The sequence below is a fragment of the Artemia sp. Qi Xiang Cuo genome, chromosome 12 (assembly GCF_049724085.1).
Source record: "Artemia sp. Qi Xiang Cuo chromosome 12, ASM4972408v1, whole genome shotgun sequence".
In the NCBI taxonomy this organism is placed as follows: Eukaryota; Metazoa; Arthropoda; class Branchiopoda; order Anostraca; family Artemiidae; genus Artemia; species Artemia sp. Qi Xiang Cuo.
In genome coordinates this window covers 42,165,730-42,293,888 of record NC_142805.1, presented here as the reverse complement: position 1 = coordinate 42,293,888, position 128,159 = coordinate 42,165,730, and the positions used below count along the sequence as shown (strand labels likewise).

Below are 128,159 nucleotides of genomic sequence, written 5' to 3'. Positions count from 1 at the left end.
GCAGGCCGAGCGGGTTACTAGAACATCATAGAGAGATGCTTAAGAGCTCATTCAAAAGCTATTTCTCATATGTACATGGTTTATTATAAATTCTACTGTCTGCAAGTTTATTCATATGGCCAAGTGCCATATGAAAAAAGGCACTTTTTATGCTGTTTCTTGAGGGTTGGGGCTAGCAGGCTACCAGAACATCTTAGATAGATTTTTGATAGCTCATGTATTACTTGAATATACATTCTTCCTATAAATTCCACCATCTGCAAGTTTCAAATGGGATTTAAAATGGCACTTTTGGTGCCACTTCTCAAGTAGAAAAGCTGGGGCTAGTGGCCTGCCAGAACTTTTAGAGTGATGTTTAATGGCTCATATGAAAACTTTTCCTCATATCTACCATTCGTAAGTGAGATATAGCACTGAAAACAACACTGTTGGTACCACTTCTTAAGTGTAAAATCTTGGAAGCATAAAACGGTATCATTGTAATATTTATGGTCCCAAACCCTTAACTGGAGGTTTACAGGAAGACCTCGCGCAAATTCCTCCTCCAGGCCGCCTTAATCAGCTACGCAATTAAAGTCCTACAAACACCAATATATTAAATTACATTATTAGAGGCGTGGTTCTGTTAGTACAGCACTGGACTTCAAATTAGATTATCATGCATTCGATTCCAGCTTGGATTTTTTTTTTCAATCATGGTTTGTCCCTTTTTATGATTACTTTTCAGATAATCCACTATTTTTGCAAATTTGATACACTCATTTTTAAAAGCAAATCCCAGGAAGGCTGATTTTAAACCTATTACTCATATCTACTTGCTTTTTATCAATTTTACCATCCAAAAAGTGCCACATAGCACTAAAAACAGCACTTTTGGTACCACTTCTTAATTTGAAGAGTTTGGAAGCATAAAACAGTACCATTGCAATAATTATGGTCCAAAGCCCCTAACTGGAGGTTTATTATACCCCTCACATATACTACCCCTCCAGACCCTCTTAGTAAGTTTCATAAGTCACCTTAAAAGTAAAAGATTATTGCAAAAAAAAAAACTAAAACTAATAACTTTTCAACTGAAAATATACCAAAAATTAAGCTTGAATGATCAACAGTTTTGAATTGAACCTTTGAAACTTCGCTCTGCAATGAAGTCTGTGTGCTAGTTCAACAGTGGTAATTGAGTGGAAATTCTTGCCCCTTAGTTTTTTGCCCCTGCCTATTTTTTAAAAAAACCTTGTTTTGGTCATTTAATGGGAAAATATAATTTTTTTGTTAAAAAAAAAAAAAAAAAATGGGGGAAACATCCAAAAGTACACTTTATGAGAACGTGCTATCAAGTCAAATTTATAAAAAACAATTAGTTATCAATAAAAGCTTTTAAATGAGCCCTTGAACTGCTGTCATTTGTTACAGTAGCCTTCTAGTTTCTGCTAGTCAGTAGGTGATTTATAGAAGCCTTGTCTTCATTATGGCTTTTTCAGGGAAGTTGGCCAAGTACAATGGATTTTTGCTCATCAAAAAACAAACATTCCTGAAAAACATGTATTGTTTTGTAAAGTATGGATGATGAATTTCATGTTATAGACTGAAAGTTTTTCATAGCTGTTAAGGTTGTTTGCAGTATTTTTTACAGGTGTCTTATCTCCCCTAGGTTGGTGATAATTGGAAACTACATTGAAAATAAGTTTTCAACTGAAACTAAGGAGTGCGATTAAAAACTAAAATGAGCATACATTATTCTGTATAAATTAAAAAAAACATGGCAACATTGTTTCTACATTAAATTTTAATAAAAAACAAACTATTATTAATTTAAAAAAAAAACAAAGTTTTTTTGAGGGAAGTAAAGAGCAAAGTTAAAACTTAAAATAAACAAAAATTATTACTTCACAGCCTATCTAACGTATGTCAATAAAACTAGTACAAATAAACCAACTAATTTTGTTTCCTTATGCTTTTAGGATTATAAAAAACTAATGCTTTACTGAAAACACAAAAGTCAAGTATAAAAAACAGAATTATTGATTTAAGAGCCAAGAGTGAATATGTAGCCTGACAACACTAAACAAATTGATAAGGCTTTTCATAGTCTCACACCAGTTGTGACATCAGTAACTTTCAGTATACAAATAAAATTATCTTAAAGACATAAGCATAAAGCTAAATATTTTTTTAATAACTGTGAAGTAATTGAACAGCATACAGAAATATTGGATTGATTTATCAAGCATTATTTTGGTCTCACTAGCTATAATACCAATGCTTTATTATTACTTGAAATGAAGATCAAATAAGACATAATATGAACTCTGGAAATCTAATTATTTCTCTCTATACAACAGTGAATTTCAAAGCTATGATAGAAATTCTAAAGCTAGTCTATAGTCCTAATACTATCAAGATGGCTTTACTTTGAACTTGTGTACAAACTAATCATGACATGTCCTTTTCAGAACCAAAACAAGAGCCAGTCATTGAACTGAGCCATTGTGCAGAGGTAATACCAAATTAAATGTAAAAAAAAATTTACCTTTTTAAGAGTCATCAAAAGTGATCGGCAGGCATATACCCCCCCCCCACACCCTTTTTTCCACAAATGTATCCAATCAAAATTTTGAGATAACCATTTTGTTTGAAACAGTCCAGCGATCAGATGACAAAAACTTCGGGGTCAACATAGCCCCCCCCCCCCGAAACCCAGGGGAAGAGTTGTAACTTGTAGCCTGGGGCATATAAGGTTTTTGTGGAAAAGGTGTTCGTATAAACTTAGGAGGGGCCTCAAGTGATTTAAAATTCAAAGTTCTAGTTCCCTTTTTAAGAGTCAAAGGTGATCTGATGGCAACTAGCCCCCCCCCCCCACCAAAGTCAAGGCCATAAGGTTCCAATTTTATACCCAGATACGCTTCATATGGAATGGATGGTCGTATAATCTTTGGAGAGTCTTGTTCGATTTGGAAATCGGAAGTTATAGTGCCCTTTTTAGGAGTCAGAAGTGATCAGAGGACAAATAGCCCCCACGCCCTTTTTTCCCCAAATATATCTGATAAAAATTGTAATTTTAGTTGAAGGATTAAATAACATAAACTCCAGGGTGGACACAACCCCCCAGGGCCCAGGGCCAGGCGTTCTAAGTTATGCCCTGGGGGCATATATTTTTTTTTATGGATGGGCTGCTCGTATAAACTTCAGAAGGGGTTCATTTGATTTGAAATTGAAAATTCTAGTTCACTTTTTAAGAGTCAAAACACATCCGAGGTCAACTAGCCCCCTGCCCTTTTTCCCCAAACCTATCTAATAATTTTTTTTAGATAGGCATTCTATTGAAAATAGTCCAACGATCTGATAACAAAAACCTCGAGGTCAACATAAGCCCCCACCTTCGAGCCCGGGGGAAGGGTTTTAACTTATGCCCTGGGGGCATATAAATTTTTTTATGGAAGAAGTGGTCATATTAACCTCGGAGGGGACTCAAATGATGAAAAATTGGAAGTTCCCCTCCCCACCAACCCTATTTTCCCCAAATGCGTCCAATCGAATTTTTTATATAGTCATTTTGTTCAAAATAGACAAAAGATTATTTAAAAAAAAAACTCCAGGGATAACACAGCCCACCAGAACTTGGGGGCAAGTGTTGTAAATTATGCCCTAGGGGCATATAAGGTTTTAATGGAAAGGATGGTAGTATAAACTTCAGAGGGGACTCATTTGGTTGTAAATCAGTATTTCTAGTGCCCTTTTTAAGAGTCAAAAGTGTTGGTTGGGCAACTAGCCCACCCCCCCCTTCTCCCAAGACCCCTTTTCCCAAAATGTATCTGATCAAGATTTTTAGATAGCTATTTTGTTCAGAATAGTTCAAAGGTCAAATAAAGAAAAACCCATGAATCAAGAGAACCCCACAGAGCCCAGGGAAAGGGTTGTAAGTTATGCCCCGTGGGCAGATAAGCTTTTATGTACGGAATAGTCATATCAACATCAGAGGTCGATCATTTGATGGTAAATTAAAATTTCTATTTACCTTTTTAAGAAACATCAAAAGTTATCGGCAGGCATATACACCCCCCCCCCACCCTCTTTTCTCCAAATGCATCCAATCAAAATTTTGAGATAGCCATTTTGTTTGAAATAGGCCAACAAAGATCAGATGACAAAACTTTGGTCAACATAACCCCCCCCCCACGAATTTCAGGGGAAGGGTTGTAACTTTTGCCCTGGGGCATCAAATCCTAAGTATCAGCTTTGGCTAAGATCAAAAACTATATTTGGAATAGGTAAATATTGAGCAGTCCACTTTTCTGACCTACGAATAAAGTGAACACACCACTTGATGCCTTTTTTATGCTCTTTCCAAATATAATGATCACTTATGGCGAAAATTCAATTTTAAGCCCTTACAGACCCTCAAAGATGAAGCCCTTTCTTCCTATTTTAGATAAGGTTTATAGGCTATACCTGCGTTAACATCGTTCTTGTTAAAATTATTTGAAATTATTTGAAAAAAACTACGTTTTCTAAAGAGTTAAAGAGGCTGAGTCACAAGTTCGAACCTTAAAACGTACAGAATTTAGAACGTACAGTTAGGGGGCTGCCGCCCCCCAAACCCCATGCTTTCGCAGCCTTTAAATAAAAAAAAAATTTTAAACTGAAAGTAAGGAGCGACGTTAAAACTTAAAACGAACATAAATTATTCCGTATATGAAAGGGGCTGTGCCCTCCTCAACGCCTCGCTCTTTACGCTAAAGTTTTTATTGTTTAAAAAAAGACTTGTGAGAAAGTCAAACTTTAGCGTAAACAGTGAGGCGTTGAGGAGGGCACAGCCCCTTTCATATACGGAATAATTTCTGTTCGTTTTAAGTTTTAATGTCGTCCTTACTTTCAGTTAATTTTTTTTTATATAAAGGCTGCGAAAGCGAGGGGTTTGGGGGGCGGCAGTCCCCCCACAGTACCTTCTAGTACCTCTAAGTTTTAAGGTTAGAATTTGTGACTCAGCCGCTTTAAATCTTTTGAAAACGCATTTTTTTTCAAATAATTTCTGCACGTTTTTGTACAGTTTATTACTTATTATTGCTTGACTAACTGTTAGATGATTGTGTATTATTCTTTTCTTTCTCGACAGGGTGTTTTAAGGGTCGACCTTGTAGCTCAGCCTCTTTAACTCTTTAGAAAATATATTTTTGTTCAAATAATTTAAAAAAGAAACTGAGTTTCTTTTTTAAATTTTAATTTCAGTATATAAAAAAATTCCTCTGACAGGGAATCGAACCCGGGCCTTCCACCTGACAGTCAGGAGTATCGACCGCTGTACTAAAGAGACACAATTGTACTTGTATTTTAAGTATGTGGAATCTATTTTTGACGCAAGCAAATCCCCACAAAACTTGATATTTGGTTTTTGGAAAACAGGGAAGGAGTGATCAGATTGAGCTGAAATTTCGAAGATAAGCTCCCAGGCCCTAGGAAAGCTTATTTTCTAAATTTCAGCCCGATCAGACAACGTTAAAGGGGGGGGGGGGGGGTGGGGGGAAAATTTAACATGGGCTCTTATAGGAAAACGAGGTTTTTCGTAAATGTAAATTCGGGGGATATTTTTTTGGTCTGAAAATATCAAAAGGCCCTAACAGGTCGAATTCTGCTTCGAATGAGTCCTCATTCACCCGGATCAGTTGCCAACTGTGGCCTGTAGGCGTGGCTACCAAGAAAAAAAAACATGAACTTTAAGTGGCTACATTTGGTTTTTGGAAAACAAGGAAGGAGTGATCGGATTGAGCTGAAATTTTGAGGATAAGCTTCCAGCCCCTAGGAAAGCTTAACTTTTAAATTTAAGCCCACTCAGACAACGTTAAAGGGGGGCTGTGGTCGGAGGGTCGAAACTTCCGGCTCACTTTTACCCATGAAGATAAAGTTGGAGGGGGTTGAAATTTTGTACATTTCTTAGTTTGAGCTTGGGCTACAAAATGCGATTACCGCTGTCTCTCTGCAACCGCTAGGACCGGAAATCGCTTAACATTGTGGTGGGTCGCCTCTTTATAGAGGCACAAGTGTGCCTCCTTGATTGACAGCTGTACCACCTTCACCAAAATGACCTGCTACTTTCTTCCATCAAGATGGACATAATCCAGTCCACTACACCCTCTTCAATATCAATTGCCTTTAGTTTCAACAGGGGTCTTTGATTGCAGACTTTATTGAAGGCTTTAGCAAAGTCTAGCAGAACCATATGAACTGGGAGACTTTAGTCAAGGAGCTGAGTTAAGTTATTATCAATCAGATTTGTTTCAACTGATCTACCATGTTGGTGTTTTTATAGAAGGTTATTTGTGGCCAAATGTTTGAGAACAGCCATATTTACAATGCCTTTGAGGATTTTCCCAACAGCAAAGGTAATACTGACTGGCTGATAATTGGGAGCTGTGATCTTATCACCTCCTTTATGTATTGGCAAGATATCGACAACTTACCAGTCCAATGGTATGACTGGCGTCAATAGACTTTTGGAAGAGCCTTGAGAGTGGCAGGCTAATTGGGCGTGAGCTTCCTTTAAGAGTTGTGGATGAATGCCATCTGGCCCAAGAGACTTGTTTGGATTAAGCTTTTTCATCTCAGATTCAAGGTCAGCCTTATCCATTATTATTAGATACACTTCAGTGTTAATTACATAGTGTGGTGAATTTGGTAGGGGGGAAGAGGCTGCAGGTGTGAAAACTGATGTAAACAGGTGATTAAAGGCATCAGCAATTTTTTGAAGATCATTTGACTGGATTCCATTACAAATTAGCTCAGTAACCGTGTGCCTACAAGGCGTATGTGTAGAGGCATATTTCCAGAACTTCTTAGGGTTAATTTTTGAGGTTGCCATAATGGCCTCCTTGTAATTATCTCTCAATTTTCTGGACAGTACTCAAACTCTGTTCCTTCCAGCTTTGACCTTAATTAAGTAGTCAGCCTTATGTAGGTTCTGGTTTATGAGCTTCAACAATTTTCTTTTTCTTGTTGTTTTTTCTATTGTCCCCTGCTTTACAAAAAAAAATCCTTATATCTTCCCTCTCCCAGATTGTTGATATCATCTCTTAATACTTCTTTCTTGTATATTCATTAATTGATTTATTTTATTTATACATTCTGCTCATTTTCTTTTTTTAATATTTTCAATATATTGACTTATATATTTATAAAGGCAGGATATAGTCTATTATATATTGAGAGCCATTCTTTGATGAGAAATTAAATAAAAAAAACAAGTTTTTTAAACTGAAAGTAAGGAGCGACATTAAAACTTAAAACGAACAGAAATTATTCCGTATATGGAAGGGGCTTTCCCCTCCTCAACGCATCGCTCTTTACGCTAAAGCTTTTTATTGTTTTAAAAAATAAAGTTTTGAGACAGAGTCAAACTTTAGCGTAAAGAGCGCGGCGTTGAGGAGGGGAAAGCCCCTTCCATATACGGAATAATTTCTGTTCGTTTCAAGTTTTAATGTCGCTCCTTACTTTCAGTTTAAAAAACTTGTTTTTTTTATTTAATTTTTGAAGGTTTTTGAATAAATGCAGGTTTTGATCTTGGCTCACCGTACATGAATAATTAAAACAAAATTTGCATATTAATTTACTTTCATTTGGTTAAATGGCTTCCTGGAAACTTGTTTAATTTTATTTACGAAGATTTTTATTAGTAATAAATATACGTAGCTTACGAATTAACTTACGTAACGAACTTCAATATTCCTATGTATTTAATACATATATTAGGGGGTTCGCTCCCTATTCAATACCTTGCTCTTTAAGCTAAAGTTCGAATTTTGTTCCAATTCTTTAAAAATGACCGCTTAATAAAAAAGGCCGTTAATTAGAATAAATAGCTCTTATGAAAGTACTAAAAAATATTTGGCTTAAAGAACGAGGTGTTGACTTGGGGGAGAACCCCCTCATATACGTAATAATTTCTGTTCATTTTAAGTTCTAATGTTGCTTCTTACTTTCAGTTGAAAAAACTTGTTTTTTTAATTTTAATTTCTGATCGTATTTTAAATAATGCTTGGAAATCTGGCGCCCCCTTCATAGAAATGTCCCTTACCCCAAAGAAACATCCTCCACGGATAGATTCGCCCGAGTAACCCCCTCTTTTAGCCCCCCCCCCCTACCAGAAAAAAAATCTTCCTGAAAATGTCTGTATACTTCCCAATAACCAATACAATATGTAAGCAATGGGCAAAGTACATAACTTGCAGCCCTTCCCCTGGGAACTGTGGGGGATTAAGTCATCCTAAAAGACATATTATTAGATTTTCGACTATGCTGAACAAAATGGCTATCTCAAAATTTTGATTGGATGACTTTGAGAAAAAAATGAGCGTGGGAGGGGGCCTAGTTGCCCTCCATTTTTTTTGCTCCCTTAAAAAGGACACTAGAACTTTTAATTTCCGTTCCAATGAGCCCTCCTACAATGTTCTAGGACCACTGGGTCAATACGATCACCCCTGGGAAAAAAAAACAAAAAAAAAACAAATAAACACGCACCCGTGATCTTTCTTCTGGCAAAAAATACAAAATTCCACATTTTTGTTGATAGGAGCTTGAAACCTCTACAGTAGGGTTCTCTGATACACTGAATATGATGGTGTGATTTTCATTAAGTTTCTATAACTTTTAGGGGGTCTTTCCCCCTCTACCCTAACTTTTGATGGGTAAGATTAAACTTGATGAAACTTATATATTTGCAATCAGAATTAAAATCTGATTCTTTTGATGTATTTATTGGTAGCAGAATTCCGTTTTTAGAGTATCGGTTACCATTGAGCCGGGTCGCTCCTTACTTACAGTTCGTTACCACGAACTGTTTGAAATTAAATAAATAAAAAACAAGTTTTTTTAACTGAAAGTAAGGAGCGAAATTAAAACTTAAAACGAACAGAAATTATTCCGTATATGAAAGGGGCTGTCCCCTCCTCAATGCCTTGCTCTTCACGCCAAATTTTTTATTGTTTTAAAAAACAAAGTTGTGTGACAGAGTCAAACTTTAGCGTAAACAACGAGGCATTGAGGAGGGGACAGCCCCTTTCATATATGGAATAATTTCTGTTCATTTTAAATTTTAATGGTGCTCCTTACTTTCAGTTAAAAAAGCTTGTTTTTTTTATATTTACTTTCTGATCGTTTTTGAATTAATGCAGCTTTGATTTTGGCTCACCATAAATAAATAATTTAAATGAAATTTGTATGTTAATTTTCCTTTTTTTGGCTAAATAGCTTTCTTGAAATTTTGTTCAGATGTAACTTACACAACAAATTTCTATATTTGAATGTTTTTATTATGTATATTAGGGAGTTTGCCCCCTAGTCAAGACCTTGCTCTTTACACCAATGTTCAAATTTTGTTCAAATCACTAACCCCTGAATCACAAAGGCTGGTTAATTAGAATAGATAGCTCTTTTGAAAGTACTAAAAAAACTTTAGCATAAAGAGCAAGGTATTGACTAGGGGGCAAACCCCCTCATATACGTAATAATTTTTGTTTGTTTTAAGTTTTAATGTTGTGCCTTACTTTCAGTTGAAAAAACTTGTTTTTTTTATTTAATTTCTGATAGTTTTTTTAGATAATGATGGGAAATTCGGCGACCCTTCATAGAAATGTTCCTTCTCCCATGGAAACATCCTCTATGGAAAGATCCTCCCTCGTAATCCCTGCTCCTACCCTGACCCCCCACCTTAAAAAAATTCCTCTTGAAAACGACTGAATACTTCCCAAGAACCAATTTTATATGTAAACAATGGGCAAAGTTTATAACTTGCAGCCTTTCTCCTAGGAACAGTGGGGGATTAAGTCATCATCAAAGACATATTAATTAGATTGTCGACTATGCTGAACAAAATGGCTATCTCAAAATTTTGATTGGGTGACTTTGGGAAAAAATTAGCGTGGGAGGGGGCCAAGTTGCCCTCCATTTTTTTGGTCACTTAAAAAGGGCACTAGAACTTTTAATTGCCATTTGAATGAGCCCTCTCACAATATTGTAGGACAACTTGATTGATACAATCACCCCTGGAAAAAAAAACAACAAACAAACAATTAAACACACATCCATGATCTTCCTTCTGGCAAAAAATACAAAATTTCACATTTTTGCAGATAGGAACTTGAAACTTTTATAGTAGGGTTGTCTGATATGCTGAATCTGATGGTGTCATTTTCATAAAAGCTCTATGACTTTTACGGCTTGTTTCCCCCTTTTTTCCAAAATAAGGCAAATTTTCTCAGGCGCGTAACTTTTGATGGGTAAGACTAAACTTGATGAAACTTCTATATTTCAAATCAACATAAAAATCTGATTCTTTTGATGTATCTATTGGTATCAAAATTCTGTTTTTTAGAGTTTTGGTTACTATTGAGCCTGGTCACTCCTTGCTTACAGTTCATTACCACAAACTGTTTGAAAATAGAAACAGTACCAAAAGCTTCTTAAAGCTAGAGCAAACAGTCTTAGTCACATAAAGATTAAATAACAAACATCTGTTTTGCAGAAGAAGTCCTTGATAAGGCTTAAAATTCAAATGGAATTATAGAAAATTTACTTTTAAAAGCTAGAGCAAATGAAAAAGAGATAAAAAAGCCACAATTAAGGTAAAATACTTTTTGCTAAAATTTAGATATGGGGTAAGGATAGGGTAAAAGAAGTAAAAATAGGGGATTAAGGGGATGAATAAACTAAGGAATAGGAATACATGGCTAAAAACTTCACCCTAGGCCCCTGTCTTAGCTCTAAGCATATGTTTGAAAATGCACTTTATGTGAATTCAATCAAATTGGCCCATGAAAAACAGTGGACATTTTTTGGGGTGCTTCTGCATTATATGGGCCCATCTAAAGAAGTCCAAGAAGAGATGCTACAGTCAAATGGGAAAAACACAATGAAAAACCCGTTTTTACAAGATGATTGAGTACACTGCAGTAGAGAAATACATTGTATAGCATGGTTTTAAGATATTTAAAATGTTGTTTGTTGGTGTTTTTTTTTTTGGGGGGGGGAGGGGTGCCTAAGTTAGGTTACATATTTAACATATGCTATGCTTTGCCCCCCTCCCTCCCATTCCCCCTAATGTGCAAATATATAGCCCAAATTTGTTTCTAAACTATTATATAGTTTATACTTTATTTCATTGGCATTAACCAAACTTGATTTTTTAGAGAGGCCTATGTAATGCAAAAGTACCTTTTTTTTGTGTATTGTTTGGCATCCACCAATGATATTTTTTTAGTTTAAAAGTTCATCAAGTCAGTCAAGTTAGTTTGGAGAGCTTATTTTGATCCTCCTTGGAGCTGGAGCACAAGGAGATGGAAAATCGTCATTTTCTCTATTGTCTAAAGGGCGTTTTTTTTTTTCTAAACGCCCTTTTGACAATACAGAAAATGACCATATTCAATTAATTCTGGCAAGCTATGCAATCAGACAAAGAATACTTCAAAGCAAAGAATAAAAAGGTAAAGAATCAAAGTAAAGAATATAAAGGTAATTGCGTTTCAAGTATGACAATGTTCTTTTTACTCAAAAATTTTTAAATGTTATCCAACTTTGATCCACATGTTTCTGACCTTCATCTGAGAGTCGGTAATAGATAAAATAGAATAAAGTCAGAATGTCTTCTAAGCTTGTTTTGGCAAAGTGCCAATTTATTGTTATTTTAACAAAAGAAAATGCAGATAGCTTTAATAATTTAATATGGTTCTAATGCAATTACAAACCACCAGCAATAGAGGCAGTACAGTGGTGACAAGTTGAAATGAAAAAGCAATAAAAGTACAATTGAACTAAATTACTTAGGTGCCATTATGGCAATGAAACTGAGAAACCTTGGGATTTAAGAAGTTATCATAGGTCAGTTTGTTTTTTTTAATAAAAACAGGGAAACTTAAAATGTGACAAAACATATGTTGAGACCCATAACAACATAATTTAGTGAAGTTATTTTGCAAACATAATTGCCTGAATGTTTGCATTGTATTTGTTTATTTTGTGTTTCTTCTAGTTTTTCTTAACCTATAAGGGCATCCCTGGGACTTGTAGACGAGTCTCTTTTCTATATTCCGGCTTGACCAACCATACAGATTAAATTCTTTTAGTCCTGTTTTTCCTTGCCATCATAGCTTGTAACATAACCTTACTCTTTAATTCATAAAGGATATTTGTAAAACACCTTCCAACCCTGTATGTACTCCACTTGATTGTCTTCCCCAGAGGGTGGAAGATCTATCCCAAGATCTATATAAATTTCAATTAATTTATGTGCTTAAGAATGTTTAGCTAACAGAAGAACAAAGGATTTTTTTATACTTTTTATATATACTGTATGCAGGTCCGTATCCAGAATTATTTTTTTTGGGGGGGATTTTCAAAAGAATTCTTTTGGGGGGGATTGCAAAAAACTTAAGAAAATGCATCAAAAATTGGTTTATATTGAGTTTTTTTTCGTTTTTTACAAGTTGTACAAACATTTAGGGGGGGGATTAATGGCTTAAAATGCTTAATAAGCTGGTTAATGGCTACATTTAAAAAAAAAGAAGAGGACCAGTTGTAAACTGCTCTTCAAGGGCAGTAGGGGCTCAAAACCCCTACCCCCCCTTCATTTGACCTTGTGCAGAGTGGTTTGAATTCATGAAAATGTAGGGTTTGAGGTTCAATTTTTTTTTTTTTTTATTATTTTTGCAAAGATACCACAAGGCCATAAGTTTTCCACAAAGATACCATATAAGTTTCATCAAGTTTAGTTTTACCAATCAAAAGTTACAAGCCTGAGAAAATTTGCCTTATTTTAAAAAAAAGAGGGAAGCACAGAGGTGCCAATTGGGGGGGTGGGGCTTGCCCCCCCCTAGACTTTAAAAATTACCTTTTATCTATATTTCACAACCATTTTCTTACATTTCATAGCTGATCATTATATGAGATGCTTTATAAACAAGGGTTTCTCACTCCGAAAACTATATTTAAACTTTAGTATTTTGGGGTTTAGGGGAAATTAAAGGTACCAAGGTTTGGTTAGGTTATTTATTTAATATATGCTGTACTTTACCCCCACCCCTTATGTGCAAATATATAGCCCAAATTTTCTCATAAACTATTATATTTTCATCCTATTTTTTTTGTTTCATTAGCATTAACAAAAATTTCACTTCTTGCGTGAGTAGAAATGGGGGTACCAGCCCCACGAGAACACCCTGCTGCCACCTACAACTTTTTTTTGCATAATTTATTCAAGGATTATCGATCGAGTCTAATGGGGGTCAAGGTCAATCGATCTGTTGTTGTTTGGCCACGTGTAATGACATGAGGGTTATTTACATAATCGGCGGTGGAATTATTGATTCACGATTTCTTACAACTCTTTTTTTTTAAACAATAAAAACTTTAGCGTAAAGAGCGAGGCATTGAGGAGGGCACAGCCCCTTTCATATACGGAAGTGGGGGTTTGGGGGCCGGCAGTCCCCCAACTGCACTTCCTAATCCCTGTACGTTTTATGGTTCGAACTTGTGACTCAGCCTCTTTAACTCTTTAGAAAACGTATTTTTTTCAAATAATTACAGATAGGAGCTTGAAACCTATATAGTAGGGTTCTCTGATACGCTGAATCTGATTATGGGATTTTCATTGAAATCACTTGATTTTTGGGGGCTATTCCCCCTATTTTTGAAAATCAGGAAAATTTTCTCCGGCTCGTAACCTTTGATGGGTAAGACTAAAGTTAATGTAATTTATATATTTGAAATCAGCATAAAAATCCGATTCTTTTGTTTTATCTATCTGTGTCAAAATTCCTTTTTTTAGAGTTTTGGTTACTATTGAGCCGGGTCACTCCTTACCACGGGTCGTTCGTTACCACGAACTGTTTGAAAAACGAAGAAAACTCTCTGAATCACAAGATTTTTTACAAGTCGTCTCTTTGCTTCTCTATGACTTAAGGTTGTGTCAACAATTATATTTGGCATATTGGACTAGCATATTGAACTAGATTGAACTAGATTATTAGTTAGTAAAATATAGGGTAATTGTGTGGCAGCGTAAAAACTGAAGCTGAAAACGGAAACAGGAACTGAAGCAGGGATAAAGCTCAGGCCCGGTCCCCCAAGGTCCTAAATTTTCCCGAATTTTTGGGCACCTCTTATTCAAAGCGACAATTTTTATTGCCCCCCCCCCCCAAAAAAAAAATCCTTTGTCTGTGCCTGACTAAAATAATTACTGTTCAGAACCGTAACTCGACGGTACTAATTGGTACAGAAATATTAAAATTACCAGACTTACTTGAGTAACTGTTGGTGGAAACTCGTTGACGAAATTTAAACCCTCAAAATCGGTAGATGGTGGTCTTGTCACTTGGATTCCACTATCTCCACTGTTGCATTTTGAATTTCGACTTGAAATAGCCCTTTTCGATCTTTTTCGCTCTTTGCTGGCCCTCCAGGCTAAAGGCCCAAACCTGCAGAAAAATATAGGTTATTAAAGTAATTAAATTAAAATGACACATGAGACTTTAATTTATAGCAATTACTAAGCTGAAGTCTTGTTTTTTCGGCAGCAGATTTCGTCCTAAAAGTACATCTTTAGAAAAATTCTGAAGATAAAAAGGATAAAGGATATTAAAAAGGATAAAGATCTTCCAAAGCCATTGCTAGCACATACGGCGTCGAACGCACGTCTAAGTTGTTGGGTCTTTTAAACAGTGACAAATAGCAAGCCTGTTACCCAACCTTGCCGCAACGGGGATCAATCCTTGGGCAGCGTATTGCCAAGCGGAGCATAAGAGCGAAGGCTTATTACTTCTTCTCATATTTTTACTCGCTGCTAAATTGGAATTTTTGTAAAAGTGAACAATCGTGCTGAGAGCAGTGGGAACGATATGGAATGTTTCATGACTTGGCATTGCCACATTTATACTGAAAAGAAACTTTAATTCTGGAAACTATTTTTGACAATCAGGAAAATCTTTCTGTTAGTCTTGTTCTACAGCCCAAACCAACACAACCCGGTTTCCATGAGTATAGAGGGGTCCATATCCGGATAGTCAAGGGGTACGGACTATATAATAATGTTGCTCTCCCAATTATTGGAGGGCAACTCAAACCCTCCCCCCTTGTCCCCCCACGAAACAGCGCCCCTGGGGAGGAGTTTACAAAAAAAAAATAAAAACGCATCAAAAGTTTGTTTATATTCATTTTTGTTACGTTTTTACGAGTTGGATATACATTTCAGGTGGAGGGGGTTCAAACCCCCTAACCCCCCTGGATACGGTCTTGGTTACGAGAAATTTGTAATGTTTTGAACCGTTGTTAGAGAATATTGCTGATGAATTTTGAACCCACATAAAAAATATATAAAATATTTAGGTTACGTTAGGTTAAGTATTTAATATATGCAATGCTTTTTAAATAGATATTAAATAGATAAGACAAGATAAGTATCTTTGTAGATTTGCACCTAAGAAATTAAACTATTTTCATGAAATTTGCTAGAAATTTTTGATTTTGGTAAGTAAAATGGCGTTATGCTAAACAAAATACATTTTACAGGGGATAGGAGGAAGTAAAAAATATGTTTTCGGTCGATTTATTCTTACTTAAGCACTTGAATGTGAAATTGTTATATTGTGATTAGGCATCCAAGATGCAGTAAACTATAATATCTAAACCTGCAGATTCTAACTATTCTGAGTAAGAAAAAGAGGACGTGGCGTGATATGGATAAAAGAAAATTCCCAAATATCACAGGCAATCCCGTATCCAGGATTTTTTTTTTGAGGAGGGGGTTTACAAAAAACAGTATTTTTGTGTTATCCCGAACACACTCAATAAATTTGCTTTCTTTGATCTGAGCAAAACCGCTTTTACTCTGGCATTCGGTAATAATTAGCTTGTGTTTTCGTGGAATTTGTTTTAAGGTATATTTAATCTATTATATCTTATTTTATATTTAATTTATTTTGAGGTATATTTATTTTATTATAAGGTATATAAATTTATTTTAAGGTATAAGGTATGTTTTAATCAAATATTTAATACATAGAGATGGTTAGGCTAGGTATTTAATATAATGCGTTCTAGGAGGCCTGCTTTCCATAATTCTTTGCTGTAGTTTCCATAATTTTCTTACTAAAGTATTATATTTTTATCATTTTTAGATATATTTCATTATGATTAACCAACTTCACTTCTTGAGCGTGTTCCGAACAATATATAAGTACCCGAAAAGCTTGACGAAACTCATCCAAAAATTTGTTTATATGCGTGTTTGTCACTTTTTATGAGTCGGACAAAGATTGTGGTGGGAGGACTCGAACTTAGTAACCCCTCCTCACTGGATACAGCCTTGATCTCAGGAGCCGCACAAGGTTTCGGGACCTGGGTAAAACCAAACAACCAGTCTTGCTTTGATTGAGGGGTTTGAGGGCAAACCTTCGTTTCCAAAAAAAATCAATATAATACTTTTTGATTGCGCATCGACGTTATTCACCCAAGACCCCCCCCCCCCCGACACTGTGCACCTAAGATTTGGTAACCTTAAGCTAGACATATAGTCATGAAACCATTTTAGGAATATTTGCATACTCATTGTTAGATTGAAACATAGAAATAATAGTGAGCAATCATCTTGAGGAGGTAGGGCTGTCATACCAAGATCTTTCTGTTTGAGGGGGCTAGAGTACAAATCTTTGTTTTTCAAAAAAGTGTCACATATTGCTTTTTGGCTTAAAAAATTGATTCGCTACGCACCCAAGAATCAATATCCTGAAACTAAACAAATACGCAAGAAATCATTTTAGAGGGGAGAAACGAACGAGAAGAGATCGTCAAATTAATCAAAATGCAAAAAAGAAAAAACAGGTGAATTGTATAAAAACTGTAACTAAAATTATGTAATTTTAGGCACTCCAGTATGACGAAAAATGTTTTGCTCAATCATTTGGCTACTAGCAGCAACAGGTGGATACAACAACGGGTAATTTGGCTTCATTTCTAACGCACACTTAACAGAATAATGTGATTGGCTTACGGAAAAACGTCACAGAAATAAACCAATAGAATTATAGCATATTTTAAACACGGAATTATAGAATAGTAATTGGTCTTCTTCTCTCTGTCAATACCTACCTTACAGAAAATGATTTTTTTTTTCACCCATCAGGGTTAGGTTCATATTCAAAGCAATGCACACATTCATACGATTAGTCTCATGCATCCCTTTCAGAAAATTTCAGACAATAAATAGGCCAAATTTTATTTTCAAATCCCAGTCAGGGAAGATCCTCTGAAACCCTTTCATGAATTCTGGCTCAAAATACTCGTGTTCTAATTGGAAATCATTCGGTGTGACCTGTATCATGTTGACAGATCAAGTGAAGAAGAAGAGGATACAGCCTAGAGTTTTTGGAAAGCGAGCTCCAACTTTTCTTTCTATTTCTTTACACGAGTATCCAGAATTCGAAGGAAAAGATACGAGGAGATTTGTCTCTCCTTCGACAGGTTAATCGATTCAAGAAGACAAGGCACATCCCTTTCTTAAGGAAGGTGTTAGGCACTATGCTGCTGATTATACACCATGAAAAAACATGCAACGCTATAAAAGCTAGCTGGTGTTTAAAAGTCAGAACTTACCCGATAATTTATTACAGGGGAGAGGGGAGAATAATAAAAAAGGTATATATGATAATTTGAGCAAAAAACGCCAAGATATTTGGGAAAATTTCGTTGAGGTCAGGCACCAAGACCCCCTTTGTACATTCCTGAATTAAATATGACTTATTACTTTTAACAGATTATCCTAGTAAAAATTACTAAAATTTTAGTAATAGTTATCTGCTTTTTTATATTTTTCTGATTAATTGGTATATTTGTAATGCTAGTTTTACAAAACACTAAGTTGTTATGATTTATGAGATTTCACTTAAATTTTGTACTATTTACAAAATCATTCGTTTTAAATTTAACAAATTTACAAAATTTTATTAAATAGCCAAATCAAAACTGTTGGACATACACTTAAAATTTATAATTAATTTACAAAAACGTTTGTCATAAACTTACGAATTTATCTAAATTGTATCAAATCTACATGGTAATCTATTGGAAGTTACCCAATTTTAACAATTTTCTAACTTTTTCTACTAAATGAATTTTTATATTTCAAAGTAAACTTACTACTATGTTTTTTTTATGTATTTACTAAATGATAAGGCTGTGTTAATGGTAAGGCGGTAAGGCTGTAATATTGCTAGTAAATTTGAAAGAGAACGTCCATGGAGACACTATTTTGGTGTTATAAAATTACTATAGAGAAAAAAGCGAAGGAACCACAGCTGAAAATATGCGCATAAAGTTTGGAGTGGATTCAGAAGTAAGAGAGGAGTCTGAAGCATAAGAAGCAGAGTTGGAAGCGAAAAGCCATGTGCATATCCAACAATTAGAACCCAGCCTCTTCCTGTCGAATGTTTACATAAGAAAGATTTAGGTTCTGAATCAGGTGGATTAAAAAAGAATTTTCTACTGCCAAAAACAGAATGCAGAGCAAGAAGATAGAAAAAAACTGACAGAGACAAATAGAAAAAAGTGGATAAACTGAAAACAAAAGAAAGCAGAGCAAGAGGAATCATAACTGGCAGAGTTGCTCTGTATTAGAAAGCTTTATTTAACGATACTTCTAGATTGAAAATTAATTTGCGGCTGCCAAAAAAGAGACAGGAGAGTTAAAAGAGAAAAAAGAAAGCAGGGAGGAAAAGAAAGAAAAAGAGAAATTTATGGCAAAAGAAAGCAGCATGGGAAGAGGATGCGTTGCAAACTTGAAGTAGATTCAGAAGTGAAGAAAAAACGTCTGAAGCATAGGAAGCACGAACTTATTCAGCTGGCAGAGCAAGAAGAGCAACAGCAAGGAGAGAAAAGAAAAAGCTGACAGATAAATAGAAATCAAAAGAAATATAAAAACCTAGAGCAAAGGAAAGCAGAGCATGATGAAGCAAAGCTTGATGAACCAAGTTATGTGATTCAGCAAACAACAGCATCCAGCCACTAAGTGTCTACTGTTTGCATTAGAAAGCTTTGGACTCCTCTAAAACCTGTGGATTAAGAGTGAATTGTCTGCTGTCAAAAGAGGAAGCAGAGCAAGATGAAGCAGAGCTGGATGAACCAAGTTATGTGATTCAGCAAACAACAACATCCAGCCACTAAGTGTCTACTGTTTGCATTAGAAAGCTTTGGACTCTAAAGCCTGCGGATTAAGAGTGAATTGTCTAGTGCAAAAAGAGAAAGCGGAGCAAGATGAAGCAGAGCTGGATGAATCAAGGTATGTGATTCAGCAAACAACAGCATCCAGCCACTAAGCGTCTACTGTTTGCATTAGAAAGCTTGGGAATCTAAAGCCTGCGGATTAAGAGTGAATTGTCTGCTGACAAAAGAGAAAGCAGAGCAGAAAGAACATTTACGTCAAATTTGTGCTGAGATGTTGGCGAATGTCCTTAAAGTCAACCATCCACTACTATCACTTTCTCTAGTATTTCCTCCATACCTCTTTTTCATCATATATGCTCCAAAAAAGCTGTTTCCAAAATACTAGGACCTAGAAGGTTTATTCTGCATATAGTCCGAGCAAGCTGTGAGCCTCTAAATGTTTGTCTTGCAGTCTTGACATGACCAGTGTTGCCAGAATGGGAGCATTTGGACCCCTTTTTTGGGTGGTTGTATATCGAATTCTTCAAATCTACACATTTTTTGAAGCCTATTTTTATAATAAAGAAAAATCCACTTCAGTGCATTTTTTCCTCCAAAAATTCACCCATTGGCATCTTTTCGTTTTTTGGCCGGGATATCTTCTTCTTCTTGTTCTAACTATTAGAGTCTTCGGGATACTCTAGGCCTTCAAGATATTTTTCTTTCTTCGTAGCCGATATATGATACAAACATTTATACGAGAGTATTGCACAAGAGTATTACCCGACTAATCATAATTAAAACCACTTATTAAAGAATCCAAGGTGTCAAATCATCTTGCTGGAGGTGTTGGAAGCGGCACAATTAATCTAATAGGAACAATGACTTATTTTCTATAATGATCTTGATCTTCTCATGGTGTGAACATTAAGCTTATTATAGTAATTTTCTTCTGGGTTAGACTCTATATTTTCCCATTACTTTAAATATATTGATTTCCTGGTTATTGTCAATGCTGATGAAATATCTCACAAAATTTGGATGAACCATAAGTGATTGAGCCCCCCCCCCAAAAAAAGAGAAGAAAATCTTAAAGCAAAAAGAGATAAAAATTAAAACATTTTATGTCACCCACCCCCTTATGGACCTATCTTTGGTTTATTTATGCCTGAAAACGGCAATTGTACAAGGTTTTAATTGTGACTGTTTTAAAATTATCAAGTTTGTCAGTGTTGTCGCATTGAACTGTAAAAACAAAAAAGCAAAACTAATGAGTTAAATGTGACAAGACCTTTAGTCCAGAAAAATTCAAACAATAACAATATGTTTATTTATAAAGACGACCACATATTCTATGTTCCACTTCTTAAGCTGTTTGATGTCATTTGTTATTAACTATTTTTCGCTGATTCCTTACTCGCTTTTTTTTTTTTTTTTTTTTTTTTTTTTTTTTTTTTTTTTTTGTACCCGCTTCTTCCAAAAACTGAAAAACTACACAAGGAGGTCTTTTTTATTAAAAATTAAATCCCTGATTTTTCCTAATTTTTAAAGATACATATGGCTGTGCATGTCTCCACGTAGCCAATTCAAACAATAGGATCCATTTTTACTGACTTTAATATTTTAAGATTGCTGCGGTCCTCTCTGCCTAGTAAATTTTTGCGTACGCACCTTGGGGGAATAAGAAAATGTAATGTTCAAAGAGATGAGGGGTGGTATTTGAATTACGTGTTTTAAGGCAATAAGATCTTCGAGTTAATATACGTCCATTAAAACAAAACACAGTTCTAGGGACAAATATAAATACAGCCACGCAAGCCCTCACCTACGGAAAGCCAAAAGTTTCAAAATACACAAAATGCAGACGAATTGTATATAAAAATATCAAATGAGAGTTCTGCATAAGGCTGATCCTATTGCATTGGCGCTTTTTATAAATGCCAACTCAAGTTTTGACGGAATTTTACCATTTATAAGTGATTATTAGGTGAAGGTGTGTTAACCCAAATCAATCCGACGCTGATTGGTGATTTTATTATCATGAAGTAGTTTAATATTATTTCCATTGGTTGTCAGTTTTTCCACGGCCAAAACAACAGAACTCATGACCTGTTGTTTGCGTACATGAAGTATTGCCAAGGTGAGGGAGAGACTTACATCAGGATTGGCAGCAAGCTCTTTTCTCAATATGAAATTAGATGGTGCAAGCGTCAATTCTATATCCACTTTAACATTGGGCGGCAGCCATTGGGGTATATTAAATATTTCATGATATATTTTTGCAACTAGATGTCATTCACTGGTTGTAGCATTTTTAAGTGCATCTGTACTATCAGTATTAGTGATATATTCATATCCATTGGAAGTGCCTCTCAATTCCTTATATGACTTGGGTGTCATCAACATGAAATGCATATAGTTTGTATAATTTGAGAGATTGTTGTTTGTGCTCAACAGCGTGTCATTGATGTAGAAACTTATTTGACAAAATAAATTAAGTAATATACAATTTTACATAAAATAGTCTTTCACCCCGAATTGGTATTTTATTATCGGGTTTCCGGACTTTTATTTGCAAATCTATAAATGTTGACGATTTGTCCTTGGAGTAGTCTTCATTGGAATAAATTTGAAATTGGATATTATCGGAGAGGGGTTGTTGAGGATAAAATTGTTCATAGTATCCATGCTTGACACTCACATTAATATTTTCAGCATTGAATAGATTCAATGAGGCTGTGATTGAAGATTGAGAATCATTATGCAGTAGATTGGACACTGTAGGAGAAGAAATCTAGTTTCTATCTAACACTTTTCTTCCTGGGACTTCTTCTTCTGTTTAACGCAAGTGTCGGACTTTTTGATATCTTATTTGACAAGAGGTATGATGGCTTTTGTCTCTGACCTGAGCGGAGACTGATGTATGATGCATGGTTTCTTGACCTTTTTTAGCTTTGACCATTTTGTTTTAATCTCTCGCCAAGGGTTCGAACACTGGACCTAAGATTTTCAGAAGCACTTTTTTTTAAATCCTTGCCACAGCCCCAATCGTATAGTGTAGAGGATGCAAAATCTGTCGCAGCCGGTACAGGATATTTTCTGGCCCGTGGTAGTGAAGAGCAAAAGAGCTGAGCCAACTAAATATCAAGACCATAGCTAGACAGTGACGAGTGTCCCTTATAATAGTCCATTCCAATGCCCTGTTGTCTCGGGCCAAGAGTATTAACATAACAGTCACTATCAGGACAAGTGAATACCAATTTTTTTATTAGACATCTTGCTTCTGAACGATGGGTCGAAAATGGCATGTAATCACAGCCAAACCTTTTGAAATTGCTATGGGATCACCCAATTCGGTTCTTAGTGTTAACTGAGAGAGTTCCAAATAGGAAGTGTTTACGGGAATATACTGAAGATGCTTTATATTGTAGTGGTGAGTATGTTCTTGATTGGTTTTTCGTTCAAGAACTCGTAGGAGGGGAACATTTGAATTACCACCTCTAGATGTTTCCAGAAATGAGTCGTAGAGAAATATACAAGTGTTCGTGGAGAAGGCAGGCGGATAGTCAGCAAAAATGAAATTAGTGTTTCCGGCGCTTTTACCTTTGATTAAATTGAGCTTAAAGCCAAGAACATCCTTTAGGCTATCATTGAGAATAACCTTTTCGCTGGCAATAGGTGAACTAATGTAGATCTTACCCTCCTCCTTTGAATAGTTGAAATGAAAAGCTCCTTTTTTACGAGCGGAAATTCTTTTATTAATAGAACGACATAAATCGTTCATACAGGTGAGTTCCTCGTAGGGTAATTCAATGTATGGATAATCCATCCAATTGATTTGTCGAATTTGTTCTTGATCACCTTTTCGCGGCGGCAAATTATAAAGTCTAATTTTTATACCATATTTACCATTTTTTCTCAGGATGCCATAAGTATTTTCGAGAATACTGTCAACAAAGCAACTTCAGAATTTCCATTGTCGTCGAATTTGATGGTGGGGGAGAGTCTCGTCCAAAAATCACTTGTTCTATTCAAGTCATTGTAGAGAAGATTGGAAACATTGGACATGAAAGTCACATAGAAATCATTGGGAATTGCTAATACCTTCATCACTGACCCAAGAATCAAAATCTGCGTTGTATCCTAGCCAACGGACAAGCAACTGTCTCTTGCCTCTACGAGTACGACTCTTTAATATCTTTTCAATTTGATAAATTTCACAAGCGTTTCTAACTTTTTGCAGTTCATATTCATAAAAACCGCCGAGAATCTCATCATCTTTGGCGTCTCGCAGTCGATATGTCGTGGGCTCGGTGTCCAGGATTTTGGACACTCTAAAAAGTTCAGTGCTCCATAAATAATTCCCCTTTTCAAAAATGTTGGTGGGTCTATTAATTCAAACAGTATCACCAACATTGAATTTTTTCTTTACATTTTTTTTTTCTTTTCCATCATTAGTGTATTGCTTTAGAAAAGCATCAAATGTATTTTTATTGCAGTGAACATCCCGAGAGCTTGAGTTGGACAGAGATTGATGAGGTCGATGGTTGTATATCTGCATGATTTTATCTAAATCATGAATAAAAGCTGGTGTATTTTTCAGGGTACAATATCTTGAAATTAATAGACGAATCGTTCTTATTAATTGTTCAGCCAATGCAGCCTTTATCGGGCTCTGACTCTGATAAAGTGTTCTATTATATTTCAAAAGAACCTTTTGCACATGGGGATTAACAAATTCACTGCCAAGATCCGATTGAATTTTTCTATATGAATCCTGTTCTAGAATACTTTCATTGGTCCTAGCAACTTCATCACCACTCTTTGATTACAGTCGAATGGCGTCGGCATAGTGACTAAAGATACTAATTGCCACTAGAATATATGTGTAGGTTTCATTGTGACGATGTTGAATTGCGTCTAAAGTTAAAAGATCCGTTTGCATTATATGCAGAGGGAAAAAGGCCTTAGTTTGTCGATATTATTTGCTGCGAAGCCTGTGATTCCGATGCAGTGTGTAACTCGGTTCATTATCTAGATACTCTTTTTCATTTTTCAATGTGGTGGTGCCGGAAACAACATTAGACAGTGTTTTGGGAGAACTTAAACTTCACGCTTCGCCAATATTTTCGTAGACACCTTTCAGAACTTCATCCATTTTGAACGTGAACACGTAGTGTAATGTCCACTCCCCTTTTGCACACTGGAGGGTGAATCAATTCGTCGTCGCTTTTGACTAGCAGCCACAGGTGTTGTAAAATCAGTGGTGCTAGTATTTTCAAGTAATGAATCTTCTTCTTCTTTTTTTAAATGAAGTTGTTGTTGGTTTTGTTTAAGGACTATATTCTCTTAGTTTCTGTGCAATTTGATTAGTGCCAATAGGGTTCTTGGGACAATTCGATGAGTTTAGAAAAGTGTATAGATTATTGTCAAAGGATAAAAGTCCTTTAAGATTCGTCACCATATCAAAAATTAAATCAATTAGATTATAACCTTTTCCCAGAATTATGATTCATTTCTCTGAGCTATGGACTTTAACTCGATGTTCATCAGCAGTTTACAGCATGATATAAGATAATAGTCTTTTACTCTGTTTTCGATAAGTTAATGGCAATAGGTTTTCAATTTTCGATACAATCAAATTCAAGTCTTTCTCCTGTGATTGCGCTGCTGCAGAATCTTGAGGAGATGTTTCCTGTTGAGAGGGGTCAGTGATGGCAGTTGGTCTCTCATAATATGTTGTATGTTTATCCATACGTCGCGACGCATCTTGGAGTAAAAGCATTTTTTTATCATCGGCAATATTTTCATCATTTATGAATTTGCTTAGATTGCCTTCAAAATATTCGACGGGCAGAAGGACAAATTCAAATGGTGTAAATTTATAGGGTTTTGCCATGCTCTCTCTCTAGAGAAAATTATTTACAATTCCTGCAAGTATGGGTAGTAAAAGTATGAAAAATCTACCGCCTGCTTGAAGGAGCCGTGTTGTTTTAAAAATTTTCCCCTTGATTTTACAAGCCAAGGCGCGGACAGTGGAACGATGTTGCTTTGTATGTTGTATAACAACATCTGGCAGTTGAACATTGCCCTCAGTTATATTTAAACAAAGTTCAGATATTAGATTAATGAAATCATTGTCAACACCATGTTTGAGTATGGTCTTGCTAAGCAAGGCTTTTGAAGTGCTTAAAACGGAAAATAAATGCCGTTGTTCGTGTAGTTTCTTCAGTGTCATGATGGCAACTAATAGTCTTTTCTACTGTTCGCTGGAAGATATACTGTAATTTCATTGTTAAAAATGTCGATGACTACACGTAGATCCTCGGGCGTGCTCTGATTAAGATCCAGCAAAATGTAACCGTAGGGCTTGCTAGTCGCCTGAGTGTATTCTGACAATAGAAAATTAGGGGCACCAGGGTATATCTGTTTATTGAGAGTTATGAGTGAGCTAGAATCACGAACAACTCGATAGATAATATAGATAGTGCAATTCAAAGCAAGGGTTCGCATACATTTGCTCTGATGAAACAGATTTTGTAGAACTAAGGTTATGGAAATGTGTTCATGGTGGGAGCGAACGGTGAACAGTTGTAGCATTTCCTCTGAGAACTGTTCAATGGATTCAGCCAAATCATCAATTGTCAGCCACGAGTTCGGTTCAATACTATTGAAAACATCAAGTCCTCGTATGAATTGTATGGATATGGTTGTGGCAATAGCTTTTATTTTATCGTAGGACTCCTGTCAAATACTAAAGCAATAGTAGATTTTTTTCGACTTTTCTAAAAACATGTTATCATAATTTTGAATTATTTTAGCTAACAGTGTTTTTCCCGATCTGGAGGTTTCACACACACACGATCTGAATTTTGTTTTGAATTGACACATGCTGTTGACAACAGTCGGACTACAACTAACTGTAAATCATACGTGTCCAATGAATAAGTAGCAATAATTTTCCCATAGATCTATCTATTCAAGAACAACAACAAAAAACAATATTTTATGGCAGCATTTACTCGGTAATATGAAAACAAATATTTGTTCAACGTGAACTGCAATGATAAAAATAACACTTGTTCAACAAGAACAGTTGACAAAATTTCATGGTCAACATGACAACTCTATTTGTTCAACATCAACTGCAATGATAACACTCTATGTATAATAAAAACATTTTTGTCCATGAAGAGATACACTTTCTGTCTTTAAAAAAACACTTTTCTGCAAAAAACTTTTGTCCATCAACAGCACTTATTGTATTGAAACAAATTTATGTACAAAAAAAAAACATTTTTCTATACAACAACAAAAAAAACACTTGGAACATGAACGGGCACAGATGAAAATTACAGTGAATTTAAATGTGGGATCCCCCCCCAGGGCCGTAGAAGCAAAGGCCGGCCGGCCGCGGGTGGTGTTCTCCCCCCCCCCGGGAGCCGGCCGCGGGAAGGGCCCCCCCACACCCGGGAACCGCGGTGGAAAAAACTGTACACAATAGTTGTCCGGTCACTGCTGCTGCTACAGGTTAGGTTGGGGTTGGGTTAGTTGAGGTTAGTTAATTTATGAACGGGCTGGTGATGGTTAGTGCTTGGGTTAGTTAGTCAGATTAGGTTAATTTATCCAGACCAAGTTGATTGCGATAGTCAATGCATTCAACCCGATCTGAAATACGGTAGTGGCCATGAGGCAGGACAGTCACACCATTCTCGAGCACATATACTTTGTCGGATATACATGACATTGCATTCTTTTCCACTCTAACAGTATAATTTCTATACTGTAGAGAGCGAATTGCAAGCACTTGTGCTCTCGGCACTAGGCTACTTTCTACACAGTCTCTGTACACGCTCATGTTGAAATCGCTCTTTACAAAGTGTGTAGGCACCCCTTTACACGCCTTCTTTTCATCCCCACTATGAGTTTCAATGCAATAAACTTTGGGGCCCGGGAACACCACCTGGATATTAAATCACTCCCCGTCTCTCATTTTAACATTAATAGTTGGTTGGGGGCTTGACGTTTAACAAAATCTGGGTAGAGGGATAGATTCTAGTTGGTGAAATCCATCCGCGAGCTGATGTATTCCCCCTTTTCTAAATCACCCAATAAATCTTCAGTCCCATTTATCTTTAGCAGCAGAGAATCTGTATCCCCATAGTAAACTTGAACCCCCCCTCCCGTGGCCATTGCACTTTGCACACATTGTAAAAGAACGACAACTTGACCTTTTTTGAAATTTACAATACTGAACTGCCGCCTGCTATATTCTTGTTCAGTACCACATTTCGCTTTCGCCTGGGTAGAAGAACCATGCCAGCCTCTATGCTCGTGAACGATGTAAAATTGGGATCGGCAATAATTCGTGCACACTCTAGAGGGTCATTCACGACGTCGCAGCGACATCTATTACGAACGCTTTCCCACATGGTGTCAAACGCTGAATTTAGAATGAGCGTGTATAATTCCTTCTCCACTTTTGAATTTGCCCTAGAGCGTTTATCGACAAAAGTATCGATAAAGGTTTTTAAGTATGGTCGATGATTGAATTGTAGCACCCTATGCATTTTAGTGATCTTGATACCATTGTTCATCATCCAGTTCAAAAGTGATTGGTGAGTAACGATAGTATCCTGAGGTGCAAAATTAGCAATCAGTTTCTGCTTGGAGTGGGTCCAATGCATCCCAATATGCTCGACTAATGAATGATTTTAGGGGCTCAGTGAGTCCCTGGTCACTAGTCGATTGATAAAGGGACATACAAAATCTTTGACTGAGTCGTGAAGCGCCAGCGGAATGTGACCGTCAATTTCAAAGAACCATCCTTGTGGCCCATTGTCCTCGACGGTGGTAAAGTCGGATTAATTTTTCTCTCTGACCTAAAGAGCGTTGATCTCTAAGACCTAAGATTAAATAAGTCATTATGTTTTTTTGTTAACTTTTTCGCTGCGAATAGATAATTCCCCTTCGTATTGGATAAATCTATTTCTCTTCTTATGTTCACCATAGGATAAAATAAACACTTAATGTTACTTAATTACCCCTTCGTCACGAAAGACATAAACCCATCGAGTCTGTAAATCAATTTATCAGGGTAGGTTCGCCAAACAAAAATGAAGCCCTGTTTGTTTCTTAATTCCCCTTTCGTGAACCAATAATTCCCCCTCCGATTATGTAAATCAATTTCTCAGGTTAGGCTAGCCAAACAACATAAATTGCTGTTGACCTCCATAAATGTGAGAAAGTTCCTGTTTTTTCATTCTCACTGACAAAAACCATAAAACAGACACGAATTGCTGTTGACATTCATTAAAGTGAGAAAGTTCCTGTTTTTTCATTCTCACTGACAACGAACCATAAATCAGACATAAATTGCTGTTAACATCCATAATTGTGAGAAAGTTCCTGTTTTTCATTCTCACTGACAAAAACCATAAAACAGACATGAATTGCTGTTGACATCCATGAAAAACATCAAATACATAAAACAGACATAAATTGCTGTTGATATCCATAAATGTGAGAAAGTTCCTGTTTTTCAAATTACCACTGACAAAAACCATAAAACAGACATGAATTTATGTTGACATCCATGAAAAACATTAAATGAATTGACCAACACACATAACCATCCAAGAAAACAACCATCATAGTGTGAACATCCATGTTGTTTCAAGTGAGAAAATTTCTGTTTTTTCATCCTCACTGACAAAAACCATAAACCACGTGGTTCGTACGGGAGTCAATAAGGCCTTTCTACTTGCGTGTTTATTGGATTCTACACAAGTACCAAGTTTTGATTCCCCAGCTAGTATCAAGTTTGTTCAGAACAACAAGTGTCTTCAAAAACTAACAATTGCTTGATGTTTTTTTTTATCAAGTTTCTCCTAGATATTTTTTATCAAGATATTTTTTATCTCTTAGTTTCTCTTAGTTTAGTATCCTCAGTTGAACCTCTCCTTTTCACTCAAAGAGGAGACTTCTTTTCCTTTTCACCTCATAAAACCCGATTGGAAATTCAGTGATCTCTTTGTGTGTGTGAAAACCACCTTTTTATAACTGTCCATTCACTCTTGGTTGAATTCTCACTGCTACCACAACATCTTCAGTCTTCATTTAGCATGCTAAAGCACTTAAAAAAACCTACAAAATCAGACAGGAGAGGGCAGGTTGAATGGTATTGCACATATGTCTAATAATTACAATACCAAGGTCAATATTGATAATGGCTTAAGCAACTTTGGGAGGGTTTTCAAAATACCCTTTTGAAAATCTGCATGCATACAATCTTTTCGTTTAACTGAAACTCCCCCTAAACGTTCCCTAAAAGTTTCACCTTAATATCCTTAGCTTCATTAGTTGCAGTAACTGTAGTGGTAGTCTCGGCATAATACCTAAAATTAAGTAGGCTTTTTCCAGAACACACAATCTTTCTATGACAAATAGTTCAAATGGGGATAAGTCTATTTATTTAGACACTGAAAACAGGCATAAAAGTCTAGATCTTTCCATCACATATACAGCAAACGTCATGAGTAGAAATACTTTTGTGTTCAAATAAAAAGTAACATATTTATACAAAAGAAAATAATTAACTTCCAGATAGATTTGATTCACTAAAAAAAAAATCTAGTGAATGACTTGGAAGTTAATTATTTTGTTTTGTATAAACATGTTAGTTCTATTTTTTTAATCTAGTGAATGACTATCTTAAAATTTTGATTGCAAGTGTTTGGGAAAAGATCAACGTGGGAAGGGGGTTGACTGCCCTCTAATCACTTCCAACTATTAAAAAAGACACTAGCCCTTTAGATTTTCAATCACTTGAGCCCTTTTCGAAGTTTCTACAATGGCTTTGTCTATACGAAGTGCCCTGGTCTAAAATAAATAAATAAATAATATATAGTGCCCACATTGCTCTTTACTTAGGCATCGCTCTGTACTTCCACTAAATACATTCTTTTTTTTACATTCAATACATTACTACTACTACTACTAACAACTCACCGCAGCACCAAGCCGCCTGAGGCCAACACAGCGACACAAGCTTCTCCTCACCCCATTCTACTCAAAGCCTCCCCCCTTACAACCTCCCTGGAAGTTCCGACTTCCCTTAAATCTATTTTGTAACATCCTCCCACCCCAGCGGTGGACAACCTGCTTTCCGTTTAGTCCTTGACGGTTGGCCGAAAAGGAAAATCTTCGGCAATCTGTCATCCTTCATTTGCAGAACGCGCCAAAACCATCTCAACCTTTCTCTCATTATAGCCCCACAAAGCGGGATTGAACCACCCTTTTTGTACAGCCTATTGTTTGAAATATTGTCAGTCAGCTGGGTACCCAGAACAATCCATAGTCAATTTCTCTGGAAAACATCTAGCAAATCTTGATCTGCTTTTTGGAGTGCCCATGCTTCAGAACCCTACTTGACCACTGTCATCCCTGTAGCTTAGCTTCCAATATTCTAGTCTGGGTTTGCGGGCTTATCTTTCCATTCTTCCAAACTTTTTTCAATAGTGAAAAAATACCATGGGCCTTGGCTATTCTACTTTTACATCTTCACTGCTCCCACCGTCTTTACTAATAAAACAGCAAAGGTAAGTGAAGCTGTCCATATGATTGATTTTTTTTGTTACCCGACGTCACCTTTTCATCATCACTTATTCCTAGCTTTAGTGACTCAGTATTTTTAATATGAATTTTAAAACCTATTTGAATACCCTGAACTTGCAAAACCTCAATAAGTTCATTTAGTTTGCTCACACTTCCATCTAGGATGCTTAAATCATCAGCATAATCTAAGTCCAAGAAAGTTTTCCTTCCCTATTTACTTCCATGTTCTCTCATTGCCTTTACTGTGCTTCTTAAAACAAAGCCCATCAATATGATCCATATAAAGGCAGATAGAACACAACCCTGCTTTACTCCTGATTTAGTATAAAACCATCTGCTAACCAACGTTATTTCCTACGTTAACCGCATCAGGGTTATTCTCGTACATAGCACTAATCACTTTAATGTATTTGTCTGGTATACCATACAGGGATAAGACCTCCGCTAAAGCTCTTGTATCAACAAAATTGAAAGCTTGTTCATAATCTATAAAACTGGGAACCAAAGGTTCCCAGTTCTCAATTATTAACCCAAAAGTGAAAATTTGGTCGACACATCCTCTATCCTTTCTAAAACCGCACTGTTCATTTCTTGTAACTTTGTCTACAGCATCTCTCAGTCTAAAAGTATCATATTACTACGTTATTTGCTACCTACAGAGAACAGGATAATGCCTCAATAATTACTACACTCACTCTTATCACCTTTCTTATACAATGGTTTGATTAGGGTTTTCCTAAAATCGCTAGGTACTTATTCTTTTTCAAAAATTATATTCGTAATCTTCAATAGCTTATTTCTTTCATGGTATGCTAAGTTTTTATTTCAATTTAGCATAACTAAATAAATAAATAAATTATTTATTTAAAAATGGACTGAAATTTACTTTTTTTTTATGCTGCAAAACATTGGAATTAAAGACTAGAGCTATATAGTACTGGTAAAACTTGCTCAAAGAAAATTTTAGCTATGGTTCATATTATAGACTAAAGATTAAAGATTTTAGGTATATATTAGCCATAAATTATGGATACTAGATATAGGTTAGGTAGCAATAGATTCTAGGAAAAAATTAATCCAATGGGATGAAGGTTGATTTTCAAAGTCAGTCATAATCTTTATCTAAAAGTGTCAAGACGGGAAATTAGTATGGAGATTAAAAAATGGATCTAATAAATAAATTAAATATTTAATATAATAATATTAAATATTATTATTTAATCATATATATATATATATATATATATATATATATATATATATATATATATATATATATATATATATATATATATATATATATATATATATATATATATATATATATATATATATATATATATATATATATATATATATATACATACATATATATATATATATATATATATATATATATATATATATATATATATATATATATATATATATATATATATATATATATATATATATATATATATATATATATATATATATATATATATATATATATATATATATATATGTGTGTGTATATATATATATATATATATATATATATATATATATATATATATATATATATATATATATATATATATATATATATATATATATATATTTATATATATATATATATATATATATATTAAATATAATTAAATTAAATGTTTAATTTAATACAAATTAAATATGAATAAATGTCGACTATTTATTCTAAATATTTTTTTTTAAATTATCAATTTTATTTAATCATTAATATTTATTACACATTGTTTAGTGTTTCAGGTTAAATACATTAATTATTTTGTAAATTAAACAGCAATATCTTCCAGCAGGGTGACAAAGGGCCATCTGTCCCCGAGTGCAGCCTCTGAGAGGGTGCAAAATTGAGTTTATACTTTTACTATTTCCTTTACTTGTCTTTTGGTTGTGATGATGGGGGGAGGGACCGACATTATGACCGAGTCCTGGAAACCCTAGCAACACATCTGAAGTCTTCTCAACACTTGACTATGGTTCTGAAACAGGAATTTAAACCAACAACTTGAAATAAATACATTCTAAGTTTGGAAAAGAAACTTCCCTTTCAAAACATGTGTTTAAGACACACTTTAAATTTTCACTGGATTGAATGAGAAATGAAGACTTTCTGGGCCTCTTTCTAACCCAAATGGGAGGATGTTTCGTTGTTCACTGAGATGAGAGATGGTCTACGACTCTTCTTGGATACATTAAGCACCTCTGAAGTTGTAGGGGATCTAAAGTCTCAGGTCAATTAAATAGATAATTAAAGATTGAATAAACTTACCAGATTAACATCATCTTTCTCATGAACAGTTGACGGATTGTCTGCAATGTCTGCAACTACACGGAATGTCATCACTGATGTGTTGGCATTTGAACGGGTCCAGTAAGACAAAAATTGGTTGGATGATGATATAAGAACAGGCAGTAGGGCAGTTGTGCTCAGCAGAAGAATAGAATGAATAAACTCTGGTAATAGCAAATTTATCTTTCCCATTTCTTCTTTGAGAGGAAGAAGGACAAAATCCAGTTTGTTAATGAATACAGATGGGGTACTGAAGAAGACCAAAAACAACAGTAGACTAATATGTATGACTATCCAACAAAGAAACCATGCTTTTCCATTTATTCCAAGATTCTCCCTAAAAGGAAAGTTTATAAGTAATAATTCGTAAAATAAAAAGTTTGTAAGATAAAAAAATCACAAGATAAATAAAAAAAATCGTAAGAAGAACAATTGTAGTAAACAAACAATAAGAGTAAAAACGAAAATGCTATTCATGATAATTATTAATAATAGAAATAATAACAATTAAAAAATAAGAGTAAAAATTATACGATGACTTAAGACCCTAATGAAAAATGCGACAGTTCTACGCGTTTTTAGAAATAAACAAAAACGATCAGACGATCAGAAATTAAATAAAAAAAAGCAAGTTCTTTCAACTAAAAGTAAGGAGGAAGATTAAAACTTAAAACGAACAGAAATTATTACGTATATAAAAGGGGTTGCCTCCTCTTCAAGACTTCGCTCTTTACGCTAAAGTTTTCTTTTTTTTAGAATTTTAAAACAAAGTTTATTATTCTAATTAAACGGCCATTCTGTTACAGGATTCGTTCTTAAAAAATTACAAAAAAAGTCAAAACTTTAGCGTAAAGAGCAAGGTCTTGTGGAAGGGGAAACTCTTCTGATATACGTAAAAATTTCTGTTCGTTTTAAGTATTGATGTTGCTGCTTACTTTCAGCTGAATAAACTTGTTTTTTTTTTAATTTAATTTCTGATCGTTTTTAAATAATACCGGGAAATCCAGCTCTCCATAAAAAATTCCCGTACTTGTGTGTTATACTCCGCTCATTCAAGTTTATGATGCTTAAAATGGCGAGATAAAAGAAATGTAAAGAAGCGAAAAAAAACCCGGAGAAATGTGTATTTATACTTATTTCGAAATACCTCGAAATATGTATTTATTGTATCAGAAGAAATATGTATTCATTTTTAACGAGGTTTAGGGAAAACAGTATGCAGAATAGAGCTAACGGGGGGGAAATTTAAGCCTAACAGAGTTGACGATAATTTTTTTATAGCGTTTTTTCTCTCGTCTTTCTGCCCTTTGAAGAGGCAAAGTTCTCCTCCAAAGTTTGAAGTTTTATCTCATTGTATTCATTCAACTAATATGTAATGCATGTGTTGCCTTAGAAGTAAAACAAACTAAAAAAAATTAATCTGAAATTAATTCTGTTCTAAAGTTACCAATTAAAACACCTGAAAAGTAGTTTTTGACAGTAATAATATCTAGGTGGCGACCCTGACACCAATAGAACTATTCTAGGGTAACTATTATTTCCTAGCTTCCTAATAACAAAATAGCTTCCTTTACTACTCTGATCAAAAACATAAACATTATCTCTCAGAGAGAGAGAGAGAGAGAGAGAGAGAGAGAGAGAGAGAGAGAGAGAGAGAGAGAGAGAGAGAGAGAGAGAGAGAGAGAGAGAGAGAGAGAGAGAGAGAGAGAGAGAGAGAGAGAGAGAGAGAGAGAGGTGTTTTTAAAAACACACCACGTGGAAAAAATGGTAGAAAATTTTTAAATACTAAATACCTTTGTAGATAAAATAAAGAAAATGAGAAAAAATTATAGGAAAATTTTATATAACTTTTAAAGGTATATAACTTTTAATTTCTCCTCCTTTAATTTTTCGTTTTTGTCATAGATGGCATAGTCAATGGATCTTAAGATATGGTATAGGTAGCCTATACCGAAAAGTTCCAATTTATTCTCTCTCTCTTTCTCTCTCACTCTCTCTCTCTTTCTCTCTCTCTTTGTCAGGTTCTTTGTTTATCTATTTTTTTTCACTTCTTTACATGTCTTTTATCTCCAATCGATTAAAGTCCTCTTACTTTTCTAGGCTAAGAAATCAAAGAGCCGAGCAAAAAATTTCGCAACTAACTTAGTGTAAGCTTGTATACTGTTGCCGTCTTTTTGTGTAATGGCGTTCAGTTTTACATAAAAAGTCGTTGCAATATACATGGCTTCTTGTAATTGTAAAGTTAAAATAAAAATAAAGGGTTCTTAACATTAAGTTAGTTTTATTCTCCGTAAAATTGTTGTTTACGCCTCTTTTTTTTATCTCCCCTTTTTTATATTTTAAAAGAAATAGAACCCTTTACTTTTTCTTCAATAAATTATATTTTTTGCTCATCCCTTGCTAAACGAATTTACTGCTCATTCAAGCTCTTCTGCTCTTCGTGCAGCTTCTGCTCCTCAACCAAGAAATCGCATCCAGAGTCAACAAACAAATAAACAAAAAAATTAATTCGAAACATTTTATTTACTCTTTATCTAAATAAATATTGAAAAGCTTTGCCAAATAGTAGCAAAGATGTGAAATATCATATTTGGGAATATGATGGGACTTGGTAACATTGTTGTAAGACATCAGCCAGTAATGACACACGTTCGAAGTTGATTGACTAAGGGTGTAATTATTTAAATTTTAGTATTATTGTATCTTGGATCCCACCTCTATGGGGTTGAACTTTGTGGCATCAACACCTTTATAGCCAAAATAAATATGTAATTTTTTTGAATTTAAATGCACTGGAGAGAGGCGGTGTGGAATGGGGTCTCCTTGGGAACTTGGGTCACTGTCTTTTTTTACCTTCTCACACACACACAATTAAAACATTTCTAAAGTTTAAAATATTTTCTTATAGCTTCGTCAATCGCTTCAGCTCTGACAAAAACGATTTTATGTACAAAGAAGTGTTTCGTTCGGAATTTTCATTTTTCTGCCATCTATAAAAAAACTTAACAGATGCTAACCCTTATTACTGCAGGGAATTGTTACACATCAAGGTTTATATGTCAAATATATGTAAACAGAGAAGGTTTATCTGTTAAATATAGAAATATTTTAAAACAATGAAAATTCTGCAGGAAAAATGTATGAAATGTGCTAAAATTATGCTATTAAAATGAATTGTGAAAGATTTAAAAAGGGTTTTTCACACACGAAACTGAACAAGAAGCAACTTCTGTTCGACGCATATTTTTTTCGAATTATCTATTGAGTTTCTGCCCTATTGGCAACCTGGTCGCACATATTGACTAATGACGTCTTTCAAAATCTTAATCAACTGTCCCATCAAACGTAAGGATAGTCACTTTTAAAGATAATACTTTTAAAGATTCAAAGTTTCCCCTGAAAATTGGTTTTATGTCTTAATCTCTTCCTGAGTTATGTCAGAAAAATTTTGACGGACCTCGTATATTTCAATTTGGTAAAATAATCACCTTCATGTCTGAAAATATAACTTAATAACCTCAGCCGTTCCTGAGATAACACAAATGCACTTTTCTCCGACCTTCATGTGCACGAGTGTCTTGATTTTTTTCGGCCCCCTCCTGACCATTTTATGGGTAGTTTCAATCGAATACCAGTAAGAGTTTTTGAAATATTGAAGTTACGCCATTTTCACATTTAGCTCAGTATATGCTGGCAGTTTCGCTGAATTATTTATATAAATTCGCTTACAAATAACTGAGAGACCCTCAAAAGGTTGAGTCAGCTGGAAAGGTGATTTTGCTGGTCGACGATCCAAATCCTGGGATTCGGATTCGTCACAGCATTACATCTGTGCGGCTATTGGTCATAGCCGCATTCTATTAAAATCATAAAAGAATAATTATAAAATTATCCAATATTTCAAATATTTTGTATATAAATCTATATATAGATATATATATATATATATATATATATATATATATATATATATATATATATATATATATATATATATATATATATATATATATATATATATATATATATATATATATATATATATATATATATATATATATATATATATATATATGTATATATATATATATATATGTTTTATTAGTTTTATAATGTTTTATTAGTATGAATTTATACTAATTCCAGATTAGTTTTATTATGTTTTATTAGTATGAATAATATTTTTCCAAAATCGATGAAGAAATTTTTCCTATGGTCCGTATTTGATAATTTTTTCCTCCCAGAAAATTAATTTGGCAGTTTTAGAATAAAAAAAGGGCAAAGTGTCTTGTTTTGATTGTTAAATGATGGAACTACTCTACTGAAAAAGTTCGCTAGGAATTTGTTGGTCTACTAGACGTAGAGGACGCTTTGGAGCCGCGGGTTAAAAGTGATGACCGAAGATTACCTATAAAAAGAAAGGATATAGAAAAAAGAACACTGTAGGTGTTGCTTTCCACAACACAATACTAAAGTAATAAAATTGAAACTAGCATATTCATATGTAACAATATATATAACTTTTTGGGTCATTCACAAAATAATGAACTTCCGGATTATTCACTGGATTATTATCAGAGAGAGTTCATTGACAAAGTTCATTCAAAGTTCTTGATGTAAATTTTCTTCTTTAATCTTGCCCAAATTATTTTGTGAATGACCCGAAGTTATTTATTTTGTTGTATATAAATATGCTAGTTTCAATTTTATTATTTTAGTATTTCTACTGAAGACGGTCGCTGTATATGTGACCGAAATATCTGGACTTTTGTACCTGTTTTTTCACTTTCTAAATAAATGGATTTATCCCCATTTGAAAGTTTATTTGTTCGTCTTAGAACGGGAGTGTGGTCTAAAAAAACAACACCTAATTTAAAGGTGTTTCGTTGAAATTTTTTAGTAAATGCATGAATTTGCTGAACAGGGGGTTCATACCGTTCTTTTAATAGTTAATACAGGTTGGCTTTCAATTGAAAAAGCTGTCATAAGAGTGTTGTAGAAATGGGTGTTTCTTCTTCTCTTGCTAATCAACCATCCATTAAGCACAGAAGTTCTGGATACGCTGACCGAGAGAAGAGCTGCAAAAATATGAGTTATATGTTTAAGATCCCCTAGTAAAAGCCGACATGTATATCTTGAGCGTCATTCTGTAGAACATGGGTCGGCAACCCGCGGGCCGCATGCGGCCCGTGGGACGTCTTCGTGCGGCCCGCAAGATCCTCGCCGCAACGCACCTGACGGACTATTACACACCCTACCAATACTGAACGGAGTGAGAGTGGGTGCCATCTAGCATTCTCGGAAAAATCCGTAAACACTAGCCTAGTTAGTTTGATGTTCAACCATCTAGATCAATTATTCTGGTAAATTAAAAATATTTTTTTGAATAATCCTACCTCAAAGTTTAGAAGATACCCTCAAAAAACATTTTGCCTGTACATTTTATTTGTTTATTATTTTTTGGTTCAGTAAAATTTAGTGCTTGTGGTCCCATATAAGAGCCAAATTATCTGGTCATTTTATTTGGCCATATTGTGTTAAAATAAATATTCAAAAAAAAAAAAAAAAATAACGCATGATTTTGTAGATGGATGTCATCTGGTGCATAATAGGGCGGGGAAAAATGGTACACACTTGGAAATATGAAACCTGTATACAAAATCGAGGGTGATTTATTCAGATTGCAAAAAGGGTGTATGTGCAATACGCCAGGAAAAAAAGGGAACTACGCTGAAACTTTTAGATCATATTATTGGGGATGTTCAACTAATTCAAAAGACGCTTTGTCCATCTAAGTTTGTCATTAGGGCATATTACAACATCTTAGGAACAGATAAAAATATTCAGTTGAAAACTCAGGACCTGTTGAGGGGGATTTATAGCTAAATATGGATGTTGAAATGGCATATCTGCAGTATATCTGAGATGGCTAATGGCACTAAGTTAAAACTAATAGAGAATACTGCAGTATATATTGAGCAAAAACAAAATGCACTCTATGCATTTAGGTTATCAAAAGGGCATATGAACAATATCTGAGAAACAGCTGAAAGCAATAAATTGAACCTTTGAGGGTTACTGCAACTAATGCTTATATAAGTAGTACAACTGCTATTTTGACTTTTCAAGCTATGACTGCTTTTAATCGTTTGAAGTTTTGACTACTCGCAACTGGAAATACTTGTGAATGTGACTGATTGCGACTGAAACCCCAACTACTTGTAACTACATCAGCCAGTGCATGTGACTGCATCAACCACTTTCCCATTGCAAACAACAAGACAATCTTTCAGGACTGGAGCAATGCCTAAGAGCAATGCCTTTATATATTTATAAAGATAGGATATAGTCTATTTGATATTGAGAGCCATTCTTTGACGAGAAATTAAATAAATAAAAAACAAGTTTTTTTAACTGAAAGTAAGGGCAACATTAAAACTTAAAACAAACAGAAATTATTCCGTATATGAAAGGGGTTGTCCCCTCCTCAATGCCTTGCTCTTTACGCCAAATTTTTATTGTTTTAAAAAACAAAGTTGTGTGACAGAGTCAAACTTTAGCGTAAAGAGCAAGGCGTTGAGGAGGGGACAGCCCCTTTCATATACGGAATAATTTCTGTTCATTTTAAGTTTTAATGTTGCTCCTTACTTTCAGTTGAAAAAGCTGGTTTTTTTTGTATTTACTTTCTGAACGTTTTTGAATTAATGCAGCTTTGATTTTGGCTCACCATAAATAAATAATTTAAATGAAATTCGTATATTAATTTTCCTTTTTTTTGGCTAAATGGCTTTCTTGAAATTTTGTTCTGATGTAACTTACACAACAAATTTCTATATTTGTATGTTTTTATTATGTATATAAGGGAGTTTGCCCCCTAGTCAAGACCTTGCTCTTTACACCAATGTTCAAATTTTGTTCAAATCACTAACCCCTGAATCACAAAGGCTGGTTAATTAGAATAGATAGCTCTTTTGAAAGTACTAAAAAAACTTTAGCATAAAGAGCAAGGTATTGACTAGGGGGTAAACCCCCTCATATACGTAATAATTTTTGTTTGTTTTAAGTTTTAATGTTTCGCCTTACTTTCAGTTGAAAAAACTTGTTTTTTTATTTAATTTCTGATAGTTTTTTTAGATAATGCTGGGAAATTCGGCGCCCCTTCATAGAAATGTTCCTTCCCCCAAGGAAACATCCTCTATGGAAAGATCCTCCCCCGTAATCTCTACTCCTACCCTGACCCCCCACCTGAAAAAAATTCCTCCCGAAAACGCCTGAATACTTACCAAGAACCAATACTATATGTAAACAATGGGCAAAGTTTATAACTTGCAGCCCTTCTCCTGGGAACAGTGGGGATTAAGTCATCATCAAAGACATATTAATTAGATTTTCGACTATGCCGAACAAAATGGCTATCTCAAAATTTTGATTGGGTGACTTTTGGAAAAAATGAGCATGGGAGGGGGCCAAGTTGCCCTCCATTTTTTTGGTCACTTAAAAAGGGCACTAGAACTTTTAAATTTCCATTTGAATGAGCCCTCTCACAATATTCTAGGACAACTTGATTGATACAATCACCCTTGGAAAAAAAAACAATAAATAAACACGCATCCATGATCTTCCTTCTGGCAAAAAATACAAAATTCCACATTTTTGCAGATAGGAACTTGAAACTTTTATAGTAGGGTTGTCTGTTAGCCTATGCTGAATCTGACGGTGTAATTTTCATAAAAGCTCTATGACTTTTACGGCTTGTTTCCCCCTTTTTTAAAATAAGGCAAATTTTTTCAGGTGCGTAACTTTTGATGGGTAAGACTAAACTTGATGAAACTTCTATATTTCAAATCAACATAAAAATCTGATTCTTTTGATGTATCTATTGGTATCAATATTCTGTTTTTTAGAGTTTTGGTTACTATTGAGCCGGGTCGCTCCTTACTTACAGTTCGTTACCACGAACTGTTTGAAAATAGAAACAGTACCAAAAGCTTCTTAAAGCTAGAGCAAACCGCCTTAGTCACATACAGATTAAATAACAAACATCTGTTTTGCAGAAGAAGTTCTTGATAAGGCTTAAAATTCAAATTGAATTATAGAAAATTTACTTTTAAAAGGTAGAGCAAATGAAAAAGAGATAGAAAAGCCACAATTAAGGCAAAATACTTTTTGCTAAAATTTAGATATGGGGTAAGGATAGGATAAAAGAAGTAAAAAGAGGGGATTAAGGGGATGAATAAACTAAGGAATAGGGATACATGGAAAGAAACTTCACCCTAGGCCCCTGTCTTAGCTCTAAGCATATGTTTGAAAATGCACTTTATGTGAATTCAATCAAATTGGCCCATGAAAAACAGTGGACATTTTTTGGGGTACTTCTGCATTATATGGGCCCCTCTAAAGAAGTCCAAGAAGAGATGCTACAGTCAAATGGGAAAGACACAATGAAAAACCCGGTATTACAAGATGATTCAGTACACTGCAGTAGAGAAATACATTGTATAGCATGGTTTTAAGATATTTAAAATGTTGTTCTTTGGTGGTTTTTTTTTTTGGGGGGGGGGTACCTAAGTTAGGTTACGTATTTAATATATTGTATGCTTTGCCCCCCCCCACTCCCCCTAATATGCGAATATATAGCCCAAATTTGTTTCTAAACTATTATATAGTTTATATTTTATTTCATTAGCATTAACCAAACTTGATTTTTTAGAGAGGCCTATGTAATACAAAAGTACCTTTTTTGTGTGTATTGTTTGGCATCCACCAATGATATTTTTATAGTTTAAAAGCTCATCAAGTCAGTCAAGTTTGTTTGGAGAGCTTATTTTGAGCCTCCTTGGAGCTGGAGCACAAGGAGATGGAAAATCGTCATTTTCTGTATTGTCTAAAGGGCGTTTTTTTTTCTAAACGCCCTTTTTACAATACAGAAAATGACCATATTAAATTAATTATTGCAAGCAATGCAATCAGACAAAGAATACTTCAAAGCAACGAATAAAAGGTAAAGAATCAAAGTAAAGAATATAAAGGCAATTGCGTTTCAAGTATAACAATGTTCTTTTTACTCAAAAATTTTTAAATGTTATCCAACTTTGATCCACATGTTTCTGACTTTCATCTGAGAGTCGGTAAAAGATAAAATAGAAAAAAGTCAGAATGTCTTCTAAGCTTGTTTTGGCAAAGTGCCAATTTATTGTTATTTTAACAAAAGAAAATGCAGATAGCTTTAATAATTTAATATGGTTCTAATGCAATTACAAACCACCAGCAATAGAGGCAGTACAGTGGTGACAAGTTGAAATGAAAAAGCAATAAAAGTACAATTGAACTAAATTACTTAGGTGCCATTATGGCAATGAAACTGAGAAACCTTGGGATTTAAGAAGTTAGGATAGGTCAGTTGTTTTTTTTTTTTTTTAAAAAAAACAGGGAAACTTAAAATGTGACAAAACAAATGTTGAGACCCATAACAACAAAATTTAGTGAAGTTATTTTGCAAACATAATTGCCTGAATGTTTGCATTGTATTTGTTTATTTTGTGTTTCTTCTAGTTTTTCTTAACCTATAAGGGCATCCCTGGGACTTGTAGACTAGTCTCTTTTCTATATTCCGGCTTGACCAACCATACAGATTAAATTCTTTTAGTCCTGTTTTTCCTTGCCATCATAGCTTGTAACATAACCTTACTCTTTAATTCATAAAGGATATTTGTAAAACACCTTCCAACCCTGTATGTACTCCACTTGATTGTCTTCCCCAGAGGGTGGAAGATCTATCCCAACATCTATATGAATTTCAATTACTTTATGTGCTTAAGAATATTTAGCTAACAGAAGAACAAAGGAATTTTTTTATACTTTTTATATATACTGTATGCAGGTTCGTATCCAGAATTTTTTTTTGGGGGGGGGGGATTTTCAAAAGAATTTTTTTGGGGGATTGTAAAAAACTTAAGAAAATGTATCAAAAATTGGTGGATATTGAGTTTTGCTTCGTTTTTTACGAGTTGTACAAACATTTGGGGGGGGGGGGATTAATGGCTTAAAATGCTTAATAAGCTGGTTAATGGCTACATTTTTGAAAAAAAGAAAAAAAAAAACAAGGAGAGGGCCAGTTGCAAACTGCTCTTCAAGGGCAGTAGGGGCTCAAAACCCTACCCCCCTTCATTCGACCTTGTGCAGAGTGGTTTGAATTCATGAAAATGTAGGGTTTGAGGTTCAATTTTTTTTTTTTTTTATTATTTTTACAAAGATACCACAAGGCCATAAGTTTTCCACAAAGATACCATATAAGTTTAATCAAGTTTAGTTTTACCATTCAAAAGTTACAAGCCTGAGAAAATTTGCCTTATTTAAAAAAAAGAGGGAAACAAAGAGGTGCCAATTGGGGGGTGGGGCATACCCCCCCCCCCCGTAGACTTTGAAAATTACCTTTCATCTATATTTCATAACCATTTCCTTACATTTCACAGCTGATCATTATATGAGATGCTGTATAAACAAGGGTTATATATAATATAGTTTTCTCACTCCGAAAACTATATTTAAACTTTAGTTTTTTGGGATTTAGGGGAAATTAAAGGTACCATGGTTTGGTTAGGTTATGTATTTAATATATGCTGTACTTTACCCCCACCCCTTATGTGCAAATATATAGCCCAAATTTGTTCATAAACTATTATATTTTCGTCCTTTTTTTTGTTTCATTAGCATCAACAAAAATTTCACTTCTTGCTTGTTTATTGGATTCTACACAAGTACCAAGTTTTGATTCCCCAGCTAGTATCAAGTTTGTTCAGAACAACAAATGTCTTCAAAAACTAACAATTGCTTGATGTTTTTTTTTATCAAGTTTCTCTTAGATATTTTTTATCTCTTAGTTTCTCTTAGTTTAGTATCCTCAGTTGAACCTCTCCTTTTCACTCAAAGAGGAGACTTCTTTTCCTTTTCACCTCATAAAACCCGTTTGGAAATTCAGTCAGCTTGGAATTGGGGGTTTGGAGAAAGAATTTAACGCCATTTTTAGATGTGCTTTTCAGTCACGATTGATCCAACAGTTACCAGAAGACCAGAAGTACAATATCGAACAACTAGGTAAGTTTGTTTTGTAATAGTGATGCATTCCAGATGTACTCAATGTATTCAGATGTATCATTTAGGTGTTTTTTATGTTTACTCTCTATTTTAATAATTAAATGCATTATTTCCAGAACTAGAGCGTTATTGGTAGTAAGTTAATAGAATTACAAGTAACAAGTAGTTGAAATAACCTTAAATAGCAAAAATCCAAAAATTTTGACTTCATGTCTAGGAGCCTTTATCAGTGGGGGAAAAAGTTAAATTAAAGGAAACGCAACATATAAAGACAAAGACAAAAAAAAACACAAAAAAATAAATAAAAGTCAAATCTTAATTGATGTGAACCTTATGTGAGTTTTATTTATTGTTTTTTCCACTGTTTTATTTAACTTACAGCCGTTTATCCTCTAATAACTTCTGTATTTGAAAGGCACGATTTATGCTCCTGAATAACACCACACAAGTTTAAACCTAATGAAAATATTTGTAGCAACAAATATTAAAATATTTCCTAATACTTTACCCTATAATTGTACCATGGAAGCACTCTATCCACCTCTGTCCCTCCCTATGCTCAGGCATGCTAAAACACATGTGTATTTTTAATCCAAATTCGTCATTGGAATGGTGCTTGATAAATTAATGTTTACAAAGTAATTTCAACGTTTGATGACTGAAAACTTATTATTTAGCTTTGTCGTTTATTTTTTTTCCATGTCACTCCTTTCGTATTATTGCATGACCGTGATAAGGGTTTAGCCTCTGCAGTTTCTAAGGAAAGCAACAACTTCAAGCTGTACTGGTAAATGTGGCATTACATTATGAAAAGCTACTTTAATTCTTGCCTGGGGCCCCAAAAATGGTTTTATTTCTGAAAAGACTATCTGGAACAGTTTTGACAAGTTTTCTTTTCTTAAACCATGTTTCCACTTTCGAGTAGAAAGCTCCGCTCTTGTCGACAATGAACAGGTACCACTTTCATATCAAAGTTAGACTAAAAGCTAAAAGTGGATGAAGTAGTATGTGACCTGGCCCTCTCGCCAAAATTTCTTTTTGGAGTACTAAATATAAAGAGACCTAAACAGGAACACTATCCCAAGGGCACGAAAGCGCTGCCATCCGCTTTGACCAGATATTTCTATTTGGGGTAGTGGTTGAGCTTGTCATTGATCACCGGCATACAGTTGGGCAGAAGAATTGTATCACATGTACCCCATAAACCTTGAAGATTTTCTCATTTCTAGAAAATAAAAATCGGGGAATAATTATGATGCTCTACATAACAATGAAGGGCATTCCCTTTGCTTGGGTTGCAACCTGTTTTGGTTCATTCCAAAGCCGGACCTCAATCAAAGCATGACTGGTGCTCCATCGCGTTAAAACTCTACACATACTTTTCTGCCTTATAATATTTGTTCTATCACATCCATGGTTCTATCACTATGACGTGTCCGAAATTTGTCTGTATATTGTGCTATTTAACAAAGTTATGTCCAGTATTCTAATTTCACTGTCTTCTACAAGAACAAGTTTAACCTACTTTAACAGACAACACGGTTTGATGAGGATGTTGGGGATTTTTATTTTTTGCAACCTTATACAGTAATTTCAAATGATGCCCTAAACGAAAATAACTTGAACCTATCGTGTTATAGAAACTAAGAAAACCACTGTAAAAATAAGGAAAAACTTTATCTAATATTTCCAATAGTGATGGACAAATTGCTACATATATAGTGCTATATACACACCTTTTAAGTAAAATAAAGAAAAAATACACGAGAATGACTTTTTCCTCATTGAATAAGCTATCACAGAAGAATCGGATTTCCAAATTAGGGTCCAGACTTTTTTTTTTTTTTTTTTTTTTTTTTTTTTTTTTTAAGGTAATGTCTTAACCCTTTTCCCTTTAGAACATTGAAATATACGTTAATCTAACATAATTCTTTGTGTTTAAATACAAGCTTTAAAAAAAGATTTGCACCCGAAATCATGGGATGTAATGGTGTTTCCAAGTTCTAACCTCCACTCCTTGCATCAAATACTACCTCAACTCAAGGTAGCTTGGCCGAGCGGTGTAAGGCGCTGATGTTAGCCACCAGTCTCTTTGGAGGTGTGGGTTCGAATCCCACCGCTACCAGTATTTTATATCAAAGCAAACAAATTACTTGTTTGAGTCTTAAATAATAATCTTATCTTAGTTACTATGGGCTGAAGTTTGTTCCTTACTGTAAATGTTTTAGTTCTTGCTGCCGATTATCTTTGAATCGGATATTTCTTTGTTCTTCCCTTTTGTTTTTGACTCATTGTAGTTTTTGGTGACGCAAGTATTCTGACTCTTATCTTCATTTTCGTTTATCACTTGTCTTGTATCTGAGGCTGTTGCCTAAGTGAAGCAGCAGATTGATTTACATCATTTTAGACTTATCGCATTTTTATCTAACCTTTGGTGTAGTTGTTCGTATCTCGCAATATTTCTTCCAAAAGATACATTAAATTACGAGAGATCCCATATTTTATGAATATGAATTGTCTTGAGGATATTTTTGTGGGGAGCGGGAAATTTTCCGAGAAAGTTTAGCCATAATCTTCTTTTTAAATTTAATTAGCATTTTCTGGGCGAGGAGGCTAATTTTTGAACCCTGATTAATGAGTGACAGGAAATCCTGTAGTTGAAAGAAATATGAAACTTGTCAGACCCTATTTTAAGACTTCTTTTTTTTTATCAGGATCAAGTTGATCAGCAATCACCCAAGAGTCAAGGTGAAGGTGAGCTACAACATGTAGTTGCAGACAATCCGTTAGACCCCCGTGGAAAATAAGGCTCTCCAAATTTGAGAGTTTTATTTGAGTTTTTTTTTCCATTGGGGGAAAAGTATTTCCGTAGGGTAAAGTATTTGGACAGTTTGAAGTCAGAAAACAATTCTAACTTCATAATATGCAGAGTAATTGTACCCAAAACCTTTTGCGTGCAGAACCGCTATACTTGCCACCCCTCCCCTAATGTACAAATATATAGCCCAAATTTGTTTCTTAAGTAACGAAGAAACTAACAAAGAGACCGGTTTGTTCTCGAGTTTTAAGCATCATAAACTTGAATGAGTGGCGTATAACACACAAGTACCGGAATTTTTTATGGAGAGAGCCGGATTTCCCGGTATTATTTAACAACGATCAGAAATTAAGTTTAAAAAAAACAAGTTTATTGAGCTGAAAGTAAGGAGCAACATCAATACTTAAAACGAACAGAAATTGTTACGTATATGAGAAGAGTTTCCCCTTCCGCAAGACCTTGCTCTTTATGCTAAAGTTTTGACTTTTATTTTTGTAATTTTTTAAGAACGAATCCTGTAACACAATGGCCGTTTAATTAGAATAATAAACTTTGTTTTAAAATTTAAAAAAAGAAAGCTTTGGCGTAAAGAGCGAAGTCTTGAGGAGGAGGCAACCCCTTTCATATAGGTAATAGTTTCTGTTCGTTTTAAGTTTTGATGTTCCTCCTTACTTTTAGTTGAAAGAACTTGCTTTTTTTTATTTGATTTCTGATCGTCTGATCGTTTTTGTTTATTTCTGAAAACGCGTTGAACCGTCGCATTTTTCATTAGGGTCTTAAGTCATCCTATAACTTTTACCTCTTTTTTTTTAATTGTTATTATTTCTATTATTAATAATTATCATGAATAGCATTTTCGTTTTTACTTTTATTGTTTGTTTACTACAATTGTTCTTCTTACGATTTTTTTTATTCTTCTTATGATTTTTTTATCTTATAAACTTTTTATTTTACGAATTATTACTTATAAACTTTCCTTTTAGGGAGAATCTTGGAATAAATGGAAAAGCATGGTTTCTTTGTTGGATAGTCATTCATATTAGTCTACTGTTGTTTTTGGTCTTCTTCAGTACCCCATCTGTATTCATTAACAAACTGGATTTTGTCCTTCTTCCTCTCAAAGAAGAAATGGGAAAGATAAATTTGCTATTCCCGGAGTTTATTCATTCTATTCTTCTGCTGAGCACAGCTGTCCTACTAGCTGTTCTTATATCATCATCCAACCAATTTTTGTCTTACTGGACCCGTTCAAATGCCAACACATCAGTAATGACATTCCGTGTAGTTGCAGACATTGCAGACAATCCGTTAACTGTTCATGAGAAAGATGATGTTAATCTGGTAAGTTTATTCAATCTTTAATTATCTATTTAATTGACCTGAGACTTTAGATCCCCTACAACTTCAGAGGTGCTTAATGTATCCAAGAAGAGTCGTAGACCATCTCTCATATCAGTGAACAACGTAACATCCTCCCATTTGGGTTAGAAAGAGGCCCAGAAAGTCTTCATTTCTCATTCAATCCAGTGAAAATTTAAAGTGTGTCTTAAACACATGTTTTGAAAGGGAAGTTTCTTTTCCAAACTTAGAATGTATTTATTTCAAGTTGTTGGTTTAAATTCCTGTTTCAGAACCATAGTCAAGTGTTGAGAAGACTTCAGATGTGTTGCTAGGGTTTCCAGGACTCGGTCATAATGTCGGTCCCTCCCCCCATCATCACAACCAAAAGACAAGTAAAGGAAATAGTAAGTATAAACTCAATTTTGCACCCTCTCAGAGGCTGCACTCGGGGACAGATGCCCCTTTGTCACCCTGCTGGAAGATATTGCTGTTTAATTTACAAAATAATTAATGTATTTAACCTGAAACACTAAACAATGTGTAATAAATATTAATGATTAAATAAAATTGATAATTTTAGAAAATTTTTTTTAGAATAAATAGTCGACATTTATTCATATTTAATTTGTATTAAATTAAATATTTAATTTAATTATTTAATTATATTTAATATGTATATATATATATATATATATATATATATATATATATATGATTAAATAATAATATTTAATATTATTATATTAAATATTTAATTTATTTATTCGATCCATTTTTTAATCTCCATACTAATTTCTCGTCTTGATACTTTGAGATAAAGATTATAACTGACTTTAAAAATCAATCTTCATCCCATTGGATTAATTTTTTCCTAGAATCTATTGCTACCTAACCTATATCTAGAGTCCATAATTTACGGCTAATATATACCTAGAATCTTTAATATTTAGTCTATAATGTGAACCATAGCTAAAATTTTCTTTGAGCAAGTTTTAACAGTACTGTATAGCTCTAGTCTTTGATTCCAATGTTTTGCAGCATAAAAAAAGTAAATTTCAATCCATTTCTAAATAAATAATTTATTTGTTTATTTAGTTATGCTAAATTGAAATAAAAACTTAGCATACAATGAAGGAAATAAGTTATTGAAGATTACGAATATAATTTTTGAAAAAGAATAAGTACCTAGCGATTTTAGGAAAACCCTAATCAAACCATTGTATAAGAAAGGTGATAAGAGTGAGTGTAGTAATTATTGAGGCATTATCCTGTTCTCTGTAGGTAGCAAATTACTTAGTAATATGATACTTTTAGACTGAGAGATGCTGTAGACAAAGTTACAGCAGAAGAACAGTGCGGTTTTAGAAAGGGTAGAGGATGTGTTAACCAAATTTTCACTCTTGGGTTAATAATTGAGAAGTACCTAAATTTTCAAACACCTTTGGTTCTCAGTTTTATAGATTATGAAAAAGCTTTCAAATCTGTTGATACAAGAGCTTTAGCGGAGGTCTTATCCTTGTATGGTATACCAGACAAATACATTAAAGTGATTAGTGCTATGTACGGGAATATCCCTGCTGCGGTTAAGGTTGGAAATAACGTTGGTTAGCAGATGGTTTCTTACTAAATCAGGAGTTAAGCAGGGTTGTGTTCTATCTGCCTTTATATGGATCATATTGATGGGCTTTTTTTTAAGAAGCACAGTAAAGGCAATGAGAGAATATGGAAGTAAATGGGGAAGGAAAACTTTTTTGGACTTAGATTATGCTAATGATTTAAGCATCTTAGATGAAAGTGTGAGCAAACTAAATGAACTTATTTAGGTTTTGCAAGTTCAGGGTACTCGAATAGGTTTTAAAATTCATATTAAAAATACTGAGTCACTAAGGCTAGGAATAAGTGATGATGAAAAGGTGATGTTGGGTAACGAAAAGATCCATCAGATGGACAGCTTCACTTACCTTTGTTGTTTTATTAATAAAGACGGTGGGAGCAGTGACGATGTAAAAGTAGAATAGCCAAGGCCCATGGTATTTTTTCACTATTGAAAAAAGTTTGGAAGAATAGGAAGATAAGCCCGCAAACCCAGACTAGAATATTGGAAGCTAAGCTACAGGGATGAAAGTGGTCAAGTAGGGTTCTGAAGTATGGGCGCTCCGAAAAGCAGATCAAGATTTGCTAGATGTTTTCCAGAGAAATTGACTATGGATTGGTCTGGGTACCCGGCTGACTGACAATATTTCAAACAATAGGCTGTACAAAAAAGGTGGTTCAATCCCGCTTTGTGGGGCTATAATGAGAGAAAGGTTGAGATTGTTTTGGCACGTTCTGCAAATGAAGGATGACAGATTGCCGAAGATTGTCCTTTTCGGCCAATCGTCAAGGGCTAAACGGAAAGCAGGTCGTCCGCGGCTGGGGTGGGAGGATGTTACAAAATAGATTTAAGGGAAGTGGGAGCTTCCTGGGAGGTTGTAAGGGGGAAGGCTTTGAGTAGAACGGGAGTGAGGAGGAGCTTGTGTAGCTGTGTTGGCCTTAGGCGGCTTGGTGCTGTGTTGAGTTGTTAGTAGTAATAGTAGTAATGTTTTGAATGTAAAAAAAAGAATGTATTTAGTGGAAGTAAAGAGCAATGTGGGTACTATATGTTATTTATTTTAGACCAGGGCACTTCGTATAGACTAAGCCGTTGTAGAAACTTCGAAAAGGGCTCATTCGAGAAAAAGGTGGTTATTAGACAGTGAAACGAAAATATAAAACAAAGACTCTAAATATTTCGATGACACAATCGGTCATCATCATCAGTAGAGTTACTAACTTATCAAAATTAAAACAAACTGCTTTTATACTAAACAAAATAATCACTTCCGGGTCAAAGCAAGTTACTGGTTCATTGACTTAAAAGTTCATTAACTGTTCTTGAATTTTTTAATGCTGCGTTTAGTAAAGGTGGTACAAGGTTCTTTGAAATTGCAGGTCAAAGCAGGTTACCGGTCCATTGACTTAGAAAGTTCGCTAACTGTTCTTGAATCTTGTAATATTGCATTGAACATTCTTTTAAGTAAAAATGAAATAATGCTGAATTTACAGGTGCTAAATTTATCATTTTATTATCCTAATAGCAAATGAAATATTGCTGATTCCAAAGTTGGTCTGTCATCCCCATGTATATGAATGACATATGGTATGTCTACAAACATGAATGACAAATTAGTAAGGTTCAGAGTAGAGTCAAATTTCACTCTTGCACCCTAATTTCTTACCATTTGATTATAAAATATCGTTGTGACTCAGTAACTACTTCATATATTGCAATTGGTATTTTTTTATTTTCCAAAAAGTTGCTCAAAGGACTTTTGGAATTTTTGTTACAAAACATGGGATAATTTTGCTTTCACTCAGTCACATCAACTGGAACCTGTGACACAACAAAAATACAACACAATACGGCTTAAGTTGTTTTTGCTGGACAAATTTAGCATTTCTTGTGATAACCCCACTTTTTGTTGAAATAAAGCTTCATTAGGAAGTGGAAAATGATTTGAAGCAGAGTTGCACTACTCAATGATTTGAAATTATCACTATGTTTGGTAGTATGCATTAAAGAAGCTTGAAATTTAGTTAGCCCTTCATTTTGAATCGAGCCCGTCAGTCAATTAAGACGTGTATTGTGTTTCATGAAATTAGCCCTTGACTAACAGGAGAAAACATTAAAGATGTGTATTATGTCTCATACTGCTACCCTGGCAATTTTGATAATGATTTGGAGTCATCACACTATTTGGTCGTGTGTATTGAAGAAGCTTATTATTTAGTTAGTCCCTTATTTTGAATCTAGCCCATCAGTCAATCAAGGAGTGTTTTGTATTTCATTACACTCCTAGCCTAGCATTCATTTTGCTCCTTTGCGATTTTTATTAACAAATAAGTTGTTTATTTTATATTTTAAAAAATGTTTTATTTTAGTATATTTTTTTGTGTTGATGGAAGCTAAGTGTAGGACTTAGCAAAAATTCATGTTTTTCGTCCTGCTTTATCTCATCGAATAAACAAATTTTGTTATTATTTTCTTGCTGTTTTCGGTTTTAATCCGGTAACATCTAAGCCAGTCTACGTCTATAGTTGCTGAAAGGTTTCCATAAATGGGAAGGCTTTAATAAAAAAAAAGGAAAAAATTAATTCTATGTTTTCTTGGAAAAATGTAGATGTGACTCATAATACTGTAATTGTTTTTTATGGTCAATATTTATAGAAAATAATTGTGGATATTTTAAGTGATTAAATGAAAGACATGTCTCATTATAGGAGAGTTTGTGGACGTCTTGTTCGTGTAGATTATTTGAAAAAAACTACGTTTTCTAAAGAGTTAAAGAGGCTGAGTCAAAAGTTCGAACCTTAAACGTACAGGGATTAGGAGGTACAGTTGGGGGGCTGCCGCCCCCAAACCCCCGCTTTCGCAGCCTTTAAATAAAAAAAAATTTTTAGACTGAGAGTAAGGAGCGACATTAAAACTTAAAACGAACAAAAATTATTCCGTATATGAAAGGGGCTGTGCCCTCCTCAACGCCTCGCTCTTTACGTTAAAGATTTTATTGTTTAAAAAAAGAGTTGTAAGAAAGTCAAACTTTAGCGTAAAGAGCGAGGCGTTGAGGAGGGCACAGCCCCTTTCATATACGGAATAATTTCTGTTCGTTTTAAGTTTTAATGTCGCTCCTTACTTTCAGTTAAAAATTTTTTTTTTTTTAAAGGCTGCTAAAGGGGGGGTTTTGGGGGGCGGCAGCCCCCCAACTGTACCTCCTAATCCCTGTACGTTTTAAGGTTCGAACTTTTGACTCAGCCTCTTTAACTCTTTAGAAAACGTAGCTTTTTTCAAATAATTTCTGCACATTTTTGTACAGTTTATTACTTATTATTGCTTGACTAACTGTTAGCTGATCCTGCCAGGAGTTAAAGTTGGGGGGCTGCCGCCCCCCAAACCCCCTGGTATTTAAGATTAAGGAGGCACACTTGTGCCTCTTTAAATATATCCTCTGGATACGCCTGTTGAGCCGAAGGATTTAATAGATTGGATTTAAAAAAGAAACTGAGTTTTTTTTTTAAACTTTAAATTCAATATGTAAAAAAATTTATCTGACGGGGAATCGAACCCGGGTCTTCCGCCTGACAGTCAGGAGTAGTGACCAATGTACCAAAGAAAAGTTACATTACTTTTATTCTGTGCGATGTATTTTTGACGCAAGCAAATCCCCACAAAACTTGATATTTGGTTTTTTGAAAACAGGGAAGGAGTAATCGGATTGAGCGGAAATTTCGAGGATAAGTTTCCAGGCCCCAGGGAAGCTTATCCTCTAAATTTCAGCCCGATCGGACAATGTTACAGGGGGGCTATGTTGGGAAAATTTAACATGGGCTCTTATAGGAAAATGAGGTTTTTCGTAAATGTATATTCGGGGGATAATTTTTTCGGTCTGAAAATATCAAAAAGCCCTAACTGGTCGATTTACGCTTCGAATGAGTCCTCATTCACCCGGATCCGTTGCCAACTGTGGCCTGTAGGCGTGGCTAATAAAAAAAAAAAATGAACTTTAAGTGGCTATATCTGGTTTTTGGAAAACAGGGAAGGAGTGATCGGATTGAGCTGAAATTTCGAGGATAAGCTCCCGGGCCCTAGGAAAGCTTAACCTCTAAATTAACCTCTAAAAGCTCAGCCCAATCGGACAACGTTAAAGGGGGGCTTTGGTCGGAGGGTCGAAACTTCCGGCCCACTTTTACCCATGAAGATAAAGTCGGAGGGGGGTGAAATTTTGCACGTTTCTTAGTTGGAGCTTGGGCTACAAAATGCGATCACCGCTGTCTCTTTGCGACCGCTAGGACCGGAAATCGCTTAACATTGTGGTGGGTTATCTCTTTATAGAGGCACAAGTGTGCCTCCTTGATTAAATAAAAAAAACAAGTTTTTTTTATCTGAAAGTAAGGAGCGACGTTAAAACTTAAAACGAACAGAAATTACTCCGTATATGAAAGGGGCTGTGCCCTCCTCAACGCCTCGTTCTTTACGCTAAAGTTTGACTTTCTCACAACTCTATTTTTTTTTAAATAAAAAACTTTTACTAGCATTGGTGTAGGGTTTTTATCGAGAAAACATATCACTTAATGCTTACAGTACCCGCAATGCTAGTAATCTAGTCACAGAATACAGAAGTAGAACTAGAGCTTGTTTTTTGGTCAGATTTCTCTGTATTAAGTTTTGGAATTCTCTTCCAGAGAGCATTCGAGTGGTGGAGCACCTTGGTTTATTTAGGAGTAAAGTGAAAAACTTTCTTTTGTGTCTTGATTCATTAATATTTTTGTTGTTTCTTTTCTTTTTGTATATTTGTTTTTATTTTCATGATTAGAAATTGGTCATAATTTGTTTGTTTTATTTCCTTTTTTCTTTTTTTTTGTTAAGATTTCTGTTTGCTAAGTGTTTGTTCTATAGGTGGTTGCCCATTACCAAGTGCTTTCATGTTTTTTTTGTTCAGTCACTTGAATTGATGTTATGTGTTATATCATTTTGTAATTAAAATGAACTGGATTGAACTGAACACTGAAGATTCTATAAGAAATACTAGGCAATTAGCTTAACAAATAAAAGGTATTTTTAATAATTTTGCTTGTTTATGTTGCCAATTTAGTTACAATATATAGAAGTTCAAATAGGGATATATCCTTTTATTAGGCAGTTAAAAAAACAATAAAAAATACTGAATATTTCGATTACATATACAGTGAACGTTATCAGAAGATATGCTACTGATGTATATCTGCTGATAACGTTCACTGTAAATGGGATCGAAATATCCAGTATTTTTTTCACTGTCTAATAAAAGGATTTATCCATATTTGAACTATTATTTATCGTCATGGAAAATCAGTGTGGTCTTGAAAATACCTACGTGACAACAAATCAGTATGAATAGACGGAATGCATGAATTTGTCAAATTGCTGAAAGGAATTATATTACTAAATGTTATAAAGAAAAGGTAAAGTGTCTCCTAAATTTCGTGGGTCATCTAAAAATAGTATCAACAAGAAGTCCAAATTATCTCCTAACTGATCTCCTTCTTTTTTTCTCTCCTTCCTTTCCTTCTACTTTCCTTACTCGTTGCTCTTAAAGTACCAAGGACACTAGATTAAAAAGTTGTTTGTCCGTTGAACCCCTCTAATGTCTATTAACAGCTAAAAACTGCGAATTTTCTAAGATTTTTCTTTTCTTTCTTTCAAAAGTATGAACTCTTTCGGGTAGTAGTACATTTGTATCAGTGCTGCCAAATCAAACCATTAAAAAAAGCAAAATAATTAGTGAAATTTGGCAACACTTTTTATCCGCTAAATTTAAAATACTAACAATCGGTTGATTCCCAAAGACAACTACAACTTCAAAGGAAAGCTATATCTTCTTAAGCCGTATGGTACCATAGGTTTTTAGCTTATTTTTTGCCAATTTTTAGTCACGTTTTTTTTTTTTTTTTTTTTTTTTTTTTTTTTTTGGCGTCTGCTATTACCAAATGAATGCTCGGCTGCATATGGGATCCTTTCCATTAAAGATTGAAGGCCCAATTTTTCGTAATTTTTAAAGATATATTGGTTATGTAATCTCCCTGGTACTGCAAACCTATTGCTGTTGTTGTTGTTTTTTTCTTTTACATGGGTATTTGCAAATGTTTACAATAGAGACATAAGTCTGTGAACCAACAACTCTATTAGACACAAGTCTGTGAACCACGATTAGAACAATGGAAGCTACAGTGATGACGGTGGTCAAGTGTAGTTCTAAGGCGTGCACAGTTTGGAAGACAGAGGAGGAATTGTTATACGTTCAGAGGAATTGTCTACGCATCCTTTTGGGTACCCGTCTGACTGATTGTATTTCAACCAGTAGGCTGCACGAAAATTGTGGTTCTATCGTTTTTTCTGAGGCTGTAATGAGGGAAAGGTTGAGATCAAGGCCATATCCAGGGGGGGGGGCGGGGTTTAGGGGTTTCAACCCCCCCCCCCCCCGAAATATTTGTCTGACTTGTAAAAACGTAACAAAACAGAACAAAAATAAATTTTTCATGTGCTCTTTAAAGTTTTTTTGTAACTCCCCCCCCCCTCTCAATAAAAAATTCTGGATACGACCCTGGTTGAGATGGCTAGGAGAAGCTTTGCAGATAAAGGATAACAGATTGCCAAAGATCGTCCTTGTCAACCAAACATCTGTGGCCAAAGAAAAAAAATAGTCTCTGAATAAGGTGGGAAGAAGCCGTAAGATTGAATATAAGGAAATTGGAGCTTCTTAGGGGATGTTAAAGAGGGGCCCTTGGATGGATTGGGAGATGCGGCTGTGTTAGCCCCAGGCGGCTTAGTTCTGCAGTGAGGAGTTAGTAGTAGTAGTGGTAGCAGTTTTATGCATTATATGTTTTATGCTAATGGAATAAATCCTCATAACTGGAAAATAAGGGATAAATAGAGATTGCTAAAACAAACATGGAATATAAATTTTATAAATTGAATTCATGCCAAGGCTATTGAAGGTATACGTATGCCTTGTACATGTATATGTATTTAATTTTCCCTCGTTTTCAGAAGCCGTAAATACTAATACTGTTACTTGTATGATATACCCCCGATCTATTATTCTTTATCTAAGCAGAACCTGATGCTCAATACTAGCGAAATATACCTAAGCATAATAAAAATATAATACTTTAGAAACAAATTTGGGCTATATATTTGCACATTAAGGGGGTGGGGTGGGGGTAAAGTACAACGGGTGTGCGTGCCTAATGTGTTAGTTACAATTATTATGCATTTTATGTAGTAAGAGCTGTTTTCTAACTTCACACTTTCAAACTATTTTACCCCCACCCACCCCCTAATGTGCAAATATATAGCCCAAATTATATATTTTACATCTATTATGTCATTTCTCTTTGTCTTATTTCACGCTACGCTGAAAGGAAATAACAAAAAAACATTTTTTAGACCACCCTGCTTTTCCATTTACGACAAATTAAGCAGGAACACGGGGATTTAATTTTAATAAAACAGTGACTAAAAAACAAGAAAATAAACACTTAATTAAAAATCACTCTGAATGTTTTGGAGTGTTCGTTGAGAAAGGCCCCCGGACGTGGGGCCGAAATATTCGGAGTGTTTTTTAATTAAGTGTTTATTCTGTTGTTATTTATTCACTGCTTTATTAAAAATTCCAACCTATATTTCTTGCTTAATTCTTCGTTAACAAAAAAACTGGTTCTGCAATGCGTCAATGAATGAACAACACGAGTGGTCGGGTTATATAATACAAATACCCTAATACTAACTAAAATACTATTTTTTAGGATCTTATTGATCTTTGGCTAACGTCTAGGACATTGATAGTCTAAATGTTCATATTTTTTTTTAAAGTTTCGTTTTTCTTATAATACTAATGAACTTAACTACATCCTCCCCACTTCCATCCTTATGGCGTAGATCTGCCTTGCTTTCTCATATCACACGAACATTCTGTTAAATTTCCCAAGCTACAGGCTTGAGTTACAGCATGGACAACACTAGCACTTGTTACAGCATAAATGAAAGCTGTCTCTCTACTCCCTGAAAGACAAGCCACTTTTAATCATAGCTTCTTGAATAAAAGCCTTAATTAGGTCTCTAACTCATGCAAGCTAAGAAGGCATTATTTTTCTACGAAACCCAATTCTCGTCTTATAGTCTAGTAAAAATGTGGTTTGAAGTCGAACAAATTGCTACACAAATGATTCTTTTAATAACCGACTAAAAAATATGTGCTGAAAAGTTTGCCGCTCTAGCTCTTTCGCCATTTGAGGGTTGAGGGTGAGTTTTTTCAATGTAAAGAATGCCGTCCGTAAAAGACTATTCCGGATTTAGAAAGTGGTTTAGGGGTTTGATTTAACATCCCTACATACATCAGAACATTACAGCAACTTGGATTGAGGATGGAGAGGGTGAGGTAGTCTCTGAGGCCAATCTGAGGTACATGAAAGTCTGACTTTTTTGAAAATCGTCATCGTCCGCCAGTTTTGAAGGATTTTCACTCTGCTCTGGTTTCAGCTCTGGTTTATTAAAAAACTAGATTTACGTTGTTTGAGCAACATGATGGGTCGCAATATCCTTTGATCGGCTTTGGTGGCAAGAGTTTTGCGAGGACAATGCTTTAGTTTTGTTTCTTCAGCAGTAATTAATCTCTGTTCTTTTCGACCCTTCAATATTTCTCCGAGCTGTTCTTGAGATATTGCAGATCGGGACGTACACAACAACGGGGAGGGCCTCAAGTATTCTTAGAAATTTTAAGTTTTCTGGAGTGTCTTGGAACTTCTCATTCAAATTTTCCTGGTTTTTTTTTATTTATTTTCCCCCTACCCCAAATGAAAAAGACTCCTATGAATGTACCAGTTGTAGACGCGTCATTTTCCTAAGCTGGGTTCACTTATTGTCTTTTGGTTTATCAGGAGACTTCAGTTATTACCTGGTTTACCTGGAGGCTTCAAATATTCTTGAAGTTCTACAGGGTTTCATAGAGTAAACAGTGGCGTCCATTCTCTAAAATTCTTAAGGGGGAGGGGACAAAATGTGTTTTCAAAATCCAGAGGAGGGGGGTAATTTTGTTGTTTTTCTTTTTCAATTTTTCCGTGAAAATACAAAATAGGCAAATTACAATAAAATAAAAAAAAACAAAAACATTTTGTAAAAAAAGACTCTGAACATTCAATAGGGCGAATGTTCAAAAGAGCGCAAATGTTCCCCCTCCCCTAATTGACGTTCTTTGAGCGTAAAGCCCTTAGAGAAGACTTGACCCAAAAGGATAGGACTCCTTTTAATCCTTCTTCCAAGTTGAAATTTGAGGTTCATTTAGCCTCTGCAATACTACCTAGAAATTTAAACTTGATCCCTAAGCTGTTCACAAAATCATGTAGAAACGCTATTTTGATAACTTGGATACACATAGTGCCCTCTGATTATCTTGCTAGTTCACTCCGAATAGGGCTTAAGTTCCAAAGAGGCCTGTATTGCAAGAAGTTTTGGACAGATCGAAAAAAAATTCTGGTCAGTCCCCCCTCTCCCTAAACAGAGAGGACTTGTTGGTCATGTGTCAATCCTGAAACACGGTAGGCCGTAAAAATACAGTTTTTATTGGAAAAGTTGAATATTTTAAAAACAATTTGTTTTAATTACTAAAGGTTTTTAACCTTATCAATTTCATTTAAAATGAGCCATTGAACAACTGTCAGCGATGTTCCAGTGCAAAGCTATTTGTGCAAATAAAAAAAAGAGAAAAAAGAAAAAGATGCCGTTTTTACAGAATATCGTAGTAACTACCACATTTCTTGATTTTCAAGCCAATATATTTCACCTGTTGTTCAAGCCAAGGAACGGTAAGTTTCTTGTATATGGGTATCGGACAAGGTGGTTCTAATGGTATACTTTTTGTTTTGATCTGACTCTTTTTTTTGGAGTTATGGGTTATTATATTTCTTAGCATTTGACGTGATCGTCTCTTACTAGGTTGCTAGCTATCGCTGCATAACACATTGGACACTACCTGCAGTTAAATTAAAAGAAATACAAATTTTTTTCAACTGGAAGTAAGGAGCAACATTAAAAATTAAAAGGAACAGAAATGATTACGTATATGAAGGGGGGTGCGTCCTCCTCGAGACCTCGCTCTTTACACTAAAGGTTTTTATAAATTTTGAAAAAAGCTTCTTGTTGTTCCAATTATACGAACATGGTGTTTCAGAAGCCGTTCTTAAAGAATTGGGACAAAATTCAAACTTTATCGTAAAGAGCAACGTGTTGACGAGGAGGCAACCCCCTTCATATAAGGAATAATTTTTGCTCGTTTTAAGTTTTAATGTCGCCCCTTAATTCCAGTTGAAAAAAAAATAGTTTTTTTTTATTTAATTTCTGATCGTTTTTTAAATAATCCCAGGAAATCCAGCAACACCTCCACGGAGAAATATCCTTCCCATGGATATATCCTCTAGACAATTCAATCCCGGTGACAATTTACCCAGGCAATTACCCTTAATAACTCCATGCGTGAAATGAGATGGAAAAGAGAAAGCAAGAAATCAAAAAAATTGTATAGGAATTCTAGCAAATTCCCCCAGTGTATAATTACCTTTGACAAGTTCACCCCCTGGAAACTTCCCTCCCCATGGAAAGTTCCCCAGTGAAAAAAAAACCTACAGAAAATCTTTCTTCCCGCCCTAAAATGTATGCAGCTTATCAATAACAAATACCATGCGTAAACAATGGGCAACTTTATAACTTAAAGACCTCTCCTCTGGGGCTTTGGTGAGGGGTCATGTTATATCCAAGGGCATAGTTATTGCGCCTTTCAACTATGATGAACAAAATGGCTATCTCAAAACTTTTATCGGACAATTTTGGGGAAAAACGGGGCGGAGGAAGGGGCCTAGTTGCTCTACAATCTTTCTGGTCACTTAAAAAGGCATTAGAGATTTTAATTTCAGTTTGAAGGAGCCCTCTCACGATATTTTAGGACCAGTGGGCCGATACGATCACCCCTGGGAAAAAAACAACAAACAAATAAACAAATAAGCACGCATCTGGGATCTTTCTTCTGGAAAAAATACAAAATTCAACATTTTTGCAAATATAAGCCTGAAACCACAACAATAGGATTCTCTGATTTATTGAATCTGATGGTGTGATTTTCACTAAGATCCCATGGCTTTTAGGAGGTGTTTCTCCTTTTTTTCGAAAATAAAGAAAATTTCTCAGGCTTGTAACCTTTGACGAGTTAAGATTAATCTTAATGAAACTTATATATTTGAAATTAGCATAAAAATCTGATTCTTTTGATGTATCTATTGATATCAAAATTCCATTTTTTAGAGTTTCGGTTACTATTGAGCCACGTCGCTCCTTTCTTAAAGTTCGTTACCACGAACTGTTGATAGACTCCTAATTATGTATCTTTGTCTTTTGTTACTGCGGCAATCAAGACCAACAGAACTTTACTCCAGGATATGCAAAATCAAACCAAAAAGTATTGACTCCTTAGCAATCATCTCGCTATACCTCTTCAACGCTTCTGAAGCGACCTGATGGGGAAGTTATGCCAGTATTTCACAAGCATAACTTTTTAACTCCCACCCTCCCATCTGAACAGATTTTGATTAAGATCCCTGCCAAAATTGAGGTGACGAGAGTGTACTCAAAATAACCTAGCTAGCACTGATTACCTTTCCCAGAAAGCTTATAGCCAGAATCGTCTATCAGATAGCTGCATCCGTTGCCATGTGGGGCAAGCTCCTAAGAGAAGTGATCTCATAACGCTATTTTTAAAGCTCTTTCAAGGATTTAAGTCGCCGTATATGATGATTTAAGTTTATTATGGTAACTGCCAAGACTGGCTGCCTATAACTTTTCGCTGGCGCTTTGAATCCTGCTACACAATTTTTTTTTTGTATTGAGATAATATTTTTTGTCTAGATTTTAATTCAGAGAAGAAGCAAAACCCACGTTGTATTTAAAACTAGTGGGGAAGAACTAGAGCTGCCCATAGGAATTTGCACTTTTTTTTTTAAATATCTCGAAGAATGGGAGTTTTGGGTTTTGCTAAAGTTTTTACAACCTACTGAAATATTAAAAATGTCCTGCAATGTGTTCCAGCTAATTGAAGTTCAAAAGAAGTGTTAGTCGCTTGAACAATAAATCAAACCTGGTTGACTCTTCTTCTCTTTGGGTTGGAGAAACTCAATATCCCCTGCTACTCCAAAAAGGAAGAGCCATTCAATAAGGACTGGTTGTTTTTGTATTTGATCCAGGTTTCAATCTGTAAAATTGTTCCTCAGAAATGTGCTACTGGTTTAGGTCGGATGATTCTTAGAGGGGGTTTAAGATGTTACCTCTTGAAAACCAGAAAGACGTATCTCTTGGCTTCCTTGTAATATCTCCTCTTGTGTGTAATTATTTAAGTGAAGATGTATAGGTGGTGTTCTATGAAGCTTTCTATGCCGAAGAGCTATGTGTAGATATGGTCAAAAGTTATGTGGATTATGATTTATAGACTGGGAAATAAGTGGGTAGCGAGTTTCACGGTTTGCAAACATTCTCAAGGAGATTTATCTGGCACAAGGGTGGATCCAGGATTTTTTAGGGGGGGGGCGCAAAATAGGTTGATCTGATAAAAAAAGTTTAGGGGGGGGTGCAAAATAGGTTGATCCGATAAACTTGCGTTAGGAACAAGTTTAATTAACCAAAACTTGAGTTAATTAAGTAAATTACTCTACTTTAGACTACAATAGGGGAAGCGCGCCCCCTTGCCCCCATGGATCCAACTCTGATTTGGTAACTGATTTTTTTTGGTGGGAGGGGGAGAGGGAGCTATGTGAAGTGAGGAACAATAAGTAGTTTCGTTTTTAGGTGCTCAATTGTAGAGCTGCTAGACAGGGATTCATTGGTGGGCTGGGCAGTTTTGACAATAGGTATGGTTCTAAATAAAAGTAAATTTATTATTTTTTCTTTTCTGTCTTTATAATAAAATAGATTAACCACAAAGAAAGCAGTTTGAAGGATTTTACTTTTAGTCCTAGGAGAAAATTTTCGGCACTTATAGCAACAACACTCAAGAATTATGCTGAGCAAAACTCGAGAACAAACCGGTTTCATCTGTCTGTTTTACAAGACAATTAGGTTGCGCTCAGTGTAAAACAAGTGGTGGGTGACAGAATACATGCACTTAAATAATTTGGGCTATATATTTGCACATTAGGAGGGGGTAAAGTACTTGTACAGCGTGAAGTTAGAAAACAGTTCTTATTTCATTATATGCAGAATAATTGTGACTAACACATTTTGCATGCAGACCCGGTATACTTGACCCTCCTCCCCCCTAATGTGCAAATATGTGTCCTAAACTTGTTTCTAAAGTATTATATTTTCATCATGTTTTCTTATTTTTCATTAGGACTAACCTAACTTCACTTTTTGAGTGTTGTTGCTATAATTGATAAGTACCAAAATTTCCTATCCTTTTCCCACAAAGTTGATGTCACAGTTATATTCCTTGTGCAGTTCAGTGAATCCTAAATAAAAATAATTTGTTTGTAAAAATTAATATTTGATCCGTAAAATAAGTTTATAATTCGTCCGTTTTCAAACCCAGAAATTCACATAAACAATGAGGCCAACCGCTTTACTTTTTAAATGTATTTTTTACCTAACCAGGAATCCCAAGTGTCGAAACATATTCATGATATTTAATTAACTGTCACGTCATTTTTAAACACTTCAAAGAGAACTTTTTTCTTTTTAGATTGATATTAGCACTGTGCTAGAGGGTGTCTACAAGAAAGAAGAACATAAACTAATATTTTGTCATGCTAAAATGTTTTTTACAATTTCATCTTTGACAAGTTTCCATTGATTTAGTGACAATTTAAGTGAATCAATGAGACGATATGACTAGGGTACAAATGTTCACTGCGGTGAATTGTGCAATTGAAAATGGTCGAATCGATGGTACTGTTATGTTCGAGACCCTTCGACTTATTTCCGATGGCTGGAAAATATTTCAAGAAAGAATCGACAAAATTTTACAGCCGCCAGAGCCAACATGGAGTAGCTTGGGTGCTTGCATCATTTTCATCATTATTCATTCTTATCTTATATATTCTGAAATGGAAACCCTCTTAGATTTCTATTATGATGAAGGATATTTCATTGATGTGCCATTGTGTTACATCCCCTTCTTCATAATATTTTGGAGATCTTGTACCAACCTCTAATACGCCGTTGATACATATAAAGAAGTTAACTACAAGTCAGAAGTTTTCAAACGAAGCTTTATGCTTAAAGGGCTACTAGTAACAGTTGGACTTATAGCGCCATCTGTCTCTCAGCATATTGATACTTCATACATGATTTGCACAGCAATGAAAGAATTTAAGTATGAAAGACAATATGAAATCGATAAAGGGGAAAGAATTTACAGAAAAGTACAAACTGAATTATATGTTCAAGTTACTTTAGTTCAAATTATCCATATTTTGCGTGCTTATGAGCATATACAAGGAAACGAAGCGGTCTACTTAGAGTTCTTATCAGCTTTGACAGTACCCTACACAATACTAATGAAGAATTTAGCTGAGAGACACACTTTAGTACTTCCCAAACCTCCATTGAAACAAAAAATATTGAAATATATTGAGCATATTCTGTGCTACAGTGTGAACACAACAATAACAGCAATTTATTTGTGTGAATTTAGGGATGAACCCACACCAGCTTGGGCAATGATGTTACTCATGACCGTCAGTAGATGGGTTTTACACGCCGTTGTTTACTGGAAGGAGGTAAAATTAAGGACTCTTGTGGGGACTAAATACCATATATGCATTATCATCTTTTTTAAAACCATACCCAAACTCATGTGGGACTCTCTTCCCCGAACCCCTGCCCTTGAGAAGATATATCCAACACCACTGGCGTCTTTCATATTTCACATTATTAAGATTTTGCTCGTATTAGCACGGTTTTTCATTGTAGTTGTGCACGGTGATTTTATAAGAGCCCAAACGATTCCATGTCTTATCTTAAGTTCATTGACTTTGGTGTCAATACTTGGTATTGGTTTTGTACTTGGCAAACAGAATTATAATATTCCGATAGAATTTTACCAAGAATTTACTTGCGAGGAAGTGACAGAAAAAAGAAGACCTGCAAGAGAGAAGGCAAGAGAGCAAGATTTACTAAATGGAACTAGATTAAGGGAAAGCTCTTGAGGCTAATATCAAGTGTAGAATGTTTCAAATTTATAAAAGATAAAAGTAGGAGTTCCAATCCGTTCCGACTTTGAATAAACGCTCTTTTCAAAATTTCCTAGAATGCAATTTCTAAAAAATAAAAACCTAGCGCAGCATTTCCCTTAGCGTAGGTTGTGACTCGGGACTGGTTCATAATTTTTTTTTACCTAGCCACGATGAAATTATAAAAAACAAAGAATTTTTTATACGAGTTTTATTAATTAGTTAGACACTAGGAACAATGGCAAAGTGCGTATATGTACTCTTTCATATAGCTTTATTGCCCCTACGTTATGCTGCTAACATAAGTAGGCATTGAGATAAAACTTTTTAAGCATGTTTTTTAAGCTTACTATTGATTTTGTCACTTATCACGGTGTTAATTGGATGAAGTGTGTTGGTTGGTTGCCATAAATATTTTTTTTAAGAAATTCAAGAATTAGCCATTAGAACAGGTATACTGTACAAAGCCATATCCAGGGGGGATGTTCTGGGTTTGAATCCAATCGCCCCGGAATTTCTGCCCGAAACGTAAAACGCAAGAAAAATGCATATAAAGAATTGCTCATGACATCAGTGCAGGAAATTATCCTATACCGCAAGAAACCAAATTTGTAGATCTTCTGCCATATAGCATAATTTTTCTGCTCTTTCGTATGATTTATGCAGGGAGTCTGTACGACTCTTTGTCGTTTAGCAATAAGAAATTCAGATTTTATCCCAATCAGCACGTCAATACTCAACAGCAAAAGTATCCTATCCTCCTTATTTTGTATTACCTATCCTTAACGGCCAAAGGGAAAAAATAGGCTGACGCAATATCAAACAGTTCGTGGTAACGAACTGTAAGTAAGGAGCGACCCGGCTCAGTAGCACCTGAAACTCTAAAAAAACGGAATTTTCATACCAATAGAAACATCAAAAGAGTCAAATTTTTATGTTGATTTTAAATATATAAGTTTCATCAAGTTTAGTCCTACCCATCGAAAGTTACGAGCCTGAGAAAATGTGCCATATTTTCGAAAAAACGGATAAACACCCCATAAAAGTCATAAAACCTTAATGAAAATCATACCATGAGATTCCACGTATTAGAGAACCCTAATGTAGAGGTTTCAAGCTCCTATCTGCACCAATGTGGAATTTTGTATTTTTTGCCAGAAGAATGGTCACGGATAGGTGTTTATTTTTTTTCTGGGGTGATCGTATCGACCCAGCGGTCCTAGAATATCGCAAGAGGGCTCATTCCAACGGAAATTAAAAGTTCTGGTGCCCTTTTTAAGTGACCGAAAAATTGGAGGGCAACTAGGCCCACTCCCAAGTTCATTTTTCCCAAAGTCACTGGATCAAATTTTGAGATAGCCATTTTGTTCAGCATAGTCGAAATATCTAATAACTATGTCTTTGAGGAAGACTTAATCCCCCACAGGCCCCTGGGGAAGGGCTGTAAGTTATGAACTTTGCCCATTCTTTACATAAAGTATTGGCTATTGATAAGTATTAATTAAAAAATACTTTTTCCACAAAATAAATTTTTCAAAGAAAATTAAAGAACTCCATTAAAAAAAATTAGCAAAAATAAAATCAAATAATCTACCAAGCGTGAAACTACCACAAATCAGCATCAATAAATAAATGAAACCCAAAACGAACAGAAATTACAATAAATAACCGAGTCAAACTCAAAACGAGCGGAAATAAACATAAGTTGGAATCAAAACCCCTATGCCTTCCCTAGGCGAGAACAAAATTTGCACTTTACTGAAAAAATATAAATGTTTTTACTTTTATAACATTTATAAATCAAACAATATTAACATTTTGATTACTAAATATCAGTATATGTGGACTAAACTGACAATGCACATTCATTTGTATTTTTTTCAGTAAAGTGCAAATTTTGTTCGGGCCTTGGGAAAACACAGGGGTTTGAGCCCAACTTATGTTAATTTCTGCTCGTTTTGAGTTTGACACGGTTATTTATTGTAATTTCTGTTCGTTTGGGTTTCATTTATTATAGTCTTTTCAGGGGAAAACAAAATAATAATTTAAATGTTTTCTTTTTTTAAGATTTTATAGTTTGGCCTGCTATTTGTATGCTGGAGAAAAATTTTCAGCAATTTTTAACAACATACACCCTTTTAAAAATCTGGACACAAATAGCAGTTTTTAATTTAGTTTCATACCTCCTCTAGTTGACCTGAAATGGAAAACTTGATACTATTCGCAAAAAAAATCTGTTTACTTTCTTTGATAGCTTGGATACACTTACGCTTTTTTGATTTGATTAAATTTTAAGAGCAGAAGTAGCCCCAAAAGTCAGAACATAATACCCTCTGTCGTTCATGGGATACTGCTGAGATGCCTTATTGGGAATTAGCATTAACACAGTGCATTCTGATTTAATCTTAAGGCAACATTTAGTTTTTAAACAAAATGGGCGAATGCAAGGGTGGGCATGGGAGGGGGATTAGTTGCCCTTCAATCACTTTCGACTATTAAAAAGGACATCAGCCCTTTCTATTTTTAATCGAATGAGCCCTTTTCGAAGTTCCCCCGACAAATCCCTCGCTACGAAGTGCCCTGGTCTAAACAAAAACAAAAATAATACATTATACCCACATCGATCTTTACTATAAAAATGTCAAGCCTTCCAATCACTTTTGACTATTAAAAAGGGCACTAGGCTTTTCGATTTCCAATCGAAAGAGCCCTTTTTGAAACAACAATGCTTTCTATAAACACCTTATATGCCCCAGGGTATAAATTATAACCCTTACCCTAAGGTCTGTTAGGGTGGTTGTCATCCTCAAAGACCTAATTTCAAGAACTTTCAACTACGTTAAACAAAATGGCTATCTCAAAATTTTGATTGGATGTGTTTGGGAAAATGGTGGGCGTGAGAGGGGCGGTAGTCGCTCTTCAATCACTTTCAACTATTAAAAATGGCACTTGCCCCTTCAATTTCCAATCAAATGAGCCCTTTTAAAGTTTCTACGACAACATTTTCCCTAAAAATCTTGTATGCCCCCAGGGCATAACTTACAACCCTTGCCCTGAGGGCTGCGAGGGATGTCATTCTCAAAGACCCAGAACTTTCTACTACGTTGAACAAAATGGCTGTCTGAAAATTTTGATTGGATGTGTTTGGAGGAATGGTGGGCGTGACAGGGGGGTTAGTTACCCTCCAATCACTTTCGACTATTAAAAAGGGCAGTAGCCCTCTCAATTTCCAATTGAATGAGCCCTTTTTGAAGTTTTGCAACAACTCTATCTATAAAAACGTTATATGCCCCCAGAACATAACTTACAACCTCTGCCCTTGGGGGGTTTCTGGGGGGTTTGTCATCCTTAAATACATAATTTCCAGAACTTTCAACTCCGTTGAACAAAATGGTTATCTCTAAACTTTGATTGAATTTGTTTGGGGAAATGGTGGGCGTGAGAGGGGGGTTAATTACTCTCCACTCACTTTCTACTATTAAACAGGGCAATTTCAATTTCCAATCAAATGAGCCCTTTTTGAAATCTCTACAACAAAATTCTATATAAACTTCATATGCACCAGGGCTTAATTTACAACCCTTGCACTGAGGGCTCTGAGGGGGTATCATCCTAAAAGACATAATTTCAAGAACTTTCAACTACGTTGAACAAAATGGATATCTCAAAATTTTGATTGGATGTGTTTGGGAAATGGTGGGCGTGAAAGGGGCTTTATTCGCTCTCCAATCACTTTCAACTATTTGAAAAGGCACTAGCCCTTTCAATTTCCAATTGAACGAGCCCTTTTAAAGTTTCTCCGACAACGCTTTCAATAAAATATTGTATGCCCCCAGGGCATAACTTACAACCCTTGCCCTGAGGGCTGTGGGGGGGAGGATGTCATCATTAAAGACCTAATTTCCAAAACTTTCAACTACGTTGAACCAAATGGTTATCTAAAAATTTTGATTGGATGTGTTTGGGGAAAAGGTCAATTTCAATTTCCAAACAAATGAGCCCTTTTTGAAATTTTTGCAACAGCTTTCTATATAAACCTTATATGCCCCTAGGGAATAACTTACAACCCTTGGACTGAGGGCTCTGAGGGAGTTATCATCCTAAAAGACCTAATCTCCAGAACTTTCGACTACGTTGAACAAAATGGATATCTCAAAATTTTGAATGGATATGTTTGGGGAAATGGTCGGCGTAAGAGGGGGGGTTAGTTGCCCTTCAATCCCTTTCGACTATTAAAAGAGCACTAGCCTTTTCAATTTTCAATTGAATGAGCCCTTTTTAATGTTTTTACAACATCGATTTTTATAAAAACCTTACACGCTCCCAGGGCATAACTTACAACCCTTGCCCTGAGGGCTGTGGGGGATGGATTGTCATCCTTAAAGACCTAATTTCCAAAACTTTCAACAGTGTTGAATAAAATGGCTATCTAAAGATTTTGATTGGATGTGTTTGGGGAAAAGGTGGGCGTGAGAGGGGGGTTAGTTGCCCTCCAATCACTTTCGACTATTAAAAAGGACACTAGCCCTTTGAATTTCTAATCGAATGAACCCTTTTTCATGTTTCTACGACAAAGCTTTCAATAAAAACCTTATATGCCCCCAAGGCATAACTTATAACCCTTGCCCTTAAGACTTTGGGGGGAGTGTTTTGCTCAAAGGTATAATTTCCTGAACTTTAAACTGTCTGGAACAAAATGGTTATCTCAAAATTTTGATTGGATATGTTTGGGGAAATGGTAGGCTTGGAAGGGGTGTTAGTTGCCTTCCAATCACTTTCGATTATTAAAAAGGGCACTAGCCATTTCAGTTTCCAATCGAATGGGCCCTTTTTGAAGTTTCTTCGACAGGACGTTCTATAAAAAACCTTATATGCCCCCAGGGCATAACTTACAACCCTTGCCCTGAGGGCTGTGGGGGAGTGTCCTCCTCAAAAACATAATTTATATCTGGAAATCAACAACGGTGAACAAAATGGCAATCTAAAAATTTTAATTGGATGTGTTTGGGGAAATGGTGGGCGAGAGAGGGGGTTAGTTGCCCTCAAATCCTTTTCGACTATTAAAAAGGGCACTAAACCTTTGCATTTCCAATCGAATGAGCCCCTTGTATAGTTTCTACGACAAAGATTTCAATAAAAACTTATATACCCCCAGGGCACAACTTAAAACCCTTGCACTGAAGACTGAGGGGGAAGTGTCTTGCTCAAATGTATAATTTTCTGAACTTTAAACTGCGTGTAACAAAATGGCTATCTCCAAATTTTGATTAGATGTGTTTGGGAAAATGGTTGGCGTGGAAGGGGTGTTAGTTGCCTTTCAATTACTTTCGACTATTAAAAAGGGCACTAGCCATTTTAATTTCTAATCGAATGATCCCTTTTTGAGTTTCTTCGACAACACGTTCTATAAAAACCTTATATGCCCCCAGGGCATAACTTACAACCCTTGCCCTGAGGGCTCTGAGGGGGTTGTCATCTTCAAAGACCTAATTTACAGAACTTAAAACTACGTTTAATAAAATGGCTATCTCAAAATTTTGATTGGTTGGGTTTGGGGAAAAGGTGGGCATGAGAGGAGGGTTAGATACTCTCCAATCACTTTTGACTATTAAAAAGGGCAATAGCCCTTTGAATTTCCAATTGAATGATCCTTTTCTGAAGTTTCTACAACAATGCCTTCTATAAAAACCTTATATGCCCCCAGGGCATAACTTACAACCCTTGCCCTGAAGGCTGTGGGGGAGTGTCCTCCTCAAAAACATAATTTCTATCTGGAAATATTCTACACTGAACAAAATGGCTATCTTAAAATTTTGACTGGATGTGGTTCGGGAAATGGTGGGCGTGGAAGGGGTGTTAGTTGCCTCCCAATCACTTTTGATTATTAAAAAGGGCATAAGCCACTCCAATTTCCAATTGAGTGAGCCCTTTCTGAAGTTTCTAAGACAACTTCTTCGATACGAAGTGCCCTGCTCTAGAGGAAAACAAAAAAAAATTAAATAATACATTGTGCCAACATCGTTCTTATATGCCCTCAGGTCACAACTTAAAACCCTTGCTCCGAGGGCTGTGCGGGAGTGTCCTCCTCAAAAACATATTTTCTATCTGGAAGTCAACTACGCTGAACAAAATGGCTATCGCAAAATTTTGATTGGATGTGTTTGGGAGAATGATTGGCGTGGGGGGGGGGGTAGTTGCCCTCCAATCACTTATGACTATTAAAAAGGGCACTAGCCATTCCAAGCTCAAATTGAATGAGCCCTTTGAGAAGTTTCTACGACAACTCCTTCGATACGAAGTGCCCGGGTATGGAAAAAAAATAATACATTGTGCCAACATCGTTCTTTACTTAGGCAGCGCTATTGCGCCACCTATGATACAGACATTTTCAGGGGAATTTTCTTCTGGTCGTGAGGGGGGGGACTGGGTTACGTGGGAGGATATTTCCATGGAGGAATTTCCTATGGGGGAAGATAATTTCCATGAAGGATGCGCTGGATATCCCAACATTATAAAAAAAAACGATCAGAAGCTAAATTAAAAAAAAAGTTTTTTCAACTGAAAGTAAGGAGTAAAATTTAAACTTGAAACGAAAAATATTTTTTACATCTAAAGGGGTTTGTGCCCTCTTCAGTACCTCGCCCTTTACACTAAAGTGTTTTTAGTAATTTCAAAAGAGCTATTTATTCTAACTAAACGCCCTTTGTGATTCAGGGGTCATTCTTAAAGAACTGGAACAAAATTCGAACTTTAGCGTAAAGAGATACGTATTGACGAGGGGGTGAAACACATCGTAATACATACATGAGGAGGTTCGCCCCCTCGTCAATACCTCGCTCTTTACTCTAAAGTACTTTTAGTAATTTAAAAAGAGCTATTTATTCTAATTAAACGGTTTGGTGATTCAGGGGTCGTTCTTAAAGAATTAGAACAAAATTTGAACTTTAGCGTAAAGAGTGAGGGATTGACGAGGGGGCGAAACCCCTCGTATTACATATAGGAGGAGGTTCGCCGCCTCGTCAATGGCTCGCTCTTTACGCTTAAGTTAGTATATGAGGGGGTTTGTCCCCTCGTCTGTATCTTGCTCTTTAGGCTAAAGTATTTTCAGTAATTTCAAAAGAGCTATTTATTCTAATTAAACGACTTTTGTGATTCAGGGGTCATTCTTAAAGAATTGGAACACAATTTGAACTTTAGCGTAAAGAGCGAAGTATTGACGAGGGGGCCAACCCCCTCATATTATATATATGAGGAAGTTCGCCCCCTCGTTAACACCTCGCTGTTCACGCTAAAGTTTAAATTTCGTAAAATAATGGACGACATAAGCAATAATTTGTTTGTCTTATTTTCCGGCAAATCTTAGCATTTAATTTTACCTTAAACAGCTTCATAACTATGATTTTTATGTGATATTGAACCAAAGATATTGTATTTCTTCGGCTTGTGGTTGTTATTAAAAAAAAAAATTTTTTCCCGACTGAAAGTAAGGGATAACATTAAAACTTAAAGCGACCATAAATAATTACGTATATCTTTCAAAGTTCTTGTCTTTCATTAATTTCAGTCATTTGAGAATTGCTCAACTTGTGACTCTCAATTTCATAAAAATAGTTTAGACCTCTTTGACCGTTTTGTTACTATACCTTACAATATTAGTTCCGTAAATATCGCTAATTTAAGTTACGTGGGAGAATCTTTCCATGGAGAAATTTCTCGTGGGGGAAGGAAATTTTCCATGGTGGGGGAGCTGGATTTCCCGACATTATTTAAAAAACGATCATCAATTAAATAAAAACAAGTTTTTTCAACTGAAAGTAAGAAGCAATATTGAAACTTAAAACGAAGAGTAAATATTACGTATATAAGATGGGTTGCCTCTCCTCAATAGCTCGCTCTTATGCTAAGGTTTCGTTTTTAACTTTTAAAAGAGGTTATTATTCTAATTAAACAGACTTTGTGATTCAGGAGTCATTCTTAAATAACTGGAACAAAAATCAAACTTAGGTTATTATTAGTTAAAAAAAAGTAAAATTAATATGCAAATTTCGTTTTAATTATTCATGTACGGTGAGCCAAATTCAAAACCTGTATTAATTCAAAAACGTTAGAAATTAAGTATATAAATGGGGCTGTCCCCGCCTAAACGCTCCGATCTTTGCGCTAAATTTTTTTATTGTTTTACATAGTAAAGTTGTGATAAAGAGTCAAAATTTAGTGTAAAGAGCAGGGCGTTGAGGAGGGGACAGCGCCTTTCACATACGGGATAATTTCTGTTTGTTTTAAGTTTTAGTGTCACTCCTTACTTTCAGTTATAAAAAACTTGTTTTTTTTTATTTAATTTTTAACAGGAGCATGTAGCGTTTTAAAAGTAGTGTCCAAAATCGTTCTTCGTTTTTCTCAGAAAGAGATTTCGAGCTGAAGGTCAAGCTGACAGGTCACGAATTGCTAAATTCCACGAACTGAACTTAAATTTGTAGAGACTGCCAACGTCACCTTTCCTGGCTGTACCCTCTATCTCATGTGCCTTCCTTTCCACAAACAACTTCTTGTCTCGCTGTATCAGTGTGTTGCAGACACTATTAAGGCTTTTATAGTTTGGTATGTCACCGAGTAACCTCGCCTTGCGTCTCTGCTCTATGACGTCAAGCGTATCCGACTGATTCCACGCTTAATTAGTGCGCTTTTTCCGTCCAATATTTCCTGTCGCTGATTCCAGGACATTCCTTTTGAACGAGAGCCATGCGTCTTCACAGCTTTCAAATGGCAGGAATGCGTCAGCGGTTCGAGACATCAATAGCATATTTTGACCGTATCTTCTGATCGCAGAGGCGAGAGAAATCGATCTTGACTGGTCTTGGCTCTTAGTGCTAGGTTTTGAGCCTTAGTCACATGTTAGCGACGACGAGGTGATGGTCACTTTTGCCGATCTCACTTGCTCTATACGTCCTGCAGTTAGAAGATAAGCGGCAGCAAAAATTAAAACAAGTCAAAAATAAAAGTGAAGAACAAAGAAAAATTGGGTATTTATTCATGTCTGGATGTATGTATATTTTTTTCTTGAAATCAGTTTTGAATGAATCCGAACAGCTAAAGCAAAGGGCATGGAAAAATTTATGATGTAATGATTTACAAAAAGGAAGTCCAAACAAGATGTGCGGCTAGAAACCATGCGAAAAAACCAACAAAGAGAAAAATCTCTAAAAAAAAAAAAAAAAAAAAAAAAAAACAAACAAACGAGACTGTGGCCAGTGGAGAGAAAAGAAAAACAACAGAAACAAAACAACGTGGATATTTCGCCTGTATACAAACAAGGCGTCTTCAGCACAAAACACACTAAAAAAAACAAGATAAAACTAAAAACCAATAAAACCACCACAAAAAAAAAACAAAAACGTACACTCGGCGCAAACTGATCCACGTAGGGAAAAGATGCTAAAATAGAGTTACTTCAGTGATGACACCAGACTAACTGAGGAAAAATAAAAAAATTGTAAATTACTTTAATTATTCAGTTGCGAAATAATCCTTTTGTTAGCTATTATTGAAGCAAATCGTTTTGGTCTAACAGGTAAAATAGTCCCCTGGTGATTATTTAAAATCTTTACTCCCTTATTTACAATTGATTCACTCTTTAGAAGGTTATAATAAATTCTGTAAATATTTAAATTAACCGTGTCCCTATTTATGGAAAGGTTAGCAAACATATGTTTTTTAATTTCTATGGCTTCCCTGGCCCATTGGGTGTACCCCTTATCATTAGAAATAGCCAAGGCTTCATCAAATTTTACAAAATGATCTGGTTGAAGCCAAATATGCTCTGCTAAAGCTGAAACGAAAGTTTCTGGAGGCTTGCTTAATTGTAGGGTTTTTTCTATTGAATTACGGTGTTCAATAAACCTTTCAACAAATTGTTGGTGAGTCCTACCAATATAGAACTTCCCACAAGAACACTGAATTTTATACACCCCACTTACTAAATTTCCCCGAGTTAAATCCTTACCAGAACTAAAAAAACTACTCATTGGCCTCAGCTATTGGAAACATGTATCAATACCAAATTTAATTAAAACACGAGAAATTTTATACACCAAACAACGTACATAATGTAATGAAATGAAGCTTTTTGATAAAACTAAATCTAAAGAATGAGAAACCTCAATAACCCTACTACTATGTTTGGCCCGTATATTTTCAATTATTTTATCAATGAACTTAATTGGATAACTATTACAAAATAAAATATCCCTCAAGTATAACAATTCCGAATCCATAAATTCCTGGGAACAGATTTTAAAGGCTCTATCCACTAGTGAAATTACAACCCCCATTTTCACCGACATAGGGTGGCAAGAATGAAAATTTAAATACCTATCATTGTGCGTAGGTTTTCTGTAAATCGAGAAAAGTAAATGGAAATCCCTTTTGATTAATAAAATATCCAGAAAAGGTAATTTATTATTATCCTCAAATTCAACTGTAAATTTAATATTATTATCAAAACTATTTAAATGCTTACAAAGAAGGTCTGAGGAGTCCAACCCATGTTTCCAAACGCAGACCAAATCATCAATGAACCTACCCCAGAAGCAAGGGGGTATTATAAAACTGTTTATAGAGTAGGTTTAAATGGAATCTATGAATATATTTGAAAATAAATTAGAAATATAATCCACCATATGTAACCCAAAAATTTGCCTATAAAACTCCCCTCGAAAACCAAAATAAAAAGAAAATTCATTTACCAGCATAATTAGTTTCATAATGACATCAATATCCAAACTGGCTAACGTCACATCCTATATTAAATCAAAGTGTTTTTCTAATTTACTTTTTAAAATATCCTCGCACCTTTTTAAATCACAATTTAAATACATGGACACAACATCAAAACTGCAAAGAATTGAACTCTCCTCCAGCGTGAAATTGCGCAATTTATTAGTAAGATCAATCGAATTTTTTAAATATGATTTTTGTGTTCCCAAAAGTGGACGCAAAGCTACCGACAACCATTTTCCTAATTTTGATACAGGTGACAGACAAGTTGACACACGGGGGCGGAGGGGGGATCCAGTCTTATGAATCTTAGATAGACCATAGACCTTGGGCGCCGAACAACCCCTAGGATAATATTTCTTATAAAACTGTGGGGTAATGTGAAAATTATTTTTCATTGACTCTAATTCCTTTCTTGTTGATTTTACATATTTATCTGTAGGATCAAAATCAAGTTTTTTGTATGTAATAGTGTCCAAAATAATGGATTTCATTTGATTATTATAATCTTCAGTGTTCATAATTACGATCGTGTTTCCCTTATCGGCTCTGGTGATAGTAAGGAATTTATCCTTTTTCAAATCAGAAAGGATTTTAATGTAATTTTTTTTGTGAAATGTCTTTACCAATGAAGTTCATATTAAAGGTGTTTAGTTTTCTTACGATCTCAGCTCTGAGTTCTTGAGGAGTATCAACCTTATCTATAGAAGCCATAATTCCTGACTCCACCTTTGAAATTATTTTTGAATAGGAGACTGGTGTTGGAAAACAGAACTTTGAACCTTTCAACAAAACGGCCTCCTTTTTAGTATTAAGATTTTTCGAGGACCAATTCTTAATTGCGGGACACAGACAATGAAAAGGATAAAAAAACATCTGAATCTTAGAAATTCCCAAACAAAAGTCTGTTAAACTTGTGAAGCAAACAAACATTGGAAAATTAAAAATCATGGCTAAAATATCTAGTGGCCATTTCATTAATTCGTATAAAAATATCAGACGTAAGGTTAATTATTAAAAAGTTTTCAACATAATCTAAGTCATTAGACAGTTTAAAACGTGTCTGTTTTTGCTCATAAATTACGAGATTTAAAGCTATTAGGATTAATATATTTTTTAATTTTGTTTCATTTTTAGTTCCAAAATGGGTACATATTTTAAAAGATTTCGGAATCACTGATTCCTTCTTGCAATTTTTTAAGAAAATTTGTTTATTTAATAGATTTGCATGTTTTTTAACTAAATACAAATAATAATTTAAAGAAGCGGATAATTGTTGCCCGTACAATTGACTAATTAAAGATCTTAAGCAGAACCGGCCAGCCATGACAAAAAAAAAAAAAAAAAAAAAAAAAAAAAAAAAAAAAAAAAAAATTTGTCATGGCTGGCCGGTTCGGCTTAAGATCTTTTAGAAACCATGCGGTAACAAGCATCAGTAAGAACCTCAATTGAAAATACTGGAATACAAAAATTACTTTAGTCTGACATCTTGAAAAGTTTTTCTTTTATTGGAATTGCTTCTTTTATAGAACGAATGCGCAGGGAAAATAAATACATCAATGCAGATATAATATATAATTTTCCAACTATCTGCAATTACGTTGTTATCGTCCAATTACTTTTATAATGACTCTAGATTCTAATGTTCTGCTAAATAACAATGACAAAAGAACTGAGTCTTCTTGGTTGGATCAATACTATTACTTTATTAAAATTTGCTCAGAATGCAGGGCTCAGCTTAGGCAATGAATAGGTACTATTTGGAAGATGAAGATGGCTTTAAACGATTGTTTGCCTGTTATTTCAAGCAAATTAAGGGTCCTGTGTCAATTCTAAATTCTTGGTCAATCTCCCTAAGACCATAGGCGGGCGTGCGTTGTTTTTCCTCCAATTAGCCATGTCTTGATGCCTACTGCAAAATACTTGATTTTCAATTCAATTCAATGAAGACTCTAAAACGGAGCCTTCAGTCGTTTAATTAAAAACCGTATATGTGTAAAATTGGAAGCTAATATGCACAAGACTAGTCCATAAAAAACATGCTTTCTTCACTAACATATCTGGGTTTTATATAAAATTTGGATTTAGAAGCATAACATGTTCATTGTATGTGTTTTTCTTTCTTGACTGTAGTCAAGTCGACTAATGCAGTTCAGGATTCGAGTTTTGCCATCTATTTGCAAATAATTCAAAATATATAGATGCCAATAATGAATATCGAAAGGAGTGTAGAAAATTAGTTTGGATATATTGAACACCCTAAGTACTATTTAAGTTTGTATTATCAAGCAGGCCTATTTCTTTAATTTGAATATGCATATGATTTATTTTTAGTCTCTTTTTCTTTAATTACATGTTTATATTTTTGGTTATAAGGAAATCTGCTTTGGGTGGCATAGGAAGCCTAAGTAGGCTAGGATATGCTAAGCATCCAGTAGGAGTTTTAGGCCTCCTAATTGGAGAGGGAGGAGTAGGGTATACCATATGAGTGCAAAAATGTCAAATAAGAGTGATTTGATGTCATAAAACTTGGGGGCAGCTGCCTGGGGTGTAATTTGCTATGGGGCAGTGGGGGGGGGGGCAATTGTCCCTCCCAGACCTCAGTCCCCCCAGACCTAAGTTGCCCCCCCCTCCAGCTGAAATTTAATGTCTTTTAAAATCTTGGGTAAATATTTACCAAATCATATTATTGAGTTATGACTAAAGTGAATATAGCCTACCACTCAATGCCCTTTTTTTATGCTCTTTACACATATAATAATCATTTTGGTAAAATTCTACTTTAGTTACTTTTACCTATCTTGGAAAGGGGTGATGTTAGGAAAATGAAACTTTCAGGGATGGGTCTACAGGCTAAAATATGTCCTGGGAAGGTATTTTGAAGTAGCCCACTTATCTCCTCTCCTTCTCCCTCTAGAGGGTTCTGAAATTTGCCTACTTGACAGATCTATACCTATTGAACTTTTTACAAAACAATATTTTACCTTAATTTTCAATCATCAGTTTCTTTTTCTGTGGCTTTAGTTCTGAAAATACAATTCCTATTATTTGAGTAGACCTAGTATTTTAAGTCATATCAATGTTAATTTTATGAATTTAGGAAATGTATTTGCATATCTTTAAAACTATAAATCAGGATTGAGCAAAGTTGTGAAGCTGAAAACAATTTTGTTGAACTTCATTTTAAGCTGAAGATTTATATCACAAGGTTTCACTTTTATAACACACAGATTTTTAAAGGTCATCAAAGGTCAGGACCCTCTAGAGGGAGAAGTAGTTGGGGTAGGTACTTCAAAATACCTTCCTGGGACATACTGTAGCCTGTAGATATATCCCTGAAAGTTTTATTTTCCTAACCAAACCCCTTTCCAAGATAGCCAAAAGCAGCTAATGTAGAATTTTACCATCATTTTTGTTGGAAATGAATTTTACCACCACACCTATATATACTAATTAAGAGTCTATATTTACACATTAGGGGGTGGGGGTAATTTTATTTCTGATGTAAATGAGAGGTAAGTTTAAACTTTACCCCCACCCCCCTAATGTGCATTCATAATGCTCATTCATATTCAATAATATGATTTGGTAAATAATTACCAAATCTTGTCAAAACTAACATAAACATGCATAATTCAAGGATCAACAGAAACAGATCAGTTTTCTTTAGTAGCCTATAGGCTTGTAGGGGATAGCTTAATTTGACAGTGTATATGATCAACAGAAACAGATCAGTTTTCTTTAGTAGCCTATAGGCTTGTAGGGGATAGCCTAAATTGACAGGCCAGTACTATATAGTACTTTCATGGTACCAAATGGCTCATCTTTCAGTTTTTGATGTCATTTTCACTTGATTTGGGAAAATTGCTCTAACTTTGAGGATTTTTATGGAATTCTACCACTGCTGTTGCCCCCTCCTCTCCCTGTCAAGGCCTAGAACTGCCACTGTAAGCACCTTTACTGAATAAGAAGGTAGGGTAAAAGACCTCTTTTTGGGAAAGACCACTTTTCTTTGGTATTCCAGAAAAATAGACAGGTTTTTAGACTACCCCTATTTTACTACAGCATGATGCAATATGAGGGTAGTAACAAGAGCCCTACCTTCCAGTGGCAGATCCAGGAGAGGGGAGAGGAGGGTGCCTCCCCCCCCCTCCCCCTCCAAAAAAAATTAGTCTAAAGTAGGGTAATTTACTTAATTAATGCAAGTTTGCATTAAATAAACTTGCTCCTAATGCAAGTTTCCCAGATCAACCTATTTTGCCCCCCCCCCTAAAAAAAATCCTGGATCCACCCCTGCTACCTTCTTGGTGAAATTTCCACCAATGATTTGTCAGTATAAATTAAAAATATGGTCTCTGTTTTGACAAGCAGTTGAAAAGAAAACAATTATATTTAATGTTTGTGACTTCTAAAATAAATATCAAGCAATAAAAGTTACATTTTTAGAATCAGAAGAAAATCAGCTTTCTGTTAATACTTGAATAAACCTGAAACACTGAAAGGATATATCATCAAAATTGGATAATTGGTATTTCCTAAAGAGGTCCTTGTAGGCAAGTCAATAACTAATAATTTCATGTGTTTGATCTAAAATAATTTCAATAGTAACCATATTGATGCATAGCTTATATCTTTAGCTATTCATTGATATATACAATTCTTCTCGATTCCTCTTTGGTAACAAGGTGTGAGGGTTTTAGTTTTGCTATATTGGATACTGGTTTTTACCCTAGGTTGAGTATAAAAATTTTAGCCTGTAGCCTACATTTAACACTTAGCAAGAGAGTATTTGAGTAGCTCTCTAGAAGGAAATGTTCTTAAAAAAGGTCAAAGGCCTAGGCTACAATTGGATTCTTTGTTATATGGCTTTTCCAAATATCATAGCCTATTCATATTTCTGGCAGTGTGCCCATTCCCAGATATAGTCTGAAATAGTATATTTCTTTGTTATTTTTCATCTTTTGATGCTTCATGTTTCTTTGTTAACTGTGCCCATAAGCTGAATTCAAGGGGGGGGACAAACCTTGTGTAATTGCCCCCCCTATGGGCACCCATGTTTGTTAATAGGTACCTAGCTCAATTCTTGACCTGTCAATAGCATTAAGTATATCTAATTCCAAAGAATCTTTAAGATTGACCAGATAAATATATCTGGATTAAACCAGATTAAAATAATTTTAAATTGTAAATAGCCTACCAATAGAAAGACACACAGTAAAATTCTAGACAAGCTACTTTTTTTTATCTTGGAGAGTGGTTAGGTTAGGATTATAAAACTATTAGCATTGAATCCAGGGTCAAATACATACTCCAGGAATGTATTTCCAAACTAGGGTAAAGGCACCAAGGATTTGACAGTGCAATTTTGGAACCACTGTCAAAATTTTCCTTCAAAATGGGATAGCTCTGCTTAGCCGTGACTTAGAGCGCCATCTCTTGGAGCCGTCATTATATTTTGACGGTGCGAAACGTGGAACTATATCTGGTACACCCAGATAAGAAAAGAACATTCAATTTGGTCAGTTTCCTGTTTTCAACACAAAAGGAGCTCCCAACAATTTTTCAGGTATGTAATGTTCAAACTGTCATTACTTGGTTATTTATTGCAAGAAAAAGTTGGGATAAGTGCCAATGTGTCGAGATACATCTGATCTTCTCTGAAATGTAGTCACATTAGCTTTTTCTTGATAAAATTAAATGAAAATGGTGACGGAAATTGCATTGTCGAAACTAGGTTCCAAGTGTTGAAAATTCTTGTTTGATGTAGTGGAATACCAGGCGGACTAAAAATGTTCCTTCAGCTGCATTCAAGCATAAATATTGGCTTCTATCAAGGGATATATTTTCTTTGGCGAATATCTCGTAGTAACCTTGTCGAAATTTTGGACAGACAGCAACAGGCCCAGTCAAAATATAGGTGACTTTGTTGAAACTTCACTGAACATGTAAAACAGATGAGAAATAATAGGTGTCAAAATTCCAGGATCCACTGACAAAACCATAGGCACCATAGCTGTCGATTTTATAGGTGCTTTCTGCGCAGTGAGAGATTTTGCGGATTATTATTTCTAATAATATTTCAGATGAAAGAACATTTAAACAAAAGGTTTTTTTTTTAAACTTTGAAGTTTTACTTACAGACACTGGATTTTTCCATCATCTGAGGAACTGCTGCTTGGCCTCATACCATGCAGGGTCGTAAATTGCTATGGGGCAGGGGAGCAGTTGCCCCCCCCCAGACCTCGTTCCCCCCCCCCAGACCTCGTTCCCCCCCCCCCCCGACCTGATTTTGCCCCCCCCCCCCCAGATTTTTTTATATTATACCCTTATTTATCCTTCATCCAAATAAAAAAATACAAATTTTATCGAATACAAAATCTTATACAAAATGATGCATAGGCCTATGTTTTGGACAAAACTAAGAATGTGCACATGAAAATAAAATCCACTAAATCAAATAAACTTCTTAAATTTTTTGAAATCCACACTCGTTTTCCTAGACCCTATCCCTTCGGAAATGCTAGTGAAACAATTTTGTTATACTAAATTTGTTATACTAAATACTATTTGTATTTAATAATGTGTATTAAAATTTGTTGTACTGATTTTGTTATACCAAATACTACATACTTGAAACGATTTTGTTAGTTTTGTTACTTGTACTTTTTGCATAGTCTTTTATACTTTTACACATTAAATGAAGTTGAAGAAAAACAAAGAAACAAGAATATACATGTCAAATACACCAGGTTCCGCCCACAAGTATTCCCCAAGTATTTAGACGGGTTTCGAATTGGGTTCTGACTTGCATTGAAAACAGGTAACTTTTTTGTTGTGTCAGATATGTAGGTGTAAATGCTCTAATTTCGGAAAATCGGAGTTTTGTACCCTTTTCAGATAAAACTTCAAACTTCTCATTAAACAATTAGATTTCTAGGTGTTTTTCCTACATACTGAAACCCTTTTCAAACCAAAAGTCTTTAAATTAAGACTTCTAGAGTAGAAAAACTGTCGAATCATCGGTACCTTTACCCTACTATGTTAACCCTTTTCTGATTTGCCTACTTGACAGGTATCGGAATTTTCACAGAACAACATTAGCCTATACCTTAATTTTCAGGTTCCTTTTCTCTGGTTTTAGCGTTAGAAATGCTATTCCTGTTGCACCAATACCTCACTTTGTATCAGGGTTACATTCCAAAAACACAATGCAAATTGAAATAATGCAAAGTGAACTAGGGTTTTCTATAGCAAACCATGTTAAGATTGAAGATAGGTTACAGGGTTACAAAAATACTTCTTTTCAAAAAGAAAATTGAACAAAGTAAACATTAAAAAAAAAACAAAATAACATAAAATTTTATTGGTATGGTACTTGTATATAATTTCTTAACCCACATTGGCCTGACATCACATAAAGAAAGAAAAAACGAGCAAAAATGGGGTTTTTATAGGCCAAATGAAGATACTGAAAAAACAAAGCGAATATTTCGAGAGGAAAAACGCCTCTCTTCTTCAGCGCGAAACGAAACGATGGATCAATAAAAGCCAAAAATTAAAAGAATTAAAACCAACTACCTAACAACCATAAAAGCGAGTTATTTGCCAATATCCGCGATTTGCACAAAATCCAAAAATATGAACTGCCATTGATGGATACTAGCGAACAACTGACAAAGTAAAGGAAACAATTCATTAACTCAAAAAACAAAACGAACCAGCAATTAAATAAGTTGGAGAACTATGCCATTTGATTTCGGAGTTTAATTAATGCATTTCTTGCAGACACCCTTTGAGACCTAAGGGTTTGTTCACGTGTATGATTAGATGGCTGGGAAAGTGATTCAAGGTTCATTTCAGGGATTACTAAAGTATCGGCTTCTCTTTTGAGAAAACCGAAATATGACTAGTTTATTCTTAAATCACCGGAATCTCTGTTTAAAGCTAGACCTAAATGTTGGTATTTATAAATTTCAACAGCGTCTCTGTAGTGCTGGACAATACCTTTGTCATGCGAAATTAGGCTAGCTTGATTAAACAAAATAGTATGGTCTGGTTTTTCAAATATGTGCTCTGCAAGGGCAGAGTCAAAATTTTCAGGTTTTTTCTGCTTTTTAAGTGTATTATTAATTGAACTAGAGTGCTGATTTAAGCTATCCGTTAGTCACTGATCAGTTCTTCCGATATACCAAAGACCACACGAACAAGGAATTCTGTAGACACCGGAGTTTTCACCTCTGGTGTCTACAGAATTCCTTGTTCGTGTGGTCTTTGGTATATCGGAAGAACTGATCAGCGACTAATGGATAGATTAAATCAGCACTCTAGTTCAATTAATAATACACTTAAAAAGCGGAAAAAACCTGAAAATTTTGACTCTGCCCTTGCAGAGCACATATTTGAAAAACCAGACCATACTATTTTGTTTAATCAAGCTAGTCTTATTTCGCATGACAAAGGTATTGTCCAGGACTACAGAGAAGCTGTTGAAATTTATAAATACCAACATTTAGGTCTAGCTTTAAACAGAGATTCCGGTGATTTAAGAATAAACGAGTCATATTTTGGTTTTCTCAAAAGAGAAGCCGATACTTTAGTAATCCCTGAAATAAACCTTGAACCACTTTCCCAGTCATCTAATCATACACGTGAACAACCCCTTAGGTCTCAAAGGGTGTCTCAAGAAATGCATTAATTAAAATCCGAAATCAAATGACATAGTTCTCCAACTTATTTAATTGCTGGTTCGTTTTGTTTTTCGAGTGAATGAATTGTGTCCTTTACTTTGTCAGTTATTCGCTAGTATCCGTCGATGGCAGTTCATATTTTTGAATTTTGTGCAAATCATGGATATTGGCGAATAAATCGCTTTTATGGTTGTTAGGTAGTTGGTTTTAATTCTTTTAATTTTTGGCTTTTATTGATCCATCGTTTCGTTTCGCGCTGAAGAAGAGAGGCGTTTGTCCTCTCGAAATATTCGCTTTGTTTTTTCAGTATCTTCATTTGGCCTATAAAAACCCCATTTTTGCTCGTTTTTTCTTTCTTTATGTGGTACTTGTATCTTATAGCCACCACTCTCAAGTTCTGTTTGGTTAATGCTAATGAAATAAAACAAAATATGATGAAAATATAATACTTTATCAACAGAGTTATGAAAACTAGAACAAAGAATGATGGTAGGGGGGCCACCAGGACTACATTATATTAAATACATAACCTAAACTAACCTAGCCAAAATACAAACTAAATATTTGATTAAAATGTAGCTACAATGTAGTTTCCCACCAAGCAAAAGCTAACAGTGTCTGGTATAAAGACCATAAAAACTGGTTATTCTCTCATGTTTGGGATGCGAAATCTTGACTGTGGTGGCTATAAGAGAGAAGTACCATTTTATTGTATACATACAAAGAACAAAAAAATGTATCCAATTAAAACCAAATAAACTGCTGTATACAATTAATTTATGAAAAACAAAATCAAAGTTAATCACATTCTGATGAATCCATAATGGATGCTGTTGTAAGTTGGCTTTCACAAAAAATTGGTCCAATGTTTGCTGAACAGCTTTTTTCTTAATATAAAATAAATCTATAATAAACTTGCAATAAAGGAGTCAAATTAGAAAACAATCTTACTTCTTTAAAATCAAAGGTTACACAAAAATTGAAACTTCTGGTAGTGGTAGTGGACAGATAAAAATCACCTTGGATGTGACAAATGGAGACCAGCCAAACAAAATCCTCACAGGGTGTGACATAAAGCAACACATAATCTACAATGTATGAATTTTCATTTTGATTTAGTTCAACATCTGGCTAAATATTCCTGGAAAGCTTCATCTTAATACCCTTGTGTAGTAGCAGTATGCAAACAGCCTCTTTGTTTTTGTTTTTTACATCTTCTTCAACACACAATGACAGTTTCATTTTAATACCATTCCTGAAGCTTCCTGACATGTACTCTTGACAACCTATGTGGGCATAGTGCGTTTTGATTTAGATCAATACAGTTTCAGTATTGCCCAAAATTTTTGCCATAATACCCTTAGCTTTAGGAGCACCAGTAGTTATAGTAATAGCAGTAATAATAATAATATACGCTTTGTAAGTTTTAATTTTACACATAAAACTGTTCCTAAGATGTTGCTTATATGCCCTTTTGACAACCTGCATATGGATGGTGTGTTGGGATTCAGTTTACCTTCCCCCCTAAAACTTTTCTGAAAATTTCACCTTCATATCCTTTTGGCATAGGTGTAATAGTAGTCACAGCAGTAGTTTTAGTACTCAACCTAGTACAATTAGCCATTGCTATGACATTGTCAATATGTCCTTTTGATAATATGTATATATTATATTGTTACTGTTAATTGTCATGCTGTGGTGGCATTGAGTGTTGTCAGCCTGGTCTAGGAATTTCCTATGACTATCATTCTACTAGAACTTGGGTCTTCCTCTTGGATGTTTCCAGCAGTGCTTCCATTTCTACTATATTTTAGAGTAGACTACTTTATTTTGAATGTTTCTGCTCTAATATTTTCAGCCTACTTTAGTACTTTATTTCTACTTTGAATTTGGCTTTTCCACTTTTTTCCTTGCCAAGCATATGCATTTTTGTTACAGAAATAGGAATTTTGGATACAATGGTGGGATTTCAGCAAAAGTAATTGACAAACATTCTTGTTTTTGTTGGACATGGATAGTTCCACAAAATTTGAAACAAAATAATCGGAAGGACTAATGGGGAAGGACTAACAATGGGGAAGGACTGAAGGTTTGATTTTTGGAACTGGGTGGCATCCATCAAGACGCCAAGTGAAGTGCTAAAGTTTACTAGCGTTCTTCATGTCATTTGGTTTATTTCTGGACCTCCCTGTTCAAATGTTGTTGTGGAAAGACTTTTCACCATTACAAAAACAGTAAAAAATGAAAAGAGGAATGGGCTCAAAATGTAACTTTGGCTGTGATGATTTCTGTCAAGTATGGGATGAAGCATAAAGGCCCCATGCGTTGGCTGAGAGTTTAAAGAAAAAATGAAGTCTGTGAAATCCAATGCGACTGCATCTGAATGCGTTGCTTTTTTAGGCAATGGGGATGGCAATGACAGTGGTGACTTTTAGTATTAATTTTAGTATTAATTACTTAATTTATTACTTAATTACTTAATTTTTGTATTAATTAATTTAGTATTAATTAGTATAAATTAATTTTAATATTTGGTGTTTTGTCTTAAATCTTATTATTTAGTTATTTTCATTAAATTCTTTGGTATACAAATTAAAGTGCGTCTACATTCAGCATTTTCTGGAAAAATGGGAGGCAGGTAGTAGTCTACAATAGATGCAATCAAATAATTCAAGAGATCAAAATGCAGGCGCTGTCCTTAAATCAAGCTTTAAGTGATTCATTTTTGCTTCTATACTTAACTTCAAATTAACAACTCAATATGAAAAAAGTCAAACAAAAATAATTTGTTGAAAAGCAACTGGTAGGATATTATTCATGCCAATCCTTTGTACCAATTCAAATAAAAACGAGGGTATTGGAAAAGTAGTAATAGAGGAGGAAAAAATAATCCCAAAGAAAGACAAATAAGTAAAATATATTCAAATGGTCCAGAATCTCAGATCTGAGCCCGGAATCTTCAAATCAAAACCAAACTTAACTAGTTGATAAATACAAAGCATTGTTTTAAACGTCAAAAGAAGATTTTTTGGTACATGTAAAAGGTCTTGAGTTGCAAAATAAGTCGTCTTAACAAATGCTATTAAAAGTCAGCCTAATAATTCTTAACTTGTAACTTGGAAAAAAGTCAGAAAATTTTAGGGATTTTCCACCAGCCTTTTAGGGATTGAAAAAATTTGAAGTGAAACACCGGTAATATAGCATAAGAATCAATTTTGTTAACATTCCTATTCAAATAGTAAGCACAATAACATACTTACTTCCAGATTATATCCTACTATAATTCTACTCTTTTTTGCACTTAAATAGTTTATTTTCCCATCAGTCAAATGGAAGCACTGGTTTCCATCCACTAATGGTTAGTTCAAAGTTTAGATTGAAGAGTGTTGGGATAGCACTGGACAGCTGCAGTTGCAGGCCAAGTTTCAGTTCTGTACAGCAGGATTGACTTGACTGACCCTCCAAGGATCTTCATTTTGGTGGCTTGTTTGATCATTGGCTTCTTCCAAACATGGATCAGTATGCTGAAGACAGCAGACGCCTTGGTCGCACAGACAACAACTTCATGGTTGATGCAGCTGTCTGAAGATATGATAGAACCAAGATAAGTGAAATGGTCAACCAAGTAATTAGAATTGTTGGCATCAGACTTTGGCTTCACTACAATGGCTTTTGTCTTCTTCCAGTTAATGGAAACTCTTAGTCTTGGCAGCTTCTTTCAGAAGCATGTTGAGAGCCATGAGCAGCTATGACTTGTAGTTGGTGATTTAGTGCTGTGTCATCAGAAAAGTCACAATCAGTGGCAACTCTATCTCTATCAAGCTCTAGCTCAACCTCCAGATTGTTTAAATCAGTACATGATCTATAATACAGTTAAATAGCTCAGGAGCAACTGAGCAACCTTGTCTGACTCCTGTTCATACTGAAAAGAATGAGCTGCGTCTACCATTCACTTGCACACAACTTTCAGTCTCTTGATGCATGGCCCTGAGTAGGCAGACATATTTTGACAGGAGGCCAGTATTAGAAAGAATATTCCATAAAGAATCTTCATCAACTGAGTTGAATGCTGCCTTGAAATCAACATCAGCAATGAAAGCCTGCTGGTGGAACTTGTTTGCCTTCTCAATGATTCGTCTTATGGAGAATATCTGCTCTGTTGTTGATCAGCCAGGCATAAAACCAGCCTGCTCCACTCTGCGCTTTTGCTGGAGGTGTATATTCATATACTTATTGAAATTTTCATTTTAATGCTCTCAGCCTTACAAGTAGTTGCAATAGAAGTAGTTGATGGATTAATAGTAATAGTAGTAGTAGAACTAGTAAATGTAGCAGTGGTACTAGTATATGTAGTAGTGTGTACATATTGCATTTTGGTCATTTTTGGTCTCTTCCCCTTTAAGCATTCTCTGAGAATTCAAACTTAATACACAAATCAATTCTTAAGATGCCTCTTTTGACAATGTAAATTCACTTTGTTTTGTTTGTGAGTTCAAATTCTCCCTTAATAACCTCTCAAATTTTACCTTCTTAGACTTAGCCTTAATAGTACTAGTATCATAGTAGTTGTGGCAGTAGTAGGAGAAGTAGTTGCAGTGTAAGTGTTGTATTAGTAGTAACAGTAGTAGCAGCAGTATTAATAGTGGTAGTAGCATGTAGGCTATATCTTGCCTTTTGGTCAGTTGAACATCCCATTCATGATGCCACAGAAGTTTCACCTTAATGCAGTAAGCCATTTTAAAAATATTGCTGATGTCCCTTTTGATGCGTTTTTTATCTTAATACTCTAAGCCTTACAAGTTCTTGCAATTGCAGTAGTAGTTGGAGTAGTTTAGTAGCAGTATTAACAAAAGTAGCAGTGGTATTAGTGTTAGTAGTGGCATGCATATATTACATTTTGTCAATTGGTCTTCCCTGTTTAAGTATTCTCTGAAAGTTCCAATCAATACCCAAATCCATTCTTAAGATACGCCCTTTTGACAATCTGCATGCACATAGTGGGTTTTGATTTAGTTCAAATTCCCTCCCCCCCCCCAATATTCTGTCAAATTTTCACTTTCATATGTGTAGCCTCAATTTTACTAGTATCATAGTAGTTGTGGTAGTAGTAGGAACAGAAATGGCAGTAATAGTGTATTATCATTAGTAGTAACAGCAGTAGTAGCAGTAGTTGCCTTTTGGTCAACTGAACATCCCACTCATGGTGCCCCTGAAGTTTCCTCTTGATAGGATAAGCCATTCAAAAAATATTGCTGATAAGCCTGTATCAGCAATCTGTATGCACATAGTACATTTTTATTTAGTTCAACTTTCCCCTCAGCATTTACTCAGATGTTTATTTCAATATCCTCAGCCTTAGAACACTCGCTACAGAAGTAGTAGTTTTAGTTATAATAGTGGTAGTAGTTGTGGTAGTAGTAGAAGCAGTGGTATCTGTAGTTGTAGCAGCATGCAATTTTTGCCTTTTGGTCAATTGATCATCTCCCTTATCATTTCATGGAAGTTCCAAATTAATATACTCAGTCATTCCTGAGTTCTGCCCTTTTGACAACCCATATATTTTCTTTATTGTGTTTCTGTGTGGGCTTTTACCTTTTCATCTGTTCTTATATCCCTTCAAATACTTCAAGATAAATCAATGAAGATTCTTGTTGATACTGGTTATGGTTCATTGATTAAACATCTTTATGGGATTTTTTCTTTAGACCACCTGAATTTTACTTCTATTTCTAATATTTGCCATGACTAATTGTACTGCATGTTGCCTTTGAATTTTTCTGGGGTACTTGCACCTCATTATTGTTACCATAATTACCCAACAACTTGTAGATTAGATTTGACACATGAAACTTGCTGAACATCTAAAATTTATTTTAGTGTTTGTCTTACTGGGCCAAAAATCCAGAACTCAATTCCAGCTAAAATCCAGGAGCAGTCTGATAAATGCTTGTTTCAGAGGCTGCTGCAAATTTATCTAAAAGTTATAATTTGTTGAGGAATAGTTCCAATCCTTTTGTTTTTTGTTTGGTAAGTTAGTTAAGGTAGCTTCCATTTTTCTTTGAGTTTAATTTCCAGTGCTTAAGTATGACACTAGGTATGTGCCCTTTTTTCCAAATTATATATACATATATATATATATATATATATATATATATATATATATATATATATATATATATATATATATATATATATATATATATATATATATATATATATATATATATATATATATATATATATATATATATATATATATATATATATATATATATATATATATATATTATATATATATATATATATATACAACTAAAACATCAAATTTGGGAGGGGGGTCACAAAAAAATGCATCAAAAATCTGTTTATATGCTATTTGTTACGTTTATACGAGTCAGACAAAATTTCGGAGGGGGGTCAAGATTGTATATATATTTGTGTTTATTTAAAAATGTTCTAATCTACAGATTGACATCAGTTTTGGTCCACAATACAGCAGCGGGAACAGTGAGGGCCAAGACAAAGAAAGCTGACAAGGTGGCTCTTAAGATTGCCACAGCTATAGTGGATGGTGTACAGTGCCATGCTGGAAGCTCCTGCTCGTCTCCATATAATTCTTGTAAGTAATTTGTTTCTACCTAGAGGTATTGGGTTGTTTAACGCTTTAATCCAGCTAATCCCCTGAATTGGTGGAATTATCATAGACATTGTCATAAGCACGTACAGGTCACATTAAAAAAAAAAAAAATAGATATGGGAGGGGTCTTAAGTCAATGGTCATTTGTGATCTGGTTTCAACAATTTCATGTCAAAAGTCATTACTTACCTGGTTTCAAGTATATGGCTCCTCGGGCATACTATGCTTGATTGAAGGTATTTGTCCAAAGAATAGTAGTATTCTAGAAAATTAAAAAGATAAAATGCCTAGTAAGCCTAATTTTAATGAACATAGTTCATATTAAGTCGCAAACTCAGGCTTTTCCAAAGGAATTTGTTCTAAGGAGAGGGGAGAGTTGTTTCAAATGAATTTTTTTTTTATCAAAGAACACAGTTCATATATTATCCAGCATGATCATTCTTTAGCTCACCCGTTATAAAAACCCGGACCGGGGTGCAAGTGCTCCGGAGAACGTTTTGGCAGATTTAAACATGATAGACATGCTAGACAGTTTTAGACTGTCCATCAAAGTGCATTGAAACAAACGGAAATAAAACTAATGCAGAAACAGGCTAAACAAGCTAAGGCAGAAATAAGTGGGAGGAGCTTTTTGTTCACGATGACCAGAAATGATCTGCAATAAGCTTACTGGTATATTCTGTCTACTGTGTCAAAGAAGTACCAAAAATTGGCGAATCAACAAAAATGTAAAAGAACACAGAAAGAAGGGATACAAACTTAAATTCCACCTGCCTCTCCTGTGTCAGTGCCTGAGTGGGATATGTTAGTTTCAAGAACGAAAAAAAATAAAGTTTTATTTTTGAAGTGATTCTTAAAAGCAAACATTGCCAAACATGTTTTTATTGAAAAAAAATATGAAATATAAAGCAAAAATCACATAAAAATGCACAACTTTTCGACACAAGAAATTGAAAAGTTTGGTAAGAATTGAAATCCTTTAGTTTAGTACGAAAAATTTAAATCTACAAAAATATAAGAAGTATATATATATATATATATATATATATATATATATATATATATATATATATATATATATTATATATATATATATATATATATATATATATATATATATATATATATATATATATATATATATATATATATATATATATATATATATATATATATATATATATATATATATATATATATATATATATATATATATATATATATATATATATATATATATATATATATATATATATAACAAATTTCATAAAGAATATTTATAGGTCAGAAAACAGCCAGAATATTTATAGGTCAGAAAACAGCAATCTAAAATAAAATAGTAAAAGAAGCTAAAATGTGGGAAATAATAAAAAGCAAAAATAAATGTTAAATATAGTGTTTGAAGAATGACAAAAATAAAGACACCCCACATGACAATGAAAAGACACCCCATTCTTTTCACTGCTTTTCCTTCATATGGACAATAAAGAAGATAGTGCAATGAGGAAATTCTGAAGGTAGTGAATTGTAGAAGAAGATTGATTGAATATTTTGCCTATTAGCCGTCTTCGACAAGACTAAAATCAAAAAAGACAAAATTAATTATTTTTTTTTTAATTGAATATCTCGACGATATATTTAATAGCTGTCCTCGGCGAAAAAGTGGAGAAAAAGAATTTATACGATTAAAAACAAGGAAATTAAAAATAAATACCAACAGTAAAAGAGTCATTGCTTCATTACTCTCTACAAGTTCAACTAAAACTTGTAAGGCTCAGCTGAATTTACAAAGATTAATAAACTTGGGCCTTTTTACTTAGGATTTAGGACTTTTTACTTGTTAATTTCCTTGTTTCTTATTGTAAGTTTAAATATTTTTTTGCACTTTTTTGCCGAGGACAGTTATTAGACATATAGTCGAGATATTCAATTAGTCTAATGCAATTAGCTATCTTCAAAATTTTCATTGCTTTATCTTCTGTATTTTTCATATGAAGAATGACAAAGTCTTAATCCGAGTCTTAATTTTGTGGGAAATTTGGCTGATTTTTGGTTTAAAAGGACATTGTGTGTCCTTACAGAAAAAGCTATGCCTTCAGTAATTATGCTAATCTAAACAACTGTGATCATTAGTTCTGATTGGGAATCCTGGCCAAGAAATTTATTTATTTAACAACTTGTTACATAGACATACAAAGGATAAAGCCTTGCATAGCCGCCAGCTGGGTTCTTGTCTAAATACAGACCAGGTGAAGGGAAAATACAAAATTTCGTTTTTAAATGGGGAGAATCCATCTACACCACATATTGATTCCTTCAATTATGAAGGTTCCACAGATGCATCAAATCTAAAATTGAAACTGGTTTAATTGCTAACAGGTCTTTTTATGTAGGCCTTTGAAAGAGAGAATGGACCTTTTTTATGTGTTCATTTGGTAAAATGATTTTTACTGAAATAATGAAAATTTGCATAGGCCTTTAAATAATTTCGGACACCACACTGCGTTTCCATGACGATAAAATAAAAGTTCAAAATAGGGATAAAATCCTTTTTAATAGACAGTGTATAGAAATTCACAAAAATACCAGATATTTCGGTCATATATACAGTGACCGTCATCAGTAGTAAAACTAAGCAAACACAATTTAAAACAAAAGTTTATGTACGAAATCAAATAAAACTATATATTGTTTAATTCTCTAATTCTTTTCAAACCAAAGGCGGAAGCTAGCCTCTTTGACCTTCTTGGATTCGGTTCATTAGCGTTCAATGGTATAACATTTGGACAGCAAGATCCTAAGTCTGAAGATTTTACTTCGGCCCTTTCAGAACATTAAATAAAAAAACAAGTTTTTTAAACTGAAAGTAAGGAGCGACATTAAAACTTAAAACGAACAGAAATTATTCTGTATATGAAGGAGACTGTCCCCTCCTCAACGCCTCTCTCTTTACGCTAAAGTTTTTTATTATTTTAAAAAATAGAGTTGTGAGACAGAGTCAAACTTAAGCGTAAAGAGCGAGGAGTTGAGGAGGGGACACTCTCCATCATGTACAAAAAATTTCTATTCGTTTAAAGGTTTAATGTCGCTCCTTACTTTCAGTTTAAAAAACTTGTTTTTTTTATTTAATTTTTGAACGTTTTTGAATAAATGCAGGTTTTGATCTTGGCTCACCGTACATGAATAATTAAAACAAAATTTTCATATTAATTTACTTTTATTAAATGGCTTTCTCAAAACTTGTTTAATTTTATTTACGAACGTTTTTATTAGTAATAGATATACGTAACTTAAGAATTAACTTATGTAACGAACTTCTATATTCATATATTTTTAATACGTTTATTAGGGGGTTCGCCCCCTAGTCAATAACTTGCCCTTTAAGTGAAAATTCAAGAAGTGAAAGTTCTTGCTCTTTAAGTGAAAGTTCCGTTTTGTTCCAATTCTTTAGAAATGACCGCTTAATCAAAAAGGCCGTTAATTAGAATAAATAGCTCTTATGAAAGTACTAAAAAATCTTTGGCTTAAAGAGCCAGGCATTGACTACGGGGTGAACCCAATTATATATGTAATATTTTCTTTTCGTTTAAAGTTTCGATGTTGCTGCTGTTGCAGTTGAAATACTTGTTTTTTTTATACTAAATTTATGATCTTTTTTTAAATAATGCTGGGAAGTCCGGAGTCCCCTTCATAGCAATGTCCCTTCCCCCATGAAAACTTCCTTCATGGAAAGATCCTCCCACATAACCCCTCACTCCCCCCCCCCCCCACTACCAGGCAAAATCTCCCCTGAAAACGTCTGTATATTTCCAAATAACCAATACTATATGTTAACATTGGGTAAAGTTCATAACTTTCAGACATCCCTCCGGGACCTTAGAGGGATTAAGTCATCCTAAAAGACATACTTATAACATCTTCAAACATGTTGAACTAAATGGCTATCTCAAAATTTTTATCAGGTGACTTTGGGAAAAAATGAGCGTGGGAGGGGGCCTAGTTGCCCTCCATTTTTTTTGTCACTTAAAAAGGGCACTAGAACTTTCAATTTCCATTCCAATGAGCCCTCCCACGATATTCTAGGACAACTGGTTCGATACGATCACCCCTGGGAAAAAAAAACAAAACAAATACACACGCACCCGTGATCTTACTTCTGGCAAAAAATACAAAATTCCACATTTTTTTAGATAGGAGCTTCAAATCTGTACCGCAGAGTTCTCTGATACGCGGAATATGATGGTATGATTTTCATTAAGGTTCTATAACTTTTAGGGGGTCTTTCCTCCTTTTTTTGAAAGTCAGCCGAATTTTCTCAGGCACCTAACTTTTGATGGGTAGTTGAACTTGATGAAACTTATATATTTGAAATAAGCATTAAAATGAGATTCTTTTTATGTATCTATTTGTATCAAAATACCGTTTTCTAGAGTTTCGGTTACCATTGAGCCGGGTCGCTCCTTACTTACAGTTCGTTACCACGAACTGTTTGATTGCCAGGGACGATACGCGCGGTATCAAATGTATATCGTGTTTGGAAAAAGAAGACGCTACAGTCTACAGTGGTCGACATTTTGACTGACGAATTCAGACGATTCGAAGTGGACTTATTAGGAGTTTCAAAAACTCATATCCCAGGGGTAGCAAGCAAGAAAGTAGGTCATATAGAATTTATTTACTTATGCAGGAAGGATGGGGTATATAAACAGGGAGTAGGGTTCATAATGAATAAGGAAGCTGCTAAGTCCTGTTTAGGCTGGGAAAGTATTAATAATAAGATACTAATCACTCATTTTATGACTAAAAAGTTCAGGGTATCAGTTATAGTAGTATATGCAACTGTAGAACCGGCTGACGCAGATACTGGTGACTCAGATGAATTTTACTTACAGTCAGAGGAGCAGATAGACAGGCTCCAGGTAGAAATATGGTGTTTCTATTAGGATATTTTAACGCCCATGTCGGCAGAAATAGAGACAGATGGTATCCTAGCCTGGGTAAGTTTGGTGTAGGGAAAGAAGAACAGTAATGGCTACAGACTGCCGCAATTTTGTAGGTATAACAATCTAGTTATAACCCAGGAATGGGAACTTCCCGGGAGGGTGTAAAGAGAGAGGCTTTGAATAGATTGGGACGGAGTAGGAGCGTGCGTAGCTGTTTGCCTCAGGCGGCTAGTTCTGTGGTGAGTTGTTAGTAGCAGTAGTAGTAGAGTCTGAGAAACTAATTAATCGCAAAGATCGTCTAATTCATCGTCCTGAAAGGAGTGTTTAGCCGTATCGCAAAAGGGTTAAGCTATTTTGTGCGACTTCGTAGTTTTAACTTTCATTAGATTTTTTTGTCAATCCCGGCTAATGTTTGCACCTCCCCTTAGACTAGTCTGTGCCTCCCTAAGAAGGCGCGCCTCCTAGTTTAGAAAATGCTGGTGTAAACAATTTAAACTAGCGAGATTGTGGCTTTTATATCTTTTTCATACCTCTAAGACTGTAGGATTACACACGCCTTTTTTATATCCATTTCTTATCTCAGTGTTGTTCATCCAGGTATACTATACAGCCTTTTTAATCTAAACTTGGAATTCGGATCACCAATATTAATACATTATTTTATACATTTTAGAATTGAATGGTTCTAAATATTGAAACGTTAACACCAAAAACAAATGGCCAATTTTCTTAGCATGAAGTTTTGGGAGGTTTCAGAGAGCCCAAATTTCTTTTGGGAAACTCTGGGATACTGAAAACATCCCCGGAGAGCTGCAAATCGGAAACATGCTTTTCGGGTTCTCTAATAGCTATTGAAGAACAGTTGCTTGCTCAAGGAGTCTCCTTTCCCTCTGGGCCTTTTTTTTTGCCGTCATGATAAGTCAAATGAAATTTTGCTGTCAAAGTCTTAGGATAGCAACTATTTCAGCAACAGAGACTAATTTTTTTGCTTATTTCCCCCCCCCCCCCCCACGCAGTATCTTATTTACCGGCTGAAGTTTTCCGTTGTTTTACAGGAGTAGTTTTAGTAGTAGTTTTCCTTTTCCTTCACCCCATTTCCAGCAGCTCAGAACTTTTAATGAATCTCGACGGTTATACATAAAGACAAAATAGAAATATAGTTTGAAGTAAATCGATAAAATGATAGATGGCAATGTAATAAAAAGTAAGTTTTCTTTATGGATGCATAATAAACGGAGTAACTTGAAGAAGTTTCCAATTGCTCTCTAACGGTGTACAATGCAAAAAACCAAGGACCCCTCCCCCCAAAAAAATTTGGGTTGTGTTCTAAAAAAATAGGACAGATTTTTTTTGGGGGGGAGGGCAGTGTTGAGATCCACAGGAATAAAAATCTATGCAATCATCTAAAAAAATATACACAAATATAAACCAATGGAGATAAAGCACACTTTTCAATACAGAAGTAAGGACTTCAATCTCAATTTTCCTCTTTGTTAAATGCTGCATTTCTCAGTCTTAAACCTCGTTTTTGTTTTGCAGAGAGACTGCAAGCAGATCAACCAACAAAACTGAGAAAACATGTTTTTCTTAATGCAACAGAAAATGGGGTTTCTAGTTGGCTGATTTATTTGGTGTTTTATCGGTAAAAAAAAACGAAAACTCGGCTTTAGTTAGCCAAAGGGTTGCAGATAACAATTGACTGTCAATAACACTTGTAGTTATTGCTACAAATTGACGATAAATAAAAGTTTAAATAGAGATAAAAATCCTTTTAATAGACATTGATAAATTTCACAAAAGCACTAGATATTTCGGTAGCATATGCAGTGACCGTAATCAGTAGTTATACTTTTGGAAAAATTTGGATGAATCGCATAACAAACCCTTCTGGTACTGATTTAATAAAAAAAAGTCTTTCGATTAAAAGTAAGGAGAAACATTAAATCATAAAACAAACATAAATTTTGCCGTATATGAGGGGATTATCCCTTCCTCAATCCCCACTCTTTATACTTAAGTCATAAAGTTCTTTAAGAACACATCTCACTCCTATTCAACGGCCCATGAGTTTGACCAGTCTATTTTTTAAAGAATTGTGACAAAAAGTCAAACCTTAGCGTAAAGAGCGACGGCTGAGGAAGGGGTAGTCCCCCTCATCTATGCCATAATTTTTGTTTTTTTAAGTTTTAATGTTGCTCCTTACTTTCAGTCGAAAAACTTGCCACAGTTATTGAACATGTCAACTATGCTGAATCGAATGGTTAGCTCTGATTTTTATCTCATGTCTTTGGGGGGGGGGGGGGAGGGGCATGAGAGGGAGGCTAGTTGCCACTCAATCTTTTGGGTAGCTTAAAAATACCAGTAGAACTTTTAATATTCGTTCGAGTGACCTCTCTCCCAATCTTCTAGGGCCAGTGGTTAGATAAGGTCACCCTGGCGAAAAAATAATAATAAAAATAAAATAAAATGCACGCATCCGTGATCTTTCTTCGGGCAAAAAAAAAACAAAATTTAGCTTTTTTTTTTTAGACAGATGCTTGAAACCTCTACAGTAGGGTTTTCACATATGCTGATTATGATGGCGTGGATTTCATTAAAATTGCTTTACTCTTTGGGGCTGTTTCCATTTTTCAAAAATCAGTCACAGGCTTAAAGTTAATGAACTTTATGTCTTTGAAATCAGCATATAAGAAGCCAACTCTTTCGATGTATGAATTGTTATCAAAATTCCGTTTTTTTAGAGTTTCAGTTAATATTGGAATGTGTGACTCCTTACTTTCAGTTCGTTATCATTTTTGTTAATCTAAAACTTGACCAGCATCGCCTGAAAAAGTTTAAATGCAAACACGACTTTTCCTTAAATACCTTTGAAAATGCTTCTATTTTTCTATGAGCAGTAGCACCTGTTCATCTTAACTGAGCTATTTCTTTTTACAGACTCCCTGTCATCAACTGGAAAAGAACTGGCTTATGTCAAGTGCTGACAGAAATGGCTGAAATTCCGTCACCTTTCACATCCCTTTTAAGAAAATTAAATAAAAAAAACAAGTTTTTTAAACTGAAAGTAAGGAGCGACATTAAAACTTAAAACGAACAGAAATTATTCCGTATATGAAAGGGGCTGTGCCCTCCTCAACGCCTCGCTCTTCACGCTAAAGTTTGACTTTCTCACAACTCTTTTTTTAAACAATAAAAACTTTAGCGTAAAGAGCGAGGCGTTGAAGAGGGCACAGCCCCTTTCATATACGGAATAATTTCTGTTCGTTTTAAGTTTTAATGTCGCTCCTTACTTTCAGTTTAAAAAATTTGTTTTTTTTTATTTAATTTCTGATCGTTTGTTAGTTAATGCAGCTTTTATTTTGGCTCGCCGGCATTGAATAAGTAAACAAAATTTGCATAAAAATTTACTTTTCTTTTGCTAAATGGCTGTCTCTAAATTTGGTTCTGACGTAATTTACAAATTAACTTACGTAACGAACTTCTATATTCGTATATTTTTCTTCTGGCAAAAAATACACAGTTGCAGATTTTTGCAGATATGAGCTTGAAACCTATGTTATAGGGTTTTCTGATACGCTGAATCTGACGGTTTGACTTTCCTTAAATTTTTTTCACTTTTAGGGGATGTTTCCCCCCTCTTTAAAAAATCAGGTAAATTTTCTCAGGCTCGTAGCCTTTGATGAGTAATACTAAACTTAATAAAATTCATATATTTAGAATCAGCATTATAAGCCCATTCTTTTAATACATTTTTTGACATCACAGTTCCTTTTTTACATTCTTCGATTACTTTTTATCCATATCGCTTGTTTTTTTTATTGTTTTTTTTTTTAATAAATGTATTTTATTACATATGTTAGTTGGTTATCCCCGTATTAAATAACACGCAATTTCAGTTAAAAGTTAAAAATTTTTTTAATTAAAAAACACCAAAAACAAAAAGGCCGTATAATTAGAATAGATAGCTCGTTTGAAAGCACTAAAAAAACTGTTGCGTAAAGAGCGAGGTATTGACTTGGGGGAGAACCCCCTCATATACGTAATAATTTATGTTCATTTTAAGTTCTAATGTTGCTTCTTACTTTCAGTTGAAAAAAAACTGGTTTTTTAAAATTTAATTTCTGATCGTTTTTTAAATAATGCTTGGAAATCTGGCACCCCCTTCATAGAGATGTCCCTTGCTCCAAAGAAACATCCTCCACGGAAAGATTCTCCCGAGTAACCCCCTCCTCCAGCCCCCTCCCCCACCAGAAAAAAATTCTTCCTGAAAATATCTGTATACTTCCCAATAACCAATACGATATGTAAGCAATGGGCAAAGTTCATAACGTGCAGCACGTCCTCTGTTACCTTTGAGTAAACAATTAAGATTAAAATATATGTTTATTAGATTTTTTACTATGCTGAACAAAATAGCTATCTCAAAATTTTAATTGAGTGATTTTGAGAAAAAATATTAGCGTGGGAAGGGGCCTTGCTGCCCTCCATTTTTTTTTTGGTCACTTAAAATGGGCACTAGAACTTTTAATTTCTATTCCAATGTGCCATATTACGTTATTCTTGTACCACTGGGTCAATACGATTACCCCTGGGGAAAAAAAAAAAAAAAAAAAAAATAAACACGCACCCGTGATCTTTCTTCTGGCAAAAAATGCAAAATTCCACATTTTTGTAGATAGGAGCTTGAAACCTGTACAGTAGGGTTCTCTGATACGCTGAATATGATGGTGTGAATTTCATTAAGGTTCAATAACTTTTAGGGGGTCTTCCCCCCTTTTTTTCGAAAATCAGCCAAATTTTCTCAGGCGCGTAACTTTTGATGGGTAATATTAAATTTGATGAAACTTATATATTTGAAATCAGAATCAAAATTTGATTCTTTTGATCTATCTATTGGTACCAAAATTCCGTTTTTTAGAGTTTCGGTTACCATTGAGCCGGGTCGGTCCTTACTTGCAGTTCGTTACCACGAACTGTTTGATATTTTCAATTTTCCAGACCATTTTATTCTGTTCGAGAATGTCTCTTTGATTTCTAGGGATCGGGGATTAAAACAAAATTTTTGTGAAACTTGAAATAAAGAAAATCTTATTTAAGAATATTGCTTTGAAATCGGGATACAGGTGAATTTGGGCTGAACTCTATGATAATTTATTAAAATCTGACAGAGTAAAGTTCAATTCACCCAATGTAGTTGACCTCTGTCCAAATGTTTGTTTTAAATTGTTTTTGCTTAGTTTTACTACTGATGTTGGTCACTATATATGTGACCGAAACATCTGGTATTTTTGTGAATTTCTATACACTGGCTATTAAAAAGGATTTTATCCCTATTTTGAACTTTTATTTTATAGGCCTTTAAAAGGGAGATAGGGTCTTTTTCATGTGCTTGACGCATAAAAAAATGATATTGAAAAAAAAAATAATTATCGTTTCAAGTCCAAAAATAAAATACTCAGCCGAGTATGAGGTTATTTTTTGACACGAAAGTCTAAAAAAAAAGAGTTAAATGATCTAGCTCCAGCTCGTGAACTTGATCCAGCAAGGACGTTGCTATTATGTCTTTTACATTCTACTCAATTTTATTTTATTCGTTAGTTTGTTAGAATAATGAATTCTAGCTTAATTACTCAATTTTTCTAAATTAGTGGACCCTTGTTTTGTTGCTGAATAGATTTTGCCTAAAATGTGGATGAATACGTTTTAATATAGGAACCATCGCTTTAGGGTTTTGATTAGGGGAGTAAAATTATGCTCTTTAGCTGACCAATGAAAAGGTTCTACGGTCTCTACTTTATAGCGTATGATGATAAGATGCTGTAAGTACAAAGCCTAAGATTTTATACTATTTGGTATGATAGCCTACACTTTATAGTGAATACATATTTGTTTTTCTTTGAAACGTAAATGTTAAAGGGCGCCAAAGAAAGTTCCAATTTGGAATTTTGTATTAGCTTAAAACTCGTTTAAGACGCATTAATGAGAAATAATTGCAACAGCAACGCTGAATATTTGTCTTCATATTCATGAGGTTTTAAATTGAAAAACATTGAAAAAGAAAAAGGTCGAGAGACAAAGGAAGAAGGCTTGGTTAAAATGTTGACTAGTGACATATCAGGTCATTTGTTTCTAGTGACCATGTGCCGTGAAGTTTTTTATAAAAAAAAAAGAAAAAAGTTTATTTTCACAATATGAATGTTAAGACCAAAGCAATTCAACTTGCCAAAATGGACATACGAGCTCAAATTGAATGCACAATACCAATAGTATATACTATATGGGTTATATTATTTTTTATATATACGGACTCGGTGAGTCATTTCGAGGAATGCTCTTGAAAGGGCACGTTCTGTGGATCAAGAATGACATATTGCCAAAGATTTTTCTTTTCGTCCAACCGTCTAGGCCGTCCGCAGTTGGGTTGGGAGGATGTCCTAAAGAAAGATTTAAGGGAAATTGGAATTTCCTAGGAGGGTGTAAGGAGGGAGGCTTTAAATAGATTAGGACAGGAGCGTGCGTAGCTGTGCTGGCCTCAGATGGCGTGGTGCTGCGGTGAGTTGTTGGTAGTAGTGGTAGTAGCAACAGCCATAATTTGCTTGGTAAAATTTGCTATTTTCTGTTAGAACTTAGCTTTATTTAGATTCAAATGTTAAATTCAGTTTGGATTTTGCATTTGCTCCTTTTCCTCCTTTTTCAGTTCCTTTTCCGTAATTTTTGTGCGCGAGGGAATTTTTAATTCAGGTTGTGTGATTGCGACTGGAATATTGCTTGTGTTGCTCGTATTATAACCTTCTTTTCCCTTCTCAGTTCGACTATTCACTGCTATACGCTATTAGTTTGTTCGGAATCGTATAGCTTGACTTCATTTTAACCTTGAGTAAGGTGTTGAATCTAAGAGATTAGTAAGTGGATTCATTGTGTTCATTTACGCGAGGAAAGGCATATTTTACGTTAGTAGATTATTACGGGTCAAGCAGAAGAACTGTTAAAATCAAAAAAAAAAAAAAAAAAAAAGAATGAATTCGGTGGAGGTCCTAGAACATTATTTTCGAGCGTAAAGCGCCGTAAAAATATGCAAAGTACCCTTAAACCATGAATTTTACCACCACCACCAGTTGACAAATATTTGTTATTCTAGACTACAAGACCTTCAGTGAAGGATGTCAAAAAAGTCGGAACAACTCAACGACGTGGGCTAGTAAGTGATGAGAATCGTGATGCAACTCGTTCAACTATTGGTGTAGCTAAAAAAGAACCTGTTGTGGTTAAAAGACAACCATTAGTCGTCAGACAGTCTAGAATCACAAGACCATTGCAAGCAAAAACAACTTTTGCTGAAGTCAAAGCCAAAACAAAAGAGATGTAAGCTTCGTTTTCGTTAGCATTATGGGTGTATTGAAGGATTTGAGTGTGTTGAGTTAAGGCTAACAGGATACATGATGTTGCAGCTGTGCTTTGTATTGTCTTTTTCAATCCTTTCTGGGTCTAATGTTTTTTTTTGTCAATTTGTTTGATTCTCCCTCCTCTGTATCATGCCGTGGCATTTGGAAAGGATATGGTTATATTAGGTTTTGTGTTAATAATTGGTGTGAAAAAAAAAAAAAACTGACAGTGTCAAACCTCAGCCCATAAAGGCTCATCGCTTCCAATAACTCAATAACAAAATATAAATTTGTGGTGTGGTTTTTTTTTGGAATTTTAATATTAAAAAGCTTCTTGTTCAGTTTTTCTTTTAATCTTGAAATAATAATCTATAAATTAAAATCGTCTGTTTTATTATATATTTCAAAAAATAGTGTATTAATAGGTGCAACATTAATATCTAAATCTAGAAAATGGTCATAATTGCCATTCCCATTTCTAGATTCCACCTTTAACTCTGGTGGATGTATTTTATTTGAAATCTCTAGAAAATCTGAACAATTTATCACCAGAAGATCATCTAAATATCTTTTATTATTTGAGAGCAAATATTTTATGTTACTTGGATTCTCTTTATCCATCATATAATCGACTTTTACATAAGCATAATAAAAGTTATCAAGATATTTTAAATGATATTTTGCGGTAACCTGTCGGAGAAATATGTATTCTCTTCCCAGTATATTTTTGGAGTTTAGGGTTGGTTGCAACACATGCAGGTAAAGAATAACGTATGATATTTGGAATTTAATTCTTAGAGTTTGAGTGAAAGTGAAAAGGTTCCTGGGGATGGTTAGTGTTATGTATATATTTGGAGTTAAATTGGCTGAAGTTTTTTTTTTTTTTTTTTTTTTTTTTTTTTTTTTTTTTTTTTTTTTAGTTAACACAAATTCCAGATACCCCGCTATTCTTCTGTAATTTTTTAGCGTCCATACCTAGAAAGAATTTTTTTCTGACTACAAACTGTCCAAGTGCTTTACCCCCCCCCCTCTTATGTGCACATATATAGCCCAAATTATATATTTCCCATATATTCTGTCAATTTTCTTTGTGTTGTCTCGCGCTACGCTGAAAAAAATTAATGAAGAAACAGGTTTGTTCTCGAGTTTTACACAGCGTAAACTTGAGTGAGTGGTGCATAATACACAAGTACCAAAATTCCTTCCCCCTACGGAAATAAAAAAAATAAACTCAAATAAAATTCTCAAATTTGGAAAGCCTTATTTTCCACGGGGGGGGGGGGGTTGTTTGCCGGGGCGGGGGAAATGCCGGCCACCATGGTATTTGCTATTGGAAATCCTCGGAATTTTTTCATGGTGTGGGGATTTTCCACGGGGAGAATTTTACTTGTCGAGGAAAGTTTCTGGGGGGAAGTTTTATAAGGGGGGGGATTTCCTGGCATGAATTAAAAGCAGTAAGGAAATACATCATAAAACAAGTTTTTTTTTTCAGTTGATGGTAAGGAGCAACATTAAAACTTAAAATGAAAGGAAATGGTTTTCTTTTTCAGGATGGCTGCCCCTTACCCAACCATCACTTCTTATATCAACTTTGACTTTTTGTCACCATTCTTTAAGAACGGTTCTTGAAACGAGAGGGCCGTTAAATTTGAATGAAAAGTATTTTGAAGAACTTTCAGAATTTAGCATGAATAACGAGGGTTGAGGAAGGGAAAGCCCCCGCATACACGGAACTAATTCTGTTCTTTTTAAGTTTTAATGCTGCTCTTCACTTCCAGCTGATTTTTTTATTTAATATTGCGAAAGGACCTTGTAATTTCAGTTGAAAAGATATATATATTCCGATTCCCGATTCTTTCAAAATTGGCACTGTTGAGTTTTAAATTTTTATTTAGATATCAGTTTTCCATACTTTGAATGAAATGTAATTATAAGAAAAATAGTGAAACTAAATTGATTGCCCCAATTTTATTTATTCCGAGAACTATTTTGTTGTTTCCTGAAAACTTCAGTTTTTTGTTGTTGTTTTTTTGTGTGCGTGTGTGTTTTCAATGGCTATCACAAAAAAGATGTCAGCTCCGAATATATGTTGTTTTCTGTAAATCGCAAATGACTTTTGTGTCTTTTGAAAGGGGCTTGAGGGGGTGCAGCCCAACTCTTATTTTGTGGTCAATTTTGTTATGCTTTATATTGATTTGTGCTAGATTTGTAACATAGTTATAAATCACATTTGCAGTATTTTTCTTATTTTTGGCTTAAAAAATGAAATACTACATTGTAATGTAAATTATATGTGAAATTAAAGTAAGCTGTACCCAAGTAAGCGTACCCACCTTTCTGCTAAAAATTCAGTGGGAAGATGTCTTTATTGGGACCAGTCCCAATTTTGCCTCAATTTAAACAAATTGAAAATTCATCAAGGAGTTCATTTCAGTCAAGGTGCTAAGTGCTTATATGTGTGCCAGAAATTGAGTTTGGGGTAGTCGAAGGAGCGCCCTTTGGTTTACAAATCGTACAAATGGAAAATTCTTTCATGATCCAGATTCAAACGAGGTATAACTTGCCTACCTTTCCGCTTAAACGTTTGACGGGGCTGTGAGTCCAATTTATGCATCTAGTCAAATAGCTCCATCACAGGGAGGCACACGGGACACCCTTTCGTCGAGAGGCAATGCAGTAGAGTTGTCAACTACGAGTGGTAAACCATAATGCGGTAGACAAAACTTGAAAATACTGGATTTGCGTGAGGATTTGATTGGATGAGATTGATCGTTCCTGCGGTTGCAGGTGGGGGAAGTGACCAAAAAATCAACAGTACTGGGATTCTCTTGGAAATTTATTCAGTAGGTACCAGGGCTTTAGGTACAGTCTGGGAATTTCTTCAAAACACGATAGATTGCTGACATTCATGATCGTGAATCTAGGAGATTTTAAAGTTAATCATAATTGTGATAAAATTCCAAACATTAAAGAGATTTGGTCAAACCGGCTTGTAAAATAGTCATTTTAAAGACCGCCCCCTCGCTTTTGACGTTCGCCGCTATGATGTCTAAACGGGAAAGCGTTGGCTCCTCTCTTAAACCCTGTGACCAGAACACCAGTTCTTGCTTCCCAATAATTTTGTAGCCCAACTAGCCCTTATGGAAGGTGTCCTGGTTACAATAACTCTTTGGTCGAATTTCGCACTTCCACTCATATTGGGAAAGTCCAAAACAAAGAGTACGCGATACTTATTTGGGTTTTAATTTCATCCCTAAGAAAATATAAAATCACGTTACTCAGCAAAATCATTTAATTAATCATACTAACCTAAATAGAGACGTTGTTTTTTTCTAGAAACGATGTTGTTTTGTCTACTTTACGTTGGGTGGAAGAGTAGAGAGCCTTTTTGGGCGAAAGAGCATGATACGTATATTTATTGTATATGCTAATCTAGCTTAAAAATAAGCTTAGACCTCTAATTTAGATCACTATTTTAGTAAAAAAGTTAAACTCGCTTTGAATTTTCCTAGTTCACCTGCCTAACGCTGCACTGCTAGTAGTGCGAGTAATATTCAAGTCCTGTTGGCCCATTGTTTGGGCTAATGTTTCCTCTAATGAGTTTCCCATAATCATTTGTCTAAAGGTTGCTAACTCAGACAGGGTAACAGTATATATACTCAGAAAGGGAACTTATAGTCTAGAGTCTAGGCCAGTGGTTCTCAAACTTATTTAGACACTGTACCCCTTTTGACGCACAAAACATTTTAGGTACCCCTTCTCAGTTACGGATACTAAGTAAACTTTAGCTAAAATATAAATAAAATTGCCAGTTCTAGAGTTAAAGGGTTGGATTATTTTTTTTTTGTTGGCTGGCTGCGTACCCCCTAAAAATTTCGTACCCCAAGAGGTACACTTACCATAGTTTGGGAACCACTGGCTAGAGTGTGTGAAAATTAGAATTGTCTTCAGCGCTGTTTTACTAAAGTTAAAGGTTTTCTGGTCAGTGCTATACGTTTAAACTTAGGTGTACTTAATATTTTCTAGATGTATTCCAAAGCCCCCCTCTCCAGTTCCAATGGAATTCGTTACAAACGAGTCGTCAAGCATGTCCATAGACGAACCAGAGGAATCAGTTTCTATGGATGTCGTAACTAAGGAGTTGTCAAGCATGTCTGTAGAAGAACAACAGGCATACTCGTCTTCTCAAATGCGCAGACGACAGAGTTATGAGGACGCAAGTGATGCTCAGCCATATTCAGAGTACGTGAACGACATTTATCCGTACATGCTGAAATTGGAAGTAAGTCTTTTTTTTCTGATTGAATCTTTTTCCGAGTTATTCGAGCCTATTTCAGTTTAGCATTGCCATGCAGCTTGATTTCTATTAAATCAGCCTTTTTGTCTCAAACACCACTGGCTATGTAATTGATTAATTTGAAGGACTAGGTTAAGGTTAAAGTGCAACGCTGTAAATGTCAATTCCACTTTATTCAGAAATGTAATACTCATCATTGTTTGCTGTATAAAATTGTTTCCCAAGAACATTGACATTGTTTAGCATGGTTAGGAAATGTAAAATTATTCGCCAAAAAATTTCTTACAACATAGTAGAGAGGGTTTTCAACATTATAAATTGCAAGAAAAAAAACCCTTTTGAATGGCCAAACGGTAATTTTTCTGATCGCTTCTTATAAACTCAAGTATACATGATATGTGTGACTATCTGATGCTCTGCGTATTTTTAGGGCTATAGATTGAACATTTGTTTTGCACGTTCTATCTATTATCAATAGATGTCTATGTATCAAAGAATCAAGACTGAAGTCAGTCTTGAAAAAAAAGAAAAAAAAAAAAAAAAAAATAATCAATAATGAAGTCAGAAGTTTTGCTTTTTGCGGATAGTTAGCTCAAGTCGAAAATTAAAAACAATGTCTTGACTTGATACGGCGTCTATTATTTTTAAACATGTCAGATTTATTTTGTTTGAAGGTGAATTCCTTGACTGTGTTAGGTAGGATCGAAGCTTTTCAACAGCTTCAAAGCTCATCTTGATTTACTATATGCAATGTTTAGCGTTGCAGATGTACAGAAATTCTTTGAGATTGTTTGTTTTTGTTGTGGTTACCTTGAAGATCAACCTATCTCGTCCATTATATGCTGTTTTAGTCTGTGTGGCCAAACCATTCAGAATTTATTTGGACATTCTTTCCATACAGCTTGTATAAGAGACCCGAATAAATGACAGAAACTAAAAGCTGACATTTACTTAGAGAATCTTAGAAAACCCGTTTAATCTTTCCCGTTTTTTGCTCAAGACATTCAGTTTTAATGAAACTTGTATCATCAGTAAGTGTGAATTTTGTTCTTTCGATTAGGTGAGGAGTGTTTTCTTTTTGAAGTTTAGGAAAGGGCAGTCCCAAAATTCTTTTCAGTATATTTGCTAAGAAAATGCTGTAAACCAGCTCAAAAGAATTACAATTAGAGTAATTTAGCCGTTTTGAGAATTCCTTGTGGTGCTACCAGCTTTGGTTGACAACCTTGCTGACAAAAGAGACGTAAAATTTTATTGTCTTCTCAGTCAAGTTCCACCGTCAAACCACAGATTCTTGACAGATCTTGATAATGGCTACTTCTCTGAGAAAATACGCTAACGGGCCTTTTGTCTTTGTGACGGTTAGCCGACACTGACACTAGTAAGGCCGTAGTTCAATTCACCCTTCTCCCTTTAAGATTCTTACTGTTATGTGTAAGTTCTCTTCTATATTAAATTAAAAAAAAAGTTCTTTTAACTGAAAGTAAGGAACAACGTTAAAACTTAAAACGAACAGAAATTATTCCGTATATGAAAGGGACTGTCCCCTCCTCAACGCTTCGCTCTTTACACTAAAGTTTGACTTTCTCACAACTCTATTTTTTCTTTAAATAAAAAACTTTAGCGTAAAGAACGAGGCGTTGAGGTGGGGATAGCCCCTTTCATATATGGAATAATTTCTGTTCGTTTTAAGTTTTAACGTCGTTCCTTACTTTCAGTTTAAAAAACGTGTTTTGTTTTTTTTATTACAAAAATAAAAACGATGTTTCAAATGAAAAAAAAAATACAGATTTAAAACAAATGAGCAAATCTGAAACATTATATATGTATCATTTATAAAACTCAATAACGAAAAAAAAATCATTAGCAATAAACTACGCCAGACAAAAAAAAGTCACGAAGGGAGTGTGCCTTGCTAATAGTTATCTTTTGGTTTCCCTTTTTAATGCTTGCCCTTGTAGAAGGTTTCGTCTTTTAATTTAATATCACAATGAGGGGCAATAGTAATGGTTAATTGTTCCAAATAAAGAAAATTTGCTATAAGAATTCCTCCCTCGTTCGGTTTTTAACTCATGGCGTCTTGCACACTAGTCAGGTATCCCTTGTGTATTAACCCAGGTTAGTTAACCCAGTATCTGTGAGTCCAAATTAAGTCCAGAAAGTTTGAGTCTACATAAACTATCCCAGTGAGGTGGAAACTGCAATGATAAAAAAAATGTTTTTCAGGCTGCTCATCCAATTAAAAGACGCTATTTGGATGACAGTAAAACTTTGAATCCAGCTATGCGCGCCACTCTCATAGATTGGCTGATTGAAGTTCATAAACACTTTCAGCTTCTTCAAGAAACTCTCTTCATGACTGTGGCGTTAATTGATAGGTATTTACAGGTAAGTGACTTCAAAACTGATTATTCACATTAACGCTGAAATAATAACTGCGAATAACAGGAAACTGCGAATGTTTAAATTAAAATAATGTATCTATTGGGATCATGGGAAAACATGGTAACAGTACATATTCCCCCTTAAGTGAAGTTCTCAGTTTCTATTGGCTAAAATAAAAACATCTCTTGTTGGGTAAAATAGCGGTTGTATTTGAAAATATTTAGAAAATTAAGTTAGAATTATTGACTTGACTGTCTAACGTTGTTGCACAAACAGTGTTCGAAAGACTCAGAGGGTCTTAAGGGAGGGGAGGGGGGGTAAAAAAAATATACCTTAAACCTTCACAAGGGTCTACTCGAACAACTTGTTTAAGTTTCTTGGCAATAAACTGAATATTGTAATGTTGCATAGAGGAAAGACGGGCATACATTTGTTTTATTTATAGGCCTATAGATAGATATATACTTATATCTATCTAATGGCGTCTGATACTTGTGCTCTGAAACAAGTAAAATATACAATAAGTACTCAAGGAAATTCATTAAAACTAAAATGTATGCACCGAGTAATCAGAATACATAGGATTAGGGTGAATTCGCCCTAATATTTGTTTTTTGCTCCATATCTCTTTACATTGAATTTCAGACTCCTAAATTTTGGTTCGAATCGGCTCGATCAATCGGCAAGCATTAAAACATTTTTTATGACGTTACTTGGAAGAAAAACACAAGAGATCAGCCTCAACCAGTCGAAAGAACGGCCATGTACGTCATGTCAAAGTACAAATATGTATGTCCGAAAACCAAAGAATTTACTTATGTAACTCGACTTTCGCTTAAAATTCTGGAACATTCAAATATCTGACCAGAGTGTAACGCTTTAATGCAAAAAAAAAAAAAAAAAACAAAAAAAACTGTTTACATTTCGTCAAAAGACTTTTCGTGAAAAAAAAAAAAAAAAAATCCAACGCCATCCAGTACTTCCGTGGAAGCCACAAAAAATATATCATAAACTCAATATGCAAAATATATGTGGAATTTTAAATCCACACCATCTAATCAACGTATCTAAGCTTAACGTAAATAACCATCTAAGCTTAACGTAAATAACTCGTCCTCTGATTTTTTGTTTCTCTCAGGCTTCTGCAATAAATTGCTGAACCCGAATTAATGTTTGAATTCGTATTATCAATACGGTTCAATCAAATTACCATAAAAGTATTCTTTTATACCAACAGTATGAGCCAAACACTTCAAGACATCATCTTCAACTGGTCGGAGTGACGGCTATGTTCATTTCTTCGAAGTACGAGGAGGTGTATGCTCCAGAAATTAATGATTTTTCCGATATCACGGAAAACTTGTGTACCACTATAGAAATACGACGCATGGAAATCCAGATGCTATCAAAGCTCCGTTTTTCTCTTGGACGTCCTCTTCCTCTTCATTTTTTGCGTCGAAACACTAAAGCTGCTTCTCATGTCAATGACAAGGTTAGTGTTTATCCATTTCTTAAAATGTTTCAAAATCTTATTATTTGCGCCCATAGGACGTGTTGACGGTTGGATTAAAATTTCTTTCTACTTAGATCCACCCATTTGAATATATATATATATATATATATATATATATATATATATATATATATACATACATTATATATATAGCATTCCGAAATTATAGCGGGGTAAGCGGGGAAGTAAATACAAAAGGTAACCCTAGTCCCAGCGAAAAAAAAAAATACTATTTCAAAATATGTAAAAATACTAGTCAGTTAGCACATGGGGGGGGGGGCAAAACTGAGGCCGTTTTATCAAATGTAGACCTTCATACTCAAGTGTATTTTTTTGTTCTAAATAAATGTCTGAGTAAACAAATTATTAGGTAAATAATTTACTTCTATCTTCTATGAAAGGGAAAAAGGGGCAAAAATGAGAGAAAGTTTCATCCATTGAAGGATTCGATCATCCTCGCTGCGTTTAGAAACACAAAAGATGAAGAAAACAGAACGCTCTGATGGAAGGAAATCTAGGGAAAGAAACTGATGATTCGTGACTTTTAAAAGTGAATATGAAACTGAAAAAAAAACACACGAAAACAGACAATGATATAAAAACTTTCTCTTTCCCCTTTACTTTTACCTCCCTTTTTACTTTTCCCTCTTACCTTTTCGTTTCTTTGTCCTTTGCTCCTCTTTTAATGCTTCTTGTAGCGAAGGTGGCCCTGTGGAGGTCTTTGATTGTTTTCACTTTGTTTATTTTCGATTTTTTTTTTATATTTTCTTCTTTTTTTTAAATCACTTTTTTTGCATGGGTAGCGCTCATGTGTCCTCTTTATTCCCCCTTTTTTTTCTTCGCTTCTTGTGGGGTACTGGAAAATTAAAGAGCTGTTTAAGGGCTCATCTTAAAGGAAATTGCTGTATCTAGTAACTTTTGTGATAAAAAAACGCAGTATTTAAAATAAAATCTTTTTTTTTACAAAAAGAAACTGCGTATTCGTTTACAAGATGAATGTATTTTACAGCAATAAATGACGTTACCAGTAAAAACTATGTTACCTGAAAAAGAGAAACTGACTAGGCCAGTTATCATTGTATAAATAATATATTTAAACTTTAAATAATATAAACTCACAAATTTTATATCTTTAAGTAATATAAATATATTTTCATTATATAAATAAATAATTTTTATGACACAGAAAAAACTCTTTTAAAAAAAGACTAGTTCAGAGAAACTGGAAAGCCTATCAAAGCAGTAGCCTGGCCTGGTCTGTGGTGGAAAAGCTTTAGCTTTGAGCTCTTGGGCGAATTACCTCTTTTGTTTGTTTTCACTTTTGTTTACTTTTGTTGTTTTCTCTGGCTAGCGTAATCTTGAAACTTATTTACTTTCCTTCGATTATCAAAATTAACTTCACCATTTTCGTAGCTTTTTTTTTATAAAAATAAAGAGGCACTAGCCAAAAGAATATCAAGAAGTCCAGTGCTTAGGCGTGTTTAGGACACTCCAAATATTGAGTAATACTCATAACAATACACATCATTGGGCATATTATTTGTATTGGTTATGTCAGTAGACTGTATGTATTAGCTGTTTTTGAGCTATTCCCATTTAGCTCCATTAAATATCAAGGAAGATTTTCTGTGATATTTTTTTGTTCATATGGTATTATCTTATTTTTTATATTTTATTTGTGTGTGTTTGTGTTATTTCTTTTTTCTTATGTGCTTAGTGGTTAATTTTGCGTCCCTCAATGGTGGTCTCTTTATGATTATGGGTTTACTACAAGTTCGCCTCGAAGGAGGAAGGGGCATTAAAAATTTTCTTTTGCAGGAGGAGGTGGTAGGCTGAAAAAGAACATACAGGGTTATGTTTAGGTCACAGTTTCCTGGGAATTTTTGAGCCCATCTCAAGGGAGGGGGATTGTGTGTAAATTACGCATAGCTTAATCTTAAATTGCTAGCGATAAGATTTCTTGGATGGAAGAATAATGCTGAAAGGAATATAGTTTAGCGTGACGGTTCATTTTTCATTTTGCAAGTACAACTTCTATTTTTTCGTAGGGGGGGGGCTAAAAAATATACGTTTTTATTTCTCAGTTTTTCTTTGGGTTCTGTGAAGTTTAGTTGGTAGAATTTTCCCTTTTTTTAGTATATTTCTGAACTAATGTTAAATATAAAGTTGGAAACATTGGTAAAATTATTTAAATTCTAATTCGTTATTCCAAAGTATTTATGATTCAAATAAATTTTAATATAAGGCTTATTGAATTATGTTTATTGGTACCGTTACATTTGTTTGTTTATATTTGGGGAAGCGGGGGATGAAAGCATAGTGTAGGACTTGGAAAAATGTTTGTAGTTCGTAGTAGTAATAATCTGTGTTTATAGTTCATAGGAGGTAGCGAGAGCACAGTCAAGTTTCCATTTTGTACAAATGTGATTGCTTTAATATTAATTTCTCTTTATAGATTGATGCATCGCACCATACATTAGCCAAATACCTGCTGGAGTTATGTTTGCTCGAACATGAAATGTGTCATTATCCACCGTCCCAACTGGCTGCCGCAGCACTCTGCCTTTCTTTAATGTATGTTGTCTTTCACTTTTTCATTTGGATACTAGCTTAATCTCACAGTTGTAACTACTCTTTTCTTACTACCTACTTCTTATAACATTAGTTGAGTTGTAAGTAAGTTCTTTAACATTTGCGCACACAGCTTCTTCTGTAATTTAATGAAGGTAGCGGCGCTACGTAAATGAAGCTTTTAGAGATTATTCAGGAGTTGATATTTGAATTATCTGTTGAAATTGCTGTTGGGACTTCTTTTACAAAATATGCCATCTCATATAGTTACTGGATTTTCTTCCCTTTAAAAGGCAGAAAATCAATATTTACGTGAAAAAAAAAAAAATCGTTGCCACATTTCCTTTTTTGGCTGTTCACTGGTTTGGGGTATTACTGATTCATTTGAGTTGATCTTTCTATTAATCCTTTAATTAGAGATGAACATTTAATTTAAAAAGTAATCTTTTCATTCATTAGCTTGATGTTGTTACTACCATACGCTTCACTCAAGTGTTTATCTAAATCTGTTCAACAGGAGCTTCAATTAGACCGCTAGTGGCTATCAAATTTGCTTTCCGCCTCTTTCTCAGTGGCGCTGATTTACGCAAAACTAGGGGGGTAGGGGGCAATAACGACCATTTAGCTATAATATTGTTATAACCTTGATTAAAAGAATGTCTAAGCTTTTTGACATCAGTAATAGATTCAGTATCGCATATCAAAACACTTGTGTGTAAATGGTTTTGTGTGCATGGTTTACGCGGTTGGACGTTATGTAAACCTCATTCTAACCTCCTTTTGTTTTTCTTTGTGCCTCTTCAAGTAAAAAGTAGTTGTTTTAAATAAGCTCTAAGACTACACTTGCTATACATAGTAGACGAAATACGAAAATTCGTTCATTATATGAAAAAAAATCAGTAAAAGAAAATTTTCAGCCGGTAAATTGGAACAATGAAAGAAGAAGGCAGTTATTTCAGCAAGAAGCTCTGTCAAAACGTCGTAAGTGCTGGTTACAAAAGAGATAACCTTCCAAAAGAGTTCAACAAAAGGAGAAATAATTGTTAAAAAGTAACATGGAAAAAAAAGGCAAAAATCATCTTTCTTGTCCTATTTATGGGACGATAAGGAGGGTAGTGGCTGTATTTCTCAGTGAATTGATTATTGTATTTTGGAAGAACTTAAAAAATTAATCAATTAGTGTGTTCATTTTGTCCCCATGTTAGTTCTGGAATCTTGTATATATCTACCAAATAGTGAGTATACAGCATTACTGTATCTCAATTGAGATATTACTGAATATCTGGTATAAAAGATCTAAAGCTGAATTGGCCAGACAACAAAACTAAAAGAGAGAAAAATATCAAAAGGAAGAACAAAATAAACAGCAGTGCAACCAGTAGAAGGAAAAGACAAACTAAACAATGGATGTTTTGCCTTATAAAAGTCAAAGCATCTTCAGTGCTAAATATAGAAAAAACTAAATAAAAGAACAAAAGATAATATCTAAAATTAAAATAATTGTAATATTTTTAATCAAAAATTCATTAAACTAAGTCAACCAAAGGAGAAATAATTACAAAAAAACGCGATAAAAAATGGCGAAAAACGTATTCCTTTTTCACTAGTTGAAAGTGTTCCCCGAGTAAATCTTCTTTTTTATCTCTACAATTTTCATTTTTGTTTAACTATGTGTTATTAAGGACAGCGAATGAAGAAAATCAATGTGAATATATGTACATAATGGCTTTTCACATGAATTTAACAGCCTATGTTATCACTACTCGTTGTGCTTGCTTGCTTTATTATGTAGGACCAGGCGTTTACCACCTCACCTGACATCTGAAATTCAGATGTTCTGTGGAAACTTTTTAGCCCCAGACTCCTTAGACTCATCGTAATTTACGACTGAAATGGTTCGTTTTTAAAGGAGCTCTAGTAGTTTCGACAGTGGTCTTCAGGCTCTGGAAAAGGCTTTACGGTCAGGAAAGACCGTAAAGACATTCCTTCAGGAAAAGACAGGATACCTTACTTAATATTCAGTTATGTAAAAAAGTGTTTAAGAAATGAAATTCAAAGAAAAAAAAATAGATTGACTATTTTGCCTATTTTCAACACAAGCCAAAAACTATGTCCGGTTCACTTCTGGTATGAATCCGTGTTGACAGATTTCCTTTTTTCTTCTGCATTTTTTTACGTAAAATGACTGAAAGCTTCTTTTTTATTCGTGTTAAGTAAACTTCCCCTTTTTCCATAAAAAAAAATCCACTTCCTAATGAAGTTTGAATGTTCACCAGCGAAAAGCGCTGCCCAAATTTAACTAATTAGTTTTTATCAATTATTTTCACAGTTCAACATGGCAACGCTGACGAAATTCTGATACTTCCTTAAAAACTTCATGAATTAAAAAAAAAGAAGAGAAGCATTAAAAAAACGAAATTGTGATTCTGCCGCAAAAACTCTAAAACAACCAAAAGAAAACATTTCAGAAACAAAATTGTGATACTACCGTGATTAAAAATTCACAATTTTAAAGCAACCAAAAGAAAAACCTTAGAAAAATAAAACTGGTACTGCCGTAAAAACTTCATAACTTTAAAACAACCTAAGAAAAACTGAGATTTCTTAGATCTTTTTCAGCCATAAAAAGCTTCTTTATTTATTTTTTTATTTATTTGTTAAGCTACTCGAAGCTGTTTTTTAATGTGTTTTAATTTTGAAACATTTTCAAAGAAGACAGAGAATATTGGACTCAATCTGACACTTCAGTTGGAATTCATTATGCGACTTCGCTTAGTAGTTTTCACTTGACAAGAATTACTGTCAGATGACAGTGCTAAAATTTACTCGTGTGCAAAGTAGAACTGGTGATTTTATTTATATAATTTTTGCATTATAGGCTTAAAACATTATAATTTTTATATTATAGGCTTCTTGAACAAGATCAATCGATGGAACAGTTATGGGAACCGACCTTAGTCCGATATTCATTTTACAAGTTATCTCAAATTCAGGAGCCATTGGAACATATGGCCAGTATTCTCCTCAAATCTGGTATTTCGAAAAATCAGGTATGTTTGTTATTATTCTCAACATTATAGGAAGTAGGCTAATATATAAGTACCATCGCCATGTGGACATTTTTTGAAAAAATAAAACTTATTTGTGGGTAAATAATACCAAAAATTGCCATACCTATCCATCGTAAAATAAAGAAATAAATGGGGCTAATTACTCACAGAAAAAATATTCATAAAATTTACTATTTTGTCAGGAGAAAGATCTGAACGTCTGACTGTTTAAACCTACGAAAAGCAATAGAAAACATTTTAAGTTTCCAACTAATTCTATGAGTTGGGAGATAGGGTATTTTGGAAAAATTAGAAATCTCCAAGTGTCTTGAGAATCGAAAGTGATTCTAGAAAACCGATGGACCGTTAGAACTAGAGTACTTCATCTTTAAAATGAATTCTTGTTAGTAGTGTCTGGAGCCAAATTTCTGTTTGACAGCCAGATTTCATGTCACCAGACAAAAAAGGAGTGGACGGAAATTTGGTTCGCTTCTGTTTCAGATCAGAGTTGAAAAACTCCTTTCCCGAGGCCGGTAAAATTGTGTTTGAACTAACTAAGGATTTTCTTTTTATACACTGTTAAAAATGTACAGTAGGAAAAACTTAAATGTATTTCACTTCCATTAGACATACCAGCATGAATTCGTGTAATGATGTCGCTCGGTTATTTTTGCTGGATAAAATGTACCATTTTGTGTCCGACCTAGCTTAAGCCTCGAGTTTGCTTTCACTTGGCTCGTGGTCATAGCGCTTTCTTAAGCACAAAATCAAGCTTGAGCACCGGATTTGTCATATGTAATACTATAGACGTCGACAATCCATATTTTCAAATTGGGAATCCGATCGTCAAATTTGTTTTCTAGTCATAATCTGATCGCGGACTTTGATTTTGATTCACAATTTGACAGTCAGAATCTCGTTCATTTTACTTGGTTAACTTAAAAATTGACTACCAAACTACTAGTAAGAATATCTAATAAGATATCTACAAAGAATTTCTGGCAAAAATTCCAACTCGACAGGTCGTGCTTGCCTCTATGGTAAAAGTCTTGGCTCTTGCAAATTATGCTGATTCGTACGGCTCACAATTTTTTTACGGCTCACGCTATAGCAACTTCGAAATTTCCCGTACTATTTGCAAAAGCCCAGTAAACTTATTAGTTCACTTTTTCACTTTCTGGCAAATAAAACGCTAAAAGTGAAACTAAGTTAGTTGACTAAATTTAATCGAACGCAACTCAGATTCTCATTTGGATTGTAAAATTGATAACCATAATTCAGGCGAGGGTTATGGAGTTCGGGTTGTCAAATTGCAGGAAAAAAAAACTGAAAAATTTACGACATGTCTATATTTTGTTTTGTTCTAGAAGATTCAAATCTTTTTCTGAGAAATTACACACCTAGTTTCTTTATATTATTCTAGTTATGTTTTTAATATCTCAAACTATTCACCCTGTAAGTCCAAAGAATATGTTAAGTGTGTTTTTTTATTACAAAAATTTTTTTTCTTTACACTATTCAATTACTGAGACTTTCTTTACAATTTAGATTGTAAAATTTGCTTTCCTTTTCATTATCCCATAATCCAAAGCGAGAATCCAGATTGTCAATTGAAAAGGCCTTATATTTCTCATAACTCTCATTCTATTTATCTTTTTTCTATTCTTTTCTTTTTCTTTTTATCCATTTTTATCTTTCGTGTTTTAGTTATAACTATTATAGTGACGAAGACCACACTGCCTTCTTGCACCCTCCTCTTATAACATTTACCTCGAGCGCCCATTAATCCTAATTTACTATGCAAGGTCAGGTGAACATGGGGTTACCTAATTGGCAATTCGGTAACCCCATGTTCACCTGACCTTGCATAGTAAATTAGAAAAAAAATCTTCACTAAATATTGTTCTTAGACGGATATTTTATATTAGAATTTAAAGCAAAGATCCCTCAAATACATTTTTGTACTGAGTACTATAAGTAATACATGGGACGCACATGCACCTTCACATAAAAAAAAAAAAAAAATCATCATAAGCCCAAAGCTACTGATGAATAAAAACCTTCAGCCGTGAATGTTTTCATTCAGTTTTATGAGGTTTTTTTTATTTCCCCTAGATGATTTGGAAAAAAATCTAATCTCAAGCTGAAACGGTCAACAGGCGGCGTGTCTGTTGAAGTGTTCCCACGTACGTAATCCTTGTTCGTCCACTCTTTTGATTGGATTTTAAACCAAATAATTTTTTTCAAATGGAAATAAAGAGCAACATAAAACTCAAAATGATTAAAATTGTGCTTTAATTAAGGGGGTTGCCCTGCCCCTCAACCCAATGCTCTAGACACAACAGTTTAAGTAGTGCTTAACTGAAAAAAAGTAAAAATGTACAAATGCAGCTGGCTGGTAATAGAAGGTGTTTCATTCACAAATTACCTTTCAAAATATTTGTAATAAATATCCATTCTTTAAATAAACCCTTTGTGAATAAATAAACCTTTTATTCTCACCACAACGCTAAGAAACACTTGACCTTTTACGTTTCTCTGTACTTTTATTAAAGAAAAACAAGTTCCATTTATTTACTTTGTGTTCAATTTAATATCATATCCAGGATCCAGGATGTCTAACGGAGTTTGCCAACAGACAAAAATAGTTTTTTACATTTTAATCTTGCTCACTGGAACGTCTATTCTGACCCTCAATTTCACATCATGTTTTGCCAAGACAGGTCTCTGGTTCAAAAGAGGAAATGAACTGTTTCAATCTTTATGCTCAAGTTTCTCCAGAAGTTTATCAATTAGAATTTAGGCCAAAAATAAAGGATTTTCACAACTTGTTTTTTTATATAAAAAAGGAAGATTCTCTTGAATCCTTAAGTTATTTTAACGGTTGATAGAATTTTTCCAATTTAGCGATTAAACTTACTCATTTTCAAAAAACATAATTCAATTAATGGCTACCAAAATTCTTAAGAGAACCTACAATTCTATTACAACTGTTTTCCCGGTATGTTTCAGCTATATTCTATTAAAAAGACCAACAGTTATAAAAAAAGAGTAGCACGTAATTATTGATATTACAGTTAAATATTAAACTATATTATTGGAAGTCTATTTCCTATGTATGGGAAATAAAATCTGATAAATTTAAATGTGGCCTCGCAACTTGTCTGAAACATCTGTCTCCTACTGTGTTTTTTCGTGACCTTGGTTTAAGTTATATTGTGCCGACGACGCCCTATTAGTTAGTTTTTCTCACCAAGGGTTGGCTCAGAATTTCCGTAAGCTGTCGTCTCTACTTAGTGTGGGTTCATTTGCTTTGATAGTAGAATTTCTGTTTCCCAACTAAACCTTGGTTCGGTTTCAATGCCTTGTTGGACAATGTTAAATAGCTTGGTATACCCTTTTGACCGAAAATTTCCAAAACTTGCTACGAGTTGGTTACAAATCCATGATAAATATTGTCGTGTCATACGGTAAAGGTATAGCTCGGCTTTATAATAGTTTTCATTTTTTCTTCTTCTTCTTTCTCCCGTTCATTTACTTCCTTTTAATAATTTTTGTATATTTATTGTTTTTCTGTGTTCCTTTATGCTATTTAGTTTTTTCAATTTCTCATATTTCGTGCTGTATTTTGTAGATTAGGTTATGAGCTAATAATTTCAATTGGCTGGGAACATTTTTTTCGTGATCTGGATTATCAGTGGAACGAGAGACTTTTAAACCAGAGAATGATTTCATATTTGGGTTTATCAGTGGAAATGGACTTTTTGTCTCTCCTCATTTTCCTTCCTTTATACCTTTTACTTGATGGCGTTTTGATGTTTCCTCTTTTTATTCCTCCTTGTTTAGAAGAATTTCTCATCAGCAGTAGAAAGTGGACTTTCATAAGGCTGTTGATTTTAAAGCTATTTTCTGACAAAGGTCAAAATACTAGTTTGGAAGCCAGGTTTCATTGTGCGAGATTAAAGCCAGGTTTCATGGTGCGAGGTTAAAGCCAGGTGTCATGGTGCCAGGTGAAAGGTAGGTTTCATGGTTCCAGGTGAAAGGCAGGTTTCATGGTTCCAGGTGAAAGCCAGGTTTCATCGTGCCAGGTGAAAGCTAACTTTCATGGTGCCAAGTGGAAGGCGTTTTTTTCATTTCAGTGAAAATTCTGTTCATGTCTGTTTCGGATTGAATTCCAAAATTTGTTGTCCTAGCCTGAAAAATTGTGTTAGAAAGTTCCTGGAGGCGCAGGCAGAAATGATTCTAAGGCTTTTAGTGTTTGGATTAAAACAGTGAATAGTAAGTCTGGTTAGATAAAAACAATATCCGACTTAAATGTAATAGTCATTGTAAAAAAAAATATGAAAATGTTCACATTTTATTTGCTGAGGCTTTAAAAATAATAGTAAATGTTTCAATTTTTGTTTCGTAACAAAAATTGTTTTGTAAATTCAGAGGATTTATTTTCAAAAAATCACCTTGGAAAACAAGAGCTACGCTTTTAACCAAATATACCAACCTTAACTCGTATACCAACGTCGCTTCCATATTTTCGCTTAACAAAATTTACTTTCTTCTGTCCGAGCGCAGCCAAATTCGGTTTCACTTGACTAACGGGCCGATCTGTTTTTTTTTTTTTTTTTTTTTTTTTTTTTTTTTTTTTTTTTTTTTTGCGCAAGTCAGAATCTAAGATTGTAATGGCTTTAGAAGATGATTATGATGGCTTATGGATTTTTAAGCCAGTCTAGTGTGAAAGGACTTGTTTAAGTGTGATACTAAGGTGACGTAACTTAACCACTTAGCATTGAAAATTATGTGCAAAGTGTGGGAGCAGCTTTATTATTTTCATCATTTTAAGTATTGAGGTTTTCTTTCTTCTTTTAGTCCGTTCGCAAGAAGTATGCAAGCAGTAAATTATTCAAAATAAGTATGTATCCCCAGCTGATTTCTACCCGGACTGTGATGTTAGCATGTGGCGAGTGTTATTACGAGTGCTAGGCGAGTGTTATTATGTGGCGAGTGATAACACGAATTACCCAAAATGAGCCACGTCCTGTTAATTCTGCATATTATTTCCTAATTCTTTTTTGTTTCCTGTTTAGCATTATCTAACGTGGAATTCTTGTTTTACATGTAAGCGTTGTCTTGTAAGCGTTATAGTTTCAAGTTAAATTTTAAGCAATTTATGGACACTACAAAATTTTAGTATAATAAATGATGATTTATTATGAAAATATGTGAAAATATGTGTTTGCTAGGGTTTTGAAAAACTCGGAAAACTCAAAGGAGACTGGAGACCGATTTTTACTTGGTCTCTATTTTGTAACCCGAGTAAAACTCGACTTTTTCTATTTATTGTAACCTCAGTATGATTGTTGGGGTTCCACCCCTGTTTCTTTTCCTTTCAGATAAATGACCTGTTTTCTTTTTCTTAATTACATTTGCTTATAGTATAATTTCAAACGACAGGTTAAATTTCCCGTTACTAAGCGATAGTGGTTTTGCAATAGGTAAGCTTTGAACCAAGTTATTTTTGTACTTCCGGGTTTGGGAGTCATTGAAAAATAAATCTAAGAAGTTGAATTGGGTTTTGAATGAGGATGTAGCTGATTGGCTGGGCCAAGCCGAGAGATGAAGCTGATTCGGCGTTAACTTTATGGTAACATTCACCTTATGTTCAGCAGTTCTGGCGTTCTGTAATAAAGTATAGGAGCCCTTATGGCAGACAAGCGATGTAATGCAGATAGATCAGATCTCCTAGAACAGTTCTACACAACTCTTTCCTTTGATGTCCCGTCGCATTTTCCTCTTCCAACCAAGTCTCACAGAACTTGCACTTTCCCATTCTAATTCAAACTGAAACTTCAAACCCTAAACGTTAAAAAAAGAAAGAAATTTGTAGAAAAATATACAGGCTATTACAAGAAATGTATTTAAATTAAAAAAGGGAACTAGGAAGTAGTCCAGTAGTTCAAGAAATGTATGAAAGCTCAAAATCGCGCAAGAGACCTGGTTTTAACACCGCCTTTTTCGTATTTCGCACTTCGAGCCATTCTCTTATTATTTTTTTTTCCTCTGTGTGCAGCAGTAAAACACAAAAATTACACCCGCCTCCTAGGCTATTGACTCCAGAGGCAAAGGGGGTCACTCCTTTTCGTGACTACCCTGTTTGCTCTATCCAGAGAGTAACGCTGTAGCCTATGTAACAATTTTTGTCTTTCTTAGAGAAGCCAAAACAGGTTCCAAGACTCTCAATCGAAAAAAAAAAAATCTGAAAACCGTAACCGTATTGGTAGCCTTCAGGATACGGAGCTTTAAAACAAGGCAAAAAAAGGGACTTTAGGGACCCTTGTCAATTTAAGGGACCAATAGGCCTAGGGACCTTCATTCGATTTTAGGGACTTTGTGGCAGCCCTGTAATGACAATTTTGTGTCTCAAATAGTAGCCTAAGGTATCTCCTAGGGACATATTTTTGCTTTTCTACCTCATCCCTGTTTTAATCTCAGTTTAGGGGTATTTTACTATCTTAGAAATTAATTGGGTTAGAACAATGAGCCTCCCAGGAAGGGTTACCAAGCTTCAGTGATCACCTCGCAAAATGATGAAGATGTAATGTAATGTAATGAAGATACCTGGCATTTGCTAATGGTTGGGACATGGGTTGTTAGATTACTAATACATTAAGCTTCGTATGATAACTAGTACATTAAGATTGTTAGGATCTTTTGTATTTGAATATTTTTGTTGGATTCACATATAAGTTCAACTCTTTTAAGAAATAAATATATCACTGAACAGCTAAAAATCTAAGCTATCCATTAAATGTTAACTGTCAAAATTTTTCGAGATGATAATCTACTAATTATTTGTCAATTGACTTACCTAGAGGGGAAAATTTTTACATAGACCTAATAGGCTATCCTGTTTTGTTTTATTTACCCATTTAGTTAACTATTGAAAATTTATATTAATTTTTTTTTTTTTTGATTTGAAAAACATCACTTTTCTTACTTGATATCCACACGTTCTCACTACTCTATATCTGTTCAATAGAAAGGAGTTGTGTTCAATCGTGACAATGTGACTCAATTGATGCACGTAAGATTGGCGATACAAGTGTTTTATTCTGCTTTCAGCGTAAAAAGGACAATTTTTGCATTTTTCACTCCAAGGTTCAGTTTGGCAATTACGGAGATAATTTACAATATAAAAAATATCTTAATAGTCAAATAACAACTAAATAATAATCGAACAAAATAACCGTTTTCAGGAGTGAATAAACTTAAGATGGAGTGAGGGACGAAAACAAATGCTTAATTTTGATGCCCTTGGTGCCTTAATCATACACTTCTCTGCCACGAAAATACCCAACATGATACCCTTGCGATGAACATTTAGAGTGGAAAAAAAAAATGTTTACCCTTTTTCATTACGTATTTTAGGCAAGTCAGATGACTTTTTGACTTAATAGTAAGGAAAAAAATTGAGATGTCAGAGAACTCACTTCCATTCTCAGGAATATTTGATTGAAACTCAGAAGGCTTAAAATTACGATTAAGCTGTTCTGATACACCAGGAGAAACCACCGAAGAAACATCTTCATGTTTGGGTGATAAAATATCTTCACTAAAATCTGGTAATGTTTCTTCAACTCCTAAAGATAATTGAAAGTAAATCAACATTAAAACCCTCACAAAACTAACCCTTCTGGTATAACAATTTATGAAAAGCAAAAATAAATCATTATATGGTACTTCAAAAATGAGAAAAGAAAACTCAATAGTGACAAAAAATCGAAAAAAAACATTTAGACATTAAATTAGATTTAATGTTACTGTAAATGTGATGTAATTGTAAATTAGTCAGATAATTTTCTAGTGTAACGTGTCAGAAAAACATCTAAACACACCTTAAATGGTACTGATCTGATTAGGTACGCCTAATCTTAGGGCTTAAATCTTGTCCTGCTCCTCCCAGAGATGTCTTTTTTTTTATTATTCAGTTTAATGGAATAGCAAAAGAGCTGAGTTTCGTAGGATAACTTCTGGTCTAGAATGTTATTAAATAAAAAAAAACAAGCTTTTAAAACTGAAAGTAAGGAGCGACATTAAAACTTAAAACGAACAGAAATTACTCCGTATATGAAAGGGGCTGTCCCCTCCTCAACGCCTCGCTCTTTACGCTAAAGTTTTTTATTGTTTTAAAAAATAAAGTTGTGAGACAGAATCAAACTTTAGCGTAAGAGCGAGGCGTTTAGGAGGGGACAGCCCCTTTCATAAACGTAATATTTTCTGTTCGTTTTAAGTTTTAATGTCGCTCCTTACTTTCAGTTTAAAAAACTTGTCTTTTTATTTAATTTCTGATCGTTTTTTAGTTAATGCAGCTTTTATTTTGGCTCACAGTCATTGAATAAGTAAACAAAATTTGCATAAAGATTTTACTTTTCTTATGCTAAATGGCTGTCTCTAAATTTGGTTCTGATGTAATTTACAAATTAACTTACGTAACGATCTTCTATATTCGTATATTTTTCTTCTGGTAAAAAATACAAAGTTGCAGATTTTTGCTATGAGCTATGAGCATGAAACCAATGTAACAGGGTTTTCTGATACGCTGAATCGGACGGTGTGATTTTAATTAAAGTTCTTTCACTTTTAGGGGATGTTTCCCCCCTACTTCTAAAATCTGGTAAATTTTCTCAGTATTGTAGAATTTGATAAGTGCTGATAAAATTAATGAAATTTATATATTTAAAATTAACTCTATCAGTCCATTCTTTTGATACATTTTTTGACATCAAAAATCTGCTTTAAAAAGTGTTTACTACTATTGAGCCGTCTCACTTGTTTTTTTATAGTTTTTTTTTTATTACGTATATGAGGGGGTTCTCCCCTTAGTCAATACCACGCTCTTTACGTTAAAAGTTAAAAAAAAAATTATTCAAAAACCCTTGAATCACAAATGCCGTTTAATTAGAATAGATAGATCTTTTGAAAGCACAAAAAAAAACTGTAGCTTACTGAGCGAGGTATTGACTCGGGGCAGAACCCCCTCATATACGTAATAATTTTTGTTCGTTTTAAGTTCTAATGTTGGTTTTTCCTTTAGTTGAAAAAACTTGTTTTTTTTAAATTTAATTTCTGATCGTTTTTAAATAATGCTTGGAAATCCGGCACCCCCTTCATAGAAATGTCCCTTACCCCAAAGAAAAATCCTCAACAGAAAGATTCTCCCGAGTAACCTCATCGTTCAACCCCCCCCCCCACCAGAAAAAAATCCTTCCTGAAAATGTCAGCATACTTCCCAATAACCAATACAATATGTAAGCAATGGGCAAAGTTCATAACTTGCAGCCCTTACCCTGGGAACTGTGGGGGATTAAGTCATCCTAAAAGACATATTTATCAGATTTTCGACTATGCTGAACAAAATGGCTATCTCATAATTTTAATTGGGTTACTTTGAGAAAAAAATGAACGTGGGAGGGGGCCTAGTTGCCCTCCATTTTTTTGGTCACTTAAAAAGGGCACTAGAACTTTTAATTTCCGTTCCAATGAGCCCTCCTACGATATTTTAGGACCATTGGGTCAATACGATTCCCCTGGGAAAAAAAAATTAACACGCATCCGTGATCTTTCTTCTGGCAAAAAAGGGAAAATTGCACATTTTTGTGATAGGAGCTTGAAACCTCTACAGTAGGGTTCTCTAATATGCTGAATATGATGGTGTGATTTTCACTAAGGTTCTATAACTTTTAGGGGGTCTTTCGCCCTTTTTTTCGAAAATCAGCCCAATTTTCTCAGGCGCGTAACTTTTGATGGGTAAGATTAAACTTGATGAAACGTATATATTTGAAATCGGAATTAAAATCTGATTCTTTTGATGTATCTATTGGTATCAAAATTCCGTATTTTAGAGCTTCGGTTACCATCGAGCCGGGTCGTTCCTTACTTACAGTTCGTTACCACGAACTGTTTGATTCCTAATCTATCAAATTTAATTTTACGGGCTAAGTTTGACGTTACCAATAAAAAACTACGAGTCTGAGAAAATTTGCTTGATTTTCCATCAGATTCAGCATATCAGGGAACGCTATTGCAAATTGTTAAAACTCATATTTAAAAAAATGGGATTTTTTTGCCGGAAGAAAGATCATGGAAGCATGTTTTTTTTTCAGGGGTGATCGTATTGACCCAGTGGTGCTACAATATCGTGAGAGGGCTCATTCGAACGGAAATTAAAAGTTCTAGTGACCTTTTCAAGTGACCAAAAAGACTAGAGGGAAACTAGGCTCCCTCCCCCACCCTTTCCCCCAAAATTTATCTGACCAAAATCTTGAAATCCAATAGTTGAAACATCCAATAAATAACACTAAAATTATTATTCGTATCTAAAAATGGTATTTTTTTTTATTTTTTGCCAGAGAAAAGATCATGGATACGTTATAATTATTATTATTATAACGATTATTACTAATTTTTTCCCCAAGGGTGATTGTATCTAACCACTGATTCTAGAAGATCGAGAGAGAGAGCTCTTTAGGACGGAAGTTACAGGTTTTAGTATCTGTTTTAAGTAATCAAAAATATTGGAGGGCAATTAACCCCCTCCCACACCACCTTTTTCCTAAAAGACATCCGATAAAAATTTGGGGATACCCATTTGGTTCAGCATAGTTAAAAGGTCCAATAACTCTGGGGATGCCTCTGGGGATTATATGACGCCCCACAGCCCCAGGAGAAAGGGTTGTAAGTTATGCAACTTGCC

At 34.6% G+C, this 128,159-nt stretch overlaps 2 protein-coding genes across 3 annotated transcripts; both read left to right on the top strand.

The window, feature by feature from the left end:
- Nucleotides 1–6,538: 6,538 nt before the first annotated feature.
- Nucleotides 6,539–65,229, top strand: LOC148946133 (uncharacterized). Its single transcript, XM_089097815.1, has 6 exons — nucleotides 6,539–6,607; nucleotides 16,900–16,972; nucleotides 43,994–44,197; nucleotides 47,999–48,356; nucleotides 63,686–63,733; nucleotides 64,386–65,229. The coding sequence occupies exons 3-6, from the start codon at nucleotides 44,130–44,132 to the stop codon at nucleotides 65,151–65,153; spliced, it is 1,242 nt and encodes a 413-aa protein (XP_088953941.1). The 5' UTR covers nucleotides 6,539–6,607; nucleotides 16,900–16,972; nucleotides 43,994–44,129; the 3' UTR covers nucleotides 65,154–65,229.
- Nucleotides 65,230–78,116: 12,887 nt separating this feature from the next.
- On the top strand, nucleotides 78,117–122,625 carry LOC148946132 (G2/mitotic-specific cyclin-B2-like). 2 transcript variants are annotated; one of them, XM_089098159.1, is made up of 9 exons: nucleotides 78,117–78,213; nucleotides 91,105–91,256; nucleotides 103,356–103,579; nucleotides 107,626–107,881; nucleotides 110,120–110,281; nucleotides 111,516–111,770; nucleotides 114,247–114,365; nucleotides 117,271–117,412; nucleotides 122,276–122,625. In XM_089098159.1, exons 2-9 carry the CDS (start codon nucleotides 91,206–91,208, stop codon nucleotides 122,387–122,389), a joined length of 1,323 nt encoding a protein of 440 aa, XP_088954285.1. In that variant the 5' UTR covers nucleotides 78,117–78,213; nucleotides 91,105–91,205; the 3' UTR covers nucleotides 122,390–122,625. The 2 variants fall into 2 exon arrangements, with proteins under 2 accessions (XP_088954285.1, XP_088954286.1); XM_089098160.1 differs by lacking the exon at nucleotides 78,117–78,213 and adding an exon at nucleotides 81,498–81,516.
- Nucleotides 122,626–128,159: the final 5,534 nt, after the last annotated feature.

Bases quoted from the DNA above. Each gene is read 5' to 3' on its own strand.
- LOC148946133 (XM_089097815.1), top strand. From the start codon at position 44,130: ATGTGCTTTTCAGTCACGATTGATCCAACAGTTACCAGAAGACCAGAA. The intron at 48,357-63,685 runs GTAAGTTTATTC...TTTTCTTTTTAG, and splicing joins AGAAAGATGATGTTAATCTG to ATTGATATTAGCACTGTGCT. The intron at 63,734-64,385 runs AAACTAATATTT...ACTGAATTATAT, and splicing joins TCTACAAGAAAGAAGAACAT to GTTCAAGTTACTTTAGTTCA.
- LOC148946132 (XM_089098159.1), top strand. From the start codon at position 91,206: ATGGTGTACAGTGCCATGCTGGAAGCTCCTGCTCGTCTCCATATAATT. The intron at 107,882-110,119 runs GTAAGTCTTTTT...AATGTTTTTCAG, and splicing joins CGTACATGCTGAAATTGGAA to GCTGCTCATCCAATTAAAAG. The intron at 111,771-114,246 runs GTTAGTGTTTAT...TTCTCTTTATAG, and splicing joins CTTCTCATGTCAATGACAAG to ATTGATGCATCGCACCATAC.